This window comes from Melozone crissalis, unplaced genomic scaffold (genome assembly GCF_028551555.1).
Source record: "Melozone crissalis strain CALT ecotype California unplaced genomic scaffold, PUWL_Pcris_2 ptg000029l_1, whole genome shotgun sequence".
In the NCBI taxonomy this organism is placed as follows: domain Eukaryota; kingdom Metazoa; phylum Chordata; class Aves; order Passeriformes; family Passerellidae; genus Melozone; species Melozone crissalis.
Window position 1 is genome coordinate 11,780,944 of NW_026535807.1, and position 140,228 is coordinate 11,921,171.

The following is a 140,228-nucleotide window of genomic DNA, read 5'->3' on the forward strand; positions in this document are numbered from 1 at the left end:
CTGCATGGAGAGTAAAAGAGGAACGTGTACTCCAACACCACCACAAGACAATAATCCCTGCTCATTACTGAGCTGGTTTACAGATAACCAGGAAGATGAGAGGTAACAAATCTCCATATAGAAACACATGGGTTATTATAACCTAGCCCCTCTGGACAGATGTTTGCCTATCAACAGCTCCAGCTCCTCACATCCCATGTCCCCAGTTTGGCAAGATGAACACTGTCTACACACACCACCCAGGAAGAACAGTTGACTACCAGCAGAACCAACTCCACAGAGGATGTATTTATTTTTATACATTTAACACAGAGAAGACAGCTGCTGTGAATGGACTCAGCTTGCCCATGGTGCCCAGGACATTCAGAGCCAGAGGCAACCTGGCACAGTCCACAGGTACATGATTTCCAATCTGCAGGCAACACCTCCTAGAGACGGACCCAGTACATGGCACTGCGGAGGCGGTTGTAATCCAAGAGCTGCTCAATGGGACCTGAGTGAACAGAGGAAAGTTACTTTGAGACACAGTTAAAAAAATCTCTCTACAGTTTCTTATGGTTTTTACAGCAGATGATGGCAGAGCAGCCTGTGCTTGCAATCCATAGCAGCTCTGCACAAAACCAGGCAACTACAGCTCAAGCTTGCATCAGGAAAACTAACAGATACCAGCTCCTGACAGAATAAGGTGTTTTCTCACACTGCCCCACAATGCTCAGTACAGCTCCCCATACAGATATTAAATATAGGGAACCACCAAGTCATTTCAACTTCCTGCTCAAACATTGTCTCCCTTTTCCAGCCTGCTCCACTTTGAAGGCCAGAGGAAACAGCTGCAAGGAGGAGGGGAATTCTCAACACACAGGAAGGAGGCAGCAGAGCTGAGCTGCTTAGGCAGGTTTTCCGAAAGGAATTTGTCCTTGGCCAGACAGACATGCCAGAGCAGCACAGGAGAATCAGGTCCCTTCACTTCCCTTACATAAACCACCCTGACCCCAGGGTAAGGACACCTGGCAGACGTGCTGGGCCCGCACCCAGCTACAGGACTCCCTGTCTTAGGCACAGCTCCACAGCAGGCAGAGGTGGGAGCACAGCCAGCAGCTCACTGCCACTGCATCTCCATCACCTGCAAGTCTGATCTCGTGGCAAATGTGCCTTGGCACACCTCATGTGCACAGGCAGGAGGGTATCAGTGAAGAACCAGAGTGGCTTAACGAGTCAGGACAGACACATGAGGACTGCCTGTAACACTTGGACCCTTGGCCCTGCCTTGTTTTTTAAGTGTGTACTGATTGTCACCTACTACTCACCAACTGCTGCAATTGCCGGGCATTTGTCATAGATGTATTTACTGCACACATCTCTCACCATTTTTGCATCAACAGCCTAAAAGAGATTCAACAAGCAATTAATGACTCTTCCAGCGGATCTACACTTCTCAAAGTTGCAACTAACTGCTGCCATTACATATCAAGATCATTAAAAGATACAATCAGACCCTTGGAGCCATCTGCACCAACTGCCCAGCTCTGCCTGCGAGGATGGCCAACGTCCCTACATAGTGCATTCTCCTGGGGGTACAGACGACAAGGCCAAAATCAGAAGTCTTCTAAGGAATAGAGTGGCTGCAGAAATTCCACAAACTAGGTGTGGGACATCAGTAGGAAAACTGTTACAGGAATTTCAGGTTGTGCTGCTTAACACAATTGAATGCCCTCTTTTTGGGATGGACTGACTCCAGTCACAGGGACACAGCATACACTGTGTCTAAGCCAGAGATTCTGACAGTCAAATCAGCAGGATAACCACTGGACTGAGTCCAGGCAGTCTGATTAAGGGATAAGTAAACCACATGTTACTGCAATGTTACTGCAGCACACTAAGGCCAGACAATGCTGACACCCACCATGCTCAGGTATACCAGCCAAAACAAATGGATACCTACAGAAATCCTGGCATCCCACTCCTCCAGAGGGATACGGCGTCCATAGTGCAAGAGATGGCTTGCAATATTCTCACACACTCGTGTGGTACCTGGATGTTGAAGATATTGCATGGTCAGTGCACCAAGAAGCCTTCCAGAACAGCACACCCTGATCATCAGCCAAAGCACAGAGTAGAAAGTCTAAGCATTAAACCCTCTGCTAACAAAGCACAGTCCCAATTCCCACTCTATGCAGCTCCAGCAGGAGCTACACAATACACAGATTTCTTCACTCATCTCCCAAGTGTTAGAGCCAAGGCAGACCCGTTTCAGGATCTCAGTTCTTAGGTCACCAGCAGTATGTCACTCCTGGGAGCACAGAAGGCCGGGTTCAGTGGCTTTGACAATGTGGCAGGAGGAGTGTGGTGCAGGAAAAGCAAGTTTTGCCCAGTGCCTGCCAGCAGAACTGCAATCTTTAGCACAGGTCCTGCTCCCCAGGAGAACCTCAAGCAGAAACCCTCTGAAAGCTGCACAGTGGTCAATCCATCAACCAGAACATACCATCCAGCTGAGCCACCATGGCATTTCGGAGATAGTTCTTGGCTCTTGCCACTTCTGACTCTGTGGCACTGGTGCACACACGCATCCTGGAGAAGACATGGAAGCTCTTAAGATGTTTGTCTGCTCAGACAGAACATGAATTCCTCCCTTTCCCAGTCTCCTCAAGAATAAGCTGTTATCAACACCGCTTGTCTTGCAGGCTGACATTCATCCTGGATCTCCACAGAGCAGCAGGAGGCAGAGCTCCAGCACACAGGCAGGGGATTCAGCCAGCAGGATACACGCTGAGCTACACTCAGAGGTTCAGCAGCCCTGGTGCTGGCTCTGGCTTGCCCAGCAGGCACAGCAGCACGTGCTGTGCACGGCCCTATCACAGGAGAGGGAAGGCGTGTCAGCCATTCCCATGCATGGCAAGCTGCTATGGAAACTGATGCTGGAAGAACAAGACAGCTCCACAGTCTGTCTGGACTCCAGCTGCTACATCCCTTCTTCTCCTGCCAATGGGCCACGTCTCTGGGGCAAGGGCTCACTCCACCTGCTCCTCACAGAGGGGCTTGCAGCTCAGATGTAGCCTTGAACTGGCTCATGGACACAATAAGATGGACAGCCAGAAGGCTCCCAAACACTGGCTTGATTCCAGCAGCAGGCCATTCATCAGCCACAAGACAAGAAAGAGCCTGAGCAGCAGGAACTCTGCCTGCTTTGCTCAGGCTTAACAAGACAATGGAGATAAATCTCTTGGGCACCTAGGAAAGCCTTGTCTAAGGAATGATCTCACTTGTATATAAAAAGCCCCAAAGCCTCAGTGCTAATACTTGAAAGCATGAACAAAAGAGCAGAGGAGCCCTAAGGGACTAAAACAGCTCCTCAAAAGCCACATTCTTAGAGATTTACAAAAACCACTTACAGGATCACTTAACCAAGAAGTTACCAAGAAGTTCATAAAGAGACACAGCTCTCTGTAAACTTAATATGCTCCCCAGCAGCTCAGTCTCCTATAAGAGGCTCAGATCTTGAACAGCAACTTGTGCCAAAGTTGTACTTACCACTCTCCCTGAGCACAGAACATCATATCATCTACAGAGAGGGGATCAGAAACAAAATGGAAACCGAAGAGGCCAGTGTCAGAGTAGCAGGTGTTGAATGGCTCAAAACTGTGGCAGAGATTATGCTCCACAGCAAGCGTGGCCAGCTTGCTAGACTGATTCTGTAAACAAGGAGATGCTGTCAGCCATTTCATTTTCAGTTTCCTCACAGCTCAAATTCTTTCCCACTGAGTTGTTTTCACAAAGACCATAGACAAGACAGAGCGGAACACTTTGCTGAAGGAGAGCTTAATTTAGAGCCTTCATGTGGTCAACAGATGAGAATCACTGCTGGAAAAGCCACAGACAATGGCCTAGGAGTCCATCCAGCAGAACCACTTCCTTTCCCAGCTGCAGATGAAAAGCTGGTATGCACACCACCACAGGAGTGGAAAAAAATGAGAAGGACAAGGTCTCCCAGCAGCAGGGGTTACCACAGACATACAGACCAGACAGATTTCAGACAATAATGGATTCAATACTGAGGTTTTAAACAAGTTCCATTTGCTCTGCAGTGGTAAGACAAGCTTGCATCATGAGACTGTAGAGTATTCTGTCCTGCTTCCATCCCCACCCCCACTGAGTGGTTAGTTGTGAGGGTGGGAACAAGCTGCTGTGAATCCACCAGCTACACCTCTCCCACAAAAGGTTCAGTTCATTTGCCAGCATCACCTCTCAAGAACTGTCCTGGATTAGCCTCGATTACACTTCTATTTACTTTCCAGGCTCCTACCCCCTTCTCAGTTAGAAGCTAACCACAACAGCCTCTCCTAAAGCACATCCACCATAATAAAAAAAGCACATTCTCCATAACACTTCACATGAAAAGGCTCCAGGCTCTCCCTGCTGCACTCACAACTCTTACCTTGCCACCTCCGAATGTGCGGTCGTAGCGCCCTATGATAGCATTGGCCACGTTGAGCACCACGTTGTCAGGATCTGCCCATCCTGGCCCCTCCACAGCAAGAGCAATATGGGCAAGGGGCAGACCATCATCCCTGGCACGGATCTGCAAAATCATCAGAGAGTAGGGGAGAACTGCATCAACACTGCACTCTGTCTGCAGCCTGCTGCAATGCCAGGCTGACTAACTGGGGCACTTGATGTTATTCCAGTGAAATAAAAGAATCCCAGGCAGAACTGAACACAAACCAGCTGTTCTGATGTGAATTTTGCAGCAGATCACATGAGCAATAGCCTCACACTCCTAACGGGTTTGGGTCCCATCTAAAACCCAACACGTGGCAATAATCCCCAAGAAGAGAACGTGGGAGCACTACCAAGATGGTGCATCATCAGCTTCTCTGACACACATGAACAGACTTTTCCACTGAGAAGCAGCTCTAATTGCTTTCCCATTCATTCCACAGCTGGGCAACAGCTGCTCATTTTGATGGAGACCAAAACGAATTTACCTCACTCCCTGTGAAGCGACAGCGCCTGAGGGTAGGCACAGAATCCCCCTTGGATGTAAAAGGTGGCCCAGTGAAGTGCTGCTTAGCTGCATCTACCAGTTCTTTGTGGGAAATACCTGGTAATGATAAAAAGAAAGATCTCCAGTCTTAAAACAGACTAATGAAACAAAATTATCTGATTTTACATTAGTGATGTGAGACAAGTCTGATCACATGAAAATACCAAGGCTTCCCAGGATTACAAGGATCTAGAACTTACCTCCAGCAGCTGCCAGGACCATACGAGGTGCCTTGAAGTGAGTATCGACATATGAAACCAGATGTCCTCGAGTCATCCTCCTGGAAAGAACACAGAGACGCAGAACATCAGCATCTCCAACTCTGCAGGAATGAGAGGCTTAGAAGAAGCAAGTTCACACTGCAGAGACAACAATGATTGTCTTTGCTGCAGGGTAACAATGCTTTTTAGAAGCAAGACTGCACTGTGTACTGTGTTTGCCCTGTGCTCTAATTCTAGAACACAAAGAACAGGAACCAGCAGCCAAGATGGAGAGTTAAAGATACATTTCAATACAGACTGGAGAGTACTGAACCCAGTCACTGAGCTAACACAAGGCCACTGTGTTACGGGCATCCCTAGCTAATTTTTCTAACAAACTGAGAAGTAAGGGAGAAGGTTCAACCTGTCCCCTCCAGCCTCAGGAAGGGCTTGCATGGGCTGGTTCTAAGGAATGCATGCAGCATTACACTTTCACCAGTGCCAACGGGGAAAACAGAGTCAGGGCACAAGGAGAAGCCCATGGGCTCAGATCACCTCCATGTACACACTGTGCAGTCATCCCACCCAGGATCAGCAGTCGTGCACCCACACACTGCACCCCAAGGCTGTGCACCACACCCAGCCTGCTGCTCACTTGATGTTGTCTGTGGTCCCTTCAACGGTGTGGGCCAGCGAGGTCCCCTGGTAAGCAGTGGCATGAAGGTAATCAAAGGTGACATCTGTCAGGTTGCTGTCCATTTCCTTCAATTCCTGAAGGATGACAACACGCTCCTTCTCCATCTGAGACTCCTCCAGTGCACAGTTCTGCACAAGGTCACTCAGAAGCTCCACAGCTGCAACATAATTCCTACATTAGCATCCCACTGCCTGACTGCTACCCAGTGCTGCTGAAAGGAGACACACAGGAGTGAGCAAAAACCATGAGGGGGAGGGCATGCAACCTTGCAGAGCTGGGTGCTACCCATTCCCAAAGCATCTGGGAGGAACAAACAACACTGGTTTACCAAGAAGGCTCCAAACCAGCTTGCCAAGCACCCTCACCAGCACAGTGCAGGCTACATCTGCAGAAGATGAAGTGTATCAGAAGCAAGTTCTCCTCCAGATACACACTGAATCCTCACAGAGAGTTTGTGATGCCTACAGCACAGCCCATGTCTACCATAAGGCCCCTACTCAAATCACTGCCCCTGCCCAAAAGCAGCCCAGAGAAGGCAGCACGTGGCAGTGCAGAGCACGAGGAGCACCTGCAAGAGCTGCACTGAGGACTCCTCACACAGCAGCTCTTGCTGACCTCGGTTGCTAAGCTCCATAAAACAACCACAAACTGGTGAATTCCTCCCATCTTCCCTCCTGGCAAGGCAGTGCAGCCTGACATAACTGGAACCCTTGGTTTAGGGACGCATGGACACACAGCCTTGAAGCACCACATCACTGCACTGCTCTCTTCAGCTGCCAACCAGAACCTCCAATTCACTGCTCAGCTTCAACTTCAGTCCCCGGTCTGCTGATAGAAAAGCTGCTTGGGGATGGGAAACAGAAGCACATGCACTTAACCTCCCAATCAGACTCTGCCCTGGCCATCCTACCTTTGGGCATGTCCTTGGACAAGGCTTTTATGTAGAAGGCAGTTTGCTCACGGGAGGTGTACCCGTTCAGGTGAGCTCCCAGACTCTCCACTTCCTTCTCAAAGTCTGAGCCAGGACGCTTCTTTGTGCCCTAAAGGAAACCAGACAAACTCAGCTATGAAATGAACAAACTTCCCTTTAGGTCATAATTAAAGCAATGAAAATAACAATAAACACTGTCTTGTGAATCGTAAAAACCAAGGGCAGGTGCACAAGACAAGAGATTTAATACTTGGTTTATTTCCTCTAGATAAAGGATGGCTGAGGTGTATTTTGAAAGACCAACACAAACTGTCAATAAAGCTTGTGTTTATTGAAACACAATAAAGCTGCCTGAAAAAATAAAGGCTGTCATCACCACCAACCAACACAAACTCAGCAGGGAAGGAGACAACCTATGCTGAGACAACAGTGTTTGAGCAGCACATCCCTGGAAGTAAACCAACAACAAGCCCAAACCAAAACCAAGCAGGTTTCTAGCTATCCAAGCAGAAGAAGACAAATAGATGCAGAAGACTATTTCTAACACAGGGCCCATCTCTTAAGGAGCTAGCCAAATGCTGTAGCTGTCAATGAAGGCACAGGCTGAACTTGAGCCAGCAAGTCCCAGGCTTAGATGTCTTCTGCCTGTTCAGCAGACACCTGCATAATTTAAAAAGCAAGAAGTGTAGCCTCTGAACTTTGCTGTACCAGTAAGAAAAGCTAAGCAAAATAAATGGCAACAGGAAATGCTGCTTTGAACTCTCTGTGCTAACCTGAGGAAAGATGCTTCATAACACAGTGCTCTATGTGTACTACACTTTTTAATTGCAACTTTTTTCCTTTAAGAGAAAAACAGCAAATAAGAGTTATTTTTATTTCATGCATGCTTGCAAGTTGCTGAATATTCAAACCAATAAGCACCACATAGGCTAGATGCCATTTTAGACTTATTTTTATACTGTATGCAAAGACTCTAGGACTCAGATGACCTGGTTTACACCCTCTTTCAACAGCCACAGCCTCCAAAACGAGAGGTTAATGCATGGACAGAATATTCACGGCAGCTGTGTGCAGAGCTGGCACACATCCTCACCTTCAAGGCCATGTGCTCCACAAAGAAAGCAGCCCCGTTGGTCTTCGGGTCTTCATAGCGGCTCCCAGCCTTGATCCACACACCCACCTGGCAGCAAAACCAGCCAGTACCAACATCAGAGAGGAAAACAACCAGCACCCTAATGACACAAACACAGCAGCAGCGACAAGGGGTCTGCTACACGGACATTACACTACAAGAACCAAAATAAGAACAAACAAGCAACTGTTCCCTGCACGTATTTTGGCTTTTTCTCTGTCAGCTTCACCACATCTGGTTTTGCCAGAGAGATAACTTTTACTGCTCACTTACTGCTCATACAAAAGGCTGAGCAAATTTGTACAGCACAAAAACTTGTCTAAAGACAATACAACACCAGTCTGGGCCTCCTGCTGCTGTATTAATCCCATCTGTTCACAAAGAGAAGCAGTGGAGTCTGTCCTTTTTGGAAGACCAGCTGCAGGCCAGGCAAGGCTGATTGTTTCAAATAAGCCCTTAATTTATGTTAAGCTTACGGTGCAGGTTGGGTGATTGGACTCCTCTGAGGCTACCCGGAGGCCGTTCTCCAGGGTGGTGACCTGGGTCTCAGGCATATTCTGGAGTGTCTGGGCATAGGTGGCAGCACCTCGCTTCCTCGTCAAAGTCAATAAAGCTGCCTGTAAAAATAAAGGCTGTCATCACTACTAACACACTGTTCCCTCGGCAGGGCCGGGAACTCAGAGGTTTGAAGAGGTGGGGAAACCCAAGAGAAAAGCCGCACGAACCGGTCACACCCCAGTACCGGGGCAGAGAGCGGCTCGGTGGCAGCCCCGCACTGGGTGACAGTGACAGCCGCCGCTGCTCCCCGCCCGCCCTGCCCTGCTCCGGGGCTCGGGGGCTCCCACTGTCCGCCGCGTCCCCATGACCTTCCCGGCCGGGACACAGGCGGGCCCGGCAGTCACTCTGCACTGCGGGGCCTCTCGCGGCCCGGCCGGGCTCCCCCCCGCGCTGCCCCGGCGGGATGCGGTGACTCACGGAGGGGCGCGGGCCCCACAGCAGCGCCCGCCCGGCCGCGCTGCCCGCCCGGCACACTGAGCGCGCCGCCATCTTCTTCTTCCGCAGACCGACTGCCCGAGCGCCGCGCGCATGCGCAGGGGCGGGGCCGGGCGCGCGCAGAACGGGCGGGAGGGCGGGCGCGCCCCCTGGTGGCGGGAGGGCGCGGCGCGGGGGGCGCGGACGGGGACCCGGGAATGGGGGTACGGAAATGGGGTAACGGGAATGGGAGTACCGGGAAATGGGGATACGGGAATGGGGGTAACGGGAATGGGAATACCGGAATGGGAATACGGGAATGGGGGTACGGGAATGGGGGTACTGGGAATGGAGGTACGGGAATGGGGGTCACGGGAAATGGGGGTACCGGGAATGGGGGTACGGGAATGGGGGTACGGGAATGGGGACCGGGAGTGGGGGTATGGGAATGGGAGTACCGGGAATGGGGGTCTGGGAATGGGGATCGGGGAATGGGGGTACGGGGATAGGGATCCAGGAATGGGGATCCTGGGGAATGGGGGTCCCGGGGAACGGGCGTCACGGAAATGGGAATCCCTGGAAATGGGAGTCTATTGCTTACATTCCAAGAAAGAGTATTAAATACTGAAACAACCTATGGAAGGTGAAGTGGTTGTAAGTGTGAGAGTCCAGTGCGTGGCAGTCGCAGAAAGGAACCCATGACAGCCCTTTAAATCCCAACACACAAGCTGTGAGTTGGCAGTGTATGCCAGCTTTTACCAAATCACAGCAAACTGCAGATCACAAAAATTGGCCATTAGGTCAGATATATAATGAAGCAATAGGCATCAGCATCAATCCTGGTAAGTGGTATAAGAAATTACAGTATTCTTATTGACATTATCAGAAATTTCAATGAGTCTATGAAAATTACAAACTAGGCAAAAAAACAAAAGGGGGACACTGATGCTTACTGTGGCATAGTGTTTCCCAACAGAGATTTTCAAAATGTAAAAATTATATCATCCTTTAATCTGAAGGAAGGTATTAAAATGACAGTAAGGAAACTACATCAAATGCTAGAAATCTTAGTCAGTATACTTATAGACAGAAATGCCACTGGTACACTGAGAAAATGGACACCAATGCAGCAACATGGTGCTAAACCCCAGAAATGTCCACAGCTTCACTGTCTGGCATTTCATTAATATGCACATAGCAGCTCTACAACATTTCTACTGATCCCCTTCTTGGCAAACCACTAGTTTCTTCAGTGCCAAGATTTTAGGTAGATGATCTTAGTGATACAAATCTATGCCCTTCAAGTGAAATGTATTGTGGAGAGAAAATCCTGTCTGAGATGTTCAGTCATTCCATTTTCTAGACAGACTAAATAAAAATAAAGCCAAGCTATAGGATTGTGTACTTGCTATTACAAAACACCTGCCGGCATCTGAAAATAAGCTAGCAAAAAATCAGCGTAAATGACACTTGAGGCAAACAACCTTTTGAAGAGAATTATGGTGTGATAAATAAAAACAATACATTTCCAGGCTATCGAGGTACTTCAGAAAAGGATTGAGAGCAGAGGCTGAACTAGTGGGGAAAGATTAGAGAATCCCAAGAAAAACATGACCAAAACTCCTGAAAAATATGGGCAACTGACCTGTTGAAACCTTCAGGAAATCAGCAGCCAATGATTTAGACAGACAATTAAAGTAACTTGCAGGTAATTTGCACCTTCTGCTCCTTTTTCACCTGTCAACATCACAGGGTGAATTGTGACCATGGAATCACGATTTTTTGGATTATATTTTAGCTTTAGGAGAGAAGTACAGCAGCTGAAGTACCTATTACTGATGTGATACCCAAGAGCACAGATTTGACACATTTCATTCAAGTCCAGTTACAAATATTAATACTAAGAGGACAGGATTGCTCTTTTGCATTGCACTCTTGTTTTACAGCCTGCTCTGATCCTGGTGAAACTTTTATGATTAGCTTCTCCCTAAAAAGGAGGAAGTCAAATTAAATTTCCCTCCCTATTGGTGGAGGTTTCACATTTCGTTTGTTGAGCCTAAAAATGGAACTGAAACTAGCGGGAATGACTGTATTTTAAGTGCTATGTCCTTGAAGACCATCTCAGTTTGATAAAAGCCTACAAAGAATATTCTGGTTCCTCCAAGACCAGATGCATGCCATTTAGTCAAACTTTCTTGTAATAAACCCCAGTTACACAAGATAGTCACAAATAGCAGAAACATTTATTTCACCATTTAGGGAACCAACCTTCTCACCCTCTTTTGGGGTGAGCATTATCTGGTAGCTGAAGTAATAAACTTGAGAACATAAATCTCCCTACTTCTGAGAAGCTGCTGACACAGGAACCACCCAAGCTCTGTGACTTCCTCCTTTACATTCACTAGTTGAGCTTAGAAGCCTAAAGTTGACTGGGTCAATCAAAGACTAATGCTAACCTAGCCAGAGGTCCATAAAAAGTCCAAAAATAATCTGAGTTCTTCTTAGATAATGAGAAATGGAACCAGAACTACCAATCTGGTTACTTGCAACATACCCCTAAAACTTATTCCCTTCTATTCTTCCTTAATGCATAGCCACGGGTACAACCAGGAAAAGATGAAAGTTACTGATGTCAGCAAGGGAAGGATCATAAAGAACTATTCCTATTAATCATCATACAGGCAGGAACTCTATAATTAAAGACACAGAAACAGAAAAAAATATTGAACAAATGCTAGATATTGAAATTGTGGAACTAGCCTTACCCCTGCCCCCCAAAATCCCGTATCAGCCTTCTCTTGGCTGCAAGCACTTTCCCCTTTGGTGTAGGTATGATTGCAGCCAGCAGGTGCTGGTGGCTCCCCAGGCAGGCAGGGAGGGTGCTGTGACCCTTCTGAGGGTGGGGATCCCTGCCCATACTGCTACCCAGAGCAGGTGATGGCGAGAAGTGGCAGAAAAGAGCCAGAGGGAGGGTGCTGGGACCCCACAGACAGGGAGGCCATTCCCAGCAGTACCGGGGTGGAGCGGGATGGTCTGGCCCAAAAATACCATTATTGAGGAAAGGGCATTGAAACCAAGCCTGGGGAACACCACAGAGCTTTATTCATGATGCCAGCCTGCTGCTGGGAGCAGGAACCCTTTGGCCCCTCCATCACCCCCAAACCACGTCCTGGCCTGGTGGGGCAGGCCGGGCTGGGCAGTGTGGGAGCAGCAGGCAGCCCCTCAGTGTGACAGCCAGCTCTTCGGTGTGACAGCCAGCAGCAGCTCCATCCTGCAGCTCCATCCCCATCACAGCAGGGCTCATGAACAGGGCAGAGCCCCAGCACTGAGAGTCCAGAGGAGCTGGTGGGGATCAGGGCATCTGGGCCCTAGGGTGGGTGACTTGGTGCCATCAGGGTGGCAAAGCCTTCCTTGCCCACCCGTCTCATGGGGGAGATGTCTTCCTCTTGAGGGGCTACATTCTGGTGCTGTGGTCCACCTGAGGGAGCAGAGAGGGAGGGGTTGGTGTGGCTGCCCTCTCCATCGCCATGCTGGGACAGCAAGGCTGGGTGCTCACCGAGGCCTGGTGCCGCTCCCTGCTGATGTGCGCCACGGCATCATGCACAGAGGGGAAGAAGGAGTGCTTGGTGATGGCTGAACTGAAGAAGTTGCCCCGCTCCAGCTGGGCCAGGACAGATACTGTGTGGAGGGATAAGCATCTAAAGTGATGGCACCCAGCTGAGCCCCCGTCACCCAGGGCAGCCTCCTCCCGCCTCCTGTGTTGTGGGGGACACCAGGGTCATCACCATGGGACAACCTGCAGGACCCATCCTCTGAGGAAACCCTGTGGGTGGGAGCACCATGGGGGGACCCCCCAGGCTATCAGCTGTGTGCCAAAGGGGTGGCCATGCCCAGCCAGGGCTCATGACTCTGCAGATCCCTCTCACCCGAGCAGCTGGCAACGAAGACGTCCACTTCTATCTCATGGAAATCCCTGAAGATCTGCAAATGGAAACAAACATTTTACCCAGGAAGAGGAATGGGCAGCAGCCATCGGGGCTCCCCACAGGGCCTCAGAGACACCATCAGTGAGGCTGCTGTCCTGCCTGCTCCCCAGCCCCTTACATTCTTCAGGATCTTGATGGCAACGGTGTCCACGAAGTTGATGGGGCTGAAATCCAAGATGACAGCGTGGAAGTTGGGCTTGGGCAGCCCTAGGCTCTGCAGGGTGGGCTCTGAGGGTGCACCGCTCTCTTCTGAACTCAGCTCAATCACTGACACACCTGGACCGTCCTCTGCATGCTGGGGAAGGGAAGGAGACCCAGTGTCAGCAGCACCCTGGTCATGGCAGTGGTCCCCCGGGCTCACCTTGGTGAGGCTCTTTGGCTGCATGAGGGCACAGGCAGTGGGTGGCCCCAGGAGTGGGTGCCCCTTTCACATCTTCACCGACTTTTGGGCTCCTTTCAGATGTATCAAAATCCACCCCTCTCCCCAGCACCACTCTGTAGAGCCAGGCTCATTATCTGGCACCAGGCCAGCCTTTGCCCTTGCTCTTAATTCTGATTAACTTGCAAAAGGTTAATGACATGGCAGCTCCAACACATAATCATTAACAGCCCAGCTTTCCTACCAGCCTTGGGGGGTGTGACTCAGTTCAGTCCCAGTGCCTTTCTCACTCATTGGCCCTAAACTGAACTGGGAACCATGTGGGCCACCAGGCCACACCAGTGCACTGACAGAAGTGTCAGAGCTGGGGAAGGAAGAGGTGCAGGATGTCACTGGAGGAGTGGAGGCACCTTTTTCCTCTTTGCCTTTTCCTTCTCCAGTTTCTTCTGCTGTTTCTTCAGCTTCTTGAGGGCCTTCTTCTTCTTCTCAATCAGGCGGTCCACATCAATGCCGCTCTGCAAAGCAGTGTGGCCCTGTGTCCCCAGCTGCCCCAACGCCACCCTGCTGCTGGCAGGCAGGCAGGCAGGAGACAGAGGAAGCACTCTCAGGCTGGAGGCTCTCCTACCTTTTTCTTCAGGGCCTCGGCGTACAGCTCCACATTGGCAAAATAGATGGTGGAGGAAGAGCGGAAGATCTTCACGCCAGGGACCTCCTGTGCCTGGGGGCAGATGGGGAGGGTGCTACCCCAGGGATGGAGCCACCTGTTCCCCTCCCCTTCCCCCCACCAAAATGCCCCTAGCCCCTTTTTCCAGTGAGCTTTGAGCTGCCCCCCAGTGCAGGCAGCTCTTCCCCCACCGCTTGTGCTGTTACCATCTCGTATTCCACCACATCCCGGTAGATGTCGGTGTCGGAGATGCGCCCCAGGATGGAGTAGTGGGGGCTGCAGGGAGAAGAGCAAGGGGCTGAGGTCAGCACAGGCTCCTCCTGCCCTTGGGACGTGGCACAGGCCCCAGCCCCGGGGTACTCACAGCTGGGTACGGAAGATGACTGTGAGCAGCCCAAATGCCACCGAGGCCGCCAGGCCGATGTCCAGGTTCAGCAGGAGGGTGGCTATGAATGTCACAACCCAGACCATCTGGAGAGGGGACACAGTCAGCTGCAGCACAGCCTCTCCACTGGCACTCACAAGCCTCAGGGAGGGTGGAGAAATCCTCTCCAGGAACAAGAGCTCAGCCCCAGGGCTGGCCAGCACCTTACCAGGTCCACCTTGTTGGACTTCCAGAGAGTGCATAAGTCCTTGAACTGCTTGAACATGCCCTTGAGGTTGGCAATGATGATGGCAGCTAAGATGGCCTAGGAGAGAAATTTCTGCAGCTGTGAGGAAGCTGAGGGCAAATCTCTTTCCCGTCCCCTACCATATCACCATTGCATGGGACAGGCACAGGTGAGGGATGTGACAATGGGGCTGTGGGACTAGATGTACCTTGGGCAGGTCCCTGAAGAGCTCTCCAATCTTCAGAATGGTCACCAGGATGACCAGGGATGCGATGACACCAGCTACCTGTGCAGAAGGAGAGCAGGAGGCAAGGGGTGAGCCCCCACTGCTAGCTGTGCTGCCTGCCCCTGGTTCAGCCCCAGAGAGGGGGGCAGCACTGCCCAGACCCACCTGGCTGTTGCCCCCTGTGCTCTCCTGTACCAGGCTCCTTGACATGGAGCAGCTGATGGCAAAACACTGGAAGAATCCTCCTAAGAAGTTGCAGAGACCCAGTGCAATCAGCTCCTGCAGGGACAGAGCAGTGGCAGGGCAGCACCATGCTTTCATCTGCCTGCACGAAGGCCAAGATTAGCTTTCACCCAGGGTGGGGGCCCTGTGCCTCAGAGCATCACCTGGTTGCTGTCCACTTTGTAGCCATGTTTCAGGGCAAAGATTTTGCCCAGGGAGATGCAGATGGCATAGCCTACCACAGCAATGGCAAAGGCATTGCCTGCCACCTGCCCAAAGTAGCTCATGTTAGGGACCACAGGTGGCTTCAACCTACATTCAAGAGAGAGATGGGGCTCAAACAGGGGTGCTGTGGGCAGCATGGTGCCCTGGCACAGCCCCCTGCACCCTCAGGCCCCGCTCACCCGCTGGGGATGTTGCCCACCACGGAGATGCCAAACTTTTCTTTCAGGTTGACCCCATAGGAGATGCCAGTGGAAACGATGATCTGGGGGAGAATGACTGGAGTGAGGCAGGGTCTTCCTGCACAGGGACTGTGGTGGAGGAACACATGCCCTGGAGCTGCCAAGGAACCCAATCCCACCACTCCCCACCCTGAAGGGGACAGGGATACAGCAGGGATTCCTGGCTGTGTCCCCACAGGAGGCTGGGGCAGCTCTGGGTACCGTGATAAGCTCGATGGGGATGGGCATGGGCAATTTGGCAGCAAACTTGTGGTTGAGCTCCTTCACAATCAAGATGGCCACTATGGCAATGATAGCAGTCACCAGGGTGCCCACATTGGTGCCTGGCAGCTTCTTGCAGAGATCGATGATGGTCTAGAGAACACAGGAGGAGGGAATGTGCTCAGGAAAGCAGATGCCTCCCCAGCAGGTTTTTGGAGGCCTCTATGTGCCCCACAGGTGAGCACCAGGGGTCCCTGCGTGCCAGCAAGCCGCCACTCACCACAAACAGTGAGAGTGGCCCTGAGGGCTCGCCTTGGGAGATTCCAAAAACATTTTTCAGCTGGGAGACGAGGACGTGCACAGAGGCAGCGGTGGTGTAGCCACGCACCAGTGGGTCTGAGAGGTAGGTCACCACAAATCCAAACTGCAGGAGGCCCAGGGCCACCTGGAAGAACAGATGGCAGAAATTACCCACAGGTTACGGTCTCCTGCTCTCTGCTAGACTAGGTTGGGACCACCTTACCTGGAAGATACCCGTCAGGACAGTGATGGTGGCCACCAGCTCCACCCTGGCAGCATCGCGCCGTTCCTCATCGATCGTTGTATTGCTGCCATTGACAGACATCATGAAGTCCTCACTGGGCATCAGGGACTCTGTCAAGCTCCCAATCATGACAGAGATTACAGCAAAGGGACCTGAGAACAGGTAGAGTATGGGCAGGGAGCCCAAGGTGGGCACCAGGATCTCTCTGAGAGGATCTCTTAAGGGGTCAGCTCCTCTCTCCTTAGGCCAGGCTCAAAGCACACACACTGTACTTTGGCTCTGGCTTGGCCACCCCCCTTCTTGGTGGAGCAAAGTAAAGGCAGGAAGGGTTCCCCCAGCTGCTGATGTGGTAATGCAGTGCCATGGACATCCTTGCTCCCTGCCCACCATTGCTGTGCAAGCACATGGTCCCTCAGCTCACCCACGGAGTTGTGCCTTGACGTTCCAAAGAAGAAGTAGAGGAAGACGGGGTAGAAGGAGGAGTAGAGCCCCGTGACCGGCGGCAGCCCGGCCAGCAGAGCATAGGCAAGCCCTAAAGGTGGAGAAGGGAGACATGTCACCAACGGCCAACCCCTGAGCACCCCAGCTGTGGGGGGCCCCTGGCAGCCTGGGCATGGCACCACTCACCCTGGGGCAGGTGCATGATGCCCACACTGAAGCCCGAGACAATGTCCCCCAGGAGCCAGTCCTTGATGGGGTAGCGGGGCAGCCAGCGCAGGAAGGGCAGGAAGCGGAACAGCAGGGACTTGGCAGCAGAGCCTGAGCACCTGGTGGGGAGGCAGCAGGAGCTGAACTAGAGCACAACTGCAGGGGGCTTGGGGACATCAGTGAGGGTGGATGAGGCCCCATGGGAAGCAATGTGGGACCATCAGCTCCATCCACTGGAGGATGGTGTCCCTCCAGGCAGGAGGACAGAGTGGGCACATGGGTGTCTGGGCATAGGGAAATGAACCCCCAGGTCTGCAGCTCCCTGTGGTGGTGAGGCTGGGGTGCAGAATGGGGCAAGGTGGGGCTCACACTGTGTGGGGCAAGGTCCAGGCACATCCCACTGGCCACATGGTCTTACCTGGTCTTGTGGAGATAGCCACGCAGAGAGGGCCTGGGGGGAGGTTTCCTGTGAGCCACCTCCTCGAGTTCAGCCTCACTCAGCACCTTGTGGGGCCCTCGGTGGCTCAGGGCCATCTCTGCTGCCATGCCCACCTGGCTCTCCGGAATGCCAGTCCACTGCAAGGACACAAGGGACAGCTCAGCCGCATTCCCACTCTCAGGGGCATCCCACTCACCCTGAGGCCCCTCCTCCAGCTCCCCTCGCCCACGGAACCGTCCCACCTGCCGACCAGGTGGGCAGGAATGGCCCTGAGGATAGGCACCAGCTGAGTTTTGGGAGTCCTGAAGCAGCAGCACTGCCTCACAATGGAGAGCAGTAGGCAGTCAGCAGGGAAGGCTTTGGCAATCAGTGCTGCCCACTCCTGACCCAGAGCAGCCCCATCCACCCCACTGAAACGCACAGGGGGGGACTGCCAGCACAGCTACCTCAGGGGCTCCCTCTCCACCTGCCCACGCAGGACCCACCTCAGTGCCAACACCTTCCCCTCCGTGAACTGCAGCAAGGCAGGGCAGTGGGCCAGCACAGCTGCTGGGCAGGGCCCCATCCATCCCACAGGCCCATCTGCAGACTTTGTCCCTTTACACATGAGGGAAGCAGGAATGTGAAACCCGGCAAATGTCACGGCTCACCATCCCTCCAACAGTGCCCTCCCTGGACCCCTGCAGTGCAGAGCAGGATGAGCCTGTGAGCAGAGGGGCAGGGCTGAGCTGAGGTCTCACCCTTCCCAGGGCTGGGATGGTGGGTCTGAGGAACCCCTGTACAAATCTACAGCTTGTTCTTGCTCAGGGCTCACTCTGAGGGCTGCACCATCATTCCAGGCCCACCCAGCTGGTGGCCTGATCAGTCTTAAGGTGCTCATCCACTTGCAGCTGGACCCACAATCCCCTCCCTGAGTGCTGGGGCTGTGCCAGCCTGAGCCCCTGTGTTACCCCCAGCCCTCCTACCTGCTGTGCTCAGCTTGGTCAGGAGCCACCAGGTGTGTACTCAGCTTCCTCCTATTTATTAAAGCCAGCCAGTGATCTTTGAGACGTTGTTCCTTGCCTCCTGCCCTTCCTCCTACCCTGCCAGGAAGCCACCCTGCTTCCCAGCCCCATGGATGCACAGCACCCACTATGCCCCCCTTGGTGCCCTGGTGTGCTGGGTTCCCCAGCTGTGGCAGACCCAGCACTGGTACCACTGTGCCCAGAGCCATCCCATTCTGGGGACTGTCCACCACAGTCCCAGCTCCTGGTCTCCAGCTACATCCAGGATGCTGCCGTGCCTGACCACCCATGTCACGAGCAAGGCAGGGGGCTTCTTACCCCTGGGCACGACCTGGTGCCAACCTCCTGCCAAGAGCTGCCTCCCCGGAGCACTGCTGTGCCCCCATGGCTCCCATGGATGTCTGCTCCCCAACCCATGGCCTGGAGCAGGAGCTGTGACCAGGACAAGGAGGGTTACCCAGAGCCTCTGGCCATGGCATCCAGGGTACTTTCCCCAGACCCTTGCTTACCTGCTGGAACAAGGTGTGCTGTGCTCTGTGGACTACCCTGGTCTCACACAATTTGCACAGACCCAGCTGTTATCTTGTTCCAAAGGTCCCCCGCGGGCGCTATAGTCCCACTGAACCCATCACACCTCCCTGGGCTCTATCACAATGTAGAATTGGCTGCAGGGAATTTCTGAGTCACGTTTGGCCCAGGCCCATGGGGACACGGCTGCGGAAATCCAGGCTCAGATTTCTGACTGGTAGCAAGGTGTGATGTGAAGGCAGTGGGCAGGGCCAGCCATTAGAGAATCCTGGGTCCCCTGCCTGGTGGGATGGGGATGAGAAGCAGCAGGAGCAGTGACATCCAGGACCACAATCTCTGGAGTTGGAGCAACTTGTCTCCATCCCTGGTGCCTTGTGGGGGCAGCCTGTGGCCACCTTGGCTCTCTCTCTCTGTGGTGAGCACAGGCCAAGTCCCACAGCTTTCAGTGAGGCTGAGCCTCTTCCCTCAAGCCATCCCTGGCCCTCCCTGTCCACCCTCCTGCTCATCAGTGATCAGGTAAAGGCATGTCCAACACAGGCACCCACACATGACTGCTGCTTCCTCGTTTATCTACTCCCCATCATTTATTCACTCCCCCAGCACATGAGAGGCTATCACAGGGCTCCTGCTCCCAAGCAGATAACACCCCATGCCATTTATTGCCTCTTTATCAGTGCTCCCTGTCCCCTTCCATGCCATTCCTTCCCTCACTCCAGCCTCCAGTGCCCCACGTGCACCCCAGGCTGGTCACTCTGCCTGTGCCCCCCTCTCCATTCCAGCCCCTCAATGGCTCTCCCTGGCCCTCACCCCCCAGCCAGCCTCTGGCAGGGCAGCAGGGCAGGACCACAGCTCCTGGCACTGCCAGCACAGCTCCTGGAGGCTGCCCTCCACTCCCTCCCAGCGGCTCAGATGACAGCCCCTAGGGGACAAAGGGATGACAATTGATGGTGACCCTTGCTCAGGGCGCTGTGGATCAATGCTGCCCTTTGCTCACCTGTTATTTCCTCTTCAGCAGGAGGGGAGGACACAGGGCACCAGGATCATGTTCAGCCTTCTCTCCCCACACTTCCTTCTCCTTGCTTGACCCTGCTGAGGTCACGCAGCCTTTGAAAAATGGATCTTCTTCCCTTAGCCTGGTCAGGCTGGGGTGCTGGCAGCTGCCAGGCACGAGCCCCACAGCTCACCACAGCCACAGTGGCACTGCAGCCTTGCCAGCCAGGCCTGGAGCCACTGCACAGCACCACAGCCAACCCCCCCTCTGGGTGAACAGCCTGTACACAGCCCAGTTCAACCACCTCACCTCAAGTCCCCATCCCAGTGTCACCTTGCCTCGGCACAGTGACTCCCAGGCAGCTCAGGAACTGTCTGTGAGCTCCTGCCCAAGCCCCCTGCCAAGAGCAGCTCGAGCCCAGGTGCTGCATCCACAGCCCCAGTCATGAATCCCCAGCAGAGGGAGAGACAGCACAGAGGCCAGCACCACTTTATAGACTTTTATTTCCAAATCTGGCGCTTCCATGATACACTTTTACACAGCCAAAAGGGGGTGTGGGCATCTCCCCCCTCCCTGCCCACAGAGTCAGGGGACAGAGAGAGGAAACAAAACCCAAGCAAATCCCCCAAAGGAAAAAATCCAAACTCAAGGAGGATGCTCCCCAGAGCCCAGGTCACAGCACTACAATCAGGGACCAAGCTGCAGGCTGGTCTGCAAGAAGCAGATTTCTGCTTCTTGACTAGCCCAGCTCCGCGGGGATGGCCACCAGCCCACAGGGATGGCCACCATCTCTGCTGCTCTCTTCTTTTTGGCACTTGACACTTGCTCTCCATTTGGCAGCAGCATAAAGAGCCCTGTGCCCAACTTGGCAGAAACATGGGCCCTACAGTGCAGCAGGGACAGGATCCCAGGACTCTGGAGAGAAACTTGTAAACGAGCTTGTTTCCAAAGGCAAAGATGGGCAGCGTGGAGGTGCCTGGCTGTCCCAGCAGGTGGGGCCAGCAGGCTTTCCCTCTGCACACTGGTCCCAAATGGCATGTAAACATGTCAGCAGGCCTTTCTCTCCTCATCCCTGGGAGCAGGATGACAGTGAGCCTGCCTCATCAGGGCTGTGCTGGGGACCCAGGGCACCCCCAGTCACCAGCCCTTGTGTTCCCTCCATACTCTCCCTACTGACTCGGGGAGGCAGCCCAGAGGCCCAGAGGCATGAGGACAGCAGCATGGGTCCTCTCCTGTAAACATGTCAGGCTGGGCTACAGTAAGATGCCACGGCAGTGTGGTAGTAAGGCAGTAAAGAGCACATGGTCATGCAGCCCTGAGAGCACCTGGCAGGTGAAAAAGGGAACATGCTGGCCCTGCTGTGCCTTTTTCACCTGGGGGGTGAAAAAGGGAACATGCTGAGCCCAATGTCCCGGCCTGAGGCTGAGGTAGGCACAGAGTGCCATCTCACAGCACAGTCAGGGGTCAGGCCCCAGGCTGAGCAGAGAAACCATCTGGGTAGCCTGAATTTCCAGAGGGGGCAAAGTGCTGCTTATCTCGATCTCCCAAAATTCAGGCCACTCTGAGCTGTGGTCCTTTGCTACTCAGGGGAGAGCAGGTGTACACAGACCCCCCAGGGAACCAGCTAGATACAACTTCTGTGGGCAATGCTGGACCCTAAAGCTGGAGCCACATCATGCTCCTGTGGATGTTAGTCCTCTGCAGAGTGAGGACTGGCTCTGGGAAAAGCCAAGCCTGCTCCTCAGCAGGTCAAGGGTCATCCAGCTCCTTTACCAGACCCACAAACCAACAGAGGTTTGTTCTGTAACATGCAGGTTAAAGAGCACAACACCCAGTGGGTAAAAGCCCGGTGCTCACTTGCTGAGCTGAGGAAACCAGCAGTGATGAGGGTGGGACCACCCTGGGACAGGACAGGACTGCACAGCAGAGCTTGGCTCCTCCCCAGCAGGTTCCCAGTGCTGAATTTGCTGCCCCACTCACCCGTGCTCTCGCTGGCACAGCCCCAGCTCACAGACAGCCCCAAGGGTGGTGCCATGGCAGGGCAGAGGGAGGCCTGGCTGCAGGGGCTCAGGGACACCAGGCAGGCAGAGACAGAGTTTGGAGCTGCAGTGGGAGGGCAGGGTGGGCAGCAGGGCCCCTGCAGGGGGAATGGGACAAAGCATTGCCAGCAAAGCCTTAAGGACTGCCTGGCACTGTCTCTCCAGTCCACTGGGATTGTGGTTCTCATAGCCCCAGGGAAACTGGCAAGGGGCTGTTGGTGAAACAAATGCTCCAGGTCTTGGGAACAGACCATCCGTAAAAATAACCATAGAAATTTCTCTTCTCTCTGATTACAAAGATACAAAAGGATAGAAAACCCTCCCTGCCCCCACATCCTAGGCTCCATTTCTGTCCCCCTGCCACTGCCCACCCTTCACACACACACAGGCACACCCCACACACAAACAGCTCGCAGAGAAAGACCTTGGCTCCAGGGGGTTGGAGATGCCACCCGTGTCCAGTACTACCTGTCACACCAGGCAGGTGATGGAGGGCATGGTGGCAGTGAGAGCCTGGAGGCTCCTGGCAGTGGGTGGTGTGGGCTGCTGGCCCCTGAGCCCACAGGGCAGGGGAAAGCAGGGTTGGTTTTGGGCCTCTGACAACCATCAGTTCTGGCCCCTGCTCCATGGGGATACCAAACCTCAGCTGGCAGTGCCTGGTGAAGAGCCCTGCTTCTTCCATCTCTGTTGTCATCCACCTCGGCCCCTCAGGAATGGCCATCGTTTCTCATTATTCTTCTCAGAGGAAAGAAAAACAGTGTCAAGCCATGGCATCTCTCCTGGGCTCCAGCACCCTTTCCCCACTATGCCAGATGGGGACAGGGCAGAAAACCTCTCCTGTGTCAGGGCAGGAACAACTACTCTCTGAGTCCCTGAGATAAGGGAAGAGGGAAGGAGGGAAGGGGTGGGGTGGGAGCAGTACCAACAGGGAGCAGAGCTAGAGGGAAAAAGTGACATGCTAAAACAGGGTGCCTGGGGAGAAATGTGGCTGGGGAAGGCAGGGCTTCCCTAAGACCTGGGCTCCCTCCTCTCCAGCCAGCCTGGCCCTTGCATACATCTATGGGACTTAGAGCCAGCACTGACCAAGGGATCAGCCAGGAGGCCAGCCTAGCTGCACAGAGCATCCTCCCCGAGTACCCACAGGCCACAAGCAAGGGCCATCATCTCTTGGGCAGAGAGGACACTCACATACACAGAGGCTTCTGCTTGTGCTGCTCAACAAGCATCTGGAGCTGTCTCACCTGAGGCTTCTCCCTGCCCAGTCACTATTCAGGACCAGGAGACACCTGCCACTCACCCAGGGAGCTCACCCTTACACTGCCCTCTCCCTCCAAAGTAAACACCTTTGGGAAGAAGCCAAGCAGGTGGACAATGCACAAGATCAGCTGAACAAGACCTGGCTGAGGAAGGAAGGAAACCACTTACTCTGAGTCTGGAGACAGCTCTGAGATGCTGTGGGAGGTGGCAGAATGAGGTGTTGAGGGACACACTGCAGAGGGTGTCGAGGTCTGCATGGCAGAGGGGGTGGCGGTGGTCTGGGGGCCTGAAGGTGTGCTGGAAGATTGCACCGAGGACAGCACGGAGGAGTTAAAAGAAGCAAGGATGGAAGAAAGGATATCTAACTGTTCAGTGGAAGGATGTCTGCTGGGAATGGCCTCCAGGTTCTCCCTAGAATGCTGTCTCCTCGACAGCGGTTCCAGGCTCTCCCTGGACAGCTGCCTCCGAGACAGACTGCCCAGGTTGTCCTGCGAGGGCTGCCTGCTAGGCACTGTGTCCAGAGGCTCTCTGGAATTGGATCTTCTGGACAAAAAGTCCAGCTGCTCCCTTGAAGCTTGTCTAGCTGATGCTAGCAGATCCCTTGAAGGCTGTTTTCTAGAAAGCAAATCCAATTGCTCTCGAGAAGTATCCCGACTTGGCAACATGTCTATTTGGTCTCTGGACACTTGCCTACTTGGCAATGTGTTTAGCCACTCTCTAGAGACTTCTCTTACTGGCCCACAGTCTAGCTGCTCTCTTGACCCAAATCTGCAGGGTAAAGTGTCAAGGCAGTCTCTGGAGCCCTGCCTCCGGGGCAGCGTGCTCCCATGATCTCTCTGACTGGGCCTAGCAGCGAGTAGATCCAAGTTCTCCCTGGATGCATGTCTGCTTGGGATACTTTCCAGGTGTTCAGTAGATCCATGCCTGCTGGGAATAGTGTCCAGCTCCTCTCTGGACCCATGCCGACTGGGCACGGCTTCCAGGCACTCTCCTGAGTTGTGCCTGCTCAGCTGCTCCCGGGACATCTGTCTCCTCATCAGCATGTCAAGCTGCTCCCGGGACGAGTATCGGCTGGCTGGCTGGGACAGACTGCCAGCCCCAGAGTAGATCCTGCCATAGGACGCAGCGGGGACAGCCCTGTGACCCAGCGTGGACGTCTTGTACCACGTCAGCTCGTTGGTCATCCTGCCAACGGATGGCAAGCCCTGGAGAGTTGGGGGGTACTGGAGGCGGTTCTTCAAAATCCCTGCACCAGACAAAAGATAAGTCAAATATTTGCACAACAGCAAGAAGAGCAGGAAAACCAGGGAGACGCCTCCCCAAGGGCATGGCCACACAGATCTGATTCTGAGCTTTCAGTGTCATGTCAGCCTGAGACAGGCAAGGCCACCCTTGCCCGCTTGCTCCAGATTTTTACCTTTTCTCTGCCGCTGGGTCTGGGTGAGGGAGTTCTCATCCCCACTGGTCAAAGCCAGGTCTGGCTGATTATTGTTGGCTGCATCCTTATTGATGTCAAATCCCAGCTTCCGCTCGGATCCCCACTTCTGCAGGGAGCAGGGGTGAACCTCGCACTCGCCCAGCGCTGGCCAATACGACATGAGGTCATTGCCATCCACATCTGGTGAAGGACACAGCAAATCAGGCCCCAGAGAAGAGGGAGGGAATATTTCCATGAGCAGCAATTGAGCCATCACAAGACATGCACGGCCTGACCCCCCTAGGGAGTTGAGCTCATTCTTTTCCCTGCCAGAGCCCCAGCCTTGCCTTTGGGGGTGGTGTTGGCAGGGTTGGTGAGGAGGCGCTCGCTGTGCGCTGCCCGCTTGAGCTGGCGCTGGAAGCGGCCCCGCAGGCGAACGTTCTCCTCGCTCTCCGAGGATGGGATGGAGAGGCTGCGCTCCTCATCCAGAGACAGGTCACTGTCCGAGTCCGAGTCCTGGTCTGGAGGAACATGGTGTGTTGGGGAGACATTTGGAATGAAGGTGGGAGAGGTTCCTGCTGAGAGCAGCAGGAAGGCAGAACCACCCCAGGCTGACCACACTCATGAGTTGCCCCTGCCCTTTGCTGCCCCTCCCTCAGCAGCAGCCTGTGCCAGCTCCCTCAGCCCTATCACCAGGTACCTGTGAGAAGAGCCCAGGTCCATCTCACTGCACCTTCCTGTAAGGCAGCTGCAAACAGCACTAAGATCCTCTCTGCCTCCTCTTCCAGGCTGAGTAAACCCACATTCCTTACCCTTTGCTTCCCTATCCCACACCCCAGCCCCAGCTGGTCTAGCTCCAGTGAGTCAAATGTCTGCGCTGTACTGCAGAGCCCAGTGTCCCCAGAGATCCCACAGTAGCCCATGTCCCCTCTGTTGCCTCCCCCATTTCTACTCCCTTGGGGACTGGCTATGCCCTTTGCCATCTGTCCAGGAGGAGGCTGTGCTAAATGACACAATGGCTGCCTTTCCCGCCATCTCCCACGTATTTGGAAGTTGCAGCTGAACATGGGGTACAAGATGTAACCACACACCCAGAGCCTGCACCAGGAAGAACTCCCCCAGCTCAAGAACAGGGCTGAGCCTTACCTCCCCCAGCATCACGGTGGAACATTGCCATGTCGATGTCCGTGGGGCCGGCGTGAGCCAACAGGCTGTGATCCAGGGCTGAGCCCTGACGTGCTGCCACGTTGTCTCTGAAACAGAGGAGGCTCAAACTGTCACAGTGGCAGGAGCCTGTGGCTCTGCCCAGGCACTGCTGGCCCCCTGGCTGCTCCCTACCTGAGGTAAGCCCTCTGGCTGGAGTGGGTGCGGGCAGAGCGCACGCTGCTCACCGAGGACACTGTGGAGGCCCCCAGGGTGATGCGGATGAGCCCGCTCTCCTCAAACAGTGCTGTGTTGTTGTAGGCATTGGGGCCCTGAGGAGAAGGGAGAGGGCACATGCCCTGTTAAGGAGCTGCCACAGCAGCCCAGGGAAAGTGGGGATATCCCTGTCAGCTCCTGTCCCAGACATGCAGCCTGAGCCCAGCCCCCTGGGCTCCTCTGCTCTCACCCACCTGGGTGCTCCTCGTGGCCTCCTCGCTCTGCCCCTTCTTGCTGAGGCAGGCCAGCTGCCATGCCTCCCTCACCTCCTCGTTCAGCACACAGAACAGGACCAGCACTGCCAGGCCCTGTGGGGAGAGATGCCATGAGAGACAGCCTCTCACTGCCAGCTCACTGCTTGCCCACAGTGCCAGCAGCGGGCTTCAACCGGGCCACCAGACTGGGATGCACCAAAAACCCCAAATACCAATGAGAGCTAACACCCATAGTAGCCATGGATGAGGGAGGAACAGGTGGGGTGTCCATCTGTCTGGCAGTGGCCCAGAAGCAAAATGGCAGGGTCCCCTGCAGCAACATCAGCCCCAGTGGTGGGAGAAGGTTGGCAGGGTGCTGCCATGGATCATATTTTGAGTGTCCAACACCTCCATGACATTCCCCTACTCTGCCCTCTCAGGACACGGAGGCACCTTCCCTCCAGATGGCACTTGCCATCCCTTGGATGTTACCTCTGAACCAAATGCCTTGCAGCCACCTCCTGCTCCGTGTGGCTGCTCACCACAGGCACAGCAGTAAGGAGTGGCAGGAGTCCCTCAGTGCCACAAAGGTGGTAGCAGAAGGGACAAGGAGCTCAGTGAGATGTTGGGAGCTCAGCACACGGCACCCATTCTCCACAGATAGCCGTGGGGACCACAGGGATGCTCCACTGGGCTGACCCTTGCCCTCCCCAGCAGAGGCTGGGCAGTTACCTGGAGGCTGCAGAGGACAGTGTAGAAGTAGTGGAAAGCCAGGACACTGTTGTTGACAGCCAAGAGGCCAAAGAGCCAGGTAGTGCTAATAACTAGAAGCAGAACAAAGGAGCTCCGTAACGTCATGCTGGAGAGAGAGAGACAGACAGACAGACAGGGACATAGACACACACCCAGAGGTTAGTGCGAACTGTTAACCTACAGGCTAGTGCTCCCTGAGATCCAGAGGGGAAAGCTCCTGCAGAGACCTCCCTGCTGTGCCCAGCACTGCAGGCACATCCCTGCACAGTGGCCCAGCTTCCCCTGACTGCCAGGCCTTCCCTTCTGGATCACACATGGCAAACACAGGGGCCAAAATGACACAGGTCATTTTAAGCCACAGAGAGCTCAGCCATGCTCCAGGGCTGGCTCAGAGGGAGTGGGGAAAGTTCTCAGGAGGCATGTAGGAGAGGTAGAAACAGGTGCTCATAGCTGACAAGGGCTGAGTGCTGAACCCAAGCAGACACAAGAGGTGGCTGTGAGGGCAGGTGGTGAAAGGGGACCAGCTGGGAGGTGAGTGTGAACATAGTAGGGACATAGGAACTAGAAAGGATAAAGTTTAGGAAGGGTTAATGTGGCTGGCAGGTGTGGGAGAGGAGAGAGGAGAGTGGCTGCAAGGCTGACACTGATGCACAGAAGGGCCCTTTGATGGTAGAAGGAGGAGGAGGATGGTCACTGAAAATGCTAAAATCCACTAGCTGCCAGAGCTCTGCTGGGAGTTTGGCCACTAATACTCACAGAACCGATTTCTTCTTGGTCTCCTTTTGGCCTGGGGAACAGGACATCTTGGCCACAAGCAGGAACATGACCCCATTCATCTGAAAGTGTTGGCACTGATTAGAAGCTGTGCCAAGGGCTGGCTCTGACCTGACCTCCCCACTGCAGACTCCAGGCTTGCCAGGCCCTGCAAACATCCCCTCCTTTCCCTTCATGCCCGAGCTGTGGCCTCCCCCAGGTTTGGCTAGAGTTGAGGAGGGACAAAAAGAGGGCCTCTAACTGAGGGAGAGGGACACAGAGAATGGGACAGGCAGTGGGCAGCCAAGGAGGGGTGAGTGCCCATGGTGCAGAGAAGGGAGGCAGGAGAGGGTTGTGGGTGAAACAGGACAGGGTTTTACCACAATGACGACAGTAATGGGGCCTGCAAAGCTCCAGACCAGCTTATCATGAATGGAAATCCAGCAGAAGTCGGGGTTCCCGTAGCCCTCAGGATCCAGGCCAACGGCCAGCCCTGCAGGAGGAAGGGAGAGGTCAGGTCCACACCCAGCAGCCTTGGACTTGTCCAAACCATGTCAATCCCATGCCAGCATTATCAGCAGAGAAGGAGCTTTCTCCCTGCTCCTTGCCATGTGCATAGGCTTCCCCACCACAGGGGGAGGGAGTCAGGACTGTGAGACTCAACAACAGGGACTTTATTTCCTTTTCTTCAGATGTCCCTGACATAGCCCAGTCCAGGAGGCATTCACTGCCAGCAACAGGTCACCCAAGTATGCAGGCTTGGGAAACCAAGAGACTTTAACTAGAAGACCTGAGAAGACGTGCTGACAAATTATTTCTCCTCAGAAGGCAAGACGACAGCCCTTGATACATGGTCCCTGACCACCACAGCACTGCTTGCTGCCAGCACTGCTGACCATGGCAAGCCCTAGATGAGCTGGGCAGCACCAGGTGGTCAGGGACTGCTGAGAAGCAGCAGGGCTGGTTGGGCATGGCTGCAGCACCAGCAGCTCCTACCAGTGATGATGGCAGGCACGCCCCAGCCAATGGCGTAGTAGAAGCGCATGGCCCCGAAGTTGACATTGCGTGCTTCCGTCTGCATGCGGTAGATGTGGAGGCCCTGGACGAAGAGCCAGGCGAAGGTGGAGAGGAAGAAGCAGTGGAGGAGGATGGCAATCACAGTGCAGAGAAACTGGGGAGACAAGAGCGACTTAAAGATGGTCCCACTGTGCCAAGGCTAATGGCATCGTCCACACCTCACCCCCAGTGTGTTCAGCCCACAGACCTGGTTCTCAGTGCGGTTGATACCCAGGAGAAAGAGCAGCTCAGAGAAGAAGAGAGTGACAGATATGTTGGAGTGGATGCCACGTGTGTTGGACTTGAGGCCTTTGAGGCAGGTCAGAAAGGAGAAGGTCAGCAGCAGAGACACCAAGGAGAGAGACACCAAGGAATAGGTGACAATTGCCAATGTCTCCAGATCACCCTCCAGTTGCTGCAGCAACAGAGAACCAAAGGCAAAGAGCAGCGTTAGGGGCAAACACAGGAAGCTTGCAGAACTCTCAAACTGGGTTTGTGTCCCACACGGAATTTTTTGCCTGTGCCCAGGACATTTTCTGCCTGTTCTGAGACCCAGCTGCTAGCAGTCCCCACCATCACCACAGTCCCACAGGCTGAGGTTACCTCTCGGTGTGAGCTGTCCATCAAAACCCCAAAGGTGCCAAACTGGGAGCACTGGCAGTGGACGTGGGTGGTGTTTCGGTACACGAGCTCGCAGTCCCTGGCTGTCCAGAAGCCAGAGGGGTTGGTCCTGCAGCCACCAAAAAGCAGAGTGCACTTAGGAGAGAAGACACACAAATGTGTGTGGGGGCAGGAGCCACAGAGAAGAGGGGTGACTGACAAGACTCTTCTGCCAGCAGATACAACTGCTCTGCTAAAGTGGAAATATGGGAGCCAGAGTGTGGATGTGACACTGAGGGAAATGGGTCAGTGGTGGACTTGGCAGTGCTGGGTTAATGGCTGGACTCAATGATCTTAAAGGTCTTTTCCAAACTAAATGATTTTGACCCTGCTGTGCCCTCCCAAAAGAAACAAATCCCATGGGAGAGGATGGAACCCCCTCCATCCCAGTGCTGCTCAGGGAAACTTGGGGTACGAGGAGGTGTGTGGGGAAAGCAGCTCAAGGAGAGTGGCCCAGTCATGCTCAACTCACAGGTTGGAGTGGTTCCACTGGACACAGAGAGGTTTGCTCCTGTTTGCTGTCTCCAGCAGGTAAAATTCCAGCACAAGAGGGGTGTCCAGGGGTCCTTGCAGGAAGGTGTGATTGCTGAACACAGACACACTCACAATGGGGGAGTTCATCACAGGATTCTTGGGGAGCCTGCAAGGAGCAACAGAGCTCTACCATCACTATCACTGTGTGGCAGCTACAGACCCCCAGAGACTTCTCAGGTGTCCTTGCTCTGACATCTCAGAAGGAATTGCTCAGAATACAACATGGGGCTGGGAAACGTGGCACAGAGCAGCATCAAGGCTGGGAATCAAACCCTCATCATTGCAGACAGACTTGGCAAGTGCCAGAGGGAAAAGAACAGAGTCCAGCCAGCCCCTGTGCCCTGGTGCTTGTGGGGGCACAGGGGAGGAAGGGGAGGAGGATGTACCTGACGCTGCGGCGATCCACCTGGTAGCGCGCAGGCAGCAGCCCCCCGAGGGTGCGGTACATGATGAGGATCACCACGGTGAGGGTGGGCTCGGGCTCTGGCAGCGCCTGTCTCGGCGAGGAGTTCTCCACAGTGTAGTTCCCTTCAGCCCCAGCCAGCGTGGGCACTGCTGTGGGCACAGCTGGGGCACACAGAGGGGTGGTGAGAACACACACACACACACACACACACACACACACACACACACACATATATAACCAGCACATGCTGCTCTGAAGACAATTTGCAAGACCATCAGGAGCCTTTGGGATGTGGTGAACACGTGTAAAGTCCAGGATCTCAAGGCTGGCTCTCAGACCTCTGACAGAGACATGTCTCAGTAGGGTATATGCAAACTAAATGGCTTTTAAAGGTCACTCCAACCCAAACCTTCTTATGATTCTACATCTTTCTTGCCAACTGTACCCACCCATGTTGTTCCTTGAGTGATGCTCTCGTGCTCACCTTCAGCTTTTGGAGGGCTCAGCACGGACAGTGGCAGCACCACGTGTGTGTGGGGGTCCCAGGCGGGCTGGCCCCTGAAAAGGCTGCTGTGGTAGCGGGGATAGCGCCGGCGGATGTGGGAGTGGTTCTCCATGCGGTCGATGCTCAGCACTGCGGAGGAGCAAGGCAGTGAAAGTCAGCTCAAGGATGGACACCTGGAGAGCAACTGTGCCCCAGAGCATCCCAGGATTCAAGTCTGTGGCCAAGGGAGTTGGGGCTATGACCTCTATTTGGGCATGACACTAAATCTCAGTACCCACAGTGCTCCTTCCCAGCCCAGATACTTGCTCTGCCTCAGGACAGACTACTCCTGTCACCAAGACCAGCTGCATTTTCACTAGAGACTGGAAAGTAACTGTGAGCAGGCAGCACACTCTGAGCTCTGCTAGCTCTTGGAGGTCAGCTAGTACAGGCAGGGATGGGACCAGGACATCTCTCACAAATGCCTCCCCATGTTAGAGAGAGCCATCAAGGACATTACCAGCACACTCCCTGGGGTGCAGTGAGATGAGAAGGGAACAAGCTGTGATGGAGGAGTGTCCCTGCACCCCAGGCAGCTCCTACTCACTGATGTTGGGGGTGACGACACCGACGGGGTTGAGGTAGGTGAGTTTCATGTTGCTGGCCAGCGTGCCCGAGTAGTCATGCAGCTGCTCCATGAGGCTGGCGCTGCCGTGCTCCCCGTGGGGCAGCATGGCCCAGTGCTCCCGGTTCTCGGGGGCCAGCACAGAGCTGCCTGCAAGCAGCAGGTTCTGAATGGGAGAGACACGAGGACAGAGGGTGAACGTGGCCTTTGGGCCTCTCCTGACCACCCCCAGACTGCAGCACTGTGCTCTCTGCACAAGGACTCTGGGAAGAGAGAGACTTCATACTATAATGGGCTCCACCCTCAATTCTCACCAACCAGTGCCCTGCAGAGATACCTTTCCTGCACCCTTGCCATGAGGGACCTGCCAGCAGCAGTAAGACCTCCCCTTGCCTTCCCAGGCTGAGCCAACCCAGCTCTCTCCCTCTCCTCAACCACTCTTTGCTCCAGCCCTGACCTTGCAGGCCTTGCTTCCCACACTGCTGGTGCGAACCAAGAGCCCAGAGCTCCTCACGGGGTCCCACCACACCCTCAATCCCCTCAGAAAGACAGGGTGGCTGCTCAGAGCAGCAGCACAGAAGGCCCTGTGGTGTGGGCAGCACTGACCTCGTTGAAGTGTGCGTCCTGCGTGGCGGTGAGGCCAAAGCCGCGCTGGCGGCTCTCGAAGGCCATGAGGCGGGACAGCAGGCGGAAGGCGATGTGCACGTCGTTGCCAAAGTAGTGCTCCATGTGGTCGGTCACGGCCCGCAGGCGGTGCGCCAGCTTCTTGGCTTCAATCGTGTTGAGCTCAGTCTTGTTCCTCTCCAAGCCCTCCAGCTGTCAGAGGGGAGAAAACAATGCAGCAGGTTCCTCACCAGGGATGCTGCAGGCCCTGCTGGACACAGAGACTATTTCTGAAGCCACAGCAGAAGCCATGGACAGTGGTGGTCTCTAGCACAGGGAGAACATCTGGCAGAAAATCAGCCTCCAGCAACACACCAGGGTCTGCACTGGCCTGGCTAACCCAGTGCAGTTAGTGCAATAACACAACAGAGGCCAAGGAGATGAAAGGGCAGAGCAAGGCCCTGGCAATACTCCCCTGGAAACTCTCCTGGCTTCAGTTTCAATTCAGCCTAGATGACATGATGGCATTCAGCCTAGATGACATGTAAGTGCTAAATACACTTGCCTGGATATTTCAAAGGGATTTGTCCCTGACAAAATTGAGGGGCTACAGAGGTCTCATGGAGTAGACATCCCATCAGCTTCAAACCACTCAGCCCTGCTCAGGATTATTTATTTTCCCCTCAAATACTCTGGCAGGACAAAGTAATTTCTGAGGGGGACACAGATTAAATGAAGCCATATGAACTTAAGCTCAGACCACTGCTCCCACAGAAGGGATTTGGGGGAAGGAGGTGAGAAAGAAAGGGACTGAGCACTGTGGCAAGGCCCTGTCATACCCCAGGCACCCCTGGAGAGCTGAGTGCTTTGAATTGTGGCTGTGAGCCCTTGTTCAGAGGGCTCCTGCTCTGTCAGGGCTGCAGAGCTGAGAGGATTACCAGCACGGACAGCTCCTTGAAGGCAGGTGAAGTGCAGTTGAAGAGATCTGGCTCCAGCCAGCCCTTCTCCTCATCACAGTGTCTGATGGCTGCACCTAAAACAAGGAGGAAGGGCTTGTTGGAAATTCAGCACAGGAGACATGGCTGATCCTCTGCACCAGCTAATCCCAAAGAGTGGCACTGACAAGCAATGGGAAGGGCCTGTAACACCCCAGGGCCATCATCCTGCTCTGCACCAGTGCAAACCATTCTGCTCTTCATTTGTGAAACCTCAGCAAGGTGCCATCACACAGGATTGCAAAAAGGATGGACTTGGCAGGACCCAGGCTGGAAAAGCCCAAGGGGACACGACTGTGTCCTTAGGCACATCTGACCCCAAGTTATGAAAGCCCAAGCAGCTCTAGGCATCCCCCAGCTGACAGCCTGCAATGCCTGCTGAGGTCCTGCTCTCTCTACAGGGCAAAGCCACCCCAGGAGCACAACAGCCCTGCTGCTGGGCTGGAAAACCAGCCCCTGAGATGAGCCCTTCCAGCCAAGGGGAATGGAGGAGTGCGATGGTGCACCCCAGTGTGGAGGATCCAGCAGTGTGGGGTCAGTATCCAGAGCCAGCCCCCAGGCCCTGGTTGGAGCCCAGGCATTTGTGTACAGCAAGGGAGTTTCCAAAACTGAATGGGATGAGATGATAACCACCACCAAAAATGCTGCTAAAGCCAACACGGAGAAAAGTGTTCTCAGCTGGGATTGTCACCACAAACACTTTGAGCAAGAGAAACCAGGCAACCCCAGTGTACCCAGCAGGACTGTGGAGCCTCCTGGGGACAGCATCAGGGCACAGGAGCCCACCCAGGTGCCCATGGCTGGGAGAGGGTAGCAGGGGAGGGCAGGGAGAGGAAGCTTTGAGCAGACTCCAGCTGCTGCTCAGAAAAGCCCCAGGGACAAGCGTACCCCTTCCACCACCTCCAGCTCCTGGCACTTCTCCCAGCCACCCTTCTCCCATCTGCAGAAGCACAGGGACCAGTGCCATTGCAGCAGGGAGCAGGAAGAACAAGAAGTCTCCATACTGATGGCATTCCCCTTGCACAGAACAGAGATTGACTCAGATCTGGGCAGAATCTGACCCCCAGGTCCCTGTGCCTTCTCCTGCCAGCCAGGCAGAAGGAACAGGACCTTGTGCTGTGCCTGCCCATCAGCTCCTGCTCCCATCCTACCACTCCCCACTCAGGCAGTTTCTCCTTCTTCCACCCCACATCCATTCCTCCCTGGCCTCAGCACCAGCTCCTTCCCCTCCCAGGCTAAGCAAGCGAGCGCCATCCAGGAGAGCCAGCATCCATCCATCCCAGCCAGGGAGCAGAGCACAGACCTGCCAGAGCCAGCACTGCAGGCCAGGCACACAGGGTGGCAAGGGCTGCATGCAGCTGCAGCTGGGCTTGTGTAGTTAGTGAGCTGGGAGCAGGGAACACTGTGGAGGAGCAGTGAGACCAGGCAAAGCGTTGGGAGGACCCTGGGCAGCTCCAGAAGCAGCGGGGAAAGCGCAGGGGTGTGCAGGGTGCCAGGCAGGGAGCAGGGAGGGAAAGCCATGTGGTGCAGCCCTCAGAGCACAGGGGGAAGGAGATGGGAACAACCTTACCTGCACCCCTCAAGCCTGTGCACGGAGGGCGAGAGAACCGGGGAGAGAAGCGACAACAGTTAGGAGCCAAACCTGCCTCCTCCAGGGGCGAAGGGCTGGGGAAGGACAGGGCTGGTATTGTCCCCTGGGGCTTGCACTGCCCTGCACTCCCAGACACCCTGCTGACACCTTTTCTGTCACCGAGGACAGCTTGGCCTCCTCCAGCTCAGGATGCTGACTCCTACCCAACATTCACCTGACAGCACACTGTGCCCTGCTTCCCTTGCAGAGCATATGGGGATGGTGCTGGTGGAGCCACAGCAAGGCACTGAGGGTGCTGTGCCAGGCCTGACCTCAGCCTCAAGCCTGGTGAACCCAAAAAGCAGCAGGAAGAAGAGAGGCACCAAGACTGAGGGAACAGCACAGCCCCATGGCTGGGTGATGGGTTTTACACCCCACAGCTTTTACCCAACCCCAGTGCTATGGCCAGCACCCTCTGCTCTCTGCTCTTCCCCAGACTGTGACATTTTCTCTTCCAACTTCCTTCTCCCAAACTTCCAGCCCAGCTGAACGGGACTGGGGTAGTGCAAGAACAGAGTGATATTGCCAGGGCTGCTACTGGACAGCCAGGCTGTCCCCTCCCCTCTCCATCAAATCCCCACTCACCCAAGGATCCTTTGGGACACAGCACTGCAGCTGAGAAGCCAAACTTGGTCTGGGGCCACCACACACCTGCCTTGAGGCTTTTGGGGCAGCCATCGTAGAGCACTGTGGGGACACACAGGTCACGGGGCCAGCCCACTGACACCCAGCCCCTGGCAGCAGCTGCCCACAGTGCCCACACTCACCCTGGCAGCCGCTGGGTGTCACCTCGGCGAAGGGGCTGTCACAGCTGTTGCACTGGCGGCCGATGACGCCGGGCCGGCAGTGGCAGCGGCCGCTCTCCCTGTCACAGGAGCGCGAGGTGGAGCCCACGGGGTAGCAGTCACAGGGCAGGCACGTGTCACTGCCCCTGGGCCGGTAGTGGAAGTCCTGCGAGGACATGGGGACAGTCATCAGAGAGCTCAATAGGACAGCAGGCTGGGGAACCCCTGGAGCCAGAGAAGGTCAAGGCATTCCTGATTTCCAATCACCCCACTGCCCCCATCAGCACCATGCTGGTCCAGGAAGGCTGTACAGAGGAGCTGAGCAGGGATCCAACCCAGATATGGGCACACATAAAGTAGGACCTGGGCAACTGCCAGGCCTTTGTGTGGGGACAAGGAACAGCATCAAGAACAAGCAGGGTTTCAGAGAAGCCATGGTCCATGTCCCCATTGGCACAGCTGCCCCTCACCTTGCAGTGGCACTGCCCGTTGGTTTTATTGCAGTCAGGGTCAAAGCCTTTGTTCACATCACAGTTACAGGGCCCACAGGTGGGGTTTCCCCACCAGCCCTTTGGACACTGCTGGTCTATCCTAGGGAGAGAAATATCTTTGATATTACAACCACCAAATTCCCCAGGCCTTGTTCTGCCACCAGTCAGCAGCTCCAAGGAGGAAGGTGGCACTGAGAAGCCCCTGGTTACACATCCAGGATGAGAGGCCAGCATGGAGCCAGGCCCAAAGGCCACGGTCCTGCCCTGTATCTCACCTGTGCTCGCAGTACTGCCCAAAGAAGTTCTCACTGCACTCACAGACGTAGCCGAGGCGCGAGCCAGGCTTGCGGCGACACACCGACTTGTTCTTGCAGGGGTTCAGGTGACACACGTCCACACAGTCCCCTCCGTAGTACCCTGAGGTGGGGACAGAGACCACCAGGTAAGCAAATACCCTCTACCTGAGAGGTGCTGGAGTACCAAGGAGTGAATTCAGGGGGCTCAGGAGGGATTCTGCCCTCCAGAAAAACTGATGAGTGTCTGACAGGAGTGTGACTTGCCCAAGGCATGGACAGGAGAGCGGTCACAGGCCAGGAGGGAGTCACAGGGGCAGAGGAGAAGATAAACGGGCACAAAGAGCAGAGGAGTCGCAGGGTGCTGCAGGTCCTACCTGGCTGGCAGACACAGGAGTAGCTCTGCCACTCATCCTTGCAGACACTGTTGGCTGGGCAGGGGTTGGAGTCGCAGGGGCTCGGGACACTGCAGCCAGCCTCCACCCGCAGGGCATGGTTGGGCTTGGGCAGCACGATCCCGGTGACGCTGTCACCCAGGCGCACACCCTGCAGTGCAGGTGACAAACTCACAGTGAGGCCAGGGCAGACACACCACCAGGCTCCAGCTCTCCTGCCTTCCACAAACCCCCAGCAGTAGCCACTCGCCATCCTCCCTATTTAACGCTACCCCATGGCACCTCAGAGCCTTGAATGCCCAGAGGGACAGTGACAGCAGCACCATGGATGCTGGCAGCAGTTGCCAGATTTGTGTTTCCAACTCTCCACATAACAGACCTGCTGAAAAGGGAAGGCTCAGAGTGATGGACTCACCTGTATGCAGCCCCTCAGCCCATTCTGCACCTCGCCAGAGCCCAGGACTCCCCCCACATGCAGGTGTTTCACCTTCAGGCCATGCAGCTCATTTCCCACAACCACCGTGTCCTGCAAAAGGGAGCAACACGAGGCAATGGGCACCAGCCCTGGCCCAGCCCTCTCAGGGGGTGCAGAGGCACAGCTCTGCCTGTGTTTGCCGAGCATCCCCCACAGCTCCTGCCCTGGTGCCAGGGTCCTGAGCAGCACCCACCTGGTAGAGCCCAAAGTCCAGGGTGAGGGTGATGACGTAGCGCGAGTCGCGCCCGCTGTGGACGTCGCGCAGCTCCAGCTGGAGGTCGTGCCACTTCCCATCACTGAGCTGCAGCTGGTCCAGGAGCAGGCTGGTGCTGCGCCCTGAGCCCCGGCTCACCATGAAGGAGAGCAGGCCCCCAGCCAGCTGCAGAAAGGGAACAGCAATGCCACCAGTGAGCAAAGACCTCATGAACCCTGGCTGCTTCCAGCCTACCCTCCATCAGAGCATGGGGAGGGAAATCCATCCCCGCTAAATGCCTCTCCCCTCAGCCACCCTCTGCTTGGGATGCAGCCAGCAAGGAGAACAAGGTCCCCATGCTCTCCTGGGGCAGACAGCAGCAGAGGCTGGCTCGTGGTGCTGTGGCTGAGGCTGTGGCCATACCTGGCAGAGCAGGGTGGTGTACTGGCCCGCGTGGGCCTGCAGCAGCACCCCATCCTGCTGGCGTGTCCGGAACGCCAGCCCCAGGTACCACGGCACCGAGATCTTCACGTCTGCCTTGAAGTCCCAGGTCAGGACACTGTTGCCCTGAAAATAGTGGGCATGGTGCATGGCTGGAAAGGAAAGTGGAGGTGAGGAGAAGGGAAGGGCACTTCACAGGGAACACTAGATGCAGGGACAGCAGAGTTATTTCAACTCACATGGATCCATCACTCTGCCTCCACTTGCAGCCCACCCGCCTGTGCCCAGCAGTGCCCCCTCACTCACCATGGCGACAGTCCTTGCCCCCAAAGCCAACAGGACAGAGGCAGGAGTAGGTCCCCCAGCTGACAGAGCAGGTGCCACCATTCTTGCAGGGGTTGGAATCACAGAAAGTGTGCTTGGCATGACAACCTGGAGGTATCAAAGCCACCTGTATCAGCCTCAACCAGCTCACCACCTCTCCCCAGCCAAAAGGAAAGGCACCACTGCCTGCTGGCCCTTCCCCAGGCTGTCAGAGGGGCAAGCCCTGCTGCTCAGTGTCTCCACACAGACCCTGCCTGCTCAGGGATAAGGGTTAAGGCTGTTGGTCCTCCTTATGCCAGAACAAAGATACCGTAGAGCTGGACTGATGATCTGGCATCTCCCAGATCAGCCAGCTCAACAGACTCTGCACTTGGAATCAGGGGACACTCCCAGAACGTTAGCTGAGGTAGGCATTGGATCATTTAGGGGACCTGAAGGCCTTGTTCTCCAGTGAGAATCTGCTCAACTCCAGCTGTGGTGCCACAATGCTGCTCCAGCCCAGCAGCAGAGCTGTGTGAGAAGCAGAATCCATCCCTGGGAGGGCTGGCAGGAGCAGAGGCACCTGTACCTGCAGCAGTTCCGTTGTTGGCAATGTAGGAGGCCAGGTCGATGCGCTTGCTGTCGATGAAGAGGTCTCTCATGCACCCCACAAAGTCCCGGTGAGTGATGGGGAAGTTTTCTGGCAGGTTGGGGACCCCTCCAAGGAGCAAGGGACCTGTGAGGTCCAGGGACCTGCAGGATCAGAAGCCCAGGTCTTTAAGAGGTACACTGACCTCACCTCAGTGAGCTCACCAGTGCACAGGAGGTCTGTCCCCAGGCCTCCTCAGGGACAGGTACACACAACCAAGGTCCTGGATGTGAAGGCCTGGCTCCACAGGGGACCACCCCTCCCCACCACAGCAGCTCCAAGGAACTCACTTCTTCGAGCTGGTCTGCACACCTTCTGCAGCACAGGAGTAGTTTCCAATCTCGCTGCCAAACTGCAGGGCCACGGAAGCATCACATTCATCTATTGTCAAGATGGCCACCTTGTCCTTGGAGGGGCCCTGCACCACCCCCAGGCTGCTGACCTTGGGCTGAAAGCAAATGAAGGGTGTCAGCAGCACACAGGCCCCAGACCCCAGCACCCAAGGGTTCACACAACAGCAAGGAAAGGCCTGAGCAGCCCAGGCTCAGCTGTGCTCCTGGAGGTGTGAGCAATGCAGGAGGGAAACCTCCAGCTGAGCCCAGCAAGCAGCACCAGAGGGACATGGGCAAGGACACTGCATGCAGCACATCCCTGCAGCCTCCAAGTGAGGCCCTGGGTGTCAATCTGTCCCTGCACCCAGCTGTCTGCTCCCCTGCATCCATCCCCAAGGGCTGACAACCTGCTCTGCCTTCTCTCCAGAGCCCCTGGCATGGGACAGAGGCAGAGAACAGGAGAGCCAGCACTGCTCACTCATGGGGAGAGAGAGCCACGAGTGCTGGGGCCAGCTGGGGCACACGTACCTTGTTGTAGTAGCGGAGCTGCAGCGTGTGCCACTGCCCATCACTCACACCCCCCGGCAGGTAGGGGCTCACCACCGTGCTGGACTCTCCTGGGGAGACAGGGATGATGGCAGCCTCAGGGGAGCCACACAGCCTCCAGATGTTCCCACCCTTCCTGAGGCACCACACCCACTGTGCTGCTGATGGACTTGTGAAGCTCACAGAGACACAACAGGACAGAACAGCAGCACAGACACCAAAGGGGTTTGTCCTGGTTTGTGCTCACAAACCACACTCCTGAGGCCAGGGAGAGTCCTGATACACACAACTCATCTCCTGTGCTATCCACTGATGCTCACCAATCCCTCCTAACCCTGCTTCCCTTAGCACAGGTTCCATCCAGGGCAGCACTCTGCACACTCAGCACAGGCCTTCTCCCAGCTCCCATGACACAAATCCCACAGCAGGCAGGGCCAAGAGTACCTGTGGAGTATTTCAGCTGAACCTGCCCCTGGATGATCTCCACTGCCAGGAAGTCGTGCCTCTCATTCAAACGCCCATTGTAGAGCAGGAGGCCGCCAGGCTCCACGGTGCTGAACCTGGGGCAGGGTACGAAGGAGAGCAGGGTGTGTGCAAGGAGCACGTGGAGATGGCATGCAACAGCATCCCAGCACAGGGACACTGTGGGACAGAGAGCTGGCAGCAGCACTGCAGGAAGGCATGAGCTGATGCCAGTGCAGGTTCAGAGCCCTTTGGCCAAAGGTGCCAGGGCAGCCCCATGGGGGAGCAAAGCCAGTTACACGGGGTGAGGAGAGCATCAGGCAGCCCCTGGACTGGCACAGCGTGCTGTGCACAGGAGCCACCAAAGCAGGGCCAGATGAACCGAGGACATTGCTGTGCAGGGGAGGAGAGAGAGAGAGAGAGACAGAGAGCACTCACGAGAGGGCCAGGGTGAGGTGGAAGCGCTGGCGCAGGCCCCGGAACATGATGAAGGAGCGCGGCGGGAAGGAGCGCGTGGACACGTGGCAGAAGGGCGCCTCGAAGCCGCCCGCCGGGCACTGGCAGCGGAAGCCGCCGTCGGCGCCGTCGGTGCAGGTGCCCCCGTTGTGGCACACGCCGGGCACGCAGCGCCCTGCCCGGCTGTCCACCTCACAGTGCTCCCCTGCAGGGCAAGGCACAGGCTGGGACCACGCACAGCAGCCACCCACAGGCTCCTTGTCCTGGGAATGCAGCCTGGATTCGGCATAGGGCAGCTGAGGGAAGGAGTCTGAGGAGCAGCTGGGGGCCAGGGAAGGGTAGGACACCCCAAGTGTTACCCAGGTGCTCCCCACAGGAGCCAGTGAGCTAGCAAGCACTGCCAGCCCAGCACGAGCCACCGGGCTGGATGTGATGCCAGGTCTGGCTGAAGGGACAACTTTGGATCCAGTACAGCATGGGAATGTGACAGGAGGGCACTGGCCTCTACACTACAGCTGCACAGTCCTAAGAGTGGAGAAGCAAGCCAGGGAAGTCCTGGTAATGCTGAGAGTGTCCTTGGGCTCTGCCACCACACAAACCTGGGACAGGCATCTCAGTCCTGTCTCTGGCATGTGGGGACAGCCCAGTGCCACCGAGCTCCTGTCAGTAGCTATAGAAGTATCACCCATGGCACCACGAGCTTCCAAACACTGCATGCAAGTGGGAACCACATGGAGAACAACAAATACCCTGGCACCTTGCTGGCATGGGTAACAGGGATGCCTCATGCCAGCTCAACAGTGCAGTGCAGGACATCTGTCAGCCCCTCTTCCTGTGCGATTCCCACAGAACCCAGGGAACCACTCAGCTGAAGTCTTACTCAGCCCCAGGCCCTGCTCCCATTACTTGCTCTGTGATACACAAGGAGGATGGGGAGACAGCATGAAGTGACAGGCAAATGAGCTCATTAACCCTTCTGCTAATGGCTGTTCACGCTTCAAATGCCGGAGGTTAATTACCACTGACTCTGCTTATCTCACCAGGAGCCACCTACAGAAGAGCTCCAGGCAGCCATCTGCTGCTATGCTCCCTCCTGACAGTGAGAGCAAGGCAGGGGATCCCTCCTCAGTAGCCAGAGGCCACCTCCCCTCATCCCTCAGTTGCCAGTTCTCCACAGCCTGTTGGGAACTTGTGGCAACCAGACTCTGGCTGGACTGTGGATTCCCCTGCCAGCCCCCCAGCTAGGACCAGATCTGCCTGGCTCAGATCCTGCCTGGTGGGGCACCTGGGCCCAGCCTCCCCTTCTGTTCTGGGTGGGTTGCACTCAACCACTGCACATGGGGCCACTGAGGCTCCACACCTCTGCCAGACCAGCTGAACAGTGGCACAGGCTGAAACCACTGACGGACTGCAACGGTCCCAGAGCCCATCACCCTCCTAGCATGGGGCAGAGCCAAGAAACCTCCTGTGCCCCAGCCTAGCCTAGTCTAGCTTAGTCCTCCTGCTCTGTGACAAGGGGTGGAAAGTGATGGCCGGGGTCCCCAAGAGTCCTCCAAGCCAACTCCCTACCAGACAGATTTCTATGGCAACCTCAGCCCTGCACACGCAGCACCATGGAAACACAGAGCTGGGAGCAGAGCTGGACTCTGCAGGCACAGAGAGGCTGTGACACCCACGGCCCTGGTGGGAAGAGCACCTGCCACGGTGACAGCGGTGCCAAGGGACGCTGCCAGCCCTCCCCCAGGGCCGCACTCACCGCTGAAGTGCTGGCGGCAGACGCAGGTGTAGCCGCCCTCCCTGCGGGTGCAGATGCCCCCGTTGAGGCAGGGGTTGGAGTAGCACAGGTTGATCTCGGTCTCACAGTAGTCCCCGGTGAAGCCCTGGGGGCAGCGGCAGCGCAGGCCGGCGATGGGGTGGATGGGCCGGAACAGGGTGGAGCGGGAGGCGATGAAGGGCGCCGAGCTGTCGAACTTGAGCACGGAGATGCACTTCATGTAGTTCTGGCAGGGCTCCCGCAGGCACACATTGTCGTCGAAGGGCAGCACGTCCAGCATGGAGGTGCCTGTCAGCACCATGCGCTTCATGTACAGCTGCTCCTGCAGCTCCTCCGAGCTGAAGTAGCGCCCGCCCCGGGGCGCCAGCGCCGAGAAGCTGACGTTGAGCACCGTGCCCCCCACGTCCGTGTCGTTCTGGATGTTGAAGATGAAGATGTCCTCCTTGGGCGTCGCAAGCACGGTGGCCACTCCTTCCAGGAAGGTGGAGAGCAGCGGGGAGAGGAACCTCTCCTGCCACATGTTCTGCAGGCGCACCGTGATGCTGTTGGCCAGCATGTCCTCCGTGATGATGATCACGCGCAGGACGCACTGAGCTGTCACGCTGTGGATCCCGTCTGTGGGAGGCAACAGGAACACGCTGCAGGTCTCTGCCTGCTCTTGGAGGATCTCTTCCCTCCCAGCCCAGGGCAGAGCCCTGCACCCCAGTGTTTGACTCCTGGGTAAGGAAGCTTGGAGCCACAGCCCCAGGGGCTAGTAGGGAGCCACCTGGGATGGAGGGGGAGTGGCTGGTGTGGCTGCACCTTCTCCCCCCATCATCAGGCTCTCCACTGAAAGAACTCTCAGGTTTTCTCCTTGTCCTGGATCTCGGCAGCAAACTGAGCTCCCAGGAACAAAGGTGCTCAGGAACAGAAGGAAGTCCCAGCAGGAGGTTTGGCAAACACTGGAGCTGATGCCAGGGCCTGGGGTGTTTTGCTTCCCTGCTGTGCCCTGTCTGCCTTCCCCACGCTGCCTTTTCCTGTGCTCTTCCCCTGCCATTTCCTTCCTCTCTCCTCCAGGCTCTCCCAAGCTTTTGTGCTGGTCTCCCTGCTCCCCCCATTCTCACCATCTGCTCTGCATCTCTTCCTCTCTCAGCCCATCTCTGGTTTGTTTAATTCTCTTTAATCTCTGTTTTCCTTGGAAACAAACTCCTTCCCTTTGGGATCGCGCTCCACATGAGCAATCTCGCAGGCAGGGACACTCGGAGCACGCCTGCTGGCTCTCTCAGCACCTTGGCCAGCAGCAGCAGCAGCAGCTCACCCAGGGCACATCGGGCACACTCCCGGCCAGCAGCTCAGGCTGGGTACCACAGCACAGCCCAAAGGGGCAGTGGTGCAGCTTCCACCCTGGCAGATCTGTGATCATGGGCTCCTGCCCCACCCCGCCCACCCAGCTCCCAGAGACCCAGTGGATCCTGATACCCCAGGATACCCCAGACACCTCTGACAGCAGCTTTGGCTGGGAGAAGACTGTTTGCTTTCCCAGGAAAATGCCTCCTACCACCTGGTCCCCTCCTTCTGGGCTCCAGCACAGGCTCCAGCAGGCAGAGCCAGACTTCAGCATGGCAAGGCAAGACTCTGCCAACCTTGGTGGCCCCAGAAATGTTTGATGGGGCTCATCAAGAACCTCATTGCTCTTGAAATGAAGCAATCCACCTTCCAGCCCATTGCCAGCACCCCAATTCTGGTGCCCCATGGGCATTAGCAGCACACAGCTGCCACCTGTTGTTCCCACCTCCCACCCCACATTCACCTGAGAGCCTCAAACCCACACATTTCCATGGAAAACTGGCTCTCCATCATCATACCAACACAACATTACATCAGCACATCTCAACAGTGACCCCCATGGCTAATCCTGGATCCCAAACCTATGTGCTTCACCTGCTCCAACCCAGTGCAAGGGGGAGCAGCAGGATTCCTGGCACCCCAGCCAGCCCCATCCCTGACCAGGATCAGGTGTGCCCATCCCTCCTCCATGCCCCAGCTCCCAGCCTCACATACAAAGCTGCCTTCACTGCTCCTCTCTTCCCTTGGCTGCTGTGCTGCAAAGCCTTTTGAATTCCCCCAGCCCTGTTTGAAGTTTGCAGTGCAGGAGGATTTACAAATGGAAACATCTCTCTTTCTTTCACCTCTCTCTACTCTTCAGAAGGTGAAAGCTTTCTAGTGACCCTGCAAATTCCTTGCACGAGCAGCAGCCTGCACACAGGGACTGTGCTCTGGAGATAAGGCTGGCTGCAGGCTGGGGGAGCAGCGTGCCAGTGCAGGCACCCAGGAGCTAATCTCCTGCAGGAAAGAGGGGCTGCTTCTCTCTGAAGGCAAACTGCTCCCAGCCCATGTGGAAGCAAGGTGAGAAAGCACCTGTCTGTGTGTGACACCCTGCCTGCTCTGGCACAGAGGGCAGCATGAGCAGCAGCAACAACAGAGCTCCATTCAGCACCTGGTTGGACGTGCCAGGGTATCCAGATCTGTCAGGGCTCAGGGCAAGGAACTGGCATCACCACCTCCATTCCCCAAGGCACATCCTCTCTGCTCATGGGCTGCTCAGACCACCCCGACCCTGGGAGGCAGGAGTGTGAGGAAAGCCACAAGTCACACTTGGCACAGGATGCTCCCCAAGCCACCACCAGCCTGGCAGCTCTCCCTGAGGAGCCCCCTGGTGAGGCAGCACCCCAGGATGCCATCACTGACACCAGCTCCCTTCTCCACACAGCTGGGTCGTGTCCCAGCTCCCTCCCCTGTCTCTTTGTCCCCTCCTCTCTGTTGTCTCTCTGACCCAGGCCAGCATGAGCTCCCTCTCCTCTCCAGCTCCCAGCTCACCCAGAAGCAGCCACAAGGCCTGGGGACAGCTCCTGCTCTCCCCAGGGGCTGCTCAGAGTCCAGCAGATTTCTGCCTGATTTATGGCTGCTATTCAGCCTTGGCTCAGGGCATCCTGAGGCAGGCTGGAGGCCAGGAATGCCTCACAGGAGCAAGGACTCTGTGCCTGGGGAAGAAAGTGAGTTGGAGGGTACCTGATGCCCTTGGTCCCATGGCAAGAAAGCCAAGCATCCCTTTCCCAGTTCCCCAGAGCAATGTGGAGCCAGGCCTGGCCCCACAGCCCACCTCAGAAACCCCCCTCTAACACTGCCCCACCTCAGCATCACACCCAAGGCTGCCTCCCCCTCCAAGCACAGGGAAGCAGATGGTTAAGAGAATGACCTGCTGCAAATGGGGAAAGAAAAAAAATAAAGCTACCAGAAGAAAGCCCAAAGCTGGCTGGAGGCACTGACCCCCCATGGGAGGCATTTTAATCACGAATGCTCAGCCTTTCTGATTAAATCCTGTGGCTGCGGAGCTGGTGCCTGGTGAATATTCATGCAGCAGAGTGAGGAGTCCTAGAAACACAGCTACAGGCAATGGAGCAAGGAAAAGGGACAGGGGGCTCTGACCCTTGTGCTGGACAGCATTGAGCCATTGTGTTTGCAATTTCAAGACTGACAATTACCAGCTTCCAAAGCAACTAAGCTAAAGAAGAGATCCATGCCCTCTTCTACTCAGTGGCAGCAACAGTGTCCAAGAGAGCCAAAACCAGTGTCCAAAAGCCACTATTGTGACTGCAATGGCCACCCCAGAGACAGCAAGGTGCTCTGGGGACAGACAGGGTGACTTTCATGTTTGCAGGTGAGGAACAGTAAAACACTTCCAGACAAGGAGCCAGGAAAAGACCTGGATATCAGGACAGTGAACATTCCTCACTGCTGCTGAAAGGCTTTGGCAGACCTCTCAACATTTTGATAATATTTTACCAGTTAAGAGATCTTGAAAGTAAATCAGGCTCCCATCACCCAGCACAGAAGATGAATGCCATTCTCCCGCACCTGAGCCTCCACACTTACCACCAAGCCCAGAGAAACCAGTCTGAAATGGTTTGAAGTCAACATGATGTCAGTCTCTCACACTGCCCTGATTTCAGAGTGCTGCTGGCCATGGACAGCCCCTCCATCCCACTGTCCTGCATCCTCAGCAGCCAAGAGCAGATTTTAGCAGCCAGAAGTGTCCTGCGAGAAGCTGAGGTCAGTTTTAGGCTATCAGCCCTGCTGGAAAGGCACTGGTTTGTGATGGCCCAAGTCTGCTGCCTCCTACAAGGGGCTGAGCTAAGAATACACACAGCTCACAGGCAGGCAAAATGGCCCCTTGCCCTGTGTTTTAGGGGGTTCAGCCTCCCTGAAAAGCACCATAAAGGCAGGGATTCAGTGGCCTCCTAGGATGCTGGCCCTTGGGGCACCCACGTAGCTGCTGCCGCCGTCTCCCAGCAGCAGGGAGCTGCTCTGCCAGGCAGTGTCTGGGGCAGACAATGCAGCCAGGGCTGACTGTCCTGGCTGCCAGCTCTGCACACCCACCCTGCTCTGCACACAGCGACAGCACGGGGCCGCGGAGCTGCCAGCTGGGCGGGGGGCTTCCAACAACAAAGACTGAAAAGCCAAACTAGACCTCCACCTCCACAGCCAATATAAATCCAACAAAAGGCTCATTTCCCAGCATCTCACTTCCCTCGCCAGAACAGCTCTTCCCCTTCCATCCTCTCCCCTCCTTGAGTGCACCTCTCCCATTCTCCCTTCCCGCTGGAAGATGACGACATTCTAATTGCAAGGGCCCCCTTGCCACGAGGCGGCTCATGCAGGACTCCAGGATGTGATTGTCTCCTGCCTTTGTGCAGGGTTAAGTGTGTGGGGAGGCAGGGCTTGCATAAACACACTGGGGCAGAAGCTGGAAAGGTCAAAACCACCCCCACCTCCAGCAAGGGGCTGGAGCAGCCCTGAGGCTACAATTACCCCCACAGAGCCCCAGCCCACTGCCAGGCTGCTGCTGCTCATGCAGGATCGCCTTGGACAGGACTCCTGTTAAAGCCCTTGCTCCATCCTTTGAAAGAAATCCTCCTCTGACAGAATAAGCTGGACTGAGAGAGCCAGAAAGGGAAGGCAGCCGATGGCCAGGGGAGCACCACAATTTAGAGCACGGCTCCCCAGGCACTCCTGGCAATTCAGTGCTTGGCCCCTCCAGAGAGGACTCTTGTCCTCCCTCTTGCAGCCACCCCATGGTTCAGCAATGGACAGATGCCTCCATTTCAGATCATGCTAAGAAAGGCTAGTGCTGAAGACAAAGCTCAGGCTCTGGGAGCCCCAGGTCCAAACCCTGCTTGCCCATGGTCCATCTTTGTCCTGTCCTCAGCTGGGCTAGAGGGCACCCAACACCCCACAAAACCACCCCTAGCTACAGCCAGCATCTGCATTTGGATACTCCAACAACAAGCACTATGCAAGAGTTCCAGGCACTGCACTCAGGTTTGTCACAGCTGTCCCCTGAACACTTAGCTGGCTGCAGAAAGGCAGTACTAGGCTTCAGAAGCAAAGCAAGTGCTGGCAGGAGCCACAGCCAGAGTCCGGACTGAACTGTTTGCTGCTGGCAGATGGGTGTTTGAGAGGGCTCCCTCTGCACTGAGCTCAGTCCCTCCCTCTGTACAGCAGAGCCAGGGAAGCACTCAGTCCCGGCAGAGAGAAGAGCCCCCGGGGCTTGGGAGCAAGGCAGTGTACCAGCCCTGGGCCAGCAGCCTGGCCATCCTGGGAACTGCCCCTTCCTGGGCCAGCACCCCATGGCACACAACACAGCCTGGCTGGCCAAAACACCTCCAAAGGTGCCTCGCTAGCAGCCAGAAGTGATCTCACAGCTCAGTAACGATGCTTTGTTCTTGCAGACCGTTCCAGCCCTGGCCCCTTCACAAGCACTGCTCAGCAGCCTGCCTCCCATGCCACCCCTCGCACCACCCCAGCAGAACTCTGTCTGGAATGGACCCCCAGTCCAAACCTTGTTACCAGTCCCCGCCCTCAATGCACAACGGGCTGCCCCAGAGGGACCCTGCAGAGCCCCCCAAAGGTACCGTACCAAAGATTCAATGATTTTTCACTCCCTACCTGTGACAGTCACCAGCATGGAGGCCACAAGCGGACGGTTGTTGTCCAGCTTGCGGCTCAGCCTCAGCTCCCCGCTCGACTGATTTACAATCAACAAGTGCAGCTCATTTCCCCGCTCAAAGGAGTAGAAGAGGTGGTCAGATGCATCTGGGTCATATGCTGGGACCTTCCCTATGACCCCTGAGGGGAAGGTGTTGGATTTATTGGACACGTAGTTATTGAACAGGATTTGGAAGTTCTTCAGAACAGGGCTATTGTCATTCTGGTCAAGGAGTTTGATGTGGACTGTAGCTCTGCTGACCAGAGGGGCAGAGGTGGCCTGCACTACAATCACATATTCAGATTTTGTCTCATAATCCAAGTCTATCAAGGCTGTGAGCTCCCCAGAAAAGATGTCCATCTGGAATATCTCTGGGATGTTGCCCTCCACAATTTGGTACATGATCTGGGCATTGGGTCCCTCATCTGGGTCAACAGCTGTGATTTGGGCCACCACAGAGCCTACAATGCTGTTCTCCTTCACCAGGACCTCAAACTCCTCAGCAGGAAAGACAGGAGCGTTGTCATTCACATCCTGAATGGTGACCTGGATGTGGACAGGAGTTCTCAGAGGAGGGATGCCCCTGTCCACAGCGTAGGCAGTCAGTTCGTAGACCGGAACGCTCTCGCGGTCCAGCCTGCGCACGGTGCGAATGATGCCCGAGGTGGGCTCTATGGTGAAGTCCCCATCCCCGTCCTCCCCGTTCTGGAAGGTGTACTGCACTCGCCCGTTGGTGTGGGCATCCCGGTCGGTGGCAGAGATCTGGAGCACACTGGTGAAGGGAGGTGCATCCTCAGAGATCACGCCCTGGTAAAGAGGGCTGACAAACTGGGGGGCATTGTCATTAACATCATTCACCATGATTTCAACATATGTGGTGTCTGCCTTCTGGGGGATCCCATTGTCCTTGGCAGTGATAGCCAACGTATAGGTGACCTGGTCCTCATAGTCCAGTTGTGCCTGGAGGGTGATGGCCCCAGAGTCTGGGTCAATACGGAACTGAGGGACGTTGTCTTCCAGGTAGTAGGTGATGCGGGCGTTCTCCCCCACGTCATCGTCCGTGGCACTGATCACCACCACGGTGCTGCCCACAGGCCGGTCCTCGTTGATGCTCACGGAGTAGTGGGCGCTCTGGAACACGGGCCGGTGCGTGTTGGCGTCGGTGATGTTGATGTGAACATGGCAGTTGTCACGCAGGGTGCGGTCAGAAGCTGTCACCGTGAGCACGTAGCGCCTCTCCTGCTTGTAGTCCAGCGGCAGAGACAGAGTGATGAGCCCCAGCCCTCCCTGCGTGCTGATGGAGAAGCGGTTCCGTGTGTTGCCCCCCGTGATCTGGTATGTGATGGCGCTGTTCACGTCCCGGTCCACTGCCGTGACGCTGAGGACACTGGTGCCCACAGCCGCGTCCTCGTTCAGGCGGATGAAGTATTCCTTCTGGGTGAACTCGGGGCGGTTGTCGTTGACATCCATGACAGTGATGGTGACGCTGGCCGAGGCAGATAAAGGTGGAGAGCCGTGGTCATGAGCCTCCACCCCAAAAAAATAGTGCTCGACCGATTCCCGGTCCAAGGGCCCGCTGACCGTGATCCACCCCGTGGCACTGTTCACCACAAAGGGTGTGTCAGCTGAGACCCCTGTCAGTTTGTACTCCAGGCGCGAGTTCTCACCGTAGTCTGCGTCCACGGCCTGGATGTGGATGACAGAGTGGCCAAGGGGAGCATTCTCCAGGACGGAGATTTGAAAAGGGGTGCTGACAAAAATGGGGGCGTGGTCATTGATGTCCACCACCTGGATGCTCGCCATGCCAGTGTTGTTAGAAAGAGGAGGACGCCCCGCATCCTGAGCCCGGATCCTCAGGGCATACTCCCGCTCCACCTCAAAATCCAGGGGGGCCACCACCTGTATTTCCCCAGTAACACTGTCAATGGAGAACTGGCCCCGACTGTTCCCACTGATGATGTTGTAGTGCACCAGCGCGTTGTTGTCCTTGTCCAGGTCCGTGGCGGTGACACGCAGGATCTCGGTGTGGGGCCGTATGTCCTCCCTCACTTGGACAATGTAGCGCTTCTCACTGAACTGAGGGATGTTGTCATTCTCATCGAGGACTGTGATGTAGACCTTGACAGTGGCGGAGCGGGGCCCCGGCTCCCTGCCCTGGTCATTGGCTTCCACCACCAGCGAGTACTTCTCCATCTTCTCCCTGTCAACCGGCCCGCTGGTGGTGATGAGGCCGGAGCGGGGATCAATCTCAAAGATGTCGTAGGCAGCCCGTTCATTGACAAAGCGGTAACGGATGTTGGCATTGGGCAGGGAGTCGACGTCGGTGGCCCGCAGCTGCAGGATGGGGTATCCCTCCTCGACGTTCTCCCGGATGGTCTCCCGGTACTCGCCCTGCTCGAAGACGGGGTCGTGGTCGTTGCGGTCAGCCACAGTGATGGCCACCATGGTGGTGGCGGAGAGCCGCGGTGCCCCGTGGTCAGTGGCCGTCACTCGGAAGTAGTGCAGGTCCATGCTCTCGCGGTCCAGGGCCTGGGTGGTGGAGATGAGCCCGGCCCGCGGGTCGATGCTGAACAGATCCCGCGAGCGGCTGTTCATCAGCGCGTCCATGGAGTACACCAGCCGCCCCGCCTCGCCCCCGTCGGGGTCCTGGGCCGTCACCGCCATCACCGCCGTCCCCGCCGGCTGGTTCTCCGCCACCTCCGCCTGGTAGTTGTACTGGGGGAACAGCGGGTGGCGGTTCGGCGCCGCGCGCCGGCCCCGCCGCCCCGGGGCCGGTGCCGGGACCGAGGGCAGCGGGCGCGGCTGGGCGGCGCGGGGCGCGCAACGCGGCGGGGACCGGCGGCGCGGCGCCGGGGGCAGCCCCGGGGGCACGGCCGGCGCCCGGCACGGCACGGCGGCGGGACAGCCCCAGCGGGCTGCCGGCCCCCAGCCTGCCGGCGGCGGCGGCGCCGTGGCCCCCAGCCCGGAGGGGAACAAAGGGAGCAGCAGGAGCGGCAGCAGCACCAGCAGTAGCGGCGGCGGCTCCCGGCGGCGGCGGCAGCAGGAGCGGCTCGGGGCGGCCACCGGCTCCTCCGCCGCTGCCATGGTGCCTCGGCGGCCGCCGCCCGGCCCGGGCGCACGGCGATGGGCTCGGCGCCGCCCCCGCTCGCGCCGGCGATGGCCGCCCCCTGCCCCGCCGCCGCCGCCGCTGCTGCCGGGGGTGGTGGCGGCTCCTCCCGCAGCCCCAACATGGCTCCCGCCGCCCCGCCCCGCCGCGCCCCCGCCCGCCCTGCGCCGCCATCTTGAGCGCGGGCGGCCGGGCCGTGCCGAGCCGTGCCGGGCGCTGCGGGCGGAACGCGCGGCTCCCGGGCCGGGCACCGCGGGGCGGCCGCTGCCGGCCCTGGAGCGGCGTGTGCCGCCCGCGAGCAAACCCGCGGGCTCAGCGCTGACCGGACGAGTCTTTGCGAGGAGCTGCACCGGCCGGCCCCGGGTGAGCGGCTCCCGGAGCATCCCTGCCAAAGCTGCAGCGCCGGCGGACACCGAGACACCGTGCACGCAGCATGCACCTGCTGAGCCCACCGACCCTGCGGCTCTGCCGGTGCACCCGGGGCCAGAACAGTGCCCGTGCCGCCACCAGCATCCCCAGGCCAGGCTGTGCCCCGTGCCCGAGCAGAGCCCGCGGGCACGGCTGCGCTGCCGCCCGCACAAAGGGCGAGGCAGCGGAGTGCCAGCAGGCAGGTTGGGCAGGAGGCACTGCCGTGCCTTGGCAGCCCCACGGGCCCCTTCCACTCCCCATGGCCTTCAGGCAGCACCACGTTGGGCATCTGCAGGGATGGGCTCTACCGCGTTAATGAGGACGGGCTTCCTTCCCCGTGTCCCGCTCCTCCAGGCGGTGCAAGTGGTGTCCCAGCCCAGCCCCTGCCACCCAGCTCCCAGCCATGGGCACCCAAGCGCGTGACACAAATTTAGCTATCCCACTCTGCTTCCCTGACACAGACCCCAGCTGCCAACACCTACAAGGTGTGGCATCAGCACCAGAGGGAAAGTTGCACATTTTCCTTTCTGCATCCCCAATATAAAATAAAACCAACAACCAACCTTATATTTTTCTGAAGAAAATTCAATTTGAGGCCCTTGCATTACGGTGATTCATTAATGCATCATCCTCGTAATTTAGCTGTTGGTTTGATTCAATCAACTAATATCTCATCCTAATCCACTGGAGCTCATAACAGGCTTTAGGTCCTCATTAGTGTTTCGCATGCCATGGTAGAGGGACATCCCTGGCCATGTCCTGCTGAAGGAGAGGGCACACTGGGGCAAATGCTAGAGAAGAAAGAACTGTGTCAGGGAAGAAAATAGAGCAAATCTGGGAGATGGGAGTGTAGGATGGGGCAGGGAAGAGCAGGGCATACGTGGGACACACTGTGCCTCCATGCACATCCTAGCTCCAAAGGGGCCCTCCCAGCACCTGCAGAAGCCCAGGCCTGGCCACCCCTGGGGAAGCCACAGGGTGGGCAGAGCAGGCAGAGCTTGTCCTTGCCCTGTTGCATGTGCTGACCACGTGTTGTAGGACCGTGACAGGAAATACCTGGCAGGCCCTAAAGTGGTGGCCAGTGCAGCTCAGCATGTGCCACAGAGAAGTTCCCCTGGTGCTTACACAATGCTCAGGGCTGACACCCAGTGCATGTGGATGTCTAACCCCTAGAGAAGCCAACCTGTTAATTTATGAACTGCATAGGATGGGTAATCTGCTGTGATTAACTCCTCAACCACCACATAACACCTCTGGCTTGGGTGGTCCAGCACCAGCCATGGGCATACTGTGCTCTTGGGGGACTTATGTTCTTCCCTAGAGACCCTTAATTACCCACTTGAGCCCTCTCAGTGCTGTTAGGATAGTGCCAGAGCAGCCCTGGCCCTGCACACAGCTCACCCAAGAAACCTCATTTACCACAGAGCAGCTCATCACTCATGTGCACCAGGAACACGCTGGCTGATCATACATCACACCTCCTCAAACTGGGAATGTGCCATCAGGAAACCAAATCAGGAGAGAGGCAATACTTCTTAAAAGTAATGAAGGCTTTCAAGTTTATTTGTTCTAATTACCCAGCTGACAGCTCGGGGGAGGAGGAGAAAATTATCAGGGTATTACTGCCACAAAATAGTTGTAATTGAATCATTCCAGACAATAAAGCAGAAGCGCAGGTCACAGGCAACGTGTTACTCCCCCCGCGCCAGCCACCAACACCTCAGTGTTGCACCACAATAAAAACACCAATACAAGGAGACACTGCTCTAATTGTGCATTATTACAGCCAACAACCCTGAGTGTCTCACCTACATGGCGAGCAGGATCTGCTGAGCAGGCTGGGGACAATGAGCTCACATGCTGCAGTTTGATTCCCTGTGATGGATGAAGGCCTCTCCTGTGCAGCAGGTGCATCTCTCAGGCTGGACCCCCCAGCCAGCTGCCCCCCAGCTCTTCCAGCCCTTGGCTGCGGTGGCAGCAGGGTGCTGGGGCAGAGGGTGTTGTGCTGCTGTGCAGCTGGGACAGGGTGAGCAGCCCCATGGACAGCAATGGCTCAGGGATGCCAATGGGAGCCAACAGCTCTGCAGTCTGGGCTCCTGGCACACAGAGCCACAGGTCCTGCCACTATTGGGTTTGCCTGGCACAGCAAAGCCTGTGCTGTGTCACTGAGGGCAAGTGCCAGATGAGCATCTCACCACAGCAGCACGTCATGGCCAACAACAAGCCCAGCAGCACTGGGAAGCAAGCCGAGGTTGGCACAGGGGCACACGCAACCATGTGCTGCCCAGAGCAATGGGACACAGGAGAGCCACCCTGGGGACACACCAGTGAGCACTGGCAGCCCTTATGTGCCACAACTGAGCCAGGTGTGCAAACTGCACACTGCAAGGCCACGTGCCTGGGGACTTTGGAGACACAGGCCAAAGAGGCAGGAGCTGGGACAGTGCTGGCCCCGATGCTGCAGGGAGCTGAGTTTGACGCCATCCCCATGTTCGGAGCGGCACAGCTTGCACCTGGCATTCACACCCCTGCCCTGGCAGGGCTGTGCCCATGGCCTGGCTGGCTCCCTTGGCACGGAGCCAGGAGCAGACACCAGCTTCCTGCTGCCACCCCAGCGCTCTGCCCTGCTGTGCTCCCCTGCAGAACCCCTGCCATCCAGCACCCCAGGGCTGCAGGCACGGGCTGAGCTTTGGGAGCACACATCCACAGCCAAAACACGATTCATTACACTCAGTACAGACCATTAACCCTTCCCTGCCCGGGCTGGCTGCCGGGGCAGCTCTGCTGGGAGCCAGCTGAGGCTGCACGCACCTTGTGGGAAGTGAACTGTGAGTCCAGCTCTGCCAAACCCTTCATGTGGAGCAGCCATGCTGGGCAGGCCCCAGGAATCATGGCTGTGCCCCTAGCAAGGGCTGCTGCCCTCCACCCTTCCTTGTCAGCCAGCAACACGGTAGCAAAAGACAAGGCAAGACGCTGAATGAGGGAAAACAACTGCATTATCCCATTTGGAGATCAGCACCCACTGCTCTGCCTCTGTGGGCAGCAGGCATCCAACTACTCCTGATGCTTTGGTGCCCCCACGACAGGACTGGGCAGGCAGGGCTACACTCACAGAAGTCCAGTTTAAGACATTTTTATTCTTCTGCAGGTTACACTTAGTGTTTAAGAAAATACAGGATCCCTTTTGACATTCATACATTTTTACAGGGAAAAAATAGGTTTCTCTACCAGGGTGGTTATTAAGCTTGGGCATTCCCAGGCTGACTTCCTTGCCCCTGTTGGCTGCCAGGCCAACACCCTCTCTTCTCAAAGCATCACTGCCCCAATGGCCAGTCCAGGCCTGCAGAGCTTGTGTCATCCCCTCAAGCTAACAAAAAAAAGTAATTAAAGTAAATATAGTGCTCAGTATTTCCAGTTTCACAGCTCCTACACTGGCTACTGCAGAAGAAGACCTGGAGACAGGGAGTGACCACACTGTGCACACAAATATCTAAGAGACCCACGTTAGTGTGTGTGACTATCTGGACCAGGGAAGCAGGTTAATCCCGTTTGCTAGAAACCTAGAGGAAATAAAAATAAGGGTTCCCCACAATTAGCATAGTCACAAACAGCTACTGGACACCAGGCTCACGCTGCCCCTGAGTGCTGCCAGGGGACAGGAGGGCAGCGGGGCAGAGCTACTACGAAGCTCAAGGCAGGAAATGCACGCGCTGCACGACCTGAGCGCGCCTGCCCAAGGGCAGGCCCTCTGCTCCAGGCAGTGCTGCAACAGAGTGGCAAGGGGCAGCTTCACCTGGCAGGACACGTCTTGGTGCTGTGTCCAGCCAAGGGCTTCCTAAGGGCAGTGTCATCCACGTGGCTCTTACTTCTAGGCTGCCACAGTGTGCAAGAAATTCAGATTTAAACATCACTATAGAAAGCAGATTGAAAAGCAGCTGCTGGGGTAAGACCTCCACGACCCAAGGTGGGCTGCTGCCCAGAGCAAAGCTGAAGGCTAGGAGGGAGCGAAAGGCTCACTAGACGAGGCGTTAAGACAGCGAGCAGCTACTTTCCCTTGGCAGGGCTGCAGCACATTGGCACTAGCAGCAGGAAACAAAACAGATGTTACAAAAGCTTCTTCCAAGCACCAGCAGACTCCACTTGGTCACTGCGGGGAGAGAGACGCACATGGAAAGGAAGTGATACTCTAAGGCAAAGGCCTTTCTCTTCAGGACCTTGGGACACCAGTGCAGCTAAACACCCCCCCGTGCTGGCTGCCAAGCCCCCACAAGCTCTCTGCCCTTCCCACCAACACCAGCTGCCCAAACAGCTCCTGCTGAGTCTTGCAGGCAAACCACGTCCAGCGCCCACCCTGCCCTGGGCACCAGGCCCCCGGGGCACCCCTCACCCTCTCTGCCACTGGCGCTTCCACAGGGCCAGTGAACACTGTCCCAACCTTAGGCCTCACACAGAGGGATGTAAGGTATGAGCTGTACTGGGAGGGAATGGGGACAAAGTGTCAACAAAAGACATAGTCCATCCAAGTGGATCAAACTCCAGTCCAAGCTGAGGAGCATTAGCTGGTACCAGAAGAGATTTCTGGGAACTCTTTATAAATCTCCAAGATGATCAGTTTCTCCATCTGGCACTGCTGGTCCTCCTCCTCCTCGCCCAGGATGCGCTGCAGGATGCCCTGCAGGTCAGAGAGGCGGTGCTGGTGCTGCAGATAGGGCGTGGAGCGGATGATGGCATGCATCAGGGACAGATACTCCATCCTCAGCTGCCAAGTGGAGGGGAGACAAAACACAGAGCACAGTGAAAGATTTGAAGTGAGATAAACAAGTATGCCAGCATCCATGACAGCATGAGCACAGCAACAGCTGTTTGCTGCTGCACCATCAACCAGAGCACAGCTCCAGAGGCACCTGCTTTTCCTTAAGTGTCATTAGTAACTATGGAAAACTCTGCTTTTCCCACAGCAAGAGTGCTGCTCCTCCCCTGGCCTTGAACACGTGCACATCCCCCACCTCCTGCAACAGCAAACAAAAGAGATTTCTCCTACTACTACTCACAGAGGGTCTCTCTTCCCAAAGGTCCCTGGTCAGAAGTGTGCAGACCACCAAAAGCCTGGCAGATCTTTCTTCAGCTATGCTGGTGTGCCGGGCAGGATAAATCTTCCCTTCCTCCTCAGCTCCCAAGGTTGATTTAAGCACCCAGAAATGCTGTGCCCACCCCAGAACTCCACTCTTGCCTGCACCAGCAGGCCCCATGAGGGGCCAGGACAAACACCATTGCTCTGGGAGTGTGCTCCCTTCCCCAGTGGCTGAGTATTTGGTGTGAGCACTGTGAGCACCTTGTCTCCAGGGGAGAGATCCGCAATCTGCCGCACCAGGATGTCGATCAGGACCATCATGTCTGTGTGATAGAAGATGCTGGCTGTATCCTTGCTGGCAAAGATGTCCTGCAGAAACTTCAGCACTGAGTGTGGTGGCTGAGGCTGATGCTTGAAGATGGAAACTGGATCATCTGGAGGCAGAGACACTGTGCTGAGCCACACACTCCCCGCTGCCCCTCTGCTCCATCCTCAGTGCACATCCCCTCATTAGACCCTTCAGAGAGGAGCCTGCCCTGCCCTCAGCCAGCCACTCCCTGCCCGTGGATAGCTTTGGTGCTCAAAGAGGTGAAATCAGGATGGCAGCTCTGCAGGCTACCCAGATGAGAGCAAACTCATTATGATGAGCATTAATCACTGTTTATGTTTCACTGACCCTCCCAGGTGAAAGCACATTAGTACACTGCCTCTCAGTATCTCCCATTTTTACTCAACAGCCACCACTCATTTTCTCCCTGGTTTATTAAGAGGGGTCCAATAACCCCCCCTGAAAAGCCCATGAGAGCCTGTACCAAAAACAAGCTTTCACCAGAGACCAGGCTAGTACTGTTCCAGAAGCAAGAAAAGAAACACTTCCAAGTTGAAATGAGCCACCACATCCTGTTCTCTTGCAAAACACATCCCTGCAGACTGCAAGAGGGGCTCTGGGCCATGGCAGCTCCTCCAGCAGTTGTCAGGAAGGCGGGCAAAACAGAAGCATCTTCATTAGGTTGTGGCCCCTCCCTTTCTTCTCCCAGCTCCTCACTGTAAGGTGATCTCTGCAGGGAATCTGGCAGGAAAAGGGCTAAACAAAGGCTTTGGGAGGAGGCCAGACAGAAGAGCACCGAGGTGCCTGCTGCCCTCAAGCTGATATAGTGTGGAGACAGTGATTTGCAGCCCCAAAGAGAACTAAAGCTAGAGTAAGATGAGCTGCATGCATCACAGGGTGGGTTATTTCCAACAGCTCAACAAAATGATTTCTCTCAGGCAGCAAAGCTCCTGTGCTCCAGAAGGTATTAGCAATACAACAGTGGCCTGCAGCACAGGCTGAAAGGCCTGGCACCACTCTTCCTGCAGAGATCTCCAGCGTTCCAGCAATCTGCTCTGCAGCAGCTCTACAACTACACTGGATTTCACTCCATGCTTGAAGCAGACACAAGGCTAATTCTCTGCTGGCAATTCAGAAATGGAAAGTTCCACTCCAAGCAGCGTTTCTGAAGACAAAAGCTTCCTCTGCATCTGTCCCCCAGGGCAGATGTTTGCCAGCACAGACAGAGGTTTCTATGCCAGCACACACTGAGTCCTCTGCCTGTCCAAGGACAGAAGTGGCCCAGGACCAGCTTTCCTCCCAGACAAGAGCTTGCCCATGGCAGCTGGTCCATGCTCTGAGATGGAGCTGATCTGACACAGAAGTATGGAAATGGCAGCTCCTCCTCAGCAATGCAGACTGTCACCCTCACAAACTCACCAGGCAGCAGCACAGCACAGCCTGAGCTGCCAGCTCCTCATTCACCTGCACCCCTGACATCCCACCCTGTAAGAGCATGGCCATGTCTCCCCAGGGATCTTTGTGCACTCCCTGCCAGGCATGCAGCAGTGCCACACACACTCTCACCTCCTCTGTTCAGCAGCAGCAGCAGCTTCTCTGTGAAAGTCTTCACGTTGGAGTGTTTGCTTATTGTAGTCATGATCACACTGTGTTCTGGAACTAAAGAAAAAACCTGTTCAGCATCTCCCTTTTTTCCTGAAGACCCTGGTGATAAAAACACACAATGGGAGGCCCCTACTTCACATCAGTACTCTGGGGTGCTTTGGGGAACCACAGTCTATGAGGGCTACAAAAAGTTTCAGGCCACAGAGTGGGTGGGCATGGAGAGAGAAGGTGAAATAAATCTGGAAACAGCACATGAAACACTTGCAACTTGGTGCCTTCTCCATATATCTGATTCATGTGTGGGTTCCCAACTTGCCAGCCAAAGACTGGGAAAATACCTTGCAAAGGCTTTATGTTGTCAAACATTACCTCTGCTCACAGCCCTCTGCAGCCAAGGGCTCCATTCTTTGGTACCTTCTTCCTTCCTACCAGCAGTGCCCTTCTGGAACTTAGAGTTTTATGAGTTCTCTTAAGAAGGGTCCCAGGAGCATCCCAGAAAAGTTCTTCCCAGCACTCAGCACTGTGCTGTGCAAGGGCACAGGCTGAAGACTTCTAGGAACTGTCCCCTTGCCTGGTCTGGGAGTGATTTGCTGTAAAATACATTTATCCCAGCAGAGCTTTAGTGTGTGTGAGTGTGCACACTCAATCACAGCTCAGTGTGGCTATTTCTGTGGCCTGTAATATTTCACAGGCTGCAGAGTGTTTCAGGATCCTGAAGGCCATCAATATAATATGCATTTAGGAGAGTTTTTGAACTAGTGCTGTACGACTGAACTGCATGATAGATGAATCTTGCAGACATAGGGATAAAAATTCAATCCACCAATAAGCAATGTGAACATCATTTAACATTTTCTTAGCATCAGAGAACGAGTCACTGCTCTCAGCTATGCCCCAGGTGGGCAATAATCCCCAGAAACACACTGCCTGTCATGCATTCCTGCCTAATTACAGCAAGGATATGGGTAACTGTGGGAAGGGGTAATGAATGCAGGCAGCAGAGATATACTTAGTCAGTTTCTGTGCACTCAACTTTCACAGGAAATTAGAAACATTTTAATGACACACAACCCAAAAGAACAGGTAAATTACTGGACATACTGTTGCTGCTTTATCTTCCCCTCTCTCCAAAAAATCAAGGATAATGTCATGAAGTAGATCAAGGGTAAGTAATTAACTAAAGACAATTGGAGCAACAGGAGACTGGGTTAAGGAATGGCCTCTCTTAGCAGGATCTGGAACTACATTCCAGTCTTCCAATGGGCTTCAAAATGTGCAGGCAGAGAGAAGGAGGATGCTCTTCCCTAAGGACCTGATCTGCTGTCTGTCCTCATGGAGCTCAGCAGGGCAGGGAGGAGAGAGAACAAGGGCAAAGAGGGGAGAGCACATCTCAGGCCAATGCTGAAGGGTCCGGCCTCAACAGCTTGGCACAGTGTGGACAGGGAAGCAGAAGCTTTGCCAAGACCCGCAGAAGGCAGAGGACTTTTGTTGTGAGTTAGTATTGAGAAATGCCCACTGAAGCATCTTCTCTCCCAGGTCACTCATGCCTATAAATTAACCCCACTCATGCTCTGCAAGTACACCCCAACAACTCTTTTGACTGGGCACTGTGGAAGCCCAGTGACAAATCCACTGAGCTGCCCAGGGTGCTGGGCAGGGGCTCTCAGACCATTTTTTCCTCTAGGGTTTTGCACTACATTTAAACACAGCGCAGTGCCAGAGACTAGGAAAGCTGGTTGGTGGTTACAGCACCATCAAGACCCACTAAGATTCTCCCTCCCCATTTTTCACACTCTCACTGCAGACCACTGAAATGCTGCCAAGGCAGAGCAGCAGCAGTTCAACCTGGAATGTGGAGATTGAAGGCCAGAAGGACGTTGACAAATAAGTCAGGCAGCTGGTCAGTGGTGTCCGAGGGCAGCCCGTCCTCAATCACATCCAGCAGGAACTGCACAAACTGAGAGTTGAGATGTTCTGCACAAGGACAAAGGGGAGTTTACAGCACAGTGGAAAAAACCAAGCAACAAGGGACCATCCAAGCCACTTCTCTGTTCTTTTATGCTTAAAGACCATTAGTGTCAGCCTCTGGGGAATGATGGGCTCTTCAAGTGGACTAGACAGAGCACTGAAGCATCTTTGTGTGAGACACAGTGCAGGGGATTGCTGAAATTTGCTACCCTAAATGGCAATTTTTTTGAGCAAACAAACCACCAAATCCTGCTCTAGCTGTTGCAGAAACAATGTTAGCAGTGAAGGCTTCAAGGTAGGAAGACATTGGCATTCTTGACCACTGGTTCAGTTAATCTCTTTTAAAAAACCCCTAATAACCTAGATCATTAGTAATAACCCAGTTTTCAATTCAGCTATTAGGAAAGCTCAGGAGCTCATGCAAATAAGTCCACCTGCAGGAAATAACTGCCAGGGTTACACAAGGAGAGATAAACAGGAGGTGTAGAGGTGCATTCCAGTTTCTACTGCACCACTTTTAATCTTGGACAGGTTTACCCAGGGTTAAGGTAAAGCTGCTGACAAGATATTTATAAAAATCTCTACTGCATTTCTAGGAAAATTAAGTCCAGAATTTCCCAAATATGAAATAGCTGTGGGAAGAAGTGGGCAGGGCTTTCTGGCTGAAATGAAAGGACAGAGAATAAAACAGGGAGAATATCTGCACTTTGTAATTAACCACAATACCCTTAATCATCTCCACTTTCCCTAAGAGCCTGAACTACAGAGAGCTGCACTATCCTGCTAGAAGAGAGACCAGAAAGAGGCCACATTATGCAGCTGACAGCCTTAGTGGGTGTTTGTGTACGGATCTGGGATCTCGGCCTCATCAGCAGACAGTCTCCAAAGCAAGTAAGAGGTATGTGCTTTCACACAGGCCAGAGGTAAAACAAAATGCCACTTAGTCACAGGGATGGGCAAATCCATGTTGCCTGCAGCATGGCATTCAGTCCACCACTGCTCTAACCCAGATTTGTGCTGCTCTTTGGAAATCTGGCACCTCAGCCCTGTGCTTCAGCCAGGCTCTACTGATAAAGAACAGACCCTACTCTTGGTGGGCTTCCACTGAGCTGTCCCTGGCCTTGGCCATCAGGAGAAGTCCCTTCCCCATGTCTGCCAGCATGCCCAGACATCCCATCACCAGCTCTGCCATGAGCACAACCACTCTTACCATAGTGGTGATATGGCAGGGGCTCCCCCATGGAGAACATCATGGCCAGCACCAGGGCAGAGTAACACATCTTCTGATGATCTGCAAGGCAAAGGTCCTGGCATTAGCTCTTCTGAGGATGTGAAACCTTTCCCCAGCTGCAGCTGGGAATCACACACTTCACACAGGCATGTAACACTCCTCATTCCTGTACTGACTGAGCAGTAAGGGTGTTTGTCCCCATTTTAGCACAGCACACGCCTTCTGTGCCGTGTGTTTCCAAAGCAATTTAAAAATAATCATAACAAGAGTCCTCTATTTTTTCCCCTCTACTTCAGAGGATCTGGGCAAACTTGAGCTGAATAATTAAAAACCTCCCCTGCACAGTCCCAGGACACATCCCATAGTTATGTAATTATTGAACCCAGAAAAAGCATCCATCTGGCCAGCTCAAAATACTGCCTGTTCCAACCAACACCACCCCCAGACAGACATGCTGCTTGTTACCATCTCTGCACTGCTCTACTTTTGCTACCTCAGCTCTGCCTGAAGGTATAAAAGGTCCCTGGGGAGAGCAGATCACTGCTCAGGCTGTGCATCTGCCCACCTCCCAGGCCACACATCTCCAGCACTGATACATCCCACAGCCTCCCAGCCCAACACAATTTTTGCTGGCAGCAGCTATATGTGAATGCTCCAAAGAACCCCTGCCAGTGTCTTTCCTGAATTTTAATTAATGGATACCTCTCAATAGATATTTGAAGAAAAAAAAAAAAGTCATCAAATAGAATCTGTGCCCTCATCAAATGTACCCTCTGTCCAGTTCAGCAAGTCTGAAGGCAATAGGAAAATGAGTATTATTTAGGTTACCACATGTACTGGCTAAATAAAGTTCAGCTACATCTGCCAGAAAGAGCCCTGGGGCACAAGGAAACTGAAGGTGTAATTATGAAAAACTGACCAAAGCTACTTTTCATCAGAGGAGAAAAAGGCCCCTTCAATCTATGGTGCTTTTCCTGGCCATACTGCTGCCCTGCACAATACACACCTGTTCAGTGCTCCCTCCAAACCCTTCAAGATATTTCACTTCTCCATGCACAAAGCCACCATCTCTAAGCCTCTGCACCCTGCACTTGGGCTTTGACTGCTCAGGCTGATGCCTTCAATGTCACCACTTACTCCTCACTTGGCCAAAGGACCTGCGACACTTGGCAGCTCTCAGGTTTACTGTCAGCATGGGGGAAAATGCTATGGAGTCACTCCAGCCCCATGCCCCCTGCAAAGGCAGCTCTGTCAGCAAAGCCTCTCCACTCCAAGCACACTCACACTGTCACAGCTCCACACGATGCCTCACATTTCCATCAGCAAGTACTTGGAGTAAAAATAGATCATTTGCAGCTTAACCAGATACTACAGTATGAACAAGATTAAGAGTTTGTAGACCATGTGGCAGCAAAGGAAGGCTGAAAACTGCTGTTTACTCTCTGTAAACAGAGAGGGAGGATATTCAATGACTTCAATATAATTCATACTGCTTATATAAGAAGTACTCAGCTATAAGGTGACAGTAATGCCAGAGCAGACTGTAGCAGAAAAGGGATCTGACAAACTGTTCACCACATGATTTCTTCATTCTTCCCTCCATGGCTACAGGAGCTGGGTCTCAGAGGCAGGACACTGCAGTAGGGAGACACAGGGAGCTGCTGTTTTCATGTTCCTAAAAAGGCTTTCTTTTGTCAATAAAATATTTTCTCTCATCACATCAGGAGCAATGAAATAAAGTAAGAGCCAGAAGCCAGTGATAAACGTGGCAGTAGCAAATATGGAGGAACAGACTAGAGATGGGAGGGAAGAGTGTAGTTTTATACCTCCTTGGTCCATCTGCCATTAACTGAGGTCCATTCATCTTGGCTGACAGTAGTCCACATGACTAGGAGGCAAATCTTGTTGTATTTCCCTACAGATGACAAATCAAAGAATGCTGAAACCAGCCAGAAACCAGAACTTGGGGCAAATCCAGATGACCCCAGAACACTCACACTGCATAGGCTCTACAAGTTTTTGGGAGTGTCCCAGCTGCAGCAGCACAAGACTCCAAGACTCACCATGCTGAAGAGCAGAGTAACTGTCAGTCAAAACACAGCTTCTGGGTTTTACCTTACAGAGCAGCACCAGTGGCTGTCAGAAATTAGACAGTATCAATGCAGCTCTCCTGAAGCAGAGGGACTGCTGACAACAGACTGAAAAGCATCACTGAAGCAGCCACGACAGGTGGGAGAGATACAGCTGTTTGCTTACCAGCCTGCATTGCTGAAAACTACTGAGATAGTGGTGAGAAACTGCAATCATGTATAATGTAAAAGCATTTCTCACAGGCCTTTGAAAACCTTGCTTCCACCTTCTAAACACAGCAGTGTGAAATGTGGGCACTGGAAGCAGACACAATTGTCTGTGACTGAGGGGAGGAGAGCCTGACAGCTGACTTGCATGCAAACTGTGCTGCAACAAGGGAGAAAGTCATGACTACAGACTGGATTATCCCTGTCTGTTTTCTTTGGAATTGTTCTGGCTAATTCTGTCTTGCTGTGGCTTATTATAAGGTGTTCTAACATGGATAGATGTGCAGGCCAGCTGCAGCAGAGGGAAGAAGCTGCCCAGAAGCAGTAAGACCCAAGCATCTGCAGAAGAACTGGCCAGCAGCCAACCTGCCTGCATCAGTCCCAGGGTAAAGCCCTTCTCACCAAAGGCACCCAGCATCCACAGCCAGAGCTGCTGCCCCAGCTGCTCTGCAATAACAAGCCAGGAAGGATCCCCCAGAGCTGCTGCAGCCAGTTCCAGCTCCCCAGCTGTATAGTGTTGGCACTGACTGCCCTGGCTGCAGTCACCCACAGGAGGGATTAGCTATTCCACAGCATGTCATGGATCAGCTGCTAGTCCCCAGTTTTTAGTACCAAAATAAGCTCAAGTCATTCTAGGATTCAAGGTCATGTTTTCACACAAGCTTGCCATTTGCTGGCAGCACATGAAGCAGTAAAGCACCAGCATGGCAGGAGGGAACTTCTAATGCCCTGAAACACCTCTGAAGGACAGACACATTCAGGCCAAGGATGGTTACCCCCCTGCAGCCCCACTGTGAAGGCTGGGAGGACTGGATGATGCACAGATGCCATTGCACAAGTGCCTGCCATAAAGCTTAGCCCAAGGAAAGCAGCACAGGATGAGAACACTGATTTGTGAGGCTCCTGTATCCATCCACACAGTGGTCTGTCAGCAAAGGAGGAGCAGCTTTTCACCCTCCAACTGGACCACCTTACAGCAAGGAGGGAAAAAATCCTCACCTTGAGATGATGCTAGGGAAAGGGAAATGCTGCAGAGCTGCAGGACAGCAGCTCAGAGGACACAGTAGAGCCACTCCTCAACCACTTCCACTGCCCTACTTTTAGGACCCCAAAGCAGAGCTAAGACTTGCTATGAGACAGGCCTGCTCCAGCCTAAGTGCTCCCTGGAGATCAGCAGAGGTGTGCAGAAGTCACACAGGTCAGAGCTCAAAGCTCTACACCCACCAAGAGGCTGAAAAAGCTGTGACTGTCCAAGACCAGGCATGTGGGGGGAGCTGGAAGCTAACTCCAAGAGAGTATTACTACATATTCACCTTACTCTTAGGCTTTTTCCCAGCATGTGCTTCTGGCTGCCCAGAAATAAAGGACACCGGGCTAAGCAGGAGCGCTGAGGGCACAAAGGATATCCCTGTTAGTAGCAGGGACAGGTCATCCTAACAAATGGAGGAGGGTGAAGTAGAAGGAACATGAGGGCAAAGCCTGAGTATGGAAAGCAAAGAGCTGGGAAATCCTGGGCCATGGCACTATCCTGCAGAGGACCAGGACTGCAATGCCAACAACAGCTCTACCATCTCTCTTGGCACAGTGGTGGAGAGAAGGCCTTTTCCTTTAACCAGCACACACCTCACTCACCACAGTGAAACACCACAAAAAATTGGGTACAGAACACTGGAAAAAACTCTTTAAGACATTGCAGACATCTTCCTTGAGATCTTCAAGTGTCTCTTGTCAGCATTATGAAACAAAACTGGAACAACTCAAAACGTGTTTTAAGGCATCTACAAGAAGTGACACAGATCATTCATGGCACGTTCAAGAGCTGGAGGGCCTGGCACCATCGGACTGAAACATCCTTTCCTGTGCATTCCCAGTGTTACAGAGGTAATAACCTGAATAACTTCAGAACCAGACACCACCCCCCAGGCATGTGGAGCAGCCAGGCAATGGGGGGCCATGCTGCTGCTGCAAATCCTGTGATGGGAGCACACATGCCAGGGCTGTGGGAGCAGCAGCTCTGGCTCACCCTGTGTGTGGGTCTGCATGTCCCGGGCCAGCTCCATGGGCAGCACAGAATTCACCAGCGTGGAGATCACAGCAGCATCCAGGTTGCACATGGCTCCAAAGCACTTCAGCAGCAGCAGGCGCAGGGGCACCCTGTGTTCCTGCAAAACCAAGTGCTTACATCAAACCGTGTCCTGAGGAGGGCTCACTGAGGCAGAGACACAGCTTCTACAAGTTCCTGTTGTTGGGAAGCCACAGACCTCCCCAGGGAGACATGAACCCAGAAGGTCTAAAAGCTTTTAGCAACAGTACAGGAATCACTTTACAATAATGTTCACAACTGGGCTGGCTACAGGTTGTTGGCCTGTGTGATCAGAGGGCATGTGGCAGCCAGAGCTCAGATCTGAGATCCATATCATCCACTAAATCTGGTAACACACCAACAAGCCATACCTGTCCCCAGCAAAGAGACTGAATGTGCTGGGCAGCCAGGATTCTCTGAGCATGTTAAGGTTTTGTGAACACTGCTCTCATTAAGGTTTCATGACAAGGTAACATTTGCAAGCTCTCTTCAGAAAGTTTTGGGACATGCAAGGATTCCAGCAAAGATGATGCTCAGCCTGCACCCCCCATGCAGGAGCTCTGATGCTGAGGTAACCTGCATACTCCACCCCCAGCCAACAGCTCCAGGGTTCGAGAACACAAGAGAGCCAAGCCCTGGCACTGGGCATGACAGCAGCCAGGACAGGACACCCAACTGCTCCTTACCTGGTCAGGCTTCCTTGGAATTGTGGTCAGAGAGGAGCAGGCAGTGAAAGTCAGCAGGCTCTGAATGCCCAGCCTGCCTTCCTGCTCTCAGCTATGCCACAGCCCCCTGATGCTGAGATCTGGGTTCAGACACACAAGGGCTGGGTAAAAGCAAAATGCCACAAGACTTGATGTACTGTAGCTGGGGACTTGGGGACAAGATGGGGACACGTTTTCTACTCCCACAGAGTCCTACAACAGAACTTTCCAGGAAGGAGAGGGGCAAAGCAGCACTATATAAGTGTTTAGGGCAAAACTTCCATTTCTTCCTCTAAACTGATTTCCTTCCCCACTCCCAAGGCTTCTACTCATTACCTACTTTCCTAACCAAAGTTATTTACTAATGCACAGGGGTGCATCAATTTAAAGAAGAGCAATCACAGCCTGTCAGATCTCCCAAGACATCCTCTGAATTCCTTCCTCTAGACAGCAGTGATGCCAATGCTGTCCCTCAATGGGCCAGTAAAAGCAGCAAGCTTTACCCTTGTCAAGTGCCAGCTATTGCTCCAAAGTCTACAGCACCCTCTGCTCTTCCACACAGCTTTCATGCACAGCATTGACATGGCCAGCACTCAAAAGGGACATGCTACAGTTTCAGTGAGACCACAGAACTGCCCTATCCAAGGGAAACATCTTAAATACATTCATTGTACCAACCCTGCTCTTCTGCATCTTCACGGAAATCTTAAAGAGACATTTGGTGCATTCTGCCACCTTACCATCTGATAATAGGCCACAAGGGACAGCACAGATTCAAACTCATTCTTCTTGCACATTTTCTTGCAAACTTCTGGGTCTGCATCTGTCTGGAAGAAGGAATTGACAGGTAACCCAGTGACACATCAAAGCAGAAGGTGCCTGTGCAGGGACCTCGAGGGAGTCCACTTGCTATCAGATCTCAGTATCCCCAATATCTCACAAAGAAACTGAAGGCAGAGCACAGGTCAAGAACCACCACCTTTCACCATCAAAGTGGATTCTTGAGAAATGCCTCTGCCATACAGCATGTCTCAGACTGAAAACATCTAAAACACAACCCAAACAGCACCTGATTGAGGGCATCCCACAGTTACACAGGGCAGCTCCAGCACTGCTCCCATCCTGAGAAGGACATCTTCTCCCTCCCCTAAGTTAGGGGGAAATGGTTGCACAAAATCCCACTGCCTTGCAGCCCACAGCAAGGCAGCACAGGCTGTATGCAGAGTGACAAAGACCCTGGCATTTATTACAGAAAATGTGCCTGTTTTCTGCAGAACTGGAGAGGACTATACAATAGTGTCAGAGCAAACCCCTAACACAGACCATGTCACTGCACTGAGGGCAGCTCCCCAATAATCCCTGGACACAGAGGGCCTTGTACAAACTAGTGAGAGTGCTGGGACAGTAATCCCACTGCTGCTCACCATGGCATGTTCCTCTCCTGTATGCAGAGATAAGTGAGATGATTTATACTTTCTCACAAAAATTTAAAGCTCACTTTCAAGGCAACCAAAGAATGTTCTTTGCATTTGATGAGCTTAACCCCACAGGTACCTCCCAGCAATGGAGGATATCTTAAGTGGAAGATGTTTTAAATGGGCTTAGGAGTGCAACAACCCTCACCAGAGACTTCCAGGTTTTCTGTGGCAGGTTGGGTATTTTGGAGGTGAAGGTTTATATCCCCTTGTGATAGGTAAATACCAAAACTACCATGAACAGCTCAGTAACGCTTTTCAGAACAGCTCTGTAAGGTGGAATGGAGAGTAAAGGCAGCTCAAGAGCACTGCAGAGCCCACAGAGAAGGACAGGGCTTACTGACACTAAAGGATGCACAAGAGACCTGTGCCCCCAAAACAGCAGATCCAGCGGCAACACAGGGGTGAAGGAGGTCAAAAAAAGGAACTTCACCAGCACTGCCTGCTCTGGTCTGCCTGAGAAGAGAGGGATTTACTCACCAGGATGCGAAGCAGCTCCTCCAGGTAGCAGCAGATGACATTCTCATCCTCGTAGAGGGCCCAGCTGCGCTGCTGAGCATCGTCCTTGTGCCTGGCCAGATCGGCAAAGATCACCTCCAGCCGCTGCTCATCGTGGCAGATCTGGCCCGAGGGCAGCCCTGCACTCAGGTTCTGCACAAGAGCAAAACCCCTGGTTAGTGGGGCCCTGACAGCTGGCTCTTGTTTGGGTGCCTGTTCCCTGCAATCTTGTCTCACAACTGGCAGCTGACCTCATTCAGTCAAGAGCTGGCAGTATAAAACCAGGAAGTTTATGACACATGTTATTTCAGATCTCATACTTTTGGAGCCTCTACCCTCCATAGATTCTGGAAATCATCCTGAGAATGGGAAAAGCCAAACCAGCCCAGTATGGGCCAGGACCACTGCCAGGCAGCAGCTGAGCACCCCCAGTGAAACAGACATGTCCTGGACAGGAGACCACCACACTGCACAGCTGCCTCGAGGCAGGAGAAGTTCCCCCTGCTGCCCACTCCCTCCAGCCTGAAAGGGACAGATCTGCCTTCAATTCTTAGCTCTTGGCACTTGTGTGGTGCTCTCCATGCCAGCTGCTCTAGGCCTGGATCCTCTGCTGCAAGAACAGGAACCAATTCATCATGGGCTGCTTTGGTTTTCATTCTGAACAGCAGAGCTCCACTGTTCACCACAGCTCTGAAGTGTGTGGCCACCCAGCAAACCTTACTGCACACAGTCCATTCTCCAGCTGCTGTCAACTGCATCCCCACCACTTCTGCCTCACACACAAACCTTGCCATGAAGGTCTCACTCTTCAGTTGCCTTTCCTTTGCTCTTCCTCTCCTTCAAGAAAGAGGGGAGTGGCAAGGGTGCATTTAACCCACCTGAACAGCCGCTGTGCTCTGGCATTTAGGATAAGCCTCTAGGACCTAAGTATATCACATGAATCACTTGGTTTCCTGAAAGCAAGGCAAGAAGGGGGGTTCAGTACATGGAACTGAGCTGATCACAGGTGAGGTGCCCAGGCACTATTAAGAGAGGTAAGGACTAATTTGTGAAAGAGCTTAAATTATATACTCAAGAGTTTGGCAGCAGTGACAACAAGCAGCAGATCAGTGAGGTGGAAGAGAACCAAGCTGAGAAATTCAAACAGGGAAAACCCACTCACTGAGACCAAATTCCTAAAAATTTTTGGATGAGGCTGTCTTACCACATGCAGCAACAAGTCATGATCACTCAGTGAGGAAAGCCCTTTACAACTTACCAGCCAGGAACCTGGAACCTCAGAGAAGTCTTAGTCCTTCCAGCAGGCTGGCTGTGCAGGCAGGGACACAAGCCCTTAGGCAGACTTCACTTTGGGAGCAGAGCAGATAGATTTTGTACAGAGACACAGCCCATGTCTTGTGCCAGCTGTGACACCTGCACATGGATGGCCAAGTGCAGGAGCTGCACCCCTCCTGCCTATCCCCACCCTCCTGCCCTCTCTGGGGAAACCACTCCATGTTTAACAGTAATGTCTTGCCTGCTTTATTAGAGACAGACTTGTTAGTCATTTGCTTTGGGATATGAACTAATTTAGGACTTCAAGTCCATGCTTCAGTCATAAAATAAAGATATTTTCCTGTTGCTGCTTCTTATATAACTTTTGTCAGGCAGGTAATGAAGGAAGAAGCATGCAGGTTTAACACAAGCCTCTGTCCACACTTGAAATTTTGGGAAGCTGTGGGTGGCCTAGCAGAAAAGCAGGTAGCCAGCTGTAAGAGAGCACAACAGCTTTCAGGAGCTAAGTACAAGCATGAGAATTTCCCTCTGAATGGTGATTTATCAGAAGCAAATACATTAAGAGACTCACTTCACCTTGCCATCCCCCTGCTTCTCCTTAGGAGGACCTACAGCACTGCAGGGTCACCTGCCTGTCCTCAAGGGTCCCAGCTCCCTGGGAGAGGGTTCTCCATTATGTGCCTTACATCCTTCTCACCACAGCACTCCAGGGCCAGTCCTACTTCAATCCACTGCTGGGACTCTTTTTGGATGACCATTTTAATGAGTATTCATTTTAATGACCCCTCTACTCAGCATCTTACCACTAATCTACTTTCTCCAATCCTTCATCTGCAGCCCTTAATGACTCCACTGAGCATCAGGCTTGGATGGACTTGGATGAGATCAATCCATTAACAAGCTATTCCATCTGACCATGTAACAACACCTCACACTGTCTCAGTGCACTTTCAGCACCATTCTCAGCCCTCCCAGCACCAGGATCAGGTCTCTGCTTATTGAACATCTTGGCAGCTACTACAACATGCAGCATCATCATATGGCCATTTCCAGGAATCTGCTGGAGGTTTAAGCAGAAGGAGGTTTCAGTATTTCTAACAATGCCACTTTGCATTATCTTGCTGATTCAAATAATTCCCTGCCCCCAGCCCAGCAGAACAAGCTGCTACAGGGATTTCATTCTTCCTGAGCAGCCCAAAATCATTTTGGGAACTTTATCCTACCCACACTGCTCAGAGGTGGCCACATCTGCCATGCAAACCCAGCTGCTGTCCTGCCCTGCCCATTTCTTCTTTTCTCCTGCCTCCCTCCCCCCATATCCCACCAGCAAGTGCAGTGTCCAAATTTCCAACGAGCTCCCATGAAGGCCAGCTCCAGTTTAGACAGTCACTGCAATGCTGCCTTTGAAAAGAGGTTTCAGTCCCTTTGTGCATCTTACCCAGTCACTGTGACAATTATCAGGAGCTAACTCATGGACAAGAAGAGGCCAGGCCAGATGCTGACACAGGGAAGCCAACCTGGCAGGTTTGCTCCTGCAGATCCCAAATAGTATGGTACCTCTGAAGTATCTTTCCTAAGGAGTGAGCTCCTCAGCACCCTCCTTGTCTCTGCTGCTCCCCCATCTTAGCCTTACATCACCTCTCAAGAAGCAGCAGCAGGATGCTGTCCCAGCATCTTTTATTCTCTAAAAAAACCCACATGCCTGTACAGACTCCACTGCTGGAGGAACAGCAAGGTAAATAAGATAGAAGTACTATTCAACCTTCAGAAGGCACTGGGGATAGAGAGGTCAGGGATTCTGGAATTGATTTAGTAAACCAGTGAGCTGACTTTAAATTAAGACTGGAAAATAATAGAAAGGATATAACTAATTAAAGAACATGATACAAAAGATTGAAGCAGGTATGGTATCTACTATGAGCACACCAAAGCTTTAAATCAAAGCTGATATCTCACTCTGTTTTAGGGAGTAGAAGAAAAACCTTGAAAAATATGCAAGAGATGAGTTACCATGTATTTGCATGGATTGGGAAGTAGAGGGATTTCAGAAGCTACAAATTAAAGAAAAAAATTCCTTGACCTAGAACTGACAACTCAGCAACAATTCTACACAGAAACCCCTGAGACTGTGGAATGATTTGGTATCATGAACAACACAAAGTCAACAATAATAATTTGTACCACTAAACCACACTAGTGGAGCTGCAGCAGTGCAGCCACCCCACAAGCACACGTGCCCACCCTTCCAGCTGTCAGAGCTAGTCCAGTCTCCCACACCAGGTGAACAACCTCACCTGGGACCAGGCCCCCACATATCAGCAGAGCTGTATCATCTGGCTGGGACACTGAGAAAAAATGCACACCACATCCACAACATTCACACCTGAGCACTGTGCAAGCCCATCCAGGCTCTCCTCCTGAAAGCAGTACTGCTCAAAATAGGTATGATGAGGTATTATGAGATGGGAGAGACTCTTCTGCTGTGTCTCCATGTATTACTGATCATTTTAAAATCCCACAGATGTCCTGGATGACAGATATCATATCAGTTACCAGAAGATCCATACTACTCCCTGCATCAGCATCACCTTCTTCCCATCCTTTTCAGGCTGGTCTGCAGCAATGGCCATGAAATTGAGGCTTTCAAATCCCTTCTGCAGAAACTTAGCACTAAATAATTTCTGTGGAATTAAGCTTATTGTATCCTGAGTACAGGTGTGAATGATGAAAACAATATTCAAATTTTGGACAAGGCGCAAATATCTGAAAACTGAACTTCTCAGCATGCAAGACAGAGCCAGAACATTTGCTTGAACCAGCTAAATTTTTTTGCTGAATCTAGATCACACATTGACAGGGCATTGTTATTGGAGAAGGAAGCAATTAACTACTGGGTTATGGCCACAGAGACTTGATGATTGCTTATAGGGCCCTCTATTCAGTACAAACAGTCAGCCAGATTACGATTTGATGTAAAATTTGAACGTCATTAGTTTTCCATATTCAAACGCCTCCAAACAGTTCATTATAATCTTGCTATTAGCAATGGAATTCCAATCTTACAAGTTTGTATGATGTGCACTCCTCAGGGCTGCACTGAGCAAGTGGGAGCTGAAATTTATTATCCCTCCAGCTAAAGCAGAGGACTGCCCAGGTGCACTTCACCATTCCAATGACTGATGCAGAAGGAGAAAGACAGGATTATTTTGACATAAGGTTTACTTAGAACAAGCTCAAGATAATGCTCCAACTCAAGGCTATGTTGTACATCTGCAGCTCATCTGGGGAATAAACTCACATGTTTCCCACTTCTCTGTGACCGTGGTCACAAGGGTTTTCAGGATGAGAGAGAGATGAGAGTGTTGATTCCATGATCAGAAGGCTTGATTTATTATTTTATGATATATATATAACATTATGACTATACTAAAAGGAATAGAAGGGAAAGTTCTCAGAAGGCTAGCTAAGCTGAGAATAGAGAAGAATGATAACAAAGGAGCTCTCTCCGACTCTGTCTTGGAGAGTGCTCGGTCTTTGATTGGCCATTAATTGTAAACATCTAAGATGGGCCAATCACAGGTGCACCTGTTGCATTCCACAGCAGCAGATAACCATTGTTTACATTCTTTTTCTGGGGCCTCAGCTTCCCAGAAGGGAAATTCTTAAAGAAAGGGTTTTTATGAAAAGATGTCTGCGACACTTCTCTGCTAACAGTACTGGGACCTGGCTTAAAACATTTAAACCCCTGGTTCCCCTGGCTGGATGTTTACCCCCATCTAGCACCTTTCCATTTGGGATCTCACTGCATTTCTCATCCCAAACATGAGGAGCTCGCTGAGCTCATGACACCTTATCCTTACCCTCTGATGCTCAGAGGTGGTGAGCAGCATCCCCACTCCAGCCTGACACACATTACCTTACTCTCCACCACGGAGATGAGGATCTGCTCCATGATGCTGCTGGTGGCGGGGACCGAGGTCTGGATGTGGCCGATGACGATGCCAATGGCCACGCGGGACAGCTCGTAGCTCAGGTGGGTGTTCCTGCGCACCAGCTCGATCAGTTCCGCACCGATTGTCTTGGGCACCGAGGCCACCAGGCCACCGGCCTCTGCAGACAGCGACTCCACCCCAGCTCCCTTCTTATCCTCCAGGCAGAGGTTGCTGAAGGCATCCAGGCTTGCAGGGGGGGCTGGGGCAGTTTTCTTTCCCTGAGAAGTCTTCTCCCCATCCACATTGTGGGACCTGTGGGTCCCCCCTTCGCCTGGCGGAGCTGGGGCGTTCCTCTTGGACTGGGGAGATTTGCTGGTATCCTTTGGGGAAGTGCCGTACCGGGAGTGGGAGACGGAGCCGCTGTCCAGGTTGCGGGTGATGGTGGTGTGCACGCTCCGGCTGGGGACGGGGGGCGGCGTGTTGGCAGGACTGGAGGTGGCTGTGGGGAGAGCGCTCTCGGACACAGAAGAAGCGGTGTACAAGGTATCCAGGGATGTCGTGCTTATAGAGGAGGCACTAGAAGCTGACCCAGGAATAATTTCAACAGCATCTGAAAGGGGACAATTAAACATGCCTTAGCAACGGCATCAAAGGAAAAGAGAAAAACCCCAAATTGCTACAGCACAGTCCATTAAAAGGCTCATTGTGCATTCGACCAGAGCAGTTTAACTCCTCTTCCTGCCTCACTTATCTCAAAGCAAAAATTGTACCAGTTCTCTCTGGAGCATTCCCACACAATCACCTCTTTAGAAAGGGGAAAGCTCCTCTGCTGAGATGAATACCCTTCAAAGGGCTTAGTGTTTTACACAGGGGAAGGGAAGGCGAGATGGACAGAACTAAGGGACAGAAAAGTCTTTTCCCCCTGGGTTAGGCTTTTTCTGTGTTAAGGATGTAAGCCCTCACTTTTGAAAGATGGTGCCTCAGAACTGCAAGACACAGAAGGCTTCACACACAAGCCTGCACCTCCCTCTTGCACTGACAGTGGAGGAAACACTTGACTGAAAACCTCTTTAGTCCCTTCCTTTCAGCACTCTCCCAACATTTGTTCACGAGCCCTGCAGCCCTGCTGGTACCCACTGATTTCACTAGCCTCCACACTATCTGCTCTACTGTATTTCTCCCCCCACCTCTAGCTTTGACTAGCTCTAGCAGCGGGAGTCCCACTTTCCAAGGGAAAAAATCCACAACAAGCAAAGAGATATTAAGATTTTTCTTTCCTTTAGTCTGGTCTTATGTATAGTTTTGGTTAATCTTATCCATTAGTTTCTAGAGGGCAGAAATGTACCCGAGTTCTTCCCTGACTATGAAAACAATTGCTTGGACAACCAGTGGGTTAGCTGGGGTTCCCAAGAGCAGCTGGTGTTAGTGCTGGAAGAGAAGGAGCTGTTCTCCATGGGGAGCTCAGAAGGTTGTTACACACACACATGCCAAAAGGAAGGAGCAGTGGGACTGATGTGAAATGCCTTGCTGCCCTTCCACAGGCAACTCCAACCCTTCCTGCTCCATCAGTGCTTGGAGCCCTCCACCAGTCCATCCACCACTGCTCCCAAAGTAAACACCACCTGGGCAGAAAAACTGGGCCCTTCACACCCACACAGGTTCAGCATCCCCCTTTTTCTTCCTCCTCACAGAGGATCATTCATGACTCATAGCTCCCCCTATGCTTCATTAAGTAATGAGTTGAAGGAAACTGACCTTTGCAAACTCCCACCACTCCTGTGAAAAATGGCTCAATACCATTAAGCACCATTAAGGAAGCTGGTGCCAGCCCCAGGTCTCAATTACCTGCAAGTCAATAGCTCTGCCCTGCTCCACACAAGGGGACATGAGTGGGCTTGAGATGGGCTGAGTGTCACCAATGGCAGCACTGTCACAGCACAGCAGAGCACTTGGGCAAGCTGGCAGCAAGTCAGAAGGATAAGCATTACTCTGTCAGCCCAACCACACTGCAGATGGAGAAGCTCCAGCCCTGACCCCATGGTCCTGCCCTCAAGTGTTTCTCACTAGCTGCTCCTCTGCCTGTGGGCAGCACATAGGCAGATGTGTCCCTGGTATTATTACTGCTCCTTACAGGCACCACACACTGAATTAATGGAAATCCAACCACTGTACAAAGAAAGTGCTCAGCAGACTGGGAGTTGAGACTGCATTAAAAGCCAGTGAGATCCCCTGGTAAAGTATCACACGCTGCACTGCAAGAGAACGCTCCCTCTGCCTTGTTGGGAGACAGCCATGGTGTCTGTGGGAGAAAAAGCACCTTAAACCACTGACTCAGTGCACTAGCCAGGCTAGCCACATAAGCAGGCAGAGAGTTGCTCCTTGGAGAGCCACAGGCACTGAAGGAGCAGGGGGATGCTGTACCTGGTACCCACCCACAAGCTGCTCAGACCCTCCCAAATCAGAACAGGCTTGAAGGAGCACTGGTCACCAGCCCAGGACCACTAGCATTAAAACCTATAGGAATCAAGCTGTATACATTTGATAGATATATCTGTAAAGATAAAAACCGTAACCAGAATTATTAGGGAATGGATGAGGATGCTCATGTAAGCACAAAGCAGAAGCACTCAGGCCCCATGGCTGTTACATCACCCAGTGTCTGCTTCATGCCCAATACCTGGAGAGCAGCTTGTCCTTACTTTTAATGGGAGCAGCAATCTGTGTGTTCTTGCGCTTCTCTGGAGGTGGGGGGGTGACAGGAGCAGCACGGTGAGCCTGTGGTTGGATCTGTAAGGAGAGATTGCAGGGCAATCAAAGGAGGTTTACAATAAAGATATTCTCTTTATGAAGGCTTCTTTCTCACGTGCATGTGTAGATTTGTCCTTACATCTCTCTTGTCATTTGGGGCACTTTTCTCAGGAGGACAGATGCTAATGGGCAGCCCCCCAGAAGAACAAAGCAGGACTCAAACTGACTTCATCCCCTCCCTGTGACAGGCAAAGCAGCCCTTGTTTAATTGCTGTGTTCAGAAGCACATGGCACATATGTCGTGTAGACCTGTCAAGCATTTACTCCTCCTTTATTCCAAATGCAATCCCACACACTTACCATGTCTCCACATTACTCTCAATAGCTCCACAGAGGCTGCAAACAGAGTGTGTATTTACACACTCTTCTGGAGAGATCCATTACATCAGCTACAAATACCCTTGCAGAAAGACAAAGCCAAGGACTGGAAAACTCGTAAATGCTTTTTCCATGCTTTCAAAGTTATTTCTGCTCATGCAGGGAGAAAATATGGTCTGACCCTCGGTGCAATACTATGCTACCTATAGCAAGACACACTGGGAAAAGCTTTGCATTAACTCTCCACATCTGGGGATTCTTGTGCAAGTCTCTTCTTCTAGGACTGCCAAGCCAGCAGTGTACAAGCCCCAGACCCAGACACCTACACTCACCTTTTCCTGTCAGATCTAAACCCTATGATCACCAATATCACATTCACCTACATTTACTCCACTGAGGTGCAGCCTCAGGGTTAACCTCTGATCAGCAGAGCATCACTGAACACAGCAGCCAAGCTAGGTGGGAGCACATGGCATCACTATACCAGTCCCCACAGCCCAGCAGCTCAGGGCCAGGACTCTTAGGACTGCTGGGATTCAGAGCCTGCTGCCTCAAATGTGCCTCTGCTTTTATGGGATATTGCAATCACTGTCTGTGGCCAAGCCTCCTAGGGGAGCACAGGGAGGGAAAGGAGGTGATGGCCTGAATGCCTTGGGTAATGTGGCTTTCAACCATTTGGAATCTACAATGACGTTCAGTCCACCACAAGTGAAAATTTTCCAAGTTTGTTTAGCCCCAGAAAAGATATTTTTCTGTGCCCTGTCATTGTTGAATAAACCTATATAAACACCACTGAGGGCACAGAGCTCCGCCACTCTGCCATCCCAGAGTGAAAATCTGAGACAGGCCCCTGAAGGGTCTCTATCTTACATTAGCTCAGCAGAAACAGAATGAGAAATGTATTTTTTCCCCCCAGATCCAGAAAGGGCAAAAACTTCATCTGAAATGGGAGCAAAGATATTCCTATAAATAGAACACCTTCAAAAGCCACCTCAAATATTCACAACTCCATGCCAAAAGCTGACAATGTGCTCACAGCCCGTGTCTAGATCCACTAGACAAGTGAAGACAGCAGTTTGCACAAAGACTTTTAAAAAAGCATCTCTTAGTCCCTTTCCCACCCAACAACAAATACATCCAACCTTATACCATGCCATATAAAAAGTCACTTTACAAGTGCCTTCAGCCAGTGAATTAGCACAAGGCACTGCTGCAGACCCCCTGCCTGCACACTCTGCTCCTGTCAATCCACCCCACATTGTTCTCTGGGTGAAATGCTATCCAGTACTTGCATACAGCTTCAAAAATTATGTGTTGGTCCAAAAAGAGACTGCACAGCTGAGAGAGGTCAAGCAGATCAGGAGGGGTCTCTGCATTGCCATGGTTGGCAGGCTGGCCCCAAATCCAGAAAGCTCAGCTGTGCTAAAAGCAGAGCCCTGTCTGCAGAGTGCTGGAGCTGAGAGCACGAGTTGGAGCTGCTTGGCATGGCACAGCCACCATTACTGGGGCAGTGGGATTTAGCAGCCAGGCAGGCTCAGAGCTTAGGGCACATGCATGACATTGTTTGGAGATAGCGAGGGCTGGGTCATTCTGGAGTATTTCCACGGCTTCCAAATTTATCCCACAAGTTTAACAGTTATTACAGGCTAGTGCTTAAATTAATAGATGTACAGACAATGCTAGCTCAGCCCCTGCCAGTTTAGGCAGCCACACACCGCAGTACAAGCGGCTGCAAGAAGAACATGAAGCATCACAGGAATTTCCCTGTGCTTGCCTGAGCTGCATGATCAGGAGCTGTGAGGAGTAACCAATGGCCATCCCCTCCCTCCACCCCACATCCTAACCACTACCTGGGGCCAACAGGAGGATGGACAACACCAAAACCCCCAAAGGAAAACCTCCCTCCTCTGCAAGGTGACCATGCAGGAGTCCTTGAAGTTCAGATCCCACCTCTCCAGAGGAGAAAAGATGAGAGACTTTACCAAAGGTTTAAAGAGAAGCAACTGCACTTGTGTTGAAACTCTCCCTTTCCCCGGGCCTCTATTAGGGCACTGTGAACTTCCTCAAAACCACAGATTTTACACATCTGCTGCCTGTCCTTTACGCTTCTGCAAGGACTGATAGCAGGCTGTGCTCCCTGTGCTGCTCAAAAACAAGAGCTGACTTTACCACAACACTCTCATTCCCTTTGCAGCCAAGCAGGCAGAGAACATCACCACTCTGACTCCTGGGAGCAATGTTATTACAGTAGTACCCTTTAAACAAAATAATAAAACAATAAACCAAATTAACAATCTCCCACCCACCACCTCCTCCAGGCAAACTCTGCCAAGCCAGACACACTGGTCTGTAGCAAAGGTTTCTGGAGATGAGCATCACAAACTCACTGAGCATGCACAAATGCAGCAGACTGACTAAAATACTCCAAGAGCCCAACCTCCCCCCTTGGCAGCTGGTATGGCAGCAGCCCCAGCCTCCCACCTTATGCTGACTGGGGAGGAGATGAAGCACAAATGCCCTCACCAACTACTGCAGCCAGTTCAGTCCTGAGAGCAAAACCACTGAGAGGAAATCTCAAATTTTGCTTAGGTTTTCAGATGCAAACAGTAAATGCACTTGAAAATCCCAAGCTATGAAAAGCACATGCCAAGACCTCTGCTCCTCTGGAGCTAGTGAGAAAGTTTAGATTTCAGTGGGTCTCCTCTTAGGCTCCTGCATAACCAGTGGAAGAAAGCAATGCTGCTTCCTCCACTTTGTATTTTCAAAGCGCTCAGGAAATCCACTGAGCTGCTAAAATCTCAAGGAGCCCTTTCAGCACAGGGCTAAGCTGGAAGCTCTTCAACTGCATCCTCAGTGCCACCCAGACAGAAACAGTTCTTTGTCAGCCAAGGAAATTTGTCTTCCTCCTTTTTGGCAAGCAACCAAACCACAGACCAGATAAAGACAGGGAATCAGCATGGAGAATGGGCTGTAAGGTGCCCCCTTTGCTTAGCCCATAATGTACAGGCTTCAGAATGGAGCTAGCTTGACTGCCAAAGAACAGAAATGAATGCTGAGGAGAAAAATGGGATTTGTAAGAATTGCTGTGTTCAGCCAGAGTGAACCAGAGCTGCCTTTCATCTCCCCAAACTCACAGTTCTTCAAGTGTAAAACAAGCCTCATATGCTAGGGGTGACAGCAGATCAGTGCCTTATAAACACAATACCTCCAAACACTCAGTCCAGAGAGATGAAGAAAAATTACAGTGCATGTGTTCATCTGTAGGAGGAATAAAATGCTCATCCTTGCTTGGTGCCTTTAGCCCTAAGATCCAGCTACACCTACACAGGGAAATCTGGCACATCATTCATCCCCAACAGCCACAGCCCCATCCTGGGCTGCTACTTTGAAGCCTCACTGACGCCACACTGTAACCTTGGAACTGCGTGTCACCGAGATAAAAAAAGATCTGCTTTAAATCTTATTTCCTGCAATTTGCCTTTAATTCATCATGATAAGCAACCTTCAGACAAAGCAGGATCTTTGGGGGTTTTTTTGGCTTTTTGTTTTGTTTTGAGTAGTATAAATAGGCAGCCACAGCAGACAAAATGCTTAAGGACTAATGATCTTGTGCAGACATAACAAGGAGGAAATGAAGCAGTGCTGAGTGCTTGGAGGGAACTCTCCTGCTCATGTCAAAACTGCTTTTCAAAGCATTCTCCAAGGAGCCTGCAACTCTTTTAGAAAGTTGCCAAGAGATAGTCACACAGTACAAAGTGGATTTCGCATGTTACCATAAAGCCATGGACCCTCAAGGATTCCAAAAAGCATGACAAGTGAAAATGGCAGAGGGACTGTTCCAGATTTCTTAGACAACAACACTTCACACTGCAGTAATCCCAGGCCAGCAGCACAAACACCTGATTTGTAACTTCATCTGCCAAGGCAGTTTATTCACCAGGACAAGAACCATCACAGCACCAAAGGAGGAAGCCAGCACGCCTCCAGCCCCTGTTACCTGGTAGAGACCTTCATCCTCCGCCTCGAACTCGGTGTTGGGGAGGCTGTGGTGCCGCTCGTAGCCGGTCCTGCACACCCCGTTGGGCTGCCGGGACACATCCAGGTGGTGGTCACTGGAGGACTGGGTCATCACTGTCCCCTGGGGGGTGGGGGAGTGGCTCTTGCGGGACACAGTCTCCTTCCTGTGATGGATCAGCTTTCTGAAACGGAATGATGACATCAGGAAGGGCAAAGCTCAAGGGAGTGACCACGCTGCAACACTGAAATTATTTTTTAATGATTTATTGCTTTTGGGCTATATATACCAGAATGGGCTACATTACTCTAAACACCAGCTCCAGTTTCATTAACAACTAAGGAAGCACTTCTGGGGGAGGAAGGAAGAGGCTTTGCAAAAGCCCATAATTTATTCATCAGTTCACTGGAGAAAAATGCCTCTTCCTCGGGGGAGAGTCACGTATTGCATTGCAAGCTTCAGAAATTGCCTGCACTTTAGAATTGCTGTTCAACCGAGATTAAACCAGCATGCCTCAGCACAGAGGCTGAGGTGTCAGAGAAAACAAAAATTCTCCTCACAAGCAATTATTTGAGAATGTATTAAAGACCTTGTGTCACATGCCAAAAACCTCTACAATTCCTGGCTGGTAAAGCAGAGAAAATGCAGCCAGAAAGGTTTTGGATTTCTCCTCCAAGCCTACAGTGTGGCTGAGAATCTCCTCTTCTTGGCATGCACAGAGAGAGAGGAGCAAGGCCAAAGCTCTCCTTTGCTGGACACAGCTGCCAGGAGGAGCAGCAGCAGCTCAAACGCTGGGAAGTTCTCCGAGTGCAGCAGCACTTTGAGGAACAGAGGCTCAAACCAACAACATCCAACATCCCCATGGACAGAGTGACACTGCGACTACCCTCCATCTGCCAGCTCTGCCAGGTGCCCATCATACTTACTGGAGGACATCTCTCTGCTCCAGGTTGTATTTCCCCCCATTCTTCATGGCTGCATTGTGCACAGCCTCAATGGCACGGTCAATGGACTGCAGAACCACATCCTGCTCCAGCACCTGAAAAACAACATCCAACATGTTACTGTGCCCTTCAGCCGAGGTTCTTTTGCACCAGGGGTTATGGCAGGAGAGACCACAGTACAGTAAACTCCCAGAGTTTATGTTTGGGAAAGAAAGTCACTGTTACAAGCACCAAAGTCCAATGATTCCTACAGGGAGACCAGAGACAAAGCTTCAGGACCATGCAGCAACCTTGAATATTAAGCCTGCTTCAGGGAGGTTTTGAGATCCCACTGCAAAGCCAAGTTTATCCCAAGCCAAATTATCCCCCCTCTTGCTGCCTTCCTGTGGAGCAAATTCACAACTGTGAATGTGACAGTTGAAATCTGGTGGTCTCCAAAGTCTATTGGCTCTGAATGATTATTTTTTTGCTCACTTTTTTTTTTGATGGTTTTTGTTCTTGTTTTGTAACTTGAAGCATCTTTTCCAAATCACAGAATCACTGGGTTGGAAGAGACCTTCAAGATCATGGAGTCCAACCCAGCCCTAACACCTCAACTAAACCATGGCACCAAGTGCCATATCCAGTCCTTTTCTAAACACATCCAGGGATGGTGACTCCACCACCTCCCTGGGCAGACCATTCCAGTACTTTATCACCCTTTCTGTAAAAAACTTTTTCCTAATATCCAGCCTATATTTCCCTTGGTGCAGCTTAAGAAAGCTGTGTTCTCTCATTCTGTCAGTTGCTGCCTGGAGAAAGAGACCAACCCCCACCTGACTACAGCCCCCTTTCAGGGAGCTGTACAGAGTGATAAGGTCACATCCGAGTCTCCTTTTGTCCAGGCTGAACACCCCCAGCTCCCTCAGTGGTTCCTCACAGGGTTTGTGCTCCCAGCTCCTCTCCAGCCTCGTTGCCTCCTCTGGACGCGCTCCAGCATCCCAAGGTCCTTCCCAATCTGAGGGGCCAGAACAAGGTGCAGCCTCACCAGTGCCAAGTACAGGGGCAGAATGACCTCCCTGCTCCTGCTGGTCACACTGTTCCTGGCACAGGCCAGGATGGCCTTCTTGGCCAGCAGGGCACATGCTGGCTCACGGTCACTTGGCTGTTGATCAGTACCCCCAGGTCCCTTTCTGCCTGGGCACTGTCCAGCCACACCACCCCCAGCCTAGAGCATTGCAGGGGGTTATTGCGGGCAAAATGCAGGACTCAGCACTGGATTTATTAAATCTCCACCCAAGCTGTCACAGCAACATTTATTTCTCCTGCCAGCTGGTTTAGCACTTGTTACTGCAGTTAAAATAAACAGCAGCCTTGAAGCACCAAAGACCACTTCCTGGGCTCCCAGAGGAGGCTGGAAGGGGAACAGGAAAACAAAGCAGGTTCCTACACTTGTGACAGTCTAAAAAGCTTTGTTTACCAACAGTTGCTATGCCTTCAGGAGAAAAGACCTTTACAGGACTAAGGCAGAAGGCAAAGGACACAAGACTGAGTCTCTGACCCACAGGTCTCCCATAAGCTGCCCCTGGTGCCAGCACCATCCACTCAGTCCCGCTGCTCCAGCCTCAGCCATGCACAAGGGGAGGAGGGGAATGCTCAGACTCCAGTGCCCACTGCAGCTGTTTGAACACTGAATCCCTCTTTCACTTGCTTTGCTCCCCCTCTGTGCATCAGAGCAACCCTTTATCCAGCCAAGCAGCGGCTGGATTCTCATCAAGGATGCACCTTAATTGGCCTTAGGGGGCTGCAGAGCACAGGAGGGAACCCTCCCCACCAGGGCCAGAAGTGCCTGCCTCCATAACACTGGCATGCAGCTCCCTGATAACATCCTATGTATTATTTATATCCTGGTTAATTGCTTAAGCAAATGTGAATTAACAGCTACCACAGACTGTGGGGAAAAAAGCAAGGTGTGGATGAGAGACCTCTTCTGCAATAGTCAGCTTCGAAAAATTTCGGAGGGTTTTTTTTTTTTGCTGGTTTGTTTTCCCAAGAAAAATACATAGGGAAGAAAGCAACTGGGGAAAACTTTAAAAATAAAACCAATTTTTCTAAAGTATCAGGTCATGATCAAAACCAACACTCAGAATTTCACTTTGGGATGAAACCTCCAAGCAGCCCCATATGGCCTAGGGAGCATTTCATCACCTCCAACCACAGAACTAAGGAAATGGAGCAAAGTGTATTTGAACACATTTCACGGAGGGTTGGAAGGAACAGCAAGTTATTTCAATGAATTCACATCATCTTCTGAAAAGATAAGAGAAAATTACAGCAAGCTGCATGCTCTCCCTGGGAAAGGGGAGCAGTGCAGAAGTCTCCAGCACTGCTGTCCCCAGGGGAATGCCAGTGTTGCTCTGAGTGCCACAGACCCCTGCCCTCTGCACACCCCACCTGCCCTCCTGCACTCCCACATGAGCCCTCCCTGCCCCATCCCATCCTCCCCAGTCTTCCACACTTTCATCCACATGGGTTTAAACCCTTTCTCAGTCTGATCATCCCAGGGAAGGCAGCAGTACAGAGCAGTGAATCCTACTGAACAGCTCAGCATCTCTGCCCTCTTCCACAGGGCACATCAGCACAGTCCACAGGAACCCATCTACAGGCTGGGATCATAGAATGGTTTGGGTTGGAAGGGATCTTTTAAATCTTCTAGTTCTAGACCCCTACCATGAGTAGGAATGTCACTCACTAGACCAGACTGCCCAGGGCCCTGTCCAACCTGGGACAGGACAATCCCTTGAACACTTCCCAATCCCTTGAACACTTCCAGGGATGAGGCATCCACAGTTTCTCTGGGCAACCTCATCCAGTGCATCACCACTCTCCAGTTAAGGAATTTCCCCCTAACATCCAATGTAAGCCTCACCTCTTGTAGTTTAAAACCATACCCCCTTGTCTTAGCAGTACCTGCCAATGTAAAAAATCATTGTCCATCTTTTATAAGCTCCCTTTAGGTACTGGAGGCAATGAGGTTTCCCTAATGCCTTCTCCAGGCTGAACAATACCACTCTCTCAGCCTGCCTCCACAGGAGAGTGCTCCTATGGAGCTGCTCCTTGCTGTGCAATGCCATTTATTATGGAGAGGGTGCTTCCCTTCTGATAAAACACAGCATTTTCACACTAATGCAGCAGTCCTGTGACAACTGGCTTTTAGCTGCTGTGCCCTTCCCTTTTGTTTCTGCTCCCAACCTTCTATTAACAAGGCCCTGTCAAAGGGCTGGAATAAAAAAGCAGCATTAACTTGCACTTTATGACATTGTTGATGCTGCTCATAAACCATCTCCCCTGCCTAGCTGAGTTGGGAGGGTGCATGTTGGGTGAGGGGGGAAATGGCAGGGCCTTCAGCACAGGGGCTGCCTCACATTCTGGGTTTGTAGGACACTCACCATCAGGGATCCCCTGCATTGTAGTCATGAAGTTAAAAAGTATCAGTATCCTGGATAGATCATGTGAGTCAGAGAAATCTGCACACTCCTTGAGTTAACCAAAATGGCATTGCTTTGTTTAAAGGGGGAGGGATGAAAAAGCATATTGCAGCTGAAATGAGCACAGGTTGCAAGGGAGCAAAAGTCTGATTTGCCAAGGTCTCACCTATGATCTCCTCCTCCCTAGGACTGGAGGGATTACGTGGTCACAGCAACTCTGGGCAGTGCCTCGCTGTTCTCCCCCTGCAATCTAGGGAGATCAGTCACTCTGCAGGACAGGGGAATCCTGCTGTACCCAGCACCCACTCCTGAGGATGCTGGCAGCTGGGACACAGGCAGGGTCTCACACATTCACAGGCAGCCCTGGCCACGCATGGCTCTGCAGCCTGCAAAGGAGAGAGGCCACAAAGCAGCAGCAAGAGCAGAGCCCTGGAGTGCAGGGCAGGGCTGGGTGCTCCAAAGTCCTGCAGAGTCCTGTGCTGCAGTCCTGCCCCATCCTATGCTCTGGGCTACAAAGGTGAACCCTGTCCATAAGCTAAGGCTCACATGGAAGCAAGGGAATGCATGAAAAGGGCATTGCTGTACAGAGGGCTGCCAGAGGAGACACACCAAGCCCAGGTATTCAGCTGGATTTACTGATGCTGCACGCTGGGGGTTGGCAGAGCCCTGAGCAACCACGGCAGCATGCAAGCTGTTAACTGTGTCCTTCACCAGCTCACTGGCTTGCCAGGCACAGGCACAGCCATGCCAGCCACTCTGGGAAGGCAGCAAAGGTGGCAGGGACAGGGCAGAGATGGCAGTGGAAGGCACCAGCCCTCACAGGGTGAGTGCAGGGGACTCCTTGGTCAGCAGGGAGTGATGGTGCCCAGGCTGTGGCCAAGAGACAGCAGCCTTCTGCCCAACATACCACAAAGATCAAGGGGTATTTGCTGAGGTGTTGATAACACATTCCCACTGGTGCTTCACCCCAGAAAGGAGTGGCTGCCACTCCTTTTATCAGATATTTCTGGTTTAACCAAACAACACTGCAGCATGGAAATGCTGGGCTCTATACACAGCCTGTCTCCAGCACTCTGGTGACAGCAGAGAAGTGACCCTTGGTGACCACAGGCCATACTGGCCATGGGCACTGTATCAGAGAGCCAGGGCTACCACCAGCACCCCACAGGCCAGCTGCTCTGCAAGGAACATGGTACTGCTCAATTAGAGCCATGACTATCAGCCAGGAAACTGAATTTCTTCCTTCACAGCCTGGTGTAGAAAAATCACAGCAGCATTAATAAATCATTATTTCCTCACTTCTTGCTAATAACAGAACCAAACAAAGGGCATCCCCAGAGCCTGCTGCTAATTTCCTCCCCACCTGATGAGGACAGAGCCAGACCTCAGCACTGCCTTGGGGTGCTTTGCACACCCCAAGGTGGGTGGGGAAGGATGCCTTTCCCAGGGCCAAAGACAAGCTTTTAAGAAGTACCCTTCCAGAATGTCTTGTGAGTACCTAAGCATGGCCCTGCAGAGACAGGAATGCATCTATCCCCGTGCCTCACACTGCTCTCATCCCCACTGCCCCAAAAGGAGCAGTCTCCCCAAAAGGAGCACACCTGCACAGGATGTGTCACACAGGCTGGTGAGAGACCTGAGCAACTGAGAAGACACTGCAGGTGTTCTTGTACAGCAGCACAACCTCCTCTCCTGCCCTCCCCAGGCTATCAGAAATGTTGCCCCCTCTCTCTTTGTTTGTAATCTTTCCACATGTACCACTGGTGTTGTTTAAATGCACTCACACAGAAGAACTTGCTCAACAGTCTAGAATAATCATACCTTTCAGAAAAGCATTTTCTAGACAAACAGGCTGACAGCTGCATCAGCTGAGACAGCCTGAGCCACTCTGTGTGCAAAAGGCTCCCACATTTATGAAAGTGGCTCATTAACTTATGGCAGGCTTTTCTTTGCCTCCACAGGGGGCTGATCCAAGAAAACATAGCTTTTTTTCTCCTCCTACCTCCCCATTCATTAGTGATCAAGGGCATTTACTCTTCTGCATGTGCAGGAATCAGTGCCCTCATGCCTGGAGCTGCCTCTGCAGCCAGAGGGGTGCCCAGGCAGGGCTGCTCATCCTCACCCTCATCTCACTGCCCCAGCTTTCACAACATGACAACAAAGGACAGACAAAGTTTTGTCTCCAGTGACAGCTCAGTTTTCATGCAGCTGCACTGACACGGACCACTAGTGAAATTAGGATATTTATCCTGCTGGCATCCACAGGCACAGGCTGGTTCTTTGTTTCACAAATCAGAGAGGAACGCCACCTCTTGGGTCACATGCCCTTCACCCCCAGTCACTGCCAGACTGTCTGCATGTTTATTCCTTCCAGATTGAAACGATCACGGCACCAATTTACAAATATCAGTTATCCTTTGTCCATGGCTCAGTGATGTGCCAGATCAGAGTTCCCCCTTTGGGACCACATGGCTCAAACAAATGGGCTGAATTTTGGTTTTTTGCATTGCTGGGGAAATTCAGCTCCTTTCCCTTCCCTTTTGCAGCCCAAATCTGAAATCTTTAGTCCTCAGGCTGCTGGCTAAGAGAGATGCATTAACTTATTCTTGCCAGCATGAAGATATTGTGCCTCACGGCACATAAAAGCACACAACAAAAACACCAGTGAAACAATGGGCAACTGCCCTGGTTACTGAGCAAATAAAGATGAGTACAGCTCCAAACAAACCTGCAGCATCTCCGACTCGCTAGCGAGAAAACAAAGACATGGCTGAGCTCTCCTGACAAAGAGGCAGCCCAGAAGCAGCCCAGCAATTCCTGCTGATACACTACGGTGCGTTTCTCACGGATCCGTGTTTTTCCACTGTGTGCTGACAGCAGCTGCCTGAGCAGGCAGCCGGCACAAATGGGAAATGAAAAGAAAGGATGGCCAGGAAAAGGGCTTAAGCTGTGCAAATCACGCTAAAGCCAAAGCTCCTGGCAAAGAGATACACTGACTAGGGACAGGGCAGGCACAAGAGGCATTCTGAACAAACAGAACCCTGGAGGCAGCAGAGGGATGCACAGCAACCAAACCTCAACCAATTTCTCTCCCAAGAGCAGAAGCCTCAGAGTCAGGGAGCAGGGGGCAGAGACAGGCTGAGGGACAACAGAAGGCATGCAACCCAGCACTGCATGCTTGTACTTCCTGAGGTGGAAATGCTTCATCCTAAGTCTCTCCAGCCATGCTCAGACCCTGTTAACTGGGCACAAAGACCAGAATCAGCCACTGATTCCTTCCCCTCATAATTTTTCACACTCCAGTAACCAGAACACATGTCTCATGCCAAAACAGTCTAAGAGGATAAAAGCAGAGAGAGAAATTTTTAAAATAAAAAAATCAACACATACTTGTGTATCCTGCTGTTCCCTACTGCCTTGTTAGTGCTCTCAATGCTTCAGGGACTTCCCTGGTTCAGCCTGCCCCAGGTGAGCAGCTGCCAGACAACAGAGGTGCCCCTATCTTTAGGATCACCTGTTCAGCATCATTTTGCACACAATTGTCAAGCCAAGTCAGTATCTGACATGACCAACATGGCATTTATGTGAGAAAACTTACATTTCTACTGACACATAAACATAAAATGTATACACATACACAAACATAAAATGTATATACATACACATACTGGAGTTATCATCTACACTGAAAAAGAAAACAGTAGACAGCCTCTGCTTTGATGAAAATGCAGGATTATGAACCAGGATCTATCAAGGTGGAAGGAAAAAATACTGCAGGGCAGCACTAGAAGTATACCAAGACTTTTGACATATTAGCCCTTCAAGTTGAAAAAATGCCCTACAGAAGGGGTTTTGCCAGACTTTGTGTGGTCTTCAGTTTGGTAGCCCAAAAAACTGCTACAGATGTCATTTACTCACTGAGATTCAGCACAGCTCCAAGATCACTTGCACACAATTAGCACAGGTCTATAAGATAACCCCGATATTAATTATGATCAAAAATGCAACTAATTTCTAAGTTCCCAGAGTGCTGGGAAGAATGCAAGGTGCTAATCTCAGCCCATCTTTGTTTTGATTGAGTTGGCAAAAACATGGATGTGGGATGAAGATCCAACCACAGAAAGTCTCTTTGCAGTTAATCAGATTTGCCAAGAGCTGCCAGAAAAAGGAGCAAGGTCAGAGCCCAGAGGAAAGAACAAGACTGGAAAACTCTGCAAGTCCTGGCTCTTTTTCTGGCATTCAAAGAGGAAAGCTCAGTTTCCCCCCACAATTTATTTTCATAGCAGAGATTGTAGCAAAATGCCAGAAAGGTGACAGTTATATAAAACATAAGATGAAAAATTCAAATGTGTACCACGATTGAGAGAACTCTTTCCCTTGCCAATCACATCTGCCTTGGAGCACATTCCAGTACATGAGGATCAAGTAAGTAAAAGTCTCCAGGGGTCAAGCAGGAAAAATATGCAATTACACTGTTAATTCAACTGATGCCCAAAGACACATGTAGAAGAGCCCATATGTACATGTGAACCAAAAGGGACTTTCCTCTGCATGCCACAGACTGGCACTGATGTAACAGCTTGCAGTTACATGTTTGAGAAAGCGGTAGTAACTCGTGATTCATCTTGCACAGGAATTTATGATTTATCAGGTTTTCTTCCCAAATCCTCCCTGTCCCATGACCAGCACTCTGGCAAGAGTCAGAAGGCAGCAAACTGGAGTTATGTGCTTTGGGATAATAACTGTGTTGCCCAAACCCAAAACCATGGGGAAATTAAAAAGTGTCTCTTATACAGACAGAAAATAGGGAAATGCAAAATTAATTGGACCTGCTGTCTCAGTCCCAGGGAACATGGGAAGGCAGGCAGCAGGCACAGGTCTACAACCCAGGAACACTGGCCAGGCAGGAAGGAGAAGGGGCAAGGAGGGTGCACAGGTCACCATCCAAGGAAGGGCAGAGCCTGTGGGCTTGGCAGGAACAATCTGAGTCTGTCACATGGAGAACAAGTGCTGCTTTCTGGTATCCACGGGATGAACAGCCACATGTACTCCATTAAAGCCATTAATGAGGGAGAAGAGATTTCATCCTTAAGAGGCAACCACAGAAAAGTCATCAGCTAGTTTTAGTCCTGGACAGCTGTAAATTGCACAAAAAAGTGAACCAGATATGAATCCCCATAATCTTTTGAGTAGCACCAGGATCAGAGCTGCCAGACCTGGCACAGCCCAGGCTCTTTTCTGCTAAGCTGTCACTGTGAGATGAAAACCTGCCTTGCATTACTGTGAGCAAACCTGAGAGAGGCCCTGGAAAGTTCTCCCCAAAGATCATTCTAGTCAGGAGGATCAAAGGCAGCTCGCTGCTGCAGGATCAGTTAACAGTCTGGATAGAAAAGAATTTTTCTGTGCTTTGGACTCTACATGCACAATAAGCATTGCTTCCTCTGCCATGAAGGGGCACAGCTCCCCTCACACTGTGGCAGGACATCTACCCCTCCCCTCCTCTACCACAGGTACTTGGTGCATGAAGAGAGAACCTGGCTGAAAGGCCCAGCAAGGGGTCATCTCTGGCTCCAAAAAAGCTCAGGCCTCAGCTGAGAATCAACGTCCTAGTCTGGAGAGCAGATGTGGGAAGAGATAAAAGAAATATTCTTGACTGAGAGACGCTGTTTTACAAACTATAAAAGACACAATAGTTATCAGAGGCAGAAGCCTCTTACACACACCCTGACAAGTGTTCAAGACTTCTCCCCAGAGTTTGGATGCAGATTCTGTAGTTGGATTTCCAGGGAATTGAGGGGAAGGATCTCAATGTGTGCTCCACCAACAACTGGATGGTCAGATATATTGAATCCTAAGTTATATTATTTCTTCACTAGCTGTAACATTAATAGGTAGCTTTAACTCCATGCTGTACATATCTACCATTAGTCTCTTTTTGTCCTTAATCCCTTGTAGTATTAGTTCAAGCTTTATGTCTGTTAGTTTTGTGTCTATTAAATAAATCATTCATAGACCAAATCACCCATTATTAAAAAAGTTGTGAATGACAGTGGGTTTTGGGGTGCTGGCCACCTCAATAAATCTACTGCCTGCTGCCAGAAGCCTGGACAAAAGGCAAGGACTTATCTAAACCCCATCCATTCACAACACACACCCAAAATAAAGAGAAAGCCAGCAGGGCAGGAGCAGAACACACTAACTTATAGAGAAAACCCAGCATTTTCCTCTGTAATGAGCATTTCCTTTCCTCAAATTACTGGTGCATCTTACCTGAAACTCAGCTTACCAAGCTGTTTGATCAGATCACATGTGCAACATCCTCTGAAATAAAATGACCCTCAGATCACCATATGGAAAAACCTGAGCATTTTTTAGCAGGAGTAAAATTGCTCCAAGCAAATACAGAATGGCTGGGTTTATGCTGCCCCTCTGTTCAAAGACAGCAGCTCCACATTCTCATGGAGCAAAACTCATTTGAAGGTGGAGGGATCATTTGCCAACAGTACTTTCACTATCATCCCTTCACACAACCCCTTAGCACAAAAGACAAACCAAGGTCCTTGAGGACTTCTCCTGCTAGTGGTGTTTCAGGCCAGGGACTCAAGACAGCAAATATATTTACAAGGTTTCTCCAAAGCAGATGCCCATATAATGTTCCCAAATATGGATCTCACATGCAACCTTGCTTCTCTCCACAGCCCCCTCTGGGTCACAGGAACAAAGATTCGAAACATCAGTGTTGGGAAACCCCAGGATACCCAACCAGCTTCTCCCCAACATTTTCAAGCTGTTCTGAACAGCTCCCACCAGTGTGGAAGAAACACATCTCCCCTTTGGTGGGGACATATTTCCCAACATGGGAATCCCAAACACGTCCTCCACCTATGCAGAACAGCATGTCCAGACCCAGCAGGCTTCTTCCAGTTGCTAGGATTGTTCGTGACTTCAGACTGGTACAAATTACTCGTTCTGGGATTTAAACAATGTAACAACCAGACTCACTGTGAAAGATAACCCTCACAGGCTCATTTGCTTTGGGTGGGCCACAGTAAAGCTATGGCAAGAAGGAATATCCTCCAAAGAGGATCCTGTGCCATGGGTTTTGGTTGCTATATATTTTAAGATGTTCAGAGCAGCACTATAGAACAGAGGATGTTATTCGTGCTTTTGGCTTATCAGTGCTATAGACAAGAATTCCATGAAGTTAGGTGTGCCAGCTAATTCTAGCAAAGCCATTTAAAAACTGTTGAGGGTGCAGGTGTAGGGCAGCAATGGAGGAGGCATCAGAGGCGCTGAAAACATACACATTGTACTGTCAAGAGGGAGATCATGCTAATTGGTCACAGACAAAATACCCAAGCGTGCACACATCCTTGTTAGCTCAGAGCTGCTTCTGCACGCACATTTATTCCTTAAAGTAGGTTGGGTTTCTGCTGATGTTTCTGTTGCTGACTCTCACCAAATCCAGCAAGTCAATGCAATCATGCTTTATGGGGACAGTGATAAAACTAAAGCTAATTCATATCCCAAAAGCAATGAAGATACCACTGAGATCTGCAGCACTGTCTTACACTGTTATATGTCTGATCATCAAGACAACAGCACAAGCCAAAATAAACCCCAGAAAATCTTGAACTAAAGATCCTGCAGTTGTTTTTGACTAGCAGACAGCAGAACACTACTTTTCTGTGCTGCAAAACTTCAGCAGACTGAGTTTCCATTGACCTACAAAAGTAGCTTGAGAATTGCAAGTTTAGCTCTGTTCATCAAAGGAATAAGGCTAACTTGCTGTTATCTCTAGACTCAGTTCTAGAACAAATTCTGGTGTTTGTTCAGTGAGCTTTTTCACCTTAAAAAAAAATAAAAGGATTCAACTGGATTTGCTGACATTTCACCTATAAGGAAGTAAGAATCACAGAAGCAATTCATTAGTGTCCCACACTATCTTCAGGAGAAAACCAGCCTCTGCTTTAGCTGCAGTTTATAATCCCATCTCCTTCTGCAGCTGAGACTAGCACAGGCTACCCAGAAAACACAAAGAAATGGGGACAGGAGGGGAATGTCCTCATAGGACAATGTGCTTCGGGCAGCAAAACAGCCATAATCCTGTTTTCCTCACTTCCCGAGGCAGTGAACAAAAAAACCTGCCTTTGTCAGACTGTTCATTTCCCATGTGCAAAAGTTGCTCCCAGCTCCCATGGCTCATTACAGACTTATTGAGGCAGTTAAAGATGAGTGTGATGTGAGGACTGCGGTGGGGACACCTCGGGCACCTCCCACCGAGGCACGCAGGGAGGACAGGGCAGCGGGTGAGGCACCAGGAGGGACAGGCACTGCACGTGGGAGAGGGGACAGATGGGACAGGCACGTGAGTGAGGGGACAGCTGAGACAGGCACATGAGTGAGGGGACAGGTGAGACAGGCACGGGGGAGAGGGGACAGGTGAGACAGGCACAGGGGAGAGGGGACAGGTGAGACAGGCACGTGGGAGAGGAGACAAGGTGAAACAGCCGTGCTAAACCGTGAAACCGTGCCACACCACAAAGCCACCCCGTGCCAGGACACTTTGCCACCAGAGTGCCCTGCAGTCATGCCAAGCTGCCACACAGGTGCCACAGCAGCTCCCTTGCTGCCTGCACAGAGCCCTATAAAAGGGGTGCCCAACAATGAAATTTGGCTGACAATGTGTTCTGTTGCATGCCTGTCTCCAACACGAGAGACAATCTGGAAAGGCACAGAAACTCACCGAGTTTACACAAAAAGGAATTGTCACCACATCAGATTCAGAGGCCACGGAGGTTTGCATTTGTCTGCTCAGTGGAGAGCTTCAACTTGATGTCTCTAGGCAGCCATCTGCTTTCCACAGGAGCTGCCCTGGTTCTTATTGCAGCACACAGACACTGAGTGAACTCTGCTAACAAAGAGCCCTCCATTCCAAAAATATGTCCAACCACGTCCTTCCCCAGGTGCAAGTGGGTGAAAGGCACCTGTGTGGTCCCTCAAGGCTCTCTTCCCACCTCCAGAGGAGGAGGATGAAGCTCAGAGGCTGAGCTCAGGCTCCCAGCCAGTCAGCTCAGGGGCAGTGGAGGGGGAGCAGGCAGCAGGAACAGTGGGAGATGACATCCCAGCTACATCAGCAGCTGAGGAGGTATGGCCCCAGGCACAAACCTCATGGACAGGCATTCAAAGACCTCTTCATCAAGACATCATCCCAGCAATTCTTGACTCCTTGTGGGTGAGTGTCTGTCTCTGCAGCTCCTGCCCCATCTTCTCCCTTAACCCTTTAGTTTTTGCTCAATACAATAGAAGTTTTGGAGTTGAGGCCTGCCCTAAGGTTTCCATACTACAAGGCATTGTCCCTGCTTGTACTACAAAAAACCCCAAGAAATAATTAGTAGTTATTACTTAGAAAATATCTAATCTGAACTTTAAACCTGTGATCTAGCAAGAAATTACCCACAGCCTGGAATTATCTAGCATGCCAATAGCTTGATTTTCTAAAAAAAAATTAATTATAACTCTTGAGCAGCTGAACAACCTAAAATACCAGTCTATGGTGGCATTTCCAGATCACAGAAAAAATCCACACCTTGCAGACCACTTTCACACACACCACCCTAGCCTGAGCAGCAAAGGGAGACAAAGCAGCACAGATGTTTCTCCCAGCCCCTGATGGCATGACAGGAGATCTCTATTCAAAAGCCCATCCCACTAGCATGAAAGGCTGCCTGAGTCAGAGGAATGGGTTCACTGCACTTGCAGCTGGGTGACACTGCCTTTTTAGCTGGCCCAGATGGACAGGAGGAAGCACATGGGCTTCATAAGAAGCAAGCAGCTTCCAAGGAGGATAGGAGTGACAACTTCTTCTAAACAACTTCAACAGGCAAGCAAATAACCAGGGAAAAAACAAACCCATGGACTTCCCACCTCATTCTAAAAAGCTGACAAAATCTTACTTCCCTTTCCTGCCTAAGCCTCATGCTAAAACAGGACAAGTTTTACTTCTTTGCTCCCTTGAAAGGGAAGCAAACAGCTCTGCCACACAAGCTCTGCAGTGCAGGGCACGAACACAGATGATCTCACATGAAGCTGAGCCTCCTCTCCCAAGGTGGTGGGTCCTGTCTTTTGGACAAGACTCTATTTGTCTGTTAGCACTGAGAGATTTCCACAGAATTGTGCTCAATATCCCTGTGGTAAGAATGCAAAGGGGAGCAAAGACAAACAGCTGCAGTCATGAATTGTGTCTTCTGTTCCGCTTCTCACATGACAAGCTTCAAAACTCTGGTTTAAAATCAAAGGTTTTACCATGTGATAAAAAGTCCGGACAAATTAGGTTTGACAAGACCCTCTTTTAAAGGTCAAAATTTGATTTGTGAGCCACTGGCTGGGGAAGCAAAGTGATGCTCCTCCAGAAGCAGGACCAGGACCCACAATTCCTGCTGTGACTCAGACCTGAGGCAATGAGGTCACTCAGGGTCCACAGAAAGAATTCCCAGTGAACTGCCATTTCAAATGAGAATTGCTCCTCTAAATACAACAAGGATTTTTCAGATCCAGGTGCCAACTGGCAGAAAAAGCACAAAGTGGGGTCCTCCAGGAGTGCCAGCACAAACTTCCCTCTGGAGAGTGTCAGCCCAGGAAACAAGACCTCCTTCCCACTAGAAGCTGGCACCCATCACACAGCAGTCTGCACACACAGCAAAGCAGCTCTGGGAGGCAGAGATCACCAGTCCTCACAGCCCCTGCAAGCCTGCACAGAAATACACTTCTTTAGTGAAATAAATTGAGTCAACTCTTACTGATGTGGCCAAGATGAAAGCCTCAATTCAAGTTTTGTCTCAGGAAGAAACACAATGCACGTGCATTTTAATTTAAAAATCTCTGAATACAGAGCTCTGTCAGAACTGCATCTTGAAAAATTTTGGTTATGGCAGTGGCCATGTAAAATGTTAGTATCTGTGAAGTCTAATTTTCTTGCAGACCATCCAATGCTATAATTGCATACAAAGCTGCTTGTACTTCTCTCCTTATAAACCCTTCTGGAATTCGTACTTCTTCCAATACCCAGGCTGACAGCTCACACACTGAATACATAATCCTGTCTAGGAACAACAAATTTAAATTGTTCATGAGGGAGTCAATCTGGGATGCTTTTATAAACTTTTGTTTATTTTTATGCACACCTGAAATACAAAAGGAACAGAATAAAAAGGAGGCTGCTCCAGAGCTTTCCTCAACAGACAGGTTCAGCTGTTTTTCATGTTTCAACCATTGACAGATGTAAATACCCACTTTACACCATAGGATTTGACCTCCCCCATAGGCATTAATATGCTCAAGGCCTTGCAAGGGATTATCTTAGGTCAGCCAGTGACCATAATATAGTTTGCTTTTGTCAAAGCCTTTCCTCATTTAGAGGCTGCTCCAAGCATGGAGGTTACTCTTTCCTTGCAAGGAGAAGAATTCTTCACATTGTTTTTCCATCATCACTAACAGAGTCCATTTTTCTCCAAAGACAAGCAACATTAATTCCTCCCTGCTCTTCAATGTCTTGCTCCCTCTGTACTTCACACAGAGCAACAATCACAAGAAAATCAATTTCCATGAACTTTCTGGTTTATTGGTTTCATATTTCTTTCAATACAAATCTCTCCTCCTTGGTTTTTTTTTTTTGCAGTTTGTGGGGTTTTTTTCTAATAAGAACTCACCTGATGGGATGCTGGAAATCCTCAAAGGAAACACAAGAGTGGGGTTGTGAGAAGTGATGCAGAAGCACAAACAGAGCAGGATGTTCCTAGTTCAAAGCTGGCAGTTCTTCTCTTTGCAATAAAAAGCTCATCATCATCCAGATGTAAACAAGGAAAGAAAGCCTAGCCATCTTCTCCTGATTAAAAGCATTCAAAAACCATACAGTAGGCAAAAGAAGAAAATCACAGATTTGATCAGTAAAATTGCAAGGTAACAGCAGGTGATCACAACACTGTGAAATGCTCACAGCCCAGCACTAGAAAGCAGATGTGCAAATGACCTGGCAGACACTATGACCCTGCAGGGAAGCTGGGAACCAATCTGTGTCTGTCTGCTCTGGGCAAGTGCCTCTTCAAAGGCTGGAAAGAAAATGGCACATTTCCTCTTTGCAGTCTGCCCCCTCGCCTTGCCCTTCTTCCAAGGCAAAGAGAGCTGCAGTCACATGGCTCAAGAGTGGACAAGGACTCTCACACATGTCCCTACTGCCTGATCACTTCTGACCAAAGCAGCCTTCATGTTGTTCAACCCTGAAACAGGCTTAATATTTCCAGCCCAACGGAGCCATCCATGCACCCACCAGTGTCACTCCACCCATGACACAGGAGTGGTAAGACAACACCACCAATGCTGCTCATACCTGGGTGTCCAGGCCACAAAGACAAATTTTATCTGGTATCAAAAAGCCTAACTACTTCTAATTGGAGTAAAAGTGAGAAGAACCTATCTTCACAGCCAAGACTAAAGATCATTACCATAGCTCTGCTTTAATCATTCTGGACCGTGAAAGATTGTAGATCTTCTGGCTAAAATTTCAAGAGTTTAGCTACAGTAATTAGAAATGGTTATAATTCCCTTGACTGTGTAATTTAGTCTCAAGAATAAAACTTTATCTCAAAGCACAAGCAGCTTTGACACAACAGCATCTCCGCTATGGTGAGACCCCAGAGAAAAATGCTTTGTTCTTTCACTTTCTTCATGTATCAAGAAACGCAGCCTCAGCTACAAAGCACTACCAGCTGCTCATTCTCCAAAATAAAACTTTATTTTTAGCCTAAGCACTTACTCAGGATCTGTGTGAGTATTGCAATTAAGCTCTCACACCCATTGAAAGCTCTGTCAAACCTGCAGCAGATGACAAACAACGCTGCAGGCTCGGCGCAGGGGACAGTCCGTACAACGCCTGTACAGCCACCACCTGTCAGGAACAACAGGAGCAGCTCTGCCAAGGGGCAGGGGCACCACGGTTAAAGCTGGATCTTAAGCAGATAGAGGGAGAAACCCAAGTAAACAACAATTGCCAAAATTCAGTTTCCAGCAAGCCCAGGGAGGCTGTAGTATCTCCTTTTCTGGAGACATTCAAAACCCACCTGGACATGTTTGTGTGTCACCTGCTCCAGGTGGCCCTGCCTTTGCAGGGGGTTGGACTGGATGGTCTCCAGAGGTTCCTTCCAACCCAAACTATTTTGTGATTGACAATGTACAACCAACCGGGGAGCTGCAACTCCATGATCTTTATTCTACGATTCTAACTGTGTTCCACAACCATCATTGTCTCCATGGCAGTGTGGAAGGTTTGACACTACCTGAGCTGCCACAGTGATCCCACACAGCACCAGCCTTGGCACTGCTGCTCCATCCCTGAACCAATGCACATGAGATCCTGGCAGAGAAGCAACACGATTACAAACAAGGAGTTTTCCAGCAAGCCAGTGAACTGAATTAACTGAGAGTGGGGATGACAAGAGCAGAGGCAGCTTAGGGGAAGGTTGGACAGCAGGGCTGGGTGTAGGATGTGGGATCAGGCTGCAGGAGTGGCCGTGAGCTGTGAGACCCACACTCTGAGCCCTGGCATGCCCTGGTCTGCAAGCAAAGGCAGCCCCTCACTGCCTCACTCTGCACCACTCACTCTGTCCTGAACCCAATGCTACAGCAAGAAATAGGGCAGAATGGTTTGGGTAAACAGAGAGTGCTCAAATTTCACTCCCCCACAGAAACCTGTCTTCTTTGCAGCTGGGGAGGTGACACACCACTCCTGTGCCTGCCTGATCAGGACTACCTGTACTCTGCCACTATGCACTTGCTCATGCTGCAGGAGGATTTCAGTTGTTGCTAGGCTGCACAAAGCAGTCTCTTATTTTTATCACATGTCTGTTTATTCTTGTAGAAAAAGATACTGCAAACAGCAATCCAAGGCATCCTCAAAATGCTTGTTACACGCTTTGCTTGGCTCCATTTTCTCACTCAGTCCAAAGCTTCTTGGCCATCAGCATACACACCTTTGCACCCAAACAGACCTTTCCTTGCTCCTCCAGAGGTACAATGTGAAAGCATGAACAGAGACTCAAAATCCACATTACAAACAATTTTTCAGTTATTCCAAATAAATTTAAGGTAATTTTGAAAAGGATATCAATAATAATTTCAAAGCTGTTTCCTATGGCTTAATACAGCTGAACAGCTAATTTGTAACAGCCAGCAGGCTAAACCATTCCCACTTCATCAGGAAACATCTCCCTGTGACTTAGCACTTATTTTTGCGCCCCTGACATTTACCAATAGAGCATTTTAAAGCTGCCATCCCCCTCCCCAGCATTTCATGTTAACATTTTCATTGACAGGCAATGCAGCCTGGGTCAGTGCAGACACCAGACAAGACAAGATCAGTTGTGGTGCCAGGTGAAGCTGAGAGCTGAAGCAGCCCTGCTGCTTCTGTGGGTCCCACAGCAGGAGCAAACCAGCACAGCCAGCCCCTGTGCTGCCAGGAGCAGAGCAGCTTTCCTGGCAGGCCAAGCATCACCCACACTCAGCATCCTCCAGGACAACACTCCCTCTGTGCTCCTGGCACTGCTGTGCCTGATATCCTCATCCAGAGCTGGAATAACTCCACATTCTCATTACAAAATTCCAAGGTCTATCATAATATTAGCAACATAGAGTTATTTATCCCACAGAAAGAAACTTTATTATTTGCTAGACTTAGCATTTGTCCCTTTCTGACACTGAGTGAACTTCCTGTGCCTCAGCAAGCTTTCCAAATTGAATCTTTTACAGCTGCACATAAAGCTTTGAAAAGCCTATCTTCTGGAGTGACTGTCTGACTCCAGAGGACACCCTAAGCTTCATTTTAGTCTCCATATTTTTCTGCCACTCATACATCTCTTAGGCATCAGCACACAGCTGGAGACAAAAGACCAGCCTCATGCTGACGGGCACCTTGCTGTTCAATAGGGAGACCTGGCTCTTGAGCAGACAGCTTTGCTGCAGCAGTATTCACCTGGCATTGGATATTAGCACATTTCTTGCTCCACCAGTAGCTGGAGGTCTCTACCCTTGTTCTGTCACTGGCACAGTGCTAGGTGCACGTTCTCACTTGTCTGGCAGCAGCACCCACAGCCCCCACAGTGACCTTGCTGGGCACTATCATGCCTGCTGGTGTCAAGGCCTCCCAAGATCTCCACCAAGAGCATGCAGAGCCAGGGCAAGGCCACATGTGAGGGCACTGTTCCAACAAGCAACTCTCTCTGTGTGCAGTCCACAAGCTGCCCCACTCAGCAGCACAGCCCAATCCTCCCCTCTCGCTGCTTTATGGCCTCAGTATCTATCCCCAGAACAGCACTCAGCTTGAAATGACTCTTAATAACCCAAACAGGAGCTAAAAGGGAACTACAGAAGAGTAAAATCAGCAGGAATATCAGCTGAAGTTGGGCGTTTCTAATTGACTCAAATTAACTTCACATCATCTGTACCTTCTGGTGCTCTGGCTGGGCCCCAACTTGTTTCTTAGGGGCATTCTAAGAAGGATTTGTTGGTGGAGCCTTCCCCCCTCCCCCCACAACTAACTCTCCTTTAACAGCAATACTGAGCCACAAGGATTTCAACACAAAACGCTGCAAAAAGGCATCAGACAAAAATAAGCATTAAAAAATAACTGGGAATTATTTTTTTCTTTTAGAGAAGCCAAAGCATCAATATTCCATATCTATGAAAGCTGAGAAAAAAAACAACCCTGAAATGCAAGTGAAGCTCAGAAGAAAACAAATGTTCCTAACAGTGCTCAGCAGCAAGAGCAGCCCAAGCCTCCCTTGTGAGGCTGCTGTGAGGGGCTGGGACTGTTCCCCAACCCATTGCTCACCTGGAGCCTCCCTGCACTGCTGAGGAAGGGCAAGCTTACCTTTGCAATGGTGACTCCTGTTGGCCACGCTCTCTCCCTGCTAACACCAATCATTAGCGGTGCTTCTCCCTGCTGTGATTGGGGCAGCATTAATTACCTCCCAAACCGCTGGCACTAATTGGTCTCTGCGCCCCTATTAAACCAAAACTGGGTGACAAATGTTTGCACTCCTCCTGGACATTGAGCAAACAGTCTCAAGCACGCTCTTGGTGAGCAGATGCTTTCTGCCACGAATAAACACATGCTTTGACTTCATATCAGCTCTTCAGAGCTGGCAAGATGCAACAGCAGAAAGTCAGTCACAGACACGCAGGATGACTGCATCTGCAGAGCAGCAAATTAGATCCTGCTGCTTCACACATCATCAACAAATTCAGGTGCTGGAATTTAATGGCCAAAACACAGCTGAGCAGATGCAGGGAGGACTCTGTTTCCCACAACAAGATCTAAAGGCATTTGGGAAAGTTACAGCTGAACTAGAGGGAATGCTCACAGCGTCACCAGCAATGCTGCTTTAGTATCAGTGCATTGCTAACATGTCAGGAGTTAGCTAGGCAGGCTGCAAGCTGCGTTGGGGCTGTAGCAAAATATAATGTTAGAAATGAATGTAAAGTCACAGAATAAATCTTTTCCTGTAAGATTTTGAGATGCATACTAGCAAGGTACCTGCAAGAAAAACTGGCATGAGTGAGCAGCCTAGGAGAAGGCTCCTGCACCCACAGCAGCGAGAAGACGTCATGCCACACAAGCAAATGAAGCAAGAGACTGCAGAGAGGAAACTCATGAGCAGCAACCTGGAGCTATGCCACTGTGGGGTTTTAAGATCTAGCAGTTAATAAGGTCTTTGCTCTGTAACTAAATAGCTCCTGTAAAGAGCTTATTAAGGGCTTATTGATACACAAGATGTCCCCTTCGTCAGGCCATCCTGCCAGGCTGCAGAAGAGCCCCTGCTTCGCAGGATGGATGGACCAAGTGGCCATCAGAGAGACCTGGTGTTGCCCTGACACACATACACACTCTCCTGTTAATGCTTGTCTCACTGGAGTGCTCTGCAAAGCCCACACCCACACTTACTTACAGCCTGAGTTACTGCTAATCAGAAATTCAATGGCATCTGAAGGAGCAGCAGCAGCACACTAAAATAAAGAGGGTTGTCACCATTTTCAGACAGACTCCAAAATGCCCCTTTGTAACATTCACATGCATTTCTGTGCAGTTACCCATTCACTGATGCAAAGAGTCTTCAGCATCCAGGTCCCACAACTATCCTGTGGCCCAGAAGTACCAAAATTCATGGCTCCCTCCATGAATTAATTCCATATGAAATGCCTATTTTAATTTTAGAAGCCACGTTTTCCCACCAAGCAGCCCCTGCACTGTACAAGCCCCATGTAACCTCTTTCCCATGACCCTTGCATGGCACAGTGCTCACACCCAGCAGCAAAGGGTGCACTCCATCCTCGGACCCCAGTTAGGGCCACGGCAGGTGCTCAGACCCTGGGTAATTCCTGGTATCACCAACTTGGCTGTCAGTGCTGCCATGGCCCGTCCTGTCCTCCAGGACAGCAGGGGTGTGCTGTGGGCGTCGTGTGGAAGGACGATCACCCCTCAGTACTCAGTGTGGGGGTACCACACACACGGAGTCCCCACGCTGAAGAGCCAGCCCGGGGATGGCCATAGGAGTGCCACTAACTCACACCAACCACGGCTGCTGGCCGGGACACTCCGGTTTACCTGCAATCATGTTTACTCCGGGGAGGAGAATCCCCCTCAGCATCTCCCAGGGATTTTCCCATCTTCCTCTCCCAGTTCTTCAGGAGTGAACAGCCCGTCAGACTTCCAGGCCCTGGAGATCCGTACCCAGCCCCTTTCATCGGGATGAGCCTGCTGAGCTCTCACTTTCTCCCTGCCCCGCAGGGCTGGCGCTCCCCAAACCTGACAACCCGGGAGATGTCTCCTGCCTCCCTGCCACCACGGGACTCCCATCCCACGGTGTCCCAGACCGTTCCCGCTGCCGTAGACAAGGCAGGGGCAGCCACGGCCACAGAAATCGCGCACCCCTTTCCCCAGACGGGCCAGCGGGGACATGAGCGACTGGGGCTGTGCTCTGCCACGGCCCCGGCACTAACCCAGCCTGGGACAGCCAGCAAAGCCCCGCTGCCTGCCAGGGGCCAGGGCAGCGCCGCCCAGCCCCGGGACCTCCGGCAGAGCCGCCCCCGCCCGACCCGGCCCGGCCCGGCCCACCTGCAGCCGCTGGAGGTAGGAGGCCGGCGCGTAGCCCGTCTCGCCCGAGCCGGCGCGGGTGACGAGCCACCAGTGCTGGTTGCTGCGCTCCAGCAGCAGGAAGGTCTCTCCGGCAGTGAAGGGCAGCGAGTTGGGCTCGGCCGAGCGGAAGCTGTACAGGGCCCGGTACATGGCGATGGCGGCGGCACCGGCACCGGCACCACCGGCACCTCCGCCCGCCCGGACCGGACCGGACCGGGCCCGCCCCCGCCAGCCCCGCCCACACGACGCCGCCGCGCCCCGCCCCCCCGCGCGGTACCGCCCCCTGGCGGCGCGGCGGCGCCACTCCCCCGGCCCCGCCGGCCCCGCCCCGCCCCGTGCCGCCCGCCCGAACCGGCAGGGGGCGCCAGCGGCTCGCGCAGCGTCGTGAGGCGACCCCAACACCGACCTCGAGCAGCGACCCCAGGCACCGATCCCCGCACCGACACCGACACTGCCCCCCGCACCGACTCCTGAGGCACCGACCCCGGCACTTGCACCTGGGACTGACCCCCAGAACTGACCCACGGGACTAAGCCATGAGACAGACCCCCAGAACCCGGGACTGACTCCCGGGACTGACCCCCGGCAGCGACCCCGAGGGGCGGTTGGCAGGATCCATAAGCACGGGCGCTTTCCCGGCACCGGCCCGTTCGTGTCCCTCCTCAGTCACACACTGCCCTGGGTCACTGCCGGCTCCCGGGGTCACCGCTCCCGCCCGCCGGCCATCGCCCACCCGCGCCCGGCCCCTCTGTCCCCGCCGTGGCCCAGCTGGCCGCAGGCACATCGCTTCCCCATTAAATCCACCCGTCCCGGCCTGTGTCCCCGAGCTGCCCTCCTCTCGGAATGCCATATTGGAGCACTCGGTACCACTGAGCCCCCAAGTCCTTGTGTGCCCACCAGCCCCACCCTGGGTGCCACGAGGGCTTCCCCCAGCAAGCTCCCCCAGCGTGGGATCGGGGCACGACCATGGCTGGCTCTGACCCGCAGCGAACACAGTGACCTGGCAGGTGGCCATCGGGACATGGGACACAGCCTGTCAGGCCTGGAGCTCTCCATGAAGACACAGCAGGCCCCAGCCTCATTCATCTCCTTGCCCTGTTCCAGGAGAACAACCCTTTGGGACATTACCTCCAGTAGCCCAAGACCCCTGCAAGACACCCCACCTCCTAAAGGCATCAGCAGCTTCCCTTGATCCCTGCTGCCCAGGGATCTGAGCCCTTCTTGCTGTCCTGGGGGAGTGGGTGGCAGCCCTGCAGGGCACGGTGCCCCCTCCCTCTTCCCCAGAGCGGCTTTCTCCATGCTGGCCTAGGAACAAGACACATTTTCCACCTGACAAAGCCAGCACAGAGAGCCTAGGAGCAGGCTGAGTGGGCACCTGGTTATAGCACCTGGTTACAGCACCCTGGGACTAGTACATACTCCTCACCCATGCTGCCCACCCCTGCCATCCTGCTGGGATGCAGAGATGCAAGAATGCAGAGATGGAACAGTCCACAGATCCCTGCTCACAGCTACAGGGGGGTTTAACTCATCCAGAAACCATTCTCAACCCAATCCAACCAGTGGTAATACAATAAAAACCAGGCTTGCAGCAGCCACAACCCCCTGCCTGCTCCCAGCTCAGCCCACCCAGGCCCTCACTTTCCCAGCCTGGCAGTGAGATAATTCATTCTGATCCTGGTTACGCAGGGAGGGAGGATGGAGTGGGAGTGAGCGGTTGCCTAGACTCCCCCACTGCGGCGGGTACCAGGAATCACTGCGGTGTATGAGCTGGAGTTGGGCACACTCAGGCTGGAAAACAGTGGGGTGCTTTAACTGACAACTGTGAGATGTAATCAGGGCTGAATCCTTCAGGAGCCCTTCAGGTCTGGACTTCCTGCCTGGTCATGGTCCCTTCCAGATGCCCAGCAGGGAACAGCAAGATGGTGGGCAAGGGCTGGGCAGCCGGGGATCACCACTGCAGGAGAGAAAACGTTCCCATTTGTGGAGTCATTCGTATCCCACAGGAACAGAATTCTCTGCTTTTCTGTCCTCTGCCTGGTTTGGCTGCAGTGCTCACCCTGCCTCTGTGTCCCCACTCCAGGTGAGCCCTGGCCATCCCCTGGCACAAGCCCAGCTGTTTGTGCTGGAACAACAGCGCTTTGTTTCCACGAAGTCAGCAGCACAGGCTGTGCTGGCAGGCAGAGGCAGCTGAGGGGGATGCAGGCACCCCCCAACCACATCCCACGTGCACAGAAAGAGCAGCAGCAGCAGCACCCCAGTCTCTTGCTGTGCTCAGCACAGCATCCCAGCTCTGCCAGACAGAGGTTGGGAAGGATTTCTCTATAAAGGCCCCCTTCTTCTGCATCTGGCTAGAATGCAGAGCCCAAGACAAATTCCTGCTGCTGAGGAATCAGCTCTGAATTGCAAGTGCCAGGTGATTTATATTGAATAGGGAGGGTCAATGAACAAGGATCCTGCTGCTTCACTCACAGGTGATTTTTAAAGCTGAACTTGAGACCTCGGGAAAATAATACTTGCATTCCTTGCCCTGAGAGCCTTGGGGGACTGGGATCACTGTAAGCCGTGAAGGGCTCAGTGTATGCATGGCAGCCCCCACGCTCCTGTTTTCCTCCCGAGCTGTGGAGGGGAAGTGTTGCACAACAGCACTCATATGATTGGAACACAAACTTGCCAGCTCCACATACACTTATATAATTCTGCACCGTCTGCTCGTCAACACGTTGCAAAACAGCAGTGGGATCAATCGCTCTACTTTTAGGTATACAAATATTATTGCATTCCCACCAGCCCTCTCTGGGTGAAAAGTCATAGGGATGTGAGGTGTTGTGAGGACCCCAGGCCCACAGCTCTGGGGACAGTGTCTTCAGTGTGTCCTGCAGGGGCTGGGGCTGTCCAAGGCCAGGATGAGCAGGCATGTCCTTATTTCACAATGTCCTGATGGCCCTTCCTCCTGGAAAACCTCACTAAGAGGCTGTAGATAGGACCCTCGAATTGCATACATCCGTATCACTTCCAGAAGATCTCACCTCTCCAACTACATCTGCTCCCTTGCGGGAGAAACCCCCAAAGCTGTGCTGCCTGCAGGGAGCTGGGAAGGGTGCTCCGCCGGGCAGGAGCAAGCCCTGCTCCTGGCCCTTGCAAGGAGCACAGTGATCCGTGCTGAGCCCGAGAACGCCCGCGGGGCGCTGCTGTTGGGCGGCCGCTTCCCCGCAGAGCACACGCGGAGGAGCCGGAGCTGCCGGGGCAGTGGGCGGCCCTGGGCCCGCTCTGTTCCGCCTGCCTGCCGGGCCGAGGTGCCCGCAGGGCTCCTTGCGCAACGCGTCCTGCACAAAGCCGGGGCTGGCTGGGGCCCAGACCCCTCCTGCGGCCGGAGGAAGGAGCAGCCAGTGCCTGCCAACAGCTGCACTTCCTAGAAACGAAGAAGACAGAAGGTCGGGAGAGTTGAGGGATGGCGGAGGGGGGGCCCGGGGGATGCTGCGGGGAGGATTGAGGCGCTGCAGCACACAGCCTAGCCTGCCCTGTGGCTTCTCTTCAGGAAAACAAGCTCTTTGGCTTCACAAAACAGCTCCCTGTTCTTTGTTAAACTCTGCTCGAGTCCAGAGCTGAGGAGCCCCTTCCAACCCACGCACTCTGTGGGCCGGCACTGCTCCTTCCCAGCTCTCCCTGCCAGGGCAGCTCTGCAGCCCCCAATGCCATGCTGTGGAAAACACTCAGGACAGTGACACATTCTCTGCCACCAGCCCAATAACCAGACAGAAGGCATTTGGAGGCTGAGGGAAGTGGGGCACAGGAGTAAGGTGCTTGGTAGTAAGAACACCACTCCCTGGGCTCCCCAGGCTGTCCTTCCAGCTACAGGGCTGCCGGGTGAAGGGCACCCCTGGCCTCACATCTGTCTCCAAGCAGGCCAACGCTGCCTTGCCCAACACCACCCTGCTCACGTCCTTGTCTCGTTGCATGGGAAGAGTTGCAAAACAAGGGGTTGCCTGGGGTGCAGCAGTGGATCCTGCCTCTGTGGGCTGCAGGAGCTCCTCTGCTTCTCTTTGAAAGAGAAATTGAAGGACTCCACACGGGGCCAATGCAGCCTGTCACAGCTGAGCTGGTGGGGACACTGCTATGGTGCAAACCCAAGAAGGAGAAGACAGAGCCCATCACCTCATCTGGAGCTGGCAGCCCAGCATGGCAGGCAGCAGTCTCCACCATGTGAGGCTGTTTCCAAGGGTTACCCTTTGCTGGCCATATGGTTTGTGGGGCAGGAGGGACAGGGACCATGTCCCTGCTTCATGCTTTCCATGAGGAGGAGCCCTGGGATGCAGGCTGGGTGCAGCAGGCCCTGGTGAGCAGGTGAGGGGTGCTGGGATGGGGATCCCCACTAGTAGAACACAGTGCTCAGCCTGGTGGGGCCATCTCCAGGGCTTGTTCTGCTTTCATTTAGGTGTCTGAGTTACAATCTTCAAACAAAAGCCAGGCAACAGAGGGCTGGGGGAGGCCCCTTAGCCAAACCTCATTTCCATACCATTGAAGGAAGGTGGCTTTGCTCCCAGACAGGGACACAAGCTATTCATTCCCTGCCCCCTCTGCCCCGCCCTACATGACTCCAAGGCTTGGGCACCACTGTAGATGGCCACAGGGCTGTGCAGGACCCTCACCCTGTGCCAAGGATGGATGCATGCACAGGATGGACAGACAGTGGCCCCCAGCCCCACTACAACATCACTAGTATTGTTAGCCTCCAGTTAAACAAACTTAAGCCCACCACCATTAGAAACAGGGAAGGCACAGCTGCAGGGCCACACACAGCAGCCACTGTCTCCAGCAGTGAGTGCCCCACAGGGATCAGGGCACAGGGTCCCTCTGCCCCCATGTGCTGAGAACCACCGTGTCCCCAGTGGCTCTGGTCTGAGCCCTTTGCAGGGCCAGGGCCACAGAGTGAACCATTCTTCCCTGGGCAGGGAGCACAGCAACTTGGGGCCGCTGCCCTGTGAGATGTCACTGCTTGGCAACAAGGAAATACTTTGTTCTCGCTCCATAAAAGGCATTTGTGTGTCCCTCCCCACTGGCACAGGCCCAGCTCAAGGGAAGTCCAGCAGCTACTCAAGAGGCAGCAGCACAGGATGGGGACAGTGCAGGGACAAAGGTGCCCTCTCCTCCAGCAAGGCCAGGGGCTGTCCCCTGCCTCTTCTTGCTTCTGCCCTGCCCACCCCCAGTGCCAGGGAGGCTACTTACCAAAAGATCCTGGCAGGTCCACAGAGCACCACTCACCCCCCACCTCAGTCCCCAGCCAGCAAAGCAGAGCTCAATTCACTGGAGAAACCAGTGCCAGCTGCAGGAATGTGTTTCATCTCTAGCCAGCTGATGCATGGCAATTCCCATCAGCCACCCCAGTTTTGGGCTAGCAGTGACCTATTTATGTAAGGCAAGCTCTCCACAAGCCTGGGCCTGGTGCAGCACCCTTCAGGGCAGCCACAGCAAACCAGGAGCAGGTTCCTAGGGGCCTGGACCTAGCCAGGCTGGACTCATGCCCTCACCCAGCCCCTCAAAGCCACCAGTGCAGGGTCAGAGCCAGCCCACTGCAGCCACCCTGGTCAATGGCCCTGCTAGGACAGGGCTGGCAGGAAAAGGTGGGTCTTCTCCAAGCATCAGGAAGCACACAGGGAGGAGACCAGACACAGGGGAGCCTTGAGGAACAGGGACGTGCGCTCAGCATTGTCCTCCACAGAGCAGAGGCTGCAGAAATTACAGAATGGGGGCTCCCTGCCAGGGCACAGGCTGTTCCAGCTCCTGTCCCCCATCCCAGCAGCAGGGCTGCTCTGTGGAGGTGCCTCTCCCATGGTGCAGGGCTCCTCAGGACACATGAGGGAACCAGCCCAGCTGCCCCTTCCCAGTGCCCCTGCTGGCACAACCAGCACAGAGGGAAGCTCACAGTCCAGGGAGGACCAGAGCTGTGGGGAGCCATGCTCAGAGCATTCACACAAACAAAAAAAGCCCTCGAGTCTAGTCCCGAGCACAACAACTGCTCTCCCATTATTCCACCACTCTGTCCTTTGCCATGGTCCAACAGGCCACCACCAGACCACAAACAGCCACACCAAACCCTGCTCATCCCATTTCTGCCTTCCAAGAAGCCCAGCCACAGGGCTGGAGAGCCATTTACAGGGATTGTGGGAACCCCTTTCCCACCCCAGCATGTTGGCAGTTACACAATTGCCTTTCCACAAATAAGAAATTGCCTGGAGGGATATGTGCAGAACAGCATGGAAGGAAAAAAACCTGCTCTTGAAGTTTGAAAGACAATATCTGATTTAGGTACTTGCACAGGGGTTACCCCTTTTTTAACCTTTAAGGATGTGGCTCGAGGAAGGGATTTTTCCTCTTGATGTTTTGCTGTTACATAACTCAAAGTAACTAAGGAAAAAGGTCTTTTCTGTTCCTGCTCCCTCCCTCCCAGCTGCTGCAGCCCAGGAAGCTCCCAACCACCTTGTTGCTGTGGAGCCCTGGCACAGCATCTCTTAATCCTCAGACAATATTGGCAAAAGGATGTTAGCAGCACTGGCCTGAGCCCACAGGTGCCCCCACCTTCCTGCAGCAGCACCCATTGCACCTGAGGGTTTGTTATTATTCTGTATGGATCCCCCCAGTGCTCCAGGTCTGGCTGCTGACACCCAACTGCTGCTGAAAGCATGCCTAGCTGAGCTCACCCTGCTGGCAGGGTTTCTGCAGCTCCCTGCCTGTACCCAGGGCCGTGTCTGCAGGCAGCTTGCATCACAGCAAATGCGATTGTTCTCATCGGATTTCATGAATTCCCTCCAGAGTTCCTACGTAACACAAGTACATTAGGGGACTTTATCCCTGCTAATTTCAGACGACAAAGTCAAACCATGTATCAGATGAATCTGCACAGGGAGGCTTATTCATAAGCAGCAGCAATGATAGAGCACTACAGTGCCTGCCAAGAGACTCGTCATTAGCTCATTAGCAGAGGACATCACATCCTAAACGGGAAAACTGAAAAGGAAACATCACCTTGCAGCCATGGCCCCTCTCCTTCTGCTGAGTGCATCTTGGAGTGCTGCTCATCAATGCTGAAGGCATTTTGCAGTTGAGATGCCAAAATAAGCAGCCCCATCCTCCCCTCTTGCCCAAGGGTTTTGCAGCCAGTGTCAGAAGTGGTTCACAGGGGCCTGTCAGCTGCACTCAATGCTGGAGTCTCACCCAGAAGCAACATACAGCCTGATCATGCTGCACAAGCCCATCTCCAGAGACAACAGCCCCTCTACTGGCATAAAATACTGAGGGGACTGCGAGATCTAAAAATACCTGTTTAAAACCAACATCAGTTGGTTCAGTTGGTGCCTGAACACTGTGGAACAACATAAACCTGAACAAAAAACAACAATAAAATCCCACCCACAAACTCATGTACAAGCAAAGGTTAAAAGCTTCTTTAAAAAGTACAAAGGAACACAGTAGAGCCATCAGACAGACTTTGATCAGGAGAACTTGATAGCAACTGCTGGGGAATATGAAACTGAAGCTACAGGGCTACAGCCAGCTGAAGAGGGTGACTTTCCACAAGCAGAGCTGCAGCCTTCCTGTCACATCCCACTTCTTTCCTAAGCAAGCCTGCAGGCAAAGTATGGGCCAGGGAGATGATTCACCTGACTCTTCTGCACAAACTGACTACTTCATGTTGATTAGCTGTAACAACAACTTTCCCAGCCTTACCTCAGCACTTCCACACCCATTTTTCTCTTGCACTATCATGATGACGCAGGCCCTGTATCTAAAAATGGTTAGATAAATGCTTCTTCTAACAGAACCGTTGGTTTAGTTGCTCTGTTATTACAGTTACTCACTGCCCTTCTCACTTTCTGATGCTTCCTTCCTGTCAGTTTGTCCCAAGTAAGATTTTAAGCTGCTTAAGGTTCTTTTCAGGCCTGGCAGCTCCGCCCTGGTTGCTGCTGTTGCAGCTATTCCTGTACAAGTTTTACACATTATGCCTCAGCTTAGGTTCAATAACATCTCTAGCTCTCTAGAAAGAGGTTACACAGCCTCTTTGTAGATACATAAGACCTAGTTACAAGACCCAGGAACAAGAAATAGGTTGTTGATTTCAAGAGCAAGTTCTCACTGATCAGTCCTCATTCAGGCTGGAAGGGACCTCTGGAGGCCTCTCAGAAGCTCTCTTTACCCCATCTACACAGGCTCTGCTGTCCCAGCCTCTCCTCAAAGGGCAGGTGCTGGGCCCTGCCAGCTCAGTGGCTCTGCTGGGCTTGCTCATCAGTCTCGACAGGAGGTCCAGGACAGAAGATGTGCTATCCCACAGGTGGTCTCATGAGGCAGGTAAGGCTTGTTGTTCAAATGATGCTTCTGCATGACACCAGAGACCTGAGCTTCATCTCCTCCTCAGTCACCAGCAACAACGGAAGCATCACTTACAACGAACAAAAAGAATTTTATTGGAACATATACACACAGGGATAACAGAGGTATCTGAGTAATCAAATATGGAATGTTTAAGAAAGTTAAAATAAATAAGGATACCAAGTTTTGCCAGTGCTAGGTCCAGCACCAATATAAGTAAATGCCCTCTGAACAAGTCTGACTCTGACAGGATTATCCCTGCAGAGCCTGTAAAGATTCCTACCACCAGAAAGTGGCCAATAATTTTGGAATACAAAGAGTCACAATAGTGCTTTCTGCTGATGTGCATTCACACTGTTTATTCACTACTTTCGTCTCTTATTTCTTTAATAATATCTATTAAATTCTGGAGTCCAAAAACGTAACCCGTGTCTTGGCCCTCGTGCACCACAGAATCTTCTCCATAGTACTTGCAGGTTGTGTGGGCAAAGTCTATCATGCGGACATCCACAGTGCTGGCAGTTGGTTTGTAGGCATAGGCTCCTGCCGACTCATCTGAAGATTCCTCTGAAAGGTCCTCTAGGTCCTCTGGATCCGAGTCAACGGCGACTTCCTGCCTCTCCTTGCCATCATAGATGATCAGCAAGGAGCTGGAATAGAAGCGATAGGACTCCTGTTTCTCCAGCACAGACTTGAGTTCAGTGAGTTTTTTAATAACGGACTCAAAGAGTTCCCTGCGCAGGTATTTGCCGTTATGAAAGAACTGGTAAAGTGCTTCTTTGAATCCTTGGACTGAGAGTTTTCTTCCATGGTATTTATTCATGAACATCAGCTGGCCAGTGCCTGCCTGATAGACCTGCATATACAAACACAAGACAAGAAAAAAGGAATAGTTAAAATTGCTGGTACACTGACTCCAAAGCCTCGAGAAGGGACAAAAAAAATGAAAAACTAAAAAAGCATGCTCCTTAAAGCTTTTACAAGATGACAAACTAATCTCCAAAACTGCTCTTGCACAATTATAGGAATTGCTATCAAGTGATCCAGCAGCGCCTGCGCAACTCAAGAGGAGGTGGAAAATTCCCTCAGTTTAGATTTGAGCTTTTCCACCCAGAATGTAAGAACGAGGACTTTAAGTGAGATTAGGAAAGCTGCAGCCAAGATCTCCAAAGTCAAGCTACAACTTGTACCACAGCCACTCATCCAGCTCATTACCAGTCTGTGCTCTAGGATGTACCAGTTGATTCTCTGCATGCTGAGATGTGACAGCAAACTTTCCTATAAAAAACTACAGTGTACCCCATAATCATTTGTATTTGAAGAAGTCAGAGGTGCTCCTGCAGAAAATGCCTTCCTGCAGGAAGGCACAGGAGAGTGATCTACACAACTGATAGTTCAATAATGCCTAAACATCTGGGTCAAGAAAGGATTGCAAGTGCTTCCAAAGTTCCTCTCTGTTTTCCAGCACAGGTCAACACTGGAAAGTGAACAATGGCAATGCCCTCCCTGCTCAAATCCCAGCACACTGTGGTTAGAAATGCAGCTCTCACACTTTCATTTCTGCCTCATGTTTTTCTCTGAATTTGAACAGTGAGCTGAACAGCACACATGCCAACAGCCCTGCTGTGGAACAAGTCCCAGCAAACACTGCTAGCATTCCTGGAATCTATTGGATAGGAGGAAACTTCAGGAAAAAACTCCAACACAAACATGTTGTTTCCCATTTGTCACTCCAGGAATACAGAAACAAGTAAACAAAAAATTCAGGTGAAAGTCCACACAATGTCCCCTCATCTGGCAACAAGTCTTATCACATTTACCAAGCACTTCTTGCCTGCACTTTGCAACAAGCCTACTTCAAGCAGTGAAAGATCTGTGGCTTTCCAAGTTACACAACAGAACTGATTGCTTCTTAATATTTTTACGAATTTCCACACCCTTAATTCAAAATGCATATAATTGGGCCCTTCTCAAACTGCTCTCTATGCTATCCTGACATGTTGATTGAATCAGTAGTTTTAACAGTTTTGAAGTGCTGATAAAGTGCAGGAGGCAGTTTGTGTGTCCAGAGCCTGGACTCACTGATGCAGAGCATGGCTGCAGATGCTGCCACCTCCAACTGATCAGCAACACTCAAAACCCTCCCTGTGCTCTGTGAAGGAAACGCAGCACAGCAGCTCAAGGTAACTGTTGCGGTGTGCTGTAATGTCCCATTTTAGACTTCCAGGTCACCTCTCAGGTGTGCCTATACCTCTTCCCCCTCACCCCCTTGCTGAGTGAGTCCTGTCAATCAGGCTTAACATTCCAGCAAGGCGTCGTGTGGTTGGTCAAGTTCAAAGGATGCCCCTCAGGCCTGGGGGCCATTGGCCTGTCTAGGTGTCCCTCGTCCCTTGAGACCCTGCCCCTTCCACCTGGTTGGTAGCTCACCTGTCCCTCCCCTTCCCCTGTCTCTGAGCTTAAAAGGTGAATCAAGCCATGTGGTCGGGATTGTGTTGGAGCAGTTGCCTACATTCAGACCTCTGTAACCATGGAATAAACCTCTGGATTTAAACCCTCCAGCAGAATCCATCTCCTTTTCCTCCTCACCATTCGCCTGAAGCTTTCCTCCTGAGGTAAACGGAGTTCCTAACAAGCCTGGACTTGTTCAGCGCCCAGCTGCAATCTCCAGCAAGCTAAAGGTATCTCTGGGGTGATACACCACAGTTGCCGCCTTTGGTCTAGCAGCAAGGGTCAGACTGGCCCAGGCACAATCTAACTGGTAATATTGGGATTCATATTCCAATAGTAACAACGTGTGAGATGCCTGCATAAATCCACAGTCCACTACCAGACACAGGTGCCAGGCTGCTGGGCACAGGTGTGAGCTGCCCCTCACCTGCATGCCGCAGACGCGCACGCCGATCACGGCCGAGGTGCTCTGCTGGCACTTGCGGATCTGATTCGCCTTCTTCTCCTCGGACGCGTCGTCGCCGTGCTGCCGGGTGCCCATCTTCAGGTCCAGCACACACGGCACCTCGTAGCGAGACGTCAGGTTCTCCAGCAAAATGAATTCTGAGCAGTTAAGGAACAAGGCTCACAACGAGGAGTACGGGTTTTATAAACATTACTGTGGATTTTATAGTGCCTCGCTCTTGACTCTAAGGATATCCAAAACATGCCTAGTATAAAGTAATCTAGAAAAATTACAGTTATATAAAGTTAAGATGCCCTCTCTGTTTTAAGCCAGTTCCAGTTTTACTGGTCTAGACAGACTAGTGAATTTCCACATTAAGTGACAGCCGACAGCAAGCAGGGTTATACAGAAATATAACGTGGCAGCTGACTTTGAATTATGACATATTTCCTGTCTAGCAAGAGACTTCTTTTCTGTGGGAAGTGAAGATTTTGTGTGTTTGTATTACCATTCAAAATCAGTGAAGCACTTTCACACCATCTTTACAACTTCAAAACATCTATATTATTACTGTTCCAAAGATATCACACACTTTTTAGGCAACTGAATAATAATCTACATTGAAATGGTGAGGAAACCATCCAAAAAATCCTAGCAATTTGATAATTTATTAGTCATAGATGTTTCAGTAACCCATCACCAAAACTCCTCACACTGAGAAATTTGTTTACCCCAGTATTTAGATAGTACTACTTTTGCAGGATGTATCAGTACCAAGCCTACAGCAAGATCAGTTTTTGATGGAATGCTCAGGGTGGAGATGTTTGCCTAGGAATTCACAGCACAAAACCAATGTGCTTCAGCCTTCATGGATTCACTCAGGTTTTTTTTCTCATGCTGCAATCCTACATGGCTGTTTATATTCAACTTTTCTTAAAGCTCATCGAAAAGAGACTACTAGAAGCAGAAACTTCAGGCACTGGAACACCCTCTCTATTTAAGAAACTGATGTGAAGAGGACAATAGTTTTTAAGATCACAATGTGAAGATTTTAATCGAGTTCTCTGAATTTCCCAGCTTAGGTAGTTTGTTACGTGCTGGAAAAGCACATTCTAGGAAGTGCTGGCAAACTCTTCAAAGATACCAAATAAATTATGGCTTCTGAGAGTCTCTTGGGACTGCAGTTAAGCCTGCTCTGCATTCTTATCTGGAATGTTCAAGAAATAAGAGGCAGAGCCCTACTCATTCCATTGTTATGAGGTATTTTCAGGAAAGGATACTATATTGATTTCGGTGCTTTGCATTTTCCTTCATCCGCTGTAACTGTTGCTGGTGACATTTCATGCTCCAAGGATTATGGTGTTTAAACTGAGAACTGACATTTCCTTTTTTCTCTACAGTATAATACAAGACTTCAGATTTCTTCAGCCACTCAAATTCTTCCTCCAGTTTGTGACTAGAAAAACAGAACAAAGTAACAAATTCCAGGTCAAAAGGAAAACAAGCTCTTGAAGAGGGGTTGTCAATGGATTTAACTTTACAAACTATTTTGCTCAACTTCACTAACAAAATCTTTTTATTTTCCTCTCTGTATATGTGAACAAGATGCCCATGAGTAGTGTTTCAACGACTACAAAGCCACCTCCATACAATATAAATGAGCATATAGCCAAATGTTACAAAACATGTAGTAATTCTACTTATATATCCTTCACCTGTGTGCACAGCTTCTATGAAGTAATGCAAGAGGCAGCAATGCACTTTAAGGTTTATCTTTGCTAAGGTCACTGTTTTTAGCACAACACATCACAGCCCACAGTTTATGGTGGGCACAATCAATAGGAATGCACAAGGGGGAAAATGTGACTAGCAGGGATAAAGCAGGATTCCTAACAAAGTATGCCGTACATAGTAGCACTTAAAAATGTTTGGGGTTGGTTTATTTTTAACTATTGTTCTTTTGCAGGTGAGTGAATGCTTTTTGTTTGTTTGTAGATCTGCTTTTTTGTGGTTAGGTTTCTTTGGTTTGTGGGTTTTTTTCTCTTTCTGAAGTGTCCAAAATAACTTTGGGAAACCTGTTTCAACTGACCACAGCAGAAAAGAAAATGAAGAGACTCAACTTAGCCTTTACTGAGGGCTAAGGACATACTAGTTTCACTAGTGAACCTGTCTGCACTGAAGAGGTCAGGAAAAACAAAAGAAACAAGAGAAGAAAAGAAAATGAAAGTGAAAAGAGTTCTAGGGAGTTCTCCAGAGTTCTGGAGAACAGAATTTGACAGCTAAAAGTCAAACTTACCTTTTCATTTTTTCCTCTTTCCTGTGCTGCCGGACCCATTCCTTTGATATCTTCTCATTTTCTAACAACACTGTTTTTTTGTTAGTCCACCGCAATAGCTTACTTTTGGGTTCACAGTCAGAGTTATCTAATTTTTCTAGGTTATCGTGGTCCCCATTTAATGGATATGCTATTAGACATAGGTTTCCATCTTCATCCTCTTCAAAGCTCACTGATACCACACCTGAAGAGAAAAAGGACCCAGACAGTTATGAACTGCTCAAGCCACAAGCAAGCCTTTTACAACGCGTTCTTTTACACTAAAAATGCAGCAACTTTATTTTTTCTCTTACCCCAGTTCTTAGTTTCTATCTTGCCACAGGCCAAACCTCATCTGCCAACCTAACAAATATCAAAAGAACTAGACAAAAATGACACCTCACAAAAGACAACTTATCATATTGGCACAACAATACAAAAGATCATTTGCTCTCTCTGAGGCAGTCAAGTAACAATCAAATAATAACAGGACACAATTTCAATTAATAAAAGTTTTTATTAATTAAAAAAAAAAATCTGACTGGTCTGATTCTAAGTGATATGTAAAACATTTGTTAACATCTTGCAGTGAAAAGTGACCTGCACAAAGTAAAAATTCACACTAAAAACTTTTAAAATTTTGCATGACAGCAAAGCAGTTCTCCGAACAATACTCAGTTAATAGATCTCAAGGGAAAGGAAAGATGTGCAAGGAGAGCAAAACAAGGGAAATGTCACATTACAACAGAAACTAGTCCAAAAGCTTCCACTTAAAATCACCATGTTTAATTATACATTTTTGTCTATTTTTTGGAATAGATTTTATTGATACTGGTTATGCAGCAATCTTATGGCGTAAGTAACAAAAATGCAATACAAAGCAAATCTGTTTGTGGTACAGAAACATGGTGAACCTCAAAAGCATTTTTTCTCCTTATCCTCCCCTCAGGAGTCTCTAAAGCACTGCATTGTATTTAAAGAGTCTTAGTGGAGCACTGGCAGATGCGCCCAGTACCACACGAATAAGTCTCAGGAGTTAATGGAGAAGCCATAACAATTATCTGCATTGGTTTTTATTTTGTTTTCCAGTCCTCTATTTCAGATCAGTCTGCACAGTGCTTGCAGCTCATCACTAGCTGGGGAGAGGTCTTGGTGAGAGACTGGCATTCCCAAGGGGGGCAGCAGCTCCCAGACCTGCAGGGCTGGGGCAGGGAGTACAGAACCTCTGACTGTCCCGATGTCACAAAGGAAAGGACAATGGGGGAAAGGGTGGGGGAGCCAGCTAACAAAAGGCTTCTTTGCCTTTACTCTGGAAAAAAAAAAAATCAGAGGTGGACCAAGAAAGGCCCTTCCCTCTAAATCCCTCCCCATACTTCCCAGAAAGCCACATACACTAGTACAATTGCTCTATTACATTTTGAAAAGTGTCATTCAAAGATCAGATTTTCTTCCAGTCCAACAGAACTTGTAATTAGACATGGCAGAAAGTCTCTGTAAATGAGCAGAGATTATTAATTCTGAAACATCACTGAAGTCTTCCATCACTTTCACAAACAGAACACAAAACTTCATCACCATCATGGTTGTTAAAATCAATGTGCTTTAAAAAGCAATTGCATTTTAAAAAAGTGCTTCAGACATATTAATCATTAGACAACAGTTGATGGAATAGAAGAAAGAAAAAGAAATATTCCTGTTAACTAGTTCAATTCTTAGGAGAACTGGAATTTCCACTCCTACATAACTTCTGACTCAGCCTCATCACAGCTACTTGATCCTTGCCTACCTAAATGCCATGAATTTTCATTTCCTTAATGGCAGAAATAACCCTGCAAGTATTCAACAAAACACCTTACTGGCATGTACTTACTGCAATTGAAATGAAAGTCAGAGGAGAAATCAAAGCACAAAAGAAACCACAACTAAGCTTACACAAAACACTATTATCCATCCTTACAAAATCCTTTGTAAACAAACATTAAACAAGTGGCAAAAAAAAATTCCACAAAAAAAAAAGAAAAAAGAAAAAAAAAAGAGGCAGATAATTACTGAAAATGTTCTCAAGCTGTTAGCTACTTACCTGTGCCTAAGGGAGATATATGGGCTATCACCAGCAGAGTTGCTCTACTCTAATGCTGTTAGTCAGCCCAAACACCAACTTGGCAAGCATTTCCACCCTGCATCTCCACAGCCTGCCTCAGACAACATCAAAATACATGAAAAAAACCCCTAAAATCTCTTCCACACAGAAGAGATTTCAGAGAGAACAGAGAGCACAGCACACTCGCATTAACAGAAACGAAAAGCCCGACCCCATTCAAAGGTTTGGTGACTTACCCTCATATTGTGGAGTGAATTTACGCATTTCTGTCGGGAGAGTCTCATAGAACTGGTGTTCTCTCTGAATAAGAGGTTTACAGATGGTCTTGTCATTAAACCGGAGGACACAGGAGTGTCCTCCAACTTGGTGGACAAAAGGCTCGAGTAAGACTCCCTTGGAATAGTGCTCCACTTCCATTGCTCCAAATGCTGGGCTCATCCTTGTAGCACATTAGATAGAAGACGGCGGCAGTGGTGAAGGCAGTTCAGAGCCTGAAGCCTCCGAGCCCCGCAGGTGTTTACTGTGATTCAAAAGTCTGTTAAGGCAAACACAGGAGAGCGGCGGCGGTCAGTGTGGGCGCTGTGCCCCGGGAGCGCGGCGAGAGCGAAGCGGGGCCGGGCCGAACAGAGCAGAGCCGAGCGCGCACCTCCCGCTCCGGACTGCGGCGACTGCGGCCGAGCGCGGGGCGCAGCCACCAAGGTTCTGCCGGCCACGCCCCCGCCGAGCGGCAGCCAATGGCAGCCTCCGGGGGGCGGGGCGGCCAGCGCGCCATGCGCACGCGCGCAGCGGCAGAAGCAGCGGGGCGGCCAGAGCGGCTCGCCGCGGCCGCACAGGCAACGCACCCGGGCCAGCGCCGCACAGACAACCCACCCGGGAAACCCACCCGGGCCAGCCCCGCCGCTCCCCCAAGGAAACCCACCCGGGTCAGCGCCGCCGCTCCGCACAGGAAACCCACCCGCGGCACCCAGGCGAGCCTCGCCTGCCGCACCCCAGCCCCCGACCGCCGAGACAGGCCCCCGCCCTTGTACAGGCCAGCCCGAAACCCGGGAATTATCACCGAGCGTACAATTCCCCCCTTCCAGACAAGGACAGAAACCAGCCGAGGTCCAGGGTGGGACGTGTATTGCACCGGTTCATTCACAAGAACATGTCAGATACCGAAAATATGACACAGATGCAAGCTCTTCACGGGCAAGCCCTAACGCTAATGTGCCATTTCCCAAGAACGCTTTTTTCCCCTACATTCAGCAGAAGGCAGTGGCCTGTGCCAGACGCATCCCAAAGATCTGCTCCTGTGACCGCACACTGCTCCGTGCTGGCCAAACACCAGCTTCATGCAACCTGCACTTCAGAGAGCAATTAAAGGAGCGACGCTGAAAACTAAAACATGACTGTCTTGTTCTTTGCCTTCCAGTAAATTTTTAAGTTGAGTTACTCTAATTTTAGACCAAAGCTTTAATGATTAACTTTTTGTGGCTAAAAACAACCTCATGCTCATTTTGCCTGAAGATAGTTACACGGACAATAATGCACTTAATTCAAAGAGACTACAAAGTGTTCTAGGTCACAGGTCTATTTTTATTTGTCCTCCTTAGATATTTAACAGCTTTACATTAACTGGAAAAGCAGAGACCTGCAGGCTTAAAGCAGCGGCACTACCAGAGCTACATACGCCTACAGCATGTCCTGGACATAAGAGCATTAATTGAATTAAACAACTAAACTGCTTAAAGAAACAACAGATCGATCAATTGAATGAACTCCAGGTCCTGGAATGTTTACCTGTGCTAAGGATAACAGGTCAATAAGAGCTGAACGTGGATTTTTTTCATGAGGCTTTCTGGTTTTTTTTTTTTATCCTCCTTTCTTCCAAGCACCTTATTTGACAAAACATTATCAGGTTCTTGTTGTTTTTTTCTTTTTTTCCCCCTTTAATCTGGAATAGTATTCCCCAGAAACAACACCATCTTCTGATAACCTATATTATTAAGATTACACCATTCTCAATAAACTTTCATTTCACTGTACTACTTTTAATTTCCTAGTATTCTTTTTCTAATGCAGCTACTGCATCACCACAGAATTTTCTAACTTACCTCAGCATCAACAATTTGACAACTCAAGAGACACACATATAAAAACCTCTCAGTTACACCCCAAACACAAACCACTTCAAAAAAATCTACCCAACTGCACCAAGCTGAGCAACCCTGGAGAGCCCTGGCAGTGGAGGAAAGCCAGGTAACCATGGCCTGTCCTCAGTCCTGGGCAGCCCAATGTGTCTGTTCAGCTGCCACAGTCAGGAGGGAGCACTCTCACAGCTCCAGAGTCACAGATTTATTTCCCCATGGCTCCCCAAAGCAGCACCCACTCCATGCAGAGCCACGCTGCTCTTCATAAGGCTCACCTGCAAGCTGGCTTACCAGCACACGTGTGACACACTTGGAGCTGCCTCCACACACTTGACAAGCCAGATTAACCCCTGAGTAAACTCTGAGAAGTGTTTCCATTCTCTCTACAGAAATTATAAGCATCAATCTGTATACTGCACCAGTAATTTTACAACTCTTGAGCTTTCTCTAGGATTTTCTAGAGACAATAATGCCTCCAGTTCTCTGGAATTTCTGAGGGAAAGGCAGAAGTGTGCCAGGTTTCACTGCAGGTGCATTTCACATGTACATGATCTTGCAGTGCAGAGCTTTACACTGGCACAGCCACATTTAACAGCCCTACAGAACAGCAGCAGTACAAGAGCCACTTTTTCCAAGCCAGCATCACCACTCTGTGGCTGCCTTCCTAATTACCCCTGATAGAGACACACTGATTGCCAACTGCAGTGATTCAGACTGAGAAAGCACCTTGCAACATCCTTTAACCTCAAACACTTAAATCTATCCCAGTCCTCCTGCATTAGAGTTGCATCAGCAGTTAACTCGTGAAGATATTTGTGCCATAAAAATGACTCTAGCAAACATCATCTCCAACACATGTACACCTTGTTTACCCCAACACATCTTCAGGGAGCTCATTAGTAGCAGCTCAACTTGTTTGCTTTCATGGATGCCCAAGCAGTCTGGACAATACTTGTGTGCAGATTGCACTCAGCAATGGAACTGCCAAGCACAGAATTGAACAGGACTATTCATTGTACTTCACCCTTTCCTGAACAAGTAATATCTGGCAGCACATCACACAGTGCAACTTCCCATTGGAGGAAAAAGAAAGTTTTTTTTCATGCTCTGATATTATACAAATTATCTGATAAGTTATTATAAGTTAGGGAGTATTTAGATAAGGGTGGGGGTTTTTTGAGAGAAACAACTGTGTTGTACATAGTCCAACACAGTGTACCCAGTCAGCACTACCACACGACAAATGTGAAACTACCAGAAATAAAGGGGAAGGCTCACACAAATGAAGATGAGTTTACTGTGCCTGTATTAGTAAGTTCTGCTTCTGCTTTTATCTTCCCAAAACTGCAGCACAACTCCCCCATGTTCCGTTTCTATGAGTGAATTTTTGTAGTACATATCCCTGCTGAAAAAGCTCTATTAATACAGCTCTGCAGCAAAAACTGTGCAAGGACTGCTGAGCAGAGCATCAGCAAGAAGCTCCTTGCCATAAAGCCTTTAGCTGAGCTCCTTAACTGTGCAAGGCATCTCAGTGCCTTTTTATGAACCTAAACCAGATCTATGTGAACACTGTAACAATGCTCAAGAAGACAGCAGCAAGCCCAGGTCATCTTGTCAACAATTTAGGTTTCAATGAGGCCTTAATTAATTAAAGTGAAAACTAACATATTTTAGCCATTCAAGAAGCACTGTTTATGTAATAAATTCAGTCTCTTTTCACCCAATAAAATTCTTCTCACTTGAAAAAAGGTTTTGAGTAAGACCCTACATTTTTTCTGCTGCATGCCTTAACATTACCATTACTAACAACTAGGATTTGTTTATCATTTTGGCTCTCCTTAATAATTGGAATTTTGCCATTCAGATTAACAGGGCCTGGAGCACAACTGTAATGCCCATCAGAAATGCTTTGCACTGTTTCATCTATAAATACCTGAATTCCATAAACAGCCTCACAATATGCCAAACTGGCTGCAGTTCCTTACAAATAAAAGCTTTGACCTAAGACCAAAAGTTTCAAGCGGCATTGATGTTGATCAGCACAAGCACAATGCAGTTTTTCTCTGCCTTTCCTCTGATTCTACACCCAGTTTGTTCTTAATGCTCTTTGGGAAAGAAAGAGCCCAGAACAGCTGGTTTTAGGCAATCTTCCCAGATAGCAAATGCAGGCTCACTGTACCCTGCCCTTTTCCTCCTACGTGCTTTTAAGTGCCTTTGACTAGTTTTTGTTCAAACAACACATCAGCCATAAAAGCAGATTTACTAACCCTTCACATGTTAAGCATTTTAAGAAAAAAATCTGACATAACTTGAAGGAGCAAATAAACATGTGCCTAGATACAGCAACATTCACTTGAGCAATGTCATTCCTACAGTAAGCAGCAAAAGATGTTTAAAACCCAAACCTGCAAGAGAAGTGACATTTATAGACACCTTATCCTCGTCACATGTGACAATGACCATCAAAAGAATACCACAATGAATTCATGTTTTCAGGCTCTTAACATTAATCCCAGGTGACGGCATTCTTTGGAAGGTACTTCATGTCATTACAGATTCTCAGCTTAGTCCCACACGTAATTGCATTAATGAACACATCCTCTGGAGAGCACAGGTCTCAATTAAGCAGCAGCTTCTTCCTTCATAACAATCTTAAAAGTAATACACCTCCCGCCAAACCTCTGTCATGATAGAACTACTGATGCAGAACTGCCCTTCTGTTGAATCTGTTAAAACTGGGTTCTCTCTAGTGCAGGCTTTTTGCTTTGGATGGTTAGCATCTTCAGCTCCACACAGCCATAAATCAGCTTTACAGGGACAGAAATAGCAAGGCAGCAAAGCTTTCTGCCTGTCCTTTTTTCTCAGTTCACTGGGGAGTGCAGAGGAAGCTGACAGGGTAGGGATCTGCAGAGCAGAGCTGCTGCAGGGTGATGAAGCAGACAAAGCAAAGCCCCTGCCCAAGGTTCCAAGGTATCGTGGTTTGATGCTGCTCACACACTCTGCCCTGCCACAGCTGGCAGAGGAGAGAAAACAAAAACTAACAAAGGCTTCACAAGCTGAGGTAAGGACCAGGAGAAACACTTCAAGGGCAAAACAGGCTCAACGTACGGCTGCAAAGTGAATTTATTACTAACAGAATCAGAGGAGGATAGTGAGAAGTAAAATAAGCCCTTAAAACACCTCCTGTCCCTAACTCCTCCCTCCTTCTCACCAACAGCACAGAGACAGGGCACAGGAGTTTCTGGGTCAGTGCATCACTGAGATTTTCTTCTGCTGCCCTGGGAGAGGAGTCCTTCCCTGTGAAGCCTTGGGGTCCCTCCCAGAGGAGACAGTTCTCCATGAATTCCTCTGGGTCCCCTCTCAGGAGCAGCTGGTCTGCAGCACCTGCTGCAAGGTGAATTCCCCCCACAGGCACAGAGCCCCCCAAAACTGCTGCCATGTGGGTCTCCCTTCCCATGGGGGGCAGCACTCCAAGGACAGGCTGCTCCAGCCTGGAAGCAGGGCCCTCTCTCTCCACTGGGGCTCCTGCTGGATCACAGCCTCCTCCAGGCACCCACCTGCTCTGCCATGGGAAACTCTCCATTGGGCTGAGGGAGGATCTCTGGATCCCCATGGATCCCCATGGGCTGCAGGGGAACAATCTCCTTCACCATGGCCTGCAGGAGAATCTCAGCTCCAGCACCTGGAGCACCTCCTGCTCCTCCTTCTCCACTGACCTTGGTGCTGCCATGTTGTTTCCCTCGCATGTTCTCACATCCTCCTCTGACTAAAAGTGAAACTCTATAACTTTGTTTTGATTTCCTTCTTAAACAAGTCATCACAGAGGCATCATCAGCCTCTCTCATTGGCCCAGCCTTGGCCAGCAGCCTGTCCATCTTCAAAGCCAGCAGAGATTGGCTCTGCTGGACATGGTGGAAGCTTCCAGCAGCTCCTCACAGGAGCAATCTTTGCGGTCTCCCTGCTACCAAAAACCAGGCCATGCAAAACCAACAAGGAAAAAGAGGAATGGCACAGTCAGCCAACAGGATAGAAGAGTACCAGTGACCTATTAGATCAGCCAAAGAGAAAACTGCTTCAGCCCAAAGAACATTCAGGAAGAAACAATAAAACTGAGACTGGGCACAGAAAGGTGCAAATAACAAGGTGAAAAATACATGGTCTGTTTTTGAGAGCCCACCCCTCCACCTGTGTCATGCACAACACTGAAAAGGTACTTCAGGTCTGAGCTGGTACATCACACATTGCTCAAAGAGAATGACTTTTCACAATTGAAACAGGATAAACACATTTTAAGAGCCTACGCTAATACAGCTATAAACCAAGAATGGCTACAGGAATTTTACAAGTCCTCATATGACTGAACCACTTGTTCCATCACTAATAATGTGGTACTTTACAAGTAGCAAGGTACATTCCTTCCATCAAAGAAAGCAGAGGACACAACTTTAGAGCATTAAAAGCATTAGATTACGTTAAACATGCTCAGGTTCAAAGTCTTGCACAGCTTGTGATTCATTTTTATGAATTGCTCCACACAAAACACTTGTTTTATTAGCAAATATGCCCAGAGTAACATGAATAATGATTTGCTTCTAACATTCACTCTAGCTACTGCTTGGCTCAGAAACTGAAGTTACTCTGGTCTGTTCTGTTCTCAGAAGTTCCTAAGATTAGAATGTAGCTACTCATATTCTCTAGTGTCCACCCAGCTGGACACAAATTTGTCACAATTAAAGCAATTACGATAAATGAGCTCTGCATTAATTTATCCAATTGTTTTAATCAATTCCTGATTCTGAGGATGCATTGTACCTCTACACAGAATGCAAATCCCACATTAGGATACTTTTTGAAGCCTTCTGTATCTGCAATAGAATTAATATAACTAAGCAGTAAAAGCTATAGTTTATAATTTTTAACTCATTGAGACAGAAATGCAGACCCCACATAATAATGTGCTCATATTAATCTTACAGTTTTGGGAAAAATCTTAAGAGCAGCCCTAAATTCTGCATGATTATAAAAAGCAGACATTTATTCTGGTAACTAATTTGGAGGGAAAAGTTTATCTTTGACAGAAAAGTGCACTGACAGTGTCAGTTCTCAGAATTTTTTTATTTATAAACAAAACCAAAAGTATTATAAGCAGCAAATAATTGAAATTTAATAAAGCAGTCAATAGTATTTAACACCATGAGGAGTAGAGGGACAGTGTCATAGCATCAAGGGGGAGGAAATACCAGAGTGTTTCTTTAAAAGAAAGACTGGGGGAGGAAAACCCCTTCTTTCTCACAAAGTACAACCTGAAAGGGGCTGTGATGATGAAATGATGCTGAGCTGTAACTTCCTATGCAAGCCAAGGCTGTTTAAGCTCTTCTGCGGCAAATCAATCAATGTAATGATCATTAAGTTACATGACTTGTACTCAGGATGAGTAAGCATGATGGTTTGTACAAAGACTCAGCAGAACACTTCACACTCCAGAGTAACCAGCTCCTTCAGACCTGTTCAGTCTATGTGTGCATTCCCTGTGGAAGCAGAAACACTTTTACTACAGCTTTTAGTGGTAAATCATGAGGGTGCTGGGAGTCACACACTGTAGTGGCACATCTATCATCACCACCTACAGTCACAAAAAGCCAAGAAAGCAAATTTTTCTTATTGCACGCCATGCACTTGGGCTAGACCAATAAAAGCAGCCACCTGCTTCTTAAAAATATTGATATAATTTATTTTTTTTATACTTATCTTTACTAAATGGCTGGTAACTGCAGCACTACATTGCTGCAGTTCAGAAGAATTAAATAACATCTCCAGATAAATAAGGAAACAAGTGCCTTGGATTAATTTCACAAATTAAGGGCTATGTACTGCAGAGCATACTGGCTGTCCATGGAAAATTCTGATTCAAGAGGGACTCACAAGGATCATAATTTACTTAATCATGCATAACAGATGGAATCTAGAAGCCCAGAATTATACATGAACTCATGCACAAAATTCCTACAAAAAATGTTTGCAAAACCTTTGGGAACATGACAACTCCACAGTAGTCTTGGACTATCAAGGTAAAAAGCCAATCCTGTTTTTAGCATCAGCTTAAAATACTAGCAAACATTTAACATTAGCAAAAAGGAAGAACACATTTTTCTGCTTTCAAACTACCAAAAAATACCTTGAAATGCCTTAGCTTCTTCTAAGGCTGTCACATCTAAAGGTACTACTCCTAGATATTTCATCCGCTCTGAAAGGAGAGGCCAGTCCAAAGCAGCTGCAATGGCAAAGGACTCACAAGTGCTGCATTAAATCCTGTTCTGTTGTTTCTCAGCAGTGTCAGACAGCACCCTGAGATATCCTTCCCTGTAACCAGAGCACCAAGCCTTTTCTATGCACTATGAATTTTGTCTGTAATACAGAAATGAAAGACCATGCACTGAGATGTTGAAAAATGTATAAAGATGGAATCTTTCAAGGAAAACCATTTTTTTAACTAGCAACATGTTTATCCTATCTCCTTTTAGCCCCTAAACAGGGAGTTCTAGTTTTGTCTTCCTTTAAATAAAACCCAAACACAGACATAAACACTGCCACATGTATTTATACCTGTATATTTAACACCATAGCTACAGAGCCACCTCCTCCCCAAAAGACTTTTGAATAGAGCTTTAACAGAGAAAACTGAAGAATTATGAAACATTAGGCATAACATATTGAGGAAGCAAACTACACACAAACCAATTTGAAGCTGCATGATGTTCTATGACTATTATTCCTCATGCACAATTATTATTCCTATCTTCCTTAAACCAGGTCTACAGTATCAGGAGAAACTCAGTTCCCCAATCCTTTTGTCCAGGAAAGCAAGACAAGTCACCAAAGCCATCTCCAAGAACTTCTGGCTTTTTCATAAGTGTGCACAGCAACCCCTCAGCTGCAATTTCTTAAAATTCAGCAAGGAGGTTATGTGCCCTGTGCAATTGATATTTCAACATCTAAAAAAAGCAGCAGCTTTCAGCCTTCCCCACACCATTTGTAATCTGTAATCTTAACTCCTACAGTTACAAAGTTCTGGAGAAATGCCAGTTTTACCTCTCAAGTAAAGCTATTTTATCCTCCTGGAACTAAAATAAAGCCAAGTTACAAGTTACTAAGCATATTCAGACAGAAAAGAGCATGCAATTCTGACCCATGTAGCTTTTTCAGGGATTGTGTAATTTAAGAACCAGTCTCTTTTCCAAGTAAAAATACCATGGAAACTAAGAAACCTGAACCACCAAAACTAAGCTACTTAAACTTCCTATTTAGAAACTGATCCATCTTAAAATGGTGTTCTGGCATCAGCAGCCAAAATCACCAGTTGCTACAAAAAGACAGTACCACCCTTTGTCATGGAGAAACCAAAATAGCACCCAGCCTTTAATCTGCTGAAAATATGACAGCAAGAGCTAAATTGTGTGGATTACAAACATGAAAGTATTATTCAAGACACCAACACCCTCAAGAAATTCCAGCATTAAGATGAAATAAATCCAAGGCTATGCCTTTCTCATCACATGAATTTAGCAGTCTGGGAACTTTATTTTGAGTCACTCAATGGAAGAACACGGAATCTCTGTCACACAGGACAAGTGTCAAGTCCCTTTCAAAGTCCACCCTCCTTTAACTACACAAAGATTTTCTCTCCCTGTAATTGTTTTAGAAATCCCAACCTCTAATGCTTTTTATACCATAAGCACCAGGGGCCCAAAATTAAAGCTTTGATGCCTAAATCCTACAATCCAAGCTAACTCCTTGAGCAAAAACTTCCAAAGGAATGCACAGCAAAGATCACTAACAAATGCATTGTTATAGGAAGAGTGGCACTCTAAATGCACAGTAACCTATTTAATGGTTATCATTTATGTGTATATTCACCTATACCATCAATACTCCTAAAAAGTTTAGTCCCTTTATGTGGAAAAATGATTGAAAAGTAGCCCAGAATGAGACAGTTGTCATGTTTTGGAATACCCATCCCCATTTTTAACTGCAGTTCTACAAATGTAGGTTCTAAGAATAATTCTAATGACTAACATAAATGGAGATTCTGCTCCAGAACAGTTCACATTAATGAAATGCATTGAATATATATTTTAGAAATGTATTTTTGTTTCAAAACATGGCAAACTACTGCAAACACACCTCAATTCAGATAACACAACCCAGATTTGCATCTTAAAGGGAAGAGCTGGTATGAGTCAGGGACCTCTACAGGCTCTTTCCCCAAAGAGCTGAAAGTAACTGGGACCCAAGGCCTTGAACACAACTCCCTGCAGGGCTGCCAGTGCAATTACCAAAGTTCAAATGCAAAAGATACAGTAGAGTAATTTCCATGTGCTTCTTGTTTAAACTCTTGTTTAACTGGATGAGAGCAAGCAAGGACAGGAGAGGAGTCTTACAAGACAGACTCTCACATGGCACAACAAAACCAAGGGAAAAAAATCTAGATTGTTTCCCCTGGTAAATGCAACTCACTCTAAGAACAGTTTCTTCCCATGAAAAGGATCTTTTCTGCAAGTACACCTGCACAATACTTAAAAAATGCTTTAAAAAATTATTTATGTATTTCACGTTTCATTGTTCAGTGATCTCCCCTTACACCATCTGGGGCCAATTACAGGCTTAGCATAATAATCACTGACAAAGAATGAATCCATTTTAATCTCATACAGTTTACATATTCAAACAGCAATACAAAACCACTTGAAAAAAATCTTATCAATTACAGTAATCTAGAAAAGGCAGCTTCATCAGGAGCTTGGCTGTATTGCTCCTATCCTTGAAGCAGGCTGAAATACATTTATTGACACACAAGAGCTAGCTAGTTTAAACAGCCCAGGCAATGGGATACAGCTGGAGTGTGTCTTATTCCCCTAAAAATATCTGTTGCTTTAGAGGCAATTTTTATAGCAGCCACCAAGTGTGCACTCCACAACTGTCTTCAAAGAGAAATCATCACTCACCAAAAGGGGAAGAAGCAGACTGGACGACTGCCAAAAAAATATTTTGTCTTCAAAATTCCACAACATAGCACCACCATCCAGAGTGTGCTGATGTTCCAACTCTGCATTTCCAAAAAACAGCACATTATGAGGGGGAGAAAATATTTCAAGAAGTCAAGCTTATGAAAAAAGCACTTTATTTTTTGAAAGCAAACGTTGCACAAAGTCATGTTAAAACATTATTTGCACTTTAAGACATAATTACAATTCAGCACTTAGGTTTAAATACGTCAGAGGCTTTGTTTAATGGAACAACTTGGAGCCAGTCATCATCTCACCAGGCAATTCACTGCAGCTCCATCAGATTTACTTCATCTACCTTCACACTCAAGGGACTACTTATCTATCTCCACAAATTCCAAATTTTGTTCCCACCTTTTTGTTCCCGCCTCGTTGGAAATGCCACAACTTTTGAATTTTTCTTACGTAACTTTGGTCAGGGTTATCAAGAACTATACCCTCAAGTTTAATACTCACAGATGTCTCTTCAGAAAACTGACTGGTTCTATTAAGCCAGAACCAATTTTCCTAAGGTATCTTGAACAGATTCCCAGTTGCAATGACAGTTCTGTGAGTAGGAACACACCTACCCATCAACTTAACCTTCTATCTTCTATTAAATTCAATCAACCTTCTGAAAGTGGTAACACCTCAGAAAGGTAAAGATTATGCCTATCATGTCAGGCAGTTTCACTTCTCATTTCTGTAACCTCATGACACTAAATTATGTCACTGAAAAAAAAAAATCCATTGCCACCACACTGTCTCCATATATCCAAAGCACAAGGCAAATAAATTACCATTTTTCTGGAAAAATATATGAAAAGGGAAAAGAGCAAATGTCAAAAGAAAAGAGGTCATCTTTAATAAGCATGAAATTAAGCAGCACCCAAAATTCCTGATAAGGTTTCAGGCAGTGTAGAAAATTTCTGCATCACAGCACTGCACAGCTATTTGGGTATGCTTAAAGCCCTCTGTGCTTCAAGAAAGTAAAACCATTTTTGCTGTACTCATTACAATATATTTTGGCATAAAACCCCTCAAACCCTTGCTTTTTCTAATGAAAAATAACCTCAATAACTGTATCTTCTGTCCTTGAGTCTGTTCATTTTAAGGCTCAACAACCGGGGATGCCATTAACCAGCTTAAGCAAGTCATCCAAATTACTTTTTTCCCTTTCCTTCCAACCTTCTGGAGGCCAGCACAGCAGGACAGAAGCCAGGACCAAGAGAGGCAGCACAGCTGAATGGCTGCTGTGTGAATTCAGCAGCTCCTTGGTCTGGCTGGTGAGCACGTGCCCAGCCCCACAGCAGGCCCTGCCTGTGCCACCTCCTGCCCTCCATCCACCACGGCACTCACACAAAGCCACACTCTCGTGCCCAAAGCCATTTCATGAGCAAGCCTTTCTTTTCCCAGGAAAAAGGCAAACTGGGCAGTAACTGGTCCCAGCTGTGTCCAACAGAGAATCCTCCAGATGCAGGAGCAGTGCAGGCAGAGGGTCAAAGGCTGCAGGCTGATAGCTGATAACAGCAGAGTGGTACACTCTGTACCTATTATGAAGATTATCATCCCCTTATCCTGACACAGCCTGGCTGTCAGAGACACAGGCAGGGCTGCAATGCCTTTGTGCCACACAAGCCAAGAATTTGCAGAAGATTTCAGATTTCAAGCTCTGAACACCTGATTAAACACAACCAATGACAGACCTTCATTTGAACAAACAATTTTGTTTCCATTATGCCTTCAGTATTTCAGATTTTGCAGGAGAAATTTCTAGCTGCTTGCAGTAAGTGACACAATGTCATACAGCCTTTTACAGAAGCAGGAAAGAAAGAACCACTTTGCAATAAAATAAATTACTATGAAAGGCCCAAAATTAACATTCTAATGAGATATTTCTAACAAAAATTACAGAAATTCCTATCTGCAGCTATCTCTTAAAATCCTTAAAATATAACCTCTGAATATTTGTGAACTATCCCTGTATTGTTTCAGAGATGCAACGACCTTGGCCAAGACAGCAAGCCAGATAAAAGAATTAGCAAGAGGAAAAATCCTCTCCCTGCAATGGAAAATTTCCATCTCTTGAAGCAAGGCAGAGATGCTGAGCCGGACCTGCGTTGCCTGGAGACCGACGGCAGCTTCGTGCCAGCAGGGAGGAGCCAAGCACCGGCAAATTCAACAGCTGAGGAGGGGCTGAGCTGAATGAGAGGCGGCAAGGTCTCTCCACACGTCAGTGTAAAACCTGACAGCTCGCAGCTAATGGTTCTAGCCCATGCTCACTAGATAAATAAGAATTATTATGAATGTAAAATGTCAGCTTAAGAAAATTTCAAACTGCTCTATATTTGGCTCTTACCCCCACACTTTGGGTACAACTAGAGCAGTAAATGCCACACACACGATAAAAATTATAGCTGCAGCTCAGTTTCTGCCCTTTCAATCTTTGGATGTGGTAGGTGAACTTTTGGAATATGTTCCTACCCATTAAACAACCTCTGTGCTTAAGCAAGGGTGCAGAAACATTCAGGAAACCAGTGAATTTCATCAAAAAGGAAGAACCTATACCTTGGCTGAGCACCAAAACCCACATCAAACCTTGGCTCACCTCTAAACCAGCCTTTGCCCGCAGCCTTTCCCACCTGCAGCACAGCTCCCCAGGAGGGCCAGCATTGGGGATGTCAGACAGCAGACACTTGTTGTTTTGCCTGTTCTGGTCCTGGAGCTGCTCTCAGGCTCAGGCAGGTGCTAACCCAGCTGCAGGAGCAGCACTCCTGCCCTCAGGAACACCCCAGCCATCTCCCCATTTCTAAGGACCATCAAATTAAGAATCATTGAAAAGAACTGACACTTAATACCATTTACTCCAGAATTTCCCAGTTCAATTCACTCAAAATACTCAGACAGTAAAGAACTAGAGCTTTCTAAAGAATGGTTTCTATTTCATTTATCCCTGTAGGTAAATTCCACAGAGATACTCCCTGTCAGTAGTGAAGCAGATCTTTCACCACCAGCCTGACAGCACCTATTTCCCTGCCTCCAGCTCACCCAAAAGGGCAGACACTTGTGTGTCACCACTGCTGACAGACTGACACCCCCAGTGCCTCGAGGTTTGCATCCTTCCTCTACCCTTCAACATTAAAAACTTCCCCAAAATACCCTCACTCTCCCCAGCTGACTGGAGAACAACTAAAGCAGCACCAACACCACTGATCTGGATGGAAGCCCAACCACTGACAGGCAGCAGAGAGGTTCTTTAACATCTTTTCCTATCCTGGTTTTTCAAAACCTCATGACTGACAAATGTTAAATTCCTTCAAAGCAACTGGTAGGGAAAGAATTTTTGTAAGTACAAAGCCCATGATTCATATGATTGACCACTGTCCAGTTTTCCAGCTGCTTCCAAATTTCCACCCCCACACGGCTGTGACAGCTCTGATCCACCTTTCCTCCAAAGGAAGCAGCAACATGAAGCTTGTGGTGCTTGTATAAATGAATTACCATAGACAGGATAACAGACTGTTACTTCAGAAAGTATAAACATCAAAGACAGAAAAGGCATAAGAACTGTTTTTCAATTAAATGAATGTAAATTTATGAAAAGCTACACAGCCAAGTTTAATGTCTGGAATTTCTTACAAACAAATACACTTGAATGGCTGTAATCCTTCCCATGATCCTTAACTTCTGAACACTTAAGATTATTTTTTAAAAATAAATTTTCCCGAATTCTGGAAGTTAAATTACTGGATTTTTCCTTATTTACAAAAGAAAAAAAACATAACAGCAATCTGGAAAATACTAAATCAGCAACAGAAAACAAATTAATCAGTTCATTTTTAAAACACACATATTTATATATGGATGCATGTGCACATAAACCCAGTTTCCATTCCTAAATGTTACCAATAAGTCTTGAAAGCACACAAATTAATTCAACTTAAAGAAAACTTTACAAGTCGGTTTTGTTTTTATATGAGAAAAACTATGAGCAAAGAGGCCAATTCTTGGCCAAAACAACCCTGACCTTGTTATCCCCAAGTGTCAGATCTGTTCTACCACCATTTCAGTGCTGCATGTTGAGTAATGACCAATAATCCATCACCTGACTAAGAAGTTAAACCAAACATTAATATTCCAGAACCAAGTATTAAAGCAAAACTCTAATTAGAGTATTTGAAACAAAACTGTCCCCTTCGATGTTCACAAAAAGCACAGGGGCACTGGATGCATTTCTAAAACACCTGAGTATATGGGACACATAAGGCACTGTGTCAAAAAAAAAAAGGGGAAAAAAAAAAAAAAAGGCAGCCTAGAAGTAGAGGGCAATTAAATGCCAGCATATATCAGGAAAGATATCAGCGTTAAACATGCGTAGTTTTCACAGTAGAATTAAGGCCAAGGGCATATCAGGGTGTAACTACCAAGAAGTTGTTATTCTATCAACAACGATAACATTTATTTTTTTAAGCTGGATGACTATTTCCAAAGTCTCAGCCCTAAGTGTTTTTGTTTAAACCGACTGCAGCTCCCAAGCCACGTTAAAAAGGTATTACAAAATCGTCATCCTCAAAACAGTTCTTAATAAGGCATCACCCAAAACTTCCAGTTTACAGAGAAAATGGGCATTCTTGAGCATCACATCCACTTATGCAACGCATCCCGCAGCACCCGTTTTTCATTTAGAACTATTACCGAGCGCACCAAGCAGCCGTCAGAGCAGCAGCAGCAGCACACCCATCACCCCGGCAAAACGGCCAGACAACGTCTGCGGACTCACGGACCTGCTGAGTAACAGCGGGAGCCGAGCGCCAGCCCCGGCTCCGAGCCCCGGCAGCGGCACCGCGGCCCCCCCGCGCCCAGCCCGGCCCGGCCCGGCCGGCAGCCCCCGCATCGCGGGGAGCGCAGGAAGCGCCGAGCGGCCGGGGATGCTCCGCGAACGCTGTCACCGCTGTCCCCGCTGTCCCCACCCGCGTCCCCGGGGTGGCTCCAGGCCAGCGCCCCCCTCCCTGCCCGCCGAGCCCGGCAATGCCCCGAGGCCGTCACCGAGCATCCCCTGCGGGCAGCCGCCCATCCCCACCTCGCCGGGCCAGGCACCGATCCGCGGGCGGGCGGAATGGCAGCTGTTCCCCCAGCGGCGACCGCCCCCGGGGCAGGAGCGGCGGCGGGGGGAGCGGGGCGCGCCCATTACCTGGTGCTGGGCCGGCGCCGGCGGCGGCCTCAGCGCTTTTGTTCCTCAGACGTCAAGATGGCGGCGCGGCGCGTGGCCGGCCCTCCTCGCTCCGGCGCGCCCCGCCCTCCTGCCCGCCTCTCCATTGGCTGGGCGCGCACCGCCGCGCGCTGATTGGGCGCCGCCGGCGCCGCTGTTGCCAGGGGAGCGGGGTAGGGGAGTCGAGGCAGGGGTGGCCCCGGCCCCGGCTTTCTTCCGCAGCCCGGCCCCGGCCGCCTGCCCTTCCAGGGGAGCACGGGGGAGCGGGGCCGCGGGACAAGCGGCCCCTCCGAGCCTGCCAGCGGGCCCTGCCAACGCTCGCAAGGCACACACAGGGCTGGGTGCCCGGGCCGGTGCTGGGCAGCCGGCTGTGGCCCCGAGCTGTGAGGCAGCAGCCAGGCACGCACAGGGTGTAGCCTGTCCCGTTCGCCTCCCTGACCTGTCGATTCCACTTCCGCAGCCATGCTCAGGGCTCTCCGTCACTTGCCCTCAGTGCCTGCTTGGAAACCATTCGTCCCCTGGTGTGCGACGCTGCCCTCAGTTGGGACGAGCCCCGGGCTCGGCTGCGGGGCTCCAGCACAGCTCGCCCGCTGAGGAGGCGAAACACTGCCGAGCCCTCGAGGGCTGTGTGCCTGAGCTCACTGCACATCCCGTGCTTCTGTTTCTATCCACCAAAAATCTCAGGCAAACGCAGCTGAAGGTCCTGGAGGCTCTCCCCACTCAGCTTCACCCTGGATGACTTTTTCGGCCCAGTGGCTGATGCTCAAAGTGCAATCACAGTCGTTAAGGTTTGAATGCAAAGTGAACTGCGGGTAACAACAGCCACCATCATTGTAAGGAAAAAAGAATAATGAGATAATTGCAGTTTAAATTACTAAGCAACAGTCTCTGACAATGAACTTAGTAACGCTCTGCCATCTACTTAATCACACTAATGAGACAGAACAACTCCACTTAGATACAAATTACTATGCATTTCATTTAAATAAAGGTCAGAGAGCTAAAAGCCACACAAGCCACCACACTTCTGCTACACAACACACCCAGCAACAAGCATCCTTTTTGATTGGAGGGGACCCAGCCTTTCTGGCTCTGAGCTGCCAAGGCAGGGCTGCATGGGGCATCTTGCTCAAACCTCCCACTTCTGCTTCCCAACTGCCTGCCTGTGTGGGCCTCGGGCTTCTCTGGCTCAGGAATAGCTCCTTGGTTTGGAGAGGTGAGCACTGGTTCACCAAAGAGGTTTAGAGGGCAAGAGATCTCTGGTTTCTAATTGTTCTAAAGTAAAAGCATGGCTAAAGTCTTGTGTAAGAGACAATTATACCCCTTGGTTCTCACTGCATAAGATATCTCTCTTGTTCATCAGGCTGACAGTCACAGCCAAGCAGGCCTGCTTGGTGAGAGTGTTTTCATTTATCTGCCTGGTGCAATCGTGATTATCTTAATATAAAAGTCTGGTTTTGTGTGTGTCTCTCTCCATTTAAACCTGATGACTTCCCTTAGATATTTAATTTAATTTTTTTTTCAAATCTATGCCTCTTTGGGCTGAAGCTGGTCTTGAGAGGGCAGGTCTGTAATTTACTGAAGAAATTTGACTGGCAGTTATGACTGGAGGGTATTGACACATGCTGCTAGTTTTAATCTGTGTTTGCAAGTCCAGAGCTGGCCCAGGCTCACATCTGATTTATGTTCCCTTGGCACAGGGAGAGGGGATCTGAGGTGACCGTGGGACCCTTCCCCAGTGGGTGTCTCATGAGCCCTCCAGAGGCTGGGAACACTCCCTCATGCTCACATCAGCAGCAGCAATAGGTTTCCTCCAGCCTCACTCCTCGCTGCACTTTTCGTTCCTCTTAATTAGCGGGGGAGTAATTCCAGGCTATTCGAGTTACTTGGCATCTCCTCCCTCCTCCACGATCAGCTTCCCTGATACAGTTCATGCCTGTAATAAGATGTCAGCATTGAGTTTAGCTTGGCAGCCTTTCATTCCCACACTGCTCTTGCCTGCACACGTCCTAGAGTCACTTCCTAAACTTCCAGCCCCCCATCCCATCAGGTCCAGGATGATGAACCTCAGGCTAGCTGTGCTCCCGTCCACACAAGGGGAGCTGATCCTTTGGCTGCATGGCAGTCCAGGTGACCCCACAGCACGTCTTGAAACATTTTCCCCTGAGCAATGGTGTGAGGGCAGCATAAGGAGCTTTAGCTGCAGGAGTCACTGCAATAACAATGCAACTCAGCCCTCCTCCTCCTCATCCCCAGGACAAAGGAGATGCATTTAAGCCTGTGAGGATCTGCTCATGCTGGCAGTTTCTCCCACTGCCGACAGCATTCACAAAACAAATAGGCAACAAATGTTCCCACTCTGCAAACACCTTCCTCTCCTTGTGTACACTGTGTATATATACACATATGTACAATTAAGTGCCAGACAGACAGTTTAAAAGAACAAGCACTTCCTGTTATTTACTGAACTGGTACAATGCAGGAAGCAGCAGAGTAAGCTTCTCCCTCTTTTGTTGTCAAATTCACAATCCAGAGGACACACCTTCAAGCATAAAGTTATTGCCTTTTTATTTTTTCATCTCCCTTGCTAAGGATTTAAGAATTGAACCTTTTATAGGGAGCAGAGGACTGGTGTAAAATTCCCTAATTCAGTATTATTCTTACCATGTTAAGGTTGCAAAATTTCATTTATATGAAAACCAAGAATCTGAATCAAATAATTATCAACCTCCTAAAATCCAACCACTTCTTACCAACCCAGTTTCAACCCATTACAATGTTCTAACTGCATATTCCTCACCAACAATCTTAATCCCATGCTTTGTCTGCATGGTGTGGTCTGTGCTATTTTATGTGCCTGTGGTAGCTCAAATTAATGCACATGGTCCTAGTTATTATTTACTTGCAAAACATTTCATCAGAGGATGTGTCTGATTCAGGACTGAAAAAGCCAGGCCAATAAAGGAGGACAGTGCTTAATGAAGCAGCAGGGAAACATCATGCTTTAAAGGTGTCTTGCACAGAAATAGATTCCATGCTCAGTCCTCAGTCCTCCCAAGGTCAAAAATAGTAATTATGAGAATGGAGCTAGGAGAAGAAGGAGAGCAGTGGGTTGGGTTTTTGGCATGGGGAGCAGCAAAGCCCCAGCAGCTCAGTCACTCACCCTCTGGGCAACCCCGTCCTTTGCCAGGCACTTTCTGTTACTCCTGGGCAGTTACATGTTGATGGATGGGTCATGTAAGAAAAACACAACTGGACTTTGTTTACTGGCACAGAGCACAGCTCTGCAATTTCTCAAGAGCTCTGCAGGGATGGAGAGCTGACAGCAGCTGCTCCACCAGGCAGGGTGTGAGGGATTGCAGGCCAAGGATCAGTGCTTTCCTGAAAAAGCAAAGGGTTTTCTCCACCCCAAGTTCCTTTCATCTGATCTGACCAGACCCAGGAACCACAGGCCAAAACAGTCTGCAATTTATGGTTGAAGGTTTAATTTGTTGGCTGTGCTTCAGGCAAGCAGGGAGCACCTGTGAGCCACCTGTGTTGGTAATGGGGCCAGCAGCAGTGCACTGCTGGGAAGGACTCAGTGTCACAGCCCAGGTGCCTGTGCTTGCTGGCTTTCTGCAGGAGCCTGAACTGGCTGTTTGTGCCCATGTCCTGCTGCAGCCTGCTCTGCTGCCTGGGGAAGAGGAAGGAGTGCAATCAGAAAAGAGAGCAGCAACAAAGAGCTGCCTCTGAGCCAGCAGCACATGCCAACCACTACCTGGCCTGACACAGGAGACCTTCAGCCTCTTCTGAGAACAAGCACCCTTGACAGACCCACTCCCAAATCCACTCCTGTGGGTTTCAGATGAGATCCCCAGCCTCAGAAAGCTTGTCTTGCCCATCTGCCATACAGCACTCTGGAAACAGTGTCCATGGGCTCCTAACAGAGATCTGTCTTGGTCTCCTGAGAACAAAATGCCAGTTACTGCTGTGCCCCCTCACTGCCCTCCCCTCACCAGTCCTGCCTGCCCAGGCTGTAACTCTCCAGTGGGACTCCTACCTAGTGATCTGCTGTCATGGCAGAATTCGTGTGCTATTGTAGGATAAAACAACTTGCCAAAAAACACATGAAAAGAACAATACAGAGATAGCA

General features: G+C 51.2%; 5 protein-coding genes across 8 annotated transcripts; all 5 read right to left on the reverse strand.

Annotated features, from left to right (window-relative positions):
- Positions 1 to 273: 273 nt before the first annotated feature.
- On the reverse strand, positions 274 to 9,078 carry LOC128939712 (cytochrome b-c1 complex subunit 1, mitochondrial). Its single transcript, XM_054280852.1, has 13 exons — positions 8,977 to 9,078; positions 8,478 to 8,618; positions 7,963 to 8,049; positions 6,849 to 6,978; positions 5,897 to 6,095; positions 5,242 to 5,321; positions 4,983 to 5,098; positions 4,433 to 4,576; positions 3,529 to 3,689; positions 2,483 to 2,568; positions 1,943 to 2,031; positions 1,308 to 1,383; positions 274 to 493 (listed from the first exon to the last, which is right to left on the reverse strand). Exons 1-13 carry the CDS (start codon positions 9,046 to 9,048, stop codon positions 429 to 431), a joined length of 1,446 nt encoding a protein of 481 aa, XP_054136827.1. The 5' UTR covers positions 9,049 to 9,078; the 3' UTR covers positions 274 to 428.
- Positions 9,079 to 12,403: 3,325 nt separating this feature from the next.
- SLC26A6 (solute carrier family 26 member 6) lies at positions 12,404 to 17,467 on the reverse strand. The gene is made up of 19 exons (XM_054280691.1): positions 17,337 to 17,467; positions 16,898 to 17,037; positions 16,692 to 16,802; positions 16,250 to 16,422; positions 16,007 to 16,171; positions 15,727 to 15,879; positions 15,466 to 15,548; positions 15,226 to 15,373; positions 15,005 to 15,118; positions 14,822 to 14,899; positions 14,596 to 14,691; positions 14,367 to 14,473; positions 14,209 to 14,278; positions 13,964 to 14,056; positions 13,749 to 13,853; positions 13,078 to 13,245; positions 12,900 to 12,954; positions 12,530 to 12,651; positions 12,404 to 12,451 (listed from the first exon to the last, which is right to left on the reverse strand). Exons 1-19 carry the CDS (start codon positions 17,462 to 17,464, stop codon positions 12,428 to 12,430), a joined length of 2,133 nt encoding a protein of 710 aa, XP_054136666.1. The 5' UTR covers positions 17,465 to 17,467; the 3' UTR covers positions 12,404 to 12,427.
- Positions 17,468 to 21,083: 3,616 nt separating this feature from the next.
- Positions 21,084 to 51,409, reverse strand: CELSR3 (cadherin EGF LAG seven-pass G-type receptor 3). Of its 2 annotated transcripts, XM_054280690.1 has the most exons (35): positions 48,286 to 51,409; positions 42,283 to 42,915; positions 40,509 to 40,731; positions 40,053 to 40,168; positions 39,591 to 39,679; positions 39,021 to 39,178; positions 38,671 to 38,834; positions 38,085 to 38,210; positions 37,761 to 37,930; positions 37,338 to 37,523; positions 37,085 to 37,195; positions 36,652 to 36,820; positions 36,257 to 36,398; positions 35,961 to 36,081; positions 35,473 to 35,656; positions 35,291 to 35,392; positions 33,019 to 33,113; positions 32,084 to 32,293; positions 31,460 to 31,643; positions 30,853 to 31,002; positions 30,349 to 30,529; positions 29,901 to 30,068; positions 29,372 to 29,498; positions 28,977 to 29,183; positions 28,709 to 28,883; positions 28,093 to 28,205; positions 27,716 to 27,795; positions 26,939 to 27,065; positions 26,207 to 26,320; positions 25,932 to 26,068; positions 25,740 to 25,846; positions 24,941 to 25,114; positions 24,594 to 24,794; positions 23,345 to 24,422; positions 21,084 to 22,654 (listed from the first exon to the last, which is right to left on the reverse strand). In XM_054280690.1, exons 1-35 carry the CDS (start codon positions 51,407 to 51,409, stop codon positions 22,627 to 22,629), a joined length of 9,474 nt encoding a protein of 3,157 aa, XP_054136665.1. In that variant the 3' UTR covers positions 21,084 to 22,626. The 2 variants fall into 2 exon arrangements, 1 of the variants encoding a protein (XP_054136665.1); XR_008483240.1 differs by lacking the exons at positions 21,084 to 22,654; positions 23,345 to 24,422; positions 24,594 to 24,794; ... (2 more) ...; positions 25,932 to 26,068; positions 26,207 to 26,320 and adding an exon at positions 34,646 to 34,660 and having other exon boundaries at positions 27,051 to 27,065; positions 27,716 to 28,205.
- A 3,547-nt stretch (positions 51,410 to 54,956) lies between these two features.
- NCKIPSD (NCK interacting protein with SH3 domain) lies at positions 54,957 to 104,264 on the reverse strand. Of its 2 annotated transcripts, XM_054280841.1 has the most exons (14): positions 97,567 to 97,728; positions 96,428 to 96,608; positions 82,374 to 82,486; positions 81,430 to 81,631; positions 77,006 to 77,093; positions 74,291 to 74,916; positions 69,082 to 69,252; positions 67,867 to 67,953; positions 66,363 to 66,501; positions 62,022 to 62,102; positions 60,689 to 60,817; positions 58,805 to 58,897; positions 57,172 to 57,344; positions 54,957 to 56,598 (listed from the first exon to the last, which is right to left on the reverse strand). In XM_054280841.1, the coding sequence occupies exons 3-14, from the start codon at positions 82,418 to 82,420 to the stop codon at positions 56,395 to 56,397; spliced, it is 2,040 nt and encodes a 679-aa protein (XP_054136816.1). In that variant the 5' UTR covers positions 82,421 to 82,486; positions 96,428 to 96,608; positions 97,567 to 97,728; the 3' UTR covers positions 54,957 to 56,394. The 2 variants fall into 2 exon arrangements, with proteins under 2 accessions (XP_054136816.1, XP_054136815.1); XM_054280840.1 differs by lacking the exons at positions 96,428 to 96,608; positions 97,567 to 97,728 and adding an exon at positions 104,022 to 104,264.
- Positions 104,265 to 112,473: 8,209 nt separating this feature from the next.
- Positions 112,474 to 136,167, reverse strand: IP6K2 (inositol hexakisphosphate kinase 2). Of its 2 annotated transcripts, XM_054280842.1 has the most exons (7): positions 136,079 to 136,157; positions 130,849 to 130,949; positions 119,951 to 120,249; positions 117,596 to 117,818; positions 116,580 to 116,755; positions 115,282 to 115,457; positions 112,474 to 113,262 (listed from the first exon to the last, which is right to left on the reverse strand). In XM_054280842.1, exons 3-7 carry the CDS (start codon positions 120,150 to 120,152, stop codon positions 112,765 to 112,767), a joined length of 1,275 nt encoding a protein of 424 aa, XP_054136817.1. In that variant the 5' UTR covers positions 120,153 to 120,249; positions 130,849 to 130,949; positions 136,079 to 136,157; the 3' UTR covers positions 112,474 to 112,764. The 2 variants fall into 2 exon arrangements, with proteins under 2 accessions (XP_054136817.1, XP_054136818.1); XM_054280843.1 differs by lacking the exon at positions 130,849 to 130,949 and having other exon boundaries at positions 136,079 to 136,167.
- Positions 136,168 to 140,228: the final 4,061 nt, after the last annotated feature.

Excerpts from the sequence above, each read along its gene's own strand:
- IP6K2 (XM_054280843.1), bottom strand. The coding sequence starts at position 120,152 with ATGAGCCCAGCATTTGGAGCAATGGAAGTGGAGCACTATTCCAAGGGA. Across the intron at positions 116,756-117,595 it reads AAAGAGGAAAAAATGAAAAG|TCACAAACTGGAGGAAGAAT; the intron begins GTAAGTTTGACT and ends CTGTTTTTCTAG. Across the intron at positions 113,263-115,281 it reads TGCGCGTCTGCGGCATGCAG|GTCTATCAGGCAGGCACTGG; the intron begins GTGAGGGGCAGC and ends TTGTATATGCAG.
- LOC128939712 (XM_054280852.1), bottom strand. The coding sequence starts at position 9,048 with ATGGCGGCGCGCTCAGTGTGCCGGGCGGGCAGCGCGGCCGGGCGGGCG. Across the intron at positions 1,384-1,942 it reads AGTGGGATGCCAGGATTTCT|GCTGTTGATGCAAAAATGGT; the intron begins GTAGGTATCCAT and ends AATCTCTTTTAG. Across the intron at positions 494-1,307 it reads CCCGGCAATTGCAGCAGTTG|GTCCCATTGAGCAGCTCTTG; the intron begins GTGAGTAGTAGG and ends CTGTTCACTCAG.
- CELSR3 (XM_054280690.1), bottom strand. The coding sequence starts at position 51,409 with ATGGCAGCGGCGGAGGAGCCGGTGGCCGCCCCGAGCCGCTCCTGCTGC. Across the intron at positions 29,184-29,371 it reads TGGACAGCTCACACCGAGAG|CAACTGGAGGGTGATCTGGA; the intron begins GTAACCTCAGCC and ends CTGTTGCTGCAG. Across the intron at positions 26,069-26,206 it reads AGGCCACGAGGAGCACCCAG|GGCCCCAATGCCTACAACAA; the intron begins GTGGGTGAGAGC and ends CCTTCTCCTCAG.
- NCKIPSD (XM_054280840.1), bottom strand. The coding sequence starts at position 104,192 with ATGTACCGGGCCCTGTACAGCTTCCGCTCGGCCGAGCCCAACTCGCTG. Across the intron at positions 62,103-66,362 it reads CATGCAGACCCACACACAGG|ATCATCAGAAGATGTGTTAC; the intron begins GTGAGCCAGAGC and ends TTTGCCTTGCAG. Across the intron at positions 58,898-60,688 it reads CTTCAATCTCCACATTCCAG|TTCCAGAACACAGTGTGATC; the intron begins GTTGAACTGCTG and ends TTTTTTCTTTAG.
- SLC26A6 (XM_054280691.1), bottom strand. The coding sequence starts at position 17,464 with ATGGCAGCAGAGATGGCCCTGAGCCACCGAGGGCCCCACAAGGTGCTG. Across the intron at positions 16,423-16,691 it reads GTCAAGGCACAACTCCGTGG|GTCCCTTTGCTGTAATCTCT; the intron begins GTGAGCTGAGGG and ends ACCTGTTCTCAG. Across the intron at positions 14,474-14,595 it reads AGTCCAACAAGGTGGACCTG|ATGGTCTGGGTTGTGACATT; the intron begins GTAAGGTGCTGG and ends TCCCCTCTCCAG.